Here is a 144,179-nt window from a genome sequence, read left to right on the forward strand (position 1 = left end):
CAAACACAGGAATTGATCACTCCTTGGCTTTGACACCCATGATTGGACCAACAATACATACGATTACCACTCAGAGCCACACTCCAATTGGAGCATTGAATGACAACACAAAATACCATTCTTTATTAAAGTAATAAAGTCAAAAAATTACATAACAAGGCAAAGCCCTGAATAGCCAGCTTCTCGCCCGAGTCAAGCTCGCAGATGGAGCACGAACGACCTTGTCTTCGTACAGATATCTCGGATGGAAGAAATCGGCGGAGCACCCCACTTAATCATTCACCATCCCTCTACTGACGGCCTCCGGCGCTACGGCATAAAGCAGGGGCAAGGTATATATATATATATATATTCAAATACAAAAGAACTATTTTATACCCCAGCACCTTCAGCAGCAAGAGTCTCTAAGACAAAAACGCTTAAACACACGCACAACATAAAAGTATTCCCAGGACCGACCGCAAAAAAAATACAGTAAATAAAGTGTTTCAAAGCTAGCCGGTAGAAGGAAAAACAGTGATAAATACGAGGCCTCATAATAGGAGGATCAGTCACTTGACAAACGAAATAGGCTAAAGACGATATGCGAAAGGACAAGTCCTTCCGAGAAGACATTGATGATGATCTAAAATCAGGGGCAAGAAAAACCGAAGTAACACACAGATGAGAGAATAAACCATCATGATGAGAATGAAATAAACAGACACAGCGATACCATGGAGGACGCGGAGGAAAGAACCTAGCATACATGATATGAAGGAGAAAAGGGAGGAGGATGAAGCTCATACCCTCATCACAAAGGGACCCTTCTTAAATAGAGGTGGAAATCCTTAAAAACCAATTGCTCTCTTTGAAACCAAGACGGTCAAAGACACATCAAACTAGACGATAAAAGTGCAGGAAGAAACGTACAAAAAGAAAGATATCCTACCTCATAAAGCCCAAGGAGGCTAAAATAAAACGACAAACATACACGTGGCAAAAAAGGTAGACGAATACACAGTTTTCTTCTCATCATGCCCATGGCAAGTTGCAAAGAAAAGGAGGAAAATGTATGGATAAAATACCCGATGGCCACGTGTCGACATCTCAAGAGGTGAATACACAGGGGAATGATGAGATAAGAGCATCGAATCATCCTCCAAAAAGGAGAGTTTGTATCAGTCGAGGCATCTGCTACAAACGCCACATGAGTGACGCGTGTAGATAGGAATCTTATCCGCTCAGACGGTCAAGTCTAAAAAGGAGGACCGCATTTAATGAAGGATAAGGACGAGACATGAGCATATCTACATCGTGATGGAATACTCGGACGACCTATACTACTACCCAAAGGTGATAGAGCACGAGGTTTCCCATAGGAGAGCAGCACGAGCGAGACGACTCGGGGGAGAACCAAATAAGCCATCACGAGGGAGAGTATAAAGCCAATCCGAAGTGAAGAGAGCGATGGATGACAGCTCACCAAGCTCGGACGAACAAACCACCACGAGCTTATTTCGTCTATAAATACAAGTCCATGTAGAAGGGAATAGACATGCTATGTAATATTAGATGGTCTTTATACAAAGATTGCTTGAGAGAGATTTAGATAGAGAGAAAGTGTGGAATCTAGAAGAGATCTGTAACACTTCCAAGGGTAAGATCTTATGATCAATAAGAAAACATCTTCTTATCCGTGGACGTAGGTCTATAAGGCCGAACCACGTTATATGATTGTGTCAATCTTTACATATTATGTTCTTTACATCTTGTTCTTCTATGAATCTTTCATATCTTGATAGCTTTTTAGTCTTTAGTTTCACTTGGATGTAGTTATCAGAAAAGATGCAAATACAAAATAAGTCATGCTTACGTAACACTCCCACTTGGACCACCATTCTAAGAATGTTGCCTCGTTAAAACCTTGCCGGTAAAACTTAGTGGCACAAAACCTGGACGAAGGAAAAAGAGTACAACAAAAATCTTAGAACGGTGTTGGACACGCGTATGCTGCCTCGTTAAAACCTTGACAAGGAAAACCCAGTGGGCAAAACCTTGACTAAGGAAAAAGAGTACATCGCGTTATTGTATGGGTAAAATACCCGATGTCCACGTGTCAACATATCAAGAGGTGAAAACAAAGGGGGATGATGAGATAGGAGCATCGAATCATCCTCCAAAAAGGAGAGCTTGTCTCAGTCGAGGAATCTGCTAAAAACGCCACATGAGTGACGCGTGTAGATAGCAATCTTATCCGCTCAGACGGTCAAGTCTAAATAGGAGGACCGCATTTAATGAAGGATAAGGACGAGACATGAGCATATCAACATCGTGACAGAAGACTCGGACGATCTATACTACTACCTAGAGGTGATAGAGCACGAGGTTTCCCCTAGGAGAGCCGCACGATCAAGAAGAGGAGCGAGACGACTCGGGGGAGAACCAAATAAGCCATCACGAGGGAGAGTATAGATCCAATCCGAAGTGACGAGAGCGATGGATGACAGATCACCAAGCTCGGACGAACAAACCACCACGAGCTTATTTCGTCTATAAATACCAGTCCATGTAGAAGGGAATGGACATGTTATGTAAGATTAGATGGTCTTTCTACAGAGAATTCCTGAGAGAGATATAGATAGAGAGATAGTGAGGAATATATAAGAGATCTGTAACACTTTCAAGGGAAAGAACTTATAATCAATGAGAAAACATCTTCTTATCCGTGGACGTAGGTCTATAAGGCCGAACCACGTTATATGCTTGTGTCAATATTTACATATTATGTTCTTTACATCTTGTTCTTCTATGAATCTTGCATATCTTGATAGCTTTTTAGTCTTTAGTTTCACTTGGATGTAGTTATCAGAAAAGATGCAAATACAAAATAAGTCATGCTTACGTAACACTCCCACTTGGACCACCATTCTAAGAATGTTGCCTCGTTAAAACCTTGCCGGTAAAACTTAGTGGAACAAAACCTGAACGAAGGAAAAAGAGTACAACAAAAATCTTTGAACGGTGTTGGCCACGCATATGCAGCCTCGTTAAAACCTTGACAAGGAAAACCCAGTGGGACAAAACCTTGACGAAGGAAAAAGAGTACATCGCGTTATTGTATAGGTAAAATACCCGATATCCACGTGTCAACATCTCAAGAGGTGAAAACAAAGGGGGATGATGAGATAGGAGCATCGAATCATCCTCCAAAAAGGAGAGCTTGTCTCAGTCGAGGAATCTGCTAAAAATGCCACATGAGTGACGCGTGTAGATAGCAATCTTATCCGCTCAGACGGTCAAGTCTAAATAGGAGGACCGCATTTAATGAAGGATAAGGACGAGACATGAGCAGATCAACATCGTGACGGAAGACTCGGACGATCTATACTACTACCCAGAGGTGATAGAGCACGAGGTTTCCCCTAGGAGAGCCGCACGAGCGAGAAGAGGAGCGAGACGACTCGGGGGAGAACCAAATAATCCATCACGAGGGAGAGTATAGAGCCAATCCGAAGTGACGAGAGCGATGGATGACAGATCACCAAGCTCGGACGAACAAACCACCGCGAGCTTATTTCGTCTATAAATACCATTCCATGTAGAAGGGAATGGACATGTTATGTAAGATTAGATGGTCTTTCTACAGAGAATTCCTGAGAGAGATTTAGATAGAGAGATAGTGAGGAATATATAAGAGATCTGTAACACTTTCAAGGGTAAGACCTTATAATAAATAAGAAAACATCTTCTTATCCGTGGACGTAGGTCTATAAGGCCGAACCACGTTATATGCTTGTGTCAATCTTTACATATTATGTTCTTTACATCTTTTTCTTCTATGAATCTTGCATATCTTGATAGCTTTTTAATCTTTGGTTTCACTTGGATGTAGTCATAAAAAAAGATGCAACTACATTTTGGCGCTAGAAACAGGGAGGTATGAAGATATATTCTACCTCCCTAACAACAGCTCTATATTGTTTTCATAATCTCCATGAGAGAGGTGTATTTTCATAGTAATCAAGTAGAGTTATGTTGAGTTGAATGAGTAGAGATCGGAATCAAACATGATCTTTAACGATCTGAGAAGTCTAGAAGAACCTCAAAACCAACAGATCTGCGTTCTTTCACAGATCTTTTTTAAGATCCTTTGTTATTTTTAGAAGTTTTTATGCCTCCTCAAAGAGCTCAGAAGAATTGTAGATCGGAGTAAAGATGGAGTTTAAAACGCTTCGGTGCTCAAACGATCTCCTCTATGAAAGAGATAGGAAGAGCATCTAGTCAGTAAACTACGTAAGAGAAATATCACCTTATGAGAGTTGAAATGACAAATCTTCATGATGATTCATCATCAAACTCAAGCTTGTCCAAGATCTCCTTCTTAAGTATCTAAATCTAAGTTTAGGGGAAGGATTGATGAGTATATGATCAAGTATCAAACTCAAAGTTTGTCTCAAATCCAAAGTTAAAAGATGATGAGTGATATTTCCTAGAATGTGAAGAGATGCTCAATCATTATAATTTGGATTTTCCCAATAAGAGATATGGAGTGTTGAAGGAGGTATTTTTCTTGAAACAAGAGAAATGATAAAACACCTTTCCTTCATCATTGCTTCTCGTGCAAAGAGGGAATGTTTTGACATTTTCGCATGTTTCCAAAATTTACTGCAAAAGTCTTCCTATACTAAACTGTCCAGTCTGAATTATGACTTAATAGCTGCACATGGCCTGCAAGGTTAGGGTCCCACTTTTCTAACGAAAAGAAAAATTAAGTATTATTGCACATATTTTAGGGAAGATAATGGTGACACGACGATCCGCTCGTGTGATCCAAGGAGAAAATGGTGGATCCCGAATGGAAGGACTCGACGATATAGAGCTAGATAAGGCCATATTAAACGGTGGAATCCCACGACAGGGACAACCCGATGACCAATATCGGGAAGGGCTAACTGACAATTCTAACTCCGAAGGCGAGGGAAACCCCTTCGAGAGGCATGATAATGTCCATCTAACTCAACCAGGAGGGTTGAATCACTTGCCAAGGCAAGCACTAACTGAAGAGGCCAAGAAGGGCAACCCTTTTGACCTCGGCGGTGCCGCCATAGCAGCCATCTTGAAAGCCCAAAAGGCTCGGGATGAGAAAATGGAGAAACTAGAAAGGCGTAATCGAAGGGTAGCACGGAGAAACCGTAGACTAAAACACAAGGCAAATAAAAAGGTGTCACTCCCCACTGTCGAATAAATCCCGGAGAAGGAAAACCCCTTCGAGCATCTACAAGACGACGAACGAGTAGATATCCTTGACACCTCAAACGAGGCAATAGAGGATCGCTTCCCCAAGAGAAGCAAGGGGATCCTTGACCCCGAGGATGAACCATCCGAAGGATCGCCCGATGTCGATCCCAGACATAGACGAGGCAAGAATCGTGCCGAAGCAGAAATCGATCACGAGGCCACAAACCTCGCTCCTTCGAGCCCCAAACGAGGGGAAAACTCGAATTCTATTTGTTCCAAGATTGTATCCTATGCAGAAAAATCGGACGAGGATTCAGGACGATCAAGGTATCGCCAACATGAACCATCTTTCTCGCCCGAGAGAGCTCTAGGAAGAAAAAAAAGGCTGAAACTAGACGAAATGATGGCCATTTACAGGCTCGACTTAACCGTCTCGAAGCCATGTACAGAGAATCCACAGGAAAGCATGAAAGTAAGAAATTGGCCGAAGTCATGCAAGAAGCGGGACAATCCCCCTTTTCTGAAAATCTGTTGAGATTACCATTTCCAAAGAAATGCTCTTTGCCGACATTCACTAACCCCGTTTACCGGAACGGGAGACGCAGTCGAGTACTTAAGGACTTGCCGCATGACGCTAACCCAATGGGACCAATATAATGTGGTGTTGTGTAAATTCTTTCCTTCCAGTCTAAGAGACGAAGCCTTGATGTGGTTCAACAACTTACCCAAGGGAACAGTTAAATCATTTCCTCACCTATCTGAGCTATTTTTAGAAACATACATTCATAATAGCCGAATTCGGCCGGAAATTGACGCACTCTTCCAGATGTCTCGAGGCCCCAATGAGTCACTCCGTTCCTTGGTGACACGGTGGAGAAAATTATGCCCCGAGATCGGAAAAGTCCCAGAGGACTACGCGATCTTGGGGTTCAAAAACAGTCTTAGAAAGATTGATCCCATTTTTGTCCGCATGTATGAAACCATGCCAAAGAACTTGGGAAAATTAAGAGAAATGCAAGAGGATTACGTAGCTCTGGAGGAGCTCCAGGACGGCACCTATGATAAAATGGCGAAAGGACCTAGCAGAGGAGAAAACGTGGTAGAAACCACAGAATGCCCAAACATCATCCCAAGGGGCAGGGCGATCCCACAACGGATCGATCCAATTCGATAAACATCGGACTGGAGGATGGAAAGGGCGAGATCAAGCCGAACAACATAAGAAGGAGAATTTTGTAGATCCAGTCTACACGAAGCTAAACACCTCCATATCCGAGATCCTCAAAAAGATCGACGGAAAGCATAAAATAACTTACCCATGGAACAGAAGACAACAACCCGAACGAACCAAAAACAAAACGGACTTCTGTGAATTTCACCAGTTCCGTAGACACACGACAGACTCGTGTAGAGAACTGAAGAAAATGGTGCAAGACCTGATCAACGAGGGAAAATCAAAGAGTACATTGCCCAACCATCAATGCCATTCACCACAGGAGCACCCATACATCGTGCGGAGATCCCTCGTGAGGCACAGTACTTAGGGTGCAACATAATATCACATTCCGCACATACTGTCCTCGTGTCGGAAAGAAACATAATGGGACAAATTCACAAAAGAAACTTCAAAAGAGAAGACATTTTTAGTATGGAAAGAGAACCTCCGATAGAGGAGTGGATGAAACAACCCATCAGCTTTTCTGCCTCGGACGCACCCGATGGAGGACGAAGCCACAACGACCCTTTGGTGGTCACGATGGCCATTACTCTTCCCGAACACGAGGAAGAGAAAGGTAGATCTAGAATACTGCCGTGGGCAATGCCCAAAATATTGATCGACTAAGAAAGATATGTAGAAATCTTTTTTTATTAAACATTCAAACAGATGCGTCTTAGGGATGATTGCCTCATACCTTCTACATATAATATATTTGGGTTTAATGGTTCTTCTACCCACCCGAAAGGAGAAATAACTCTGGAAATTCACGTAGGAACAATCCTCACGACAACCACGTTCTGTGTAGTAGATGTCCATGGGATAAAAGGAGTTGCCTCGACTTACCATCAGAAAATAAGGTTTCCTACACCTAGAGGCATCCCCGAGATCCAATGAGACTCGGGCGAAGCCAAACGCTGCTTTAAAATGGAGGTCCAAACTGGTGAAAATAAAATTAACTCCACCAGAGCAAAGAAGAAAAGGGCCAAGAATGCCAAAAACCAAGCGGAAATTGACGCTTACATAGCAAGGACAAATGAGGCCCGACGCTCAACTGATAAACTAGGTGACGAGGAGAACGCCACGGTGGACTCACTCATGGAACCCATGGAAAATCTTTCTGATATGGGGGAACTCAAATCTAACTTCTCGGCCGCAGAGCCAACCAAAGAAGTCAATATCAGAACACCCGAAAACCCGGGTATGATAAAAATCGGGAAGCTCCTTAATAAGGAAGAAGAAGAACAATTAATACAAGTTCTGAAAGAATACTCCGATGTCTTTTCATGGCGCATGGAAGACATGCCAGGAATTGACAAAGAGGTATGCTGCCACCACCTAAAAATCAATCCAACACACAAGCCTGTGCGACAAAAGATGCGCAAAGTGGCACCAGAATACCACGAAGCTATCCAAACAGAATTAAAAAAAATGGAGGCGTCAGCAGTAATCCGAGAAGTGCAGTATCCTATCTGGATATCCAACATGCTAATAGTACCTAAGAAAAATGGGGGAGCGAGAATTTGCATCGATTTCAGTGATCTTAACAAAGCCTGTCCTAAAGACAGCTTCCCACTCCCTAACATCGATCAACTCGTACAGGAAACCTCCGGCTATGGATTGCTATCCCTTATGGACGGATACTCGGTCTACAATCAAATTCGCCTCGCCGAGGAAGATCAAGAGCACACTGCTTTCTTAACCCCTCGAGGCTTATACTGCTATACCAAAATGCCTTTTGGGCTCAAAAATACAGGAGACACTTACCAAAGAATGGTGGAGAAAATGTTCGACGACCGGATACATAAAATTTTGGAAGTTTATGTAGACGACATGCTGGTCAAAAGAAAACTCCCGCGAGACCACGCATGTGATCTCAGGGAAATCTTCAAACAGATGAGGAAATTCCACATGAAAATAAATCCTACAAAATGCACCTTCGGGGTGACATCAGGTAAATTTTTGGGCTACCTAGTCACCAAACGTGGGATTTAGGTGGACCCGGAAAAAGTGCGAGCCATATTAGAAATTCCCTCCCCGGCAACGATCAAAGATGTACAAAGACTAAGTGGTCGACTAGCAGCCTTAGGAAGGTTCATTGCTACATCATCCGACAAATGCAGGGATTTCTTCAATACCTTAAGAAAAGGTGAAAAATTTTCTTGGAGCGATGAATGCGAAGAAGCTTTCCAAAAAATAAAACAACATTTGGAAACCTTTCCAATACTCCAGAAGCCCGATCCAGGGGAAAACCTCTATTTCTACTTATCGGCGACAAACACCTCAATCAGTACAGTGCTCACCCGCATAGACAAAGAAATAGCACAGCCGATCTATTTCATAAGCAAAACTCTTCTGCAGAGAAGAATTATACCAACATTGAAAAAAATAGTATTATCTTTGGTTTACGCAACACAGAAGTTACGTACTTATTTCCATGCAAATACTGTGATAGTCATCACAAAAGCTCCAATAGAGTCCGTACTCGACCATGCAGACAGAGCAGGCCGCATCTCTAAATGGGGAGCCCAAATTAAAAAATTTGGGGTGAAATACCAAGCTCAAAAGGCCATTAAAACCCAGGTGATCGCGGACTTCTTAGACGACTTCCGGTTAGACATCATCGACGAAGTGGAATATATCCCTGGCATGGAAGACGAGTTGGAAAATATCCCCGAGCTACTTCGCTCAGAACATCCAACACGATGGGAAGTCTTCGTCGACGGGTCATGCAACTCGGAGGGCTCAGGGATCGGAATGGTTTTTACAACCCCGACCGGCCGACGAATTGTCTACATCCTAAGACTTGAGTTCCCCTCCATGAATAATATAACTGAGTATGAAGCAGTCATACACGCCCTACGTGTAATAATAGAGTTAGGTATCAATAATGTGAGACTCACAAGTGATTCATAACTCATTATCCGACAAATAGGGGGAATGTATTAAGCCTCTGATCCATGTCTGCAGCGATACCTACAACTTTCCCAGCATTACACCGAGCAGATACCGAACATCACGTTCCGACATTTATATAGAATCAACAACAGATATGCTGATGCCTTAGCATTCATAGCTTCCATGACGTTGGAACCTGAAGCTGATACTGTCAGGATCCAAAGGGTTGTACTCCCTTCTATTCTCATAGAAGGCAACATGGATATCCTTGTCGTGGACTCAATACCCCAGGAGGAAATCTTACCCGAGGATGATTGGAGAATACCAATCATCAGATATCTAGCCAATGGGCACCTCACAAGAGATCAACTAATCGCACACAAAATAATATCTAGATCTGGGAATTACCATCTTCGAGAAGGGATCCTGTACAAACAGTCTTACCTAGGACCTTTCCTCTGATGCCTCTCATTTGAAGAAGGTCAAAGCATATTAAAATAAATACACTACGGTTACGCAGGTAACCATAGTGGAGGGAGATCCCTTGCTCACAAAGCCAGATTACAAGGATACTTATGGCCTCGCATGAATGATGATTCAAAGAAAATGGCGATAAAATGCATCGAATGCCAAAAGTTTGGCAACAGAAGGCATGCACCCTCAATGGATCTAAAATCCGTATTAAGTCCTTGGTCATTCGCCAAATGGGGGGTCGACGTCGTCGGACCTCTAAGGGCCGGTACTGGGCAGAGGAAATAACCAATCGTAGCCACAGATTACTTCACTAAATGGGTATAAGACTCGTCTCTGCGACATATCAGAGACCATGACGTCTTCAAATTCCTATTCGAACATATCATATGTCGTTTCGGTATCCCATCCGCCATTGTATCAGACAATGGGGCCCAATTCCGAGGGAAGAACATCGAACTTCTCTTTAATTGTTTCAAAATTAGAAAAAACAAATCCACGCTCATCTACCCCGAGAGCAACGGCCAGGCGGAAGCAACAAACAAAACCATAGCCGATATGCTCAAAAATAAACTCGACGGGTATGGAGCAAGTTGGTGTGAGAAACTACATAACGTCTTGTGGGCCTATAGGATCACAACGACAGAAGCAACGGGGATGACTCCCTTCACCCTCACATACGGCACAGAAGCAATCATACCTACAGAAGCAATGATCCCAACAACCAAGACAGAGGCTTGGGAGAAAACTTAACCTCGGACATGATACTATCCAAACTGGATGATCTAGAGGAGAATAAAGAGATCGCTCTCCAAAAGATAGAAAATTACCACATAAGGTTAGCTCGGGAATACAACAAACGTGTTCACCGAAGACAATTCAGCCCAGGCGATCAAGTCTGGCGAGAAATTCCGCCCTACCAGCGCGAGTCAGGAAAATTTGCACCCATATGGGAAGGCCCATTAACAGTCCTAGCCAAGGCAGTAGATGGAGCATACAGATTGCTCAAAGCCAATGGCAAAGAGCTCGAACGCCCATGGAATATCAAATACCTAAAAGCTTACGATGCTTAATGGGATTGTCCAAAAATCCTACAAAAGGGCATGATCCCTACTCCTTGAACAGGTCACAGAACCTCAGCTCAATGTACTAAAAGGTTTATCAAACCTTCTTTTTGAACATAATAAAATGGTCTATTTTGTTACAACACTACTTTTTATCGTTTATCGTTATTATCTTCCTTTTTATTTATTTTATTTCGTTATCATTTTGCATCTCCATTAATCATATCATTTTGCATACAAAAAAAAAAAAAGAAAAAAGAAAAAGCCCATAAACATTTATGGCACGGTGATAGCCACACCTTCCATTTCCTATAAAGAATGATGCGGGTAATCTACCCAAGCTACCTGACACGGACAATGACCTAAGGTAATGCCATCACGATCATGAAATCGGATGATGTCCTATATAATAGGAAATTCCCAGCATCGGGGTACTTTCCTCTGGCTGGGGCAAGAATCACTCGACCGAGGTATTCCTCTCCCATAAACAAACAACAAAGTGATATGCAAGACTATGCTCACTTAACCAACAGAGAGGCATGTATCCCAAAAGTGGGACACTATAACAGACAAAACAAAAAGTCAGGCGAGAAAGCAGGATCGTGTGTGTAAATCTAATTATAAGCGGTGCTGATAGACACATTTTTGTGTCTTATATAATCTCAATTGTATATATTGTTAGTGCTCGATGTTTTATTTATTATGGCTTTTTGTGTCTTTGTAGGTGTTTTTGGAGAAATAAACATGTGTGGAAAAATCGGCTGAAAAAGTTGCGCGGGGCATCCCTGAGGATAGTTGCTAAACGGACCCCAGAATTGGCTAAGGAGCACCCATGCTATGTATAGCCCAAATTTCTCCTCAGCACCCACATTTGTCCACAGCACCCAAAGTGCTATTCGCACCCCATCAGATGATAGGGGGGATCATCTTCTTCACGTTTAAATGCTAAAAGTTGGCGGGAAATTCTCTTATTCACCTGCGAATTTTTGAGTCAGATTATGGACGTGATTTTAAGAGATTCAAGCACCATGTTTGGTTGGGCTGGACTTGTATGGGATAAACAAAGTTAGCTTGGGTATTTTATTCAACGGAATTGGGCTGGATTGTTGATATGAAGCTAAACAGGGTATGGCAGTTATCTCGGGATAGTTTGGAAGCTCAATATGGAAGTTACGTGGGGTCTAAGGGGAGATATTCTCCTAACATACAATTTTACCGAGTCTAGGAAAGTATGGAGTAATTCAGCCGCGTACAGAGAAGATTGAGGAGGAATTATCGTGACTTGGGAGAGAAGAAGTTGAGAGATATTGAGGGAAGGTACGGACCCTGTTGTATATTTAAAGGGTGGTTCTAGTCCCTGAGAGGGTGGTCGAGACTTTGGGATAGTTTGGGGGTAGTTGCAGAGCCATAGAAAAGTTGCAGAGAAACAGCCGAGTTGCAGTCGGGAAGAAGAACAAAACCGTCGCCTTTGCCTTTGAATTTGTAACAATTTACCAACAAATATCTCTGTTAGGTTTTCTTTGTAACAACAAGCTCTGTAACTGTGAGTTCTGTAACAATTATATCTGTTACAAACTCTCTGCTTTATTAGTTTTCTCTTGTTTTTCACCCTTTTGAGCTATGAACACCTATTTTGAGAACGTGAATAACATGAGGAGCTAAACCCCAACACTGGGACCATGGAGGAAGCCCTTTTTCATCACTATGGTAATTCTATTAATTCTTTATATGACTTTTTGCACTACAATTGAATAGATTTATGATTTCTATTGAATGGTTGTGATTTCAATTGATGGGTCATGCTTAGCTTAAGTGTTTTGATGTCTCATGCTTTAGATATACAGTCATTACTTTCAGAATCTACCTTGGCAAATAATCAGAGTCAATGAACCTTTATCATATGAGCTATAATTGCGTAGAGTTGGTTTTTGAACCACTTGAGTATGAAATTGGTGAAATCCTGATTCCCAGTATCTCTCAACTTTGTGACAATCTTGTGTAAATATTATGGGAAAATTAGGCTAAGGCCCAAAAAATATATTATTCCTATTGGTAGGCCCAAAATATTTTTCAGCTACCGTGACACCCATAGTTATTCAAAATTATAAAAAGTGAGTAACAAGACAAAGTTGCCCTTAATATAATTACTTGTAAAAGGAAGAAATTTTGGATTTTCTATCTACTCAGTAAAGAGTCTGCATGACTCGTTATGCATCCTATTTTTCAGGAGTATAATTGGTATGCAAACTTGAATATAACACATCTAAAAAACCGTGCCTTGGAATCTTAAAATTTTTATCTCGTTGCAAAGTTTTTAAATGGATCTACAAAACGAGCACAAATAACAATATCAAATTTGAATTTTTACGAAAAATGGAGGTGATTATCATTTTTAGGGAGAAATTTTGAAAACTTGATACACCACCATTATGCAGCCACCATAAAGGATGCATAATACATTATGCGGATACCACAAAGAATGCATCACAAATTATGCAACTATATTTTGGTTTATGCATCAACTAGTTAGGTTGTGCAACCACTAAAACGATGTATATGCCTAAAAATAACATTCTAACAAAAAAAAATGATGCATGACACATTATGTAGTCAAAACAAAAGACGCATAACGCATTGTGCAACCATATTTTGGTTCATGCATCCACTAATTTGATTATGCACCACTAAAAACTTCTATAAATCTAAAAATTAACATTTCGACAAAAAAGAAATGAATAACAAATTATGCAGTTATTTTTTCGATTGCATAATAGGTAATGCAGTAACTTTTTATAGTTGCATAATAGGTTATGCAACTATTTTTCTTTTGTTGATGTAAGTGTTAACTAGCATAAATGAATTATGCAGCCATCTTTTCTGATGCATAATAACTTATGCATCTATTTTCTCGGGTGCATAACAAGTAATGCATCCATTATTATTGCTGCATAACAAATTATGCAGTCATTTTCCTATTTCAGCGTTAACAAAAAAGTGTTTACATAACATTATGTAACCATTTTTCGAAAGCATAACAGGTTATGCAAGCACTTTCGCAGCTGCATAACAGATTATGCAGTTATATTTAGGTTGCATTACTTGTTATGTTTAAAACATTATGAAACAATTTTTTTATTTTTAGTATTAACAAAACAGCGGTTGCATAAGTATGCTATGCGGTCAAGAAAATGACTGCATAAGTATGCTATGCGGTCATGCACCCATGTTTGTAGATGTCCAACGAGTTATGCAACCTTTTTTTGGTTGATTTAGAAAAATTTAATGCAAAATGCATTATGCATCCATTTTCTCAGATACATAACAGGTTATGCACCAACTTTCTCCGATGCATAACATATTATGCAACAATTTTTATAGATGCATAACAGATCATGCGGTCAATTTTATATCAGTGCCAACAAAAAATGTGACTGTATAATGCGTTGTGCAACTTTTTTTTTGAATGCACAACAGGTTATGAAGAAATTTTTGTAGTTGCATAAAGATTATGCAGCCACTACAAAAATATTATCTTGCAGAAATTCTTTAATTGCAAAAAATGACAAGTCTTGCAATTACAATATGAAAACTATAAGAAAATATGAAATAAAAAAGACAATCAAAGGCATGAACAACAACCGTTAGAGTGTCCCTACCTGCCTACAACCGTTAGAGTGTCACTACCAGCTACCATTATAGTCTGCAAGAAAAAAAATTCAATTCTCAATCTGCACTCAACCTTGAATTTAACAATTGCACTAAACTAAAAAATTGCATTTGTTGTATGAGGCAATAACAGAGGTCCCTCAATTTCCTTACAGTCTAACAACATAAACTAGTTGTCGAAAATGTTTTAAGCATGTCTAAACAAATATAAAAGCAATGGCATGGAGAAGATACACAGTACCTTGAAGCCTGTCAATTCGCAGCAAATATTGCAATAATAAACAAAAATGAGATAGGAATTTGGACGAAACAATACCACCTTTTCATTTCTGTCTTCCTAAGCACTTTCTGCTACCAAATCAAATAATTCCAAATTAGATGATCTCACTCCAAACCCCTATATGTTCAACCAATTCAGGCAACACATAATTCCCAAATCATTCAATTAACAATGTTGCATCAGCCAATTTCAGCATATTTCGGAACCTAACTTTGTTGTTGCACATCATTTCTTAATCGAGACCAACATTTCACAGTAAGAACCAGCCACTTAGCCAAGCTACAAATTCCTTATTCAAGTCATTTATTCTCATCAGAACCATTTCACTCTCTTTATAACAAACTCAAGCTCACATATAATCTATGAAGTGCGGACTCATAAGAAACGAAACAGTTGTCTTACTTACTATCCAAACTCTCTTCTTCCGCCAATGTTACCTTTTCTGGTTCACATCCATCACCACTCATTTGTTCGCCACAAACTTCAGCACCAGAACCCTGTCCCCATTCACCACTACCAGTTCATTTCGTACAACCTCCACCACTAGCAAAGAGCTAGTTAACATCACCCTCAACACTTTCTCCCATCTTCTTCTTCACCAGAAAAGTGACAATAAACAAGAAATTTGACAATAAAGAGCAGCCACATTCAATAACATATGTTGAAAGTGGGATGGAAAGACCACCGATATGCTCACTGCAATCCATAAAAAAAAAAGAAATATGCTGATTAGAATCCATCATCTCATGTTTCAAGTGTAATTCCCCATGTACCCTTTAAAAAATTAACCATGATAAAATTTTTATCAAGCCTAAAATTTCTTAGCTCCTGTAAGCTCAAGATTATTTAGGAAACTCCATCTACCGTATGATTTAATAAGCGTGGAAAAGAAATACCTTCTTTGGTAAAATCAATTTTTTGCGAGAAAAATAGGTGAGTTGATGTCACTTGTCCCATGTTGCTTTCACACTCTCCCTTGCTCCAAATACACTTGCATTTGTTATTGCACCACTAGTTTCTCTACAGTAGCTCCTCAAACACTACCTCTCCCAAATATTCCTAATATATCCAAGCGATTATTGAGAGTAGACTCTTTCAGCAGCCAGAGTTTGACAAGGAAATGCTAACGGGATATGGACATGGGGTCTGATACATCTGTAGTTCAAAATAGCATATCTTAGTCAGGACATTTAACAGCCAAGTGCACAATCACATTCAATTATGGAGTGAGTTCAAAATGAGATGAATAATTCATACATTTAACTGACTTACTCTCCTGTTTTATGAAAATTCTCTAATTTTTATAGATTAAACACATACAATAGACAGAAAACCATATATACCAGTTCAAATAATAACATCAAGTCATTTGTCATGCCAAAAGAGAATCTCTTGACTCATCCAAGATACATGAACAAAAATTCGGCCCAATTACTGATAACGATAGATCAAAAATGATAGATCCGCATCAAAATTGTACCAACATTGAAATTGAAATTAGAATATGGATAATTAAGCACTTACCATGTATCCCAATTATAAATCCAAGACCAGAAAGGAGCGTTGACTCTCTTCTGAACTAGTACTGCTACTCCTACTACTGATGTGGTTCCCCTCCTCATTTGATGTACATAGTAATTCAGATGATATCGAAATACCGCAAGACTCTTCTCCCCCTTTGCAATTTCAATCTTAATTTCTTCTTTATTCTCGAATAATATCCAGAAACCCTTAATCCCCAAATTAAACCAGAGATTTTGAGGCAGAAAACCTAGTTTTATTGAGAGGATTATTCAAAGAAAGATTGGGAAAAATTTAACAAAGAGAAAGGTATTTTCGTGGTCTAGAGAAAGATTTGAAAGATCCAAATCTTAAAAACAAATAATCGAAGTTCATCAGTTTTTTCTTTTCACTTCACTCTATCCGTCTCTTGAAGAAAAGGGTACTTTGGCCTTTAAAAAAACTAAAAAACAAAATTTTAGAAATTATGGGTCTCATATAAATTTTTGACGAGGAAACGGGTGCGCCCATGAGGTTTTACGCCCGTGGGTTTCACAGTGTAAAAATGTGTAAAAATGGGTGTGGTTGTAGTTTCCACAAATATTATTTTTGTTTTTAGTGTTTTCTTAAATCGAACCTTTACAAGCCCGAGTTGAACGAACTTCTACTACCACTTAAAAACTACATCAATTTTTGGCGCCGCCGACGCGGATTTGTATTAGGTTTTAGATTTATTTATTTTTTTATTATTATTTTTTATTCTCTTTTACGCCTTTGGTATTTTTCTATTCTTTTTCAGATTTGAAGCGAAGCTATAAGGAAAGAAAAAGCATTATAAAAGGAAAGCATCACCAAAGAAGGAAAGAAAAGAGGAGTCCGAAAGGAGCGAAAAAGAAGATTTTGTATATAGTTATTTTGTTTTATTTTTAGAAATTGTAAATAGGGTTTTATTTTTGTAATTTTTCTTTTTATTTTTTGACACTTTTTGGACTTGGACTTTATTATTTTAAACCCTAAGGAAGGGTTAAAAAATTAAATAAAACTGTTTGCAGCGAAGGACGACAGTTACGATATTGTCTTGGGCCCTCGGATTCGTACACTGACATAGGAGTCGGTGGCCTGAGTCGACTTCAACGGTTCATCGCCCGTCTGGTACAGGAGGTAAGACTCTATCCACCCACGAATCCCCTGTCAGTGGGTTTTATTTTTTGTGACAACTCACACCCTTACAATAGAATGTCGAACTGGTATTACAATAACCAATACAACGAATATCCGAATGATTTTCAAAATGGACATTACAACTTTGACCATAGTGTGAATAGTGGTTGGGAACATCCACCTTTCAAGGTTTTGGCTCATACCATGGTGAGCCTAATTACTATACACACGCGGAAAGGTTATACGAGCAAGAAAATAAGGAATATGATAATACTAGTTCCTCGTCTATGGACAATATAATGAAAATGTTGAAAGCTAGTCCCTATTATGATCCTTCTGAACCTGTTCTCTCTCTAGAAGAGACTCTTAAGAAATTTACTGAGAATACAAATAGGATGGTGGAAAGACTTGCTCGAAATAATCTTAATTCCCAATACAGTGTTTCCAATAGTACCCTTGAAAATGAGGATAATTATTCACATAATCAAGATGACGAGGTTAGAATTGGTAACACTACTTTAGATGAGGTTCAACCATTTTCATGCTATTATAATGATGATTATGATGAAGATAGTACTGATGAAGAATTTGGCACATATAGGCATGGTGAACAGGAATCTGTTACTCCAATTGATTTTTACAATGATAATACTATTTCTAGATCAAATCCAAATAATTTCAATAATTATTCACCTATTCAAAAGGACGAGGATTTGACTAGAGATACCACCGTTTTAGACGATGTAGTATTTCCTTTTGATTACGAAGCTAATAATGGTTTAGAGGAACGAGTTTCATCTGAGAATATTGTTTTAGAGTCTAGCGATTTAGAAACATTAGTTTTAGACAAAGAAAATGAACTCGTATATATAAGTGAAGATGAACCTGACTTAGAAGAATCAATTGACCATTTTCAGGAATCTGATGACCTTGAAATTAGGGAAGTTGTAACTAGTCTTTCTAGAGACACTGAAAACTCTAAGTTTGGGGGTAATTATCATTCTCCATGTGCTTTAACTCTTATAAAGGTCCCTCACTTGGGACTTGACATATGTGCCTCAACCATTTTACAAGATTATCTTCACACACGTTTTCCTGAACATAGTGATGTCCATAAGGAAGTTCAGTTGTTAGAAACCCATCCTCTGGTTGATGTGGTTTACCCAGGCTATAATACCCAGATTGATTTTGTTTTCCCACAAAAAACTTTTCTTCCAAATGTGGGAACGTATAAGTTTCAAATGTGTCAGTTATTAAGTTCTGAGACTAAACCTAAACACGTTAGGAAAATGGAAAAGACACATTTGCTTAAGAATGACCACCATCGTCATTGCGGTCAACTGTTAGAGTCAAATATGATCGACTATGAGGATCCTCAATTATTCAGGTTATTATTATATGCTTCTAAATTATTATTTGAGTTTTTGCAGACTTTACAACCTGATATTTCGGATCTTACTTATGAGGAGGTGCAGCCCATGATTTTTTTTTATTTAGACCCCTTTATTGAACCTGAACCACAACTAGATGTAGTTGTCTTAAACAGGAAGCTAGGCAAGGGTGTGCTATATTTATTCTTGGTTTATTGCAGTTTCCTTTTGTCTGTGATAACACTTTTTGATGCAGATGGCCCACAGTTGTTCCGACTATTGCTTTATGATTCAATGAGGCGATTAATTCTTTCTTGTGTCTAGCTGAAGACTTTAATCTTAGAACTTCTTGGGAGGTAACCCAATCTCATGCAACACGGTAATATATTTCCTTAACTTTTTTGCTTCAACGGTAACAGTTTCTCCTTGTTCATGCTTTTAATTTCATCTTTAGAACATTGAAGACAATGTTAGATTTAAGTTGGGGGGTATGAGAGAAACTTTTTAGTTGCAATAAATAAACTCCAAAGCCTAGAAATTTATGCATATTAAGGATTGCACTAACCAATCTAAGTGGATGGAAGCATCTTGGCTGTAGGAGTTGAGGAACCAATCTGATTAGATGGCAACATCTAAAGATTCTATTCATAAAAGCACAGAGCTCAGGTGTTAGAAATAACATGATAGTTTCACCATATCTCGTTGAGTCCTTTTCACTTCTGTTTTTATTTTGTTTTGTTTTTAAACTTTGTTTCTCTAGGTGATTAGGTAGGGCTCACGATTCAAGTTGTTACTAATGCTAGGATAAATTAGAGTGATTGAGATACCAAAAAAAAAAGTTGAAAAAGTTGAAAAGAAAAAGAAAAAAGAGAAAAAAAAAAAGAGATGAAAAAAAATTGAGACTAGACCACCAGACCAACCGGAATAAATTCAATAAAGTCGACCACTGGTTCCCTTGTATATGCCAGTGTGTTGACCTAGAGTTAGGATCATCGACCACTGGTTCCCTTGTATATGCCAGTGTGTTGATATTAGTCCAGACCAGTATCCCAGTCCATTAGGATAGGTTCATTTTGGCGGAAGACTTCAGACAGATATGAGAAACACCGTTCACCTAATAAACATCAAAACCATCTATGTTATTCTCTATATCCATCTTCTTGATCTATCCATGTGATTAGTTTTGACTCCGGATATTGATATCCATAGTGCGACTATCTGAGTAGAGATCTGTCACTTATATATGAATTTTAGTATGCATGAGTGCAAACTCGTGTACAACAATTAGAATTTCGCATCAGGGTACTTCCTCTTGTAGTCAATAAGTATGCCAACCAAGGAGATTCTTTAGTGCCTTCCAAGGTTCTGCGTAGATAGTTAGGGTCTGGAGTATAAAGGTTTTGTGGGTATACCTCTAGTAAGCCCTCCCGAGACTATAACTCGGCCACTAGGGCCACCTAGGGGTTTAAAGGCTTATTGCATACGCTAAATGCAATCGACGATGCCTGCGACAGTGAGTTAGGATTTTATTTTCTAGATTTGATTTGCTCGGGACTAGCAAATAATAAGTTTGCACTAGTGCAAATATAGGCTTTGGTGACAGTTCACGCGATTTAACTGTTACAAAAGATATTCCTCCTAGGTATGGGTAACAGTTTCTTACCAAAACTCATACCAATAGTACTGAACAATGGTGACAGTTTTTAAACTGTTACTAAATAATTATGCAGTGACAGTTTTTTCATAAATATGTTACTGTACAATGATGTACGATAACAGTTATAAACTGTTACGATTCTCAAGCCACTGCAACTGTTCAATACAAAAACTGTTACCGAAGTGTAATCATATAGATAACAGTTCTATGGTTAACGCCACACTTCCATTTATAATGACAGGTCTGATCAAAAACTGCTGCCATACCATAAAGCATTCCCAAACACACGATGTTGTCGGTTTGAGTCCCTAACTAGCCAGTAGCCATTATCTAGTGTGGTGGGTCTGCTTTGTAACTTCTATTAGTGGGTCTCTCGCAACCTTCGCCTCTCATTTTACTCGAAACCCCAAAAGAGGAAGCTTAACTACAACTTCTCAATACCATAGCAACCTTCGCCTCTCAGTACCATTACCTTTACCATCGCCTCTCATTTTCATTTTTCAATAATTTCCCCTTTGCTTAAAATCAAATTCGGATAGGAATCTCAGAATGAGAAAACCCCTTCGAAGAAGAAGAAAAAAAATGAAACCCTATAAATTCTCAGATTCAAGAAACCCCAAACTCAATTCAAGAAAGGATTCTCAATTCGGAAATTCTCAGATTCAAGAAACTCGAAACTCAATTCTTCTGTAAGCTCAATTTTCGATTTTAATTTTTCGATTTGTTATATATATATATATATGGCATCGATTCAAAATTGATTCGTTAGGTATAAGATTTTTATGAATTTTACTGACAATCCCTAGTTCTGCTAGGGTTTGTAAACTGAATCGGTTTGTAAATTTAGATACTGTAATTCGATTCCTAGAGTATCGAGATTTTGTTTAAGTCATGGATGGAAACAAAGATGAGCCTATGAAATGTTTTAAAATTGGAGAAGCTGCATTGAAGGTTGGTGATCGCACTCGAGCTTTGAAATTCATTAATAAAGCTCGTAGACTTGTATGAAAAGTTTTGAACAGAAACATTATTTTTTCGTTTTGCTTTTGATTGATTTTGTAGGATTTCAAGCTTGTCAATCACCCGGCATGGGACCTTTGTACTTGATGCCTTGAGCTAATTTTGTAATTTTTTCTTGGTTCAAATTTCTATAGTGTTTTATTCGGTTAATGATAATTGAAATTGGAATTAGAGTTTGTTGGTAAACAAATTAGTGGTTTCATGTTTCTGGACTAGTGTTTTAGTTCTAGCTGGTGTGGAGTGTGACTTGTTTTATGGGTCTGTGCAACCACAGATGAAGAGAGTCTTTGGTGATCGTTTTCCATGTTCTTGGATCTTGGATTTCCTCTCCACCAACCTTGTATGGTGATTATCTCTTATTTCTTATTATTTTGAATTCATATTTGTTAAATTAATGCTACCATATATGTGGGTAAGACTGCCGCATATACATTTTTAACACGAAATCTCATTTTTATAGATTTTTTCTGCTGCAATATTGCTTTTTGTTAAATAAATTTTCCAATTAGTTTTGCAAGTGCTAGTAGATAATCATCTATTAAGCCTGAAAATTTCATAAGTTGAATTGCTTGTTTGAACACCCAGTATGCATGTGCTTATATTTGAGATGGTGCAGAAGTCAACCATATCATTTCATACTTAGCTTTGCAGTTTGTGAAGGCTTGACAGAAGTTTTAAGATGCTTATTGTGATGTAGAATGGCTGAAAGTAAACGTTTCATTTAATTCATTATTGTGGTAGTGCAAACGAACTGATGAACAAACGGTTTTCCTTAGTGTTGAATTAGGTTTCCTGATAATTCAACTGGGTTAAAGAGAACTGAAACAGGTGAACTTATAGACTGTACCTGTTATTTCATTTGCTGGGAGTGAATTTTATTCAGAGTGAAATACACGATACACTGAAACTGAATGTTCTTTATCCTCTTAGGCTGGCAAATATGTAGCTATGACCAGTAGTGATAATGAATTAGGGGATTATAAATCATAGTTTTCTTCCAAGATAACATATCTTTTCCTGTAATTAGGATTGTAGTTTCCACTTCTATAGATGTTAAGAATTTATTTCTGTGACATGATCACTTGTTGTGTATTTTTCCACAGACAGAAGTTACTCTGGAAGAGAAACGACATGCTAGGTTTATTCATGAGGAACACAAAGAGAAGATTTGGGTGATTAGCGATCTTGTCTTTGTAGTCTTGATACATTGTTGCTCCATTTATTTATATCTATTATAGCTGTAAACTCTTTGCTTAACCTAGTTTTGCCATATGACTTGTTTGGAATGTGCCAAGTGAATATCTGATTCACTTGCTTACGTGATTCACTATTTACTTGAGGATCCAGGGAGTTGGATTTATAATATGTCGTGCCAGTTAGCTTGATAGGTTCACTAATGGGGCACAAAACCTTAAAAGCCACTGCAAATGAGGGAACAGGTTTTTCTTATTTGCATTCAGGATTATTAATGTCTGGGCTACATTCTCTAATCAAAGTAATTAAAAATATCGTTGCTTGATTGTATGCAGTTTCTCATGCTTTTGGTAGATTTATATTTGATTTTACGTTTAGTCTTCTTTTATTTTCATACCGAAGTTTCTTATCAAATTATTAATTTTAAAGGTGGATAGAGGCGGGTTTACATCGGAACAATAATTATATCCAAAATGATCTCCTAGACTTAATAAATGTGAAGGTGAAGTGCCCCTCCAGTTTTCAGCACCAGAAGAAGGTTGAGTGCCACGCGATTAGTGAGAATTTTCTGAACTTATTTATAGGATTGTTTTTTTGCTAAACTTTCTAGCCAGTACATTTTTATTTGGGTGACTAAGTTTTATGGGTTCCAATGGTGTGTCCAGGTATGACGGGCCATCTATGCTATGGGTTTTCCCCATGAAAGCAAGGAACTTTCAAAGGTATGCTTACTTTGAGTGTATTTCCACAAATTCAGAAACAACTCTCTTTTTTGCTATTAGTTCATTGGGCATTGTAAAACTGTTGTTACTATTACATGCTTGCTCGTGTAGATTAATTTCTTTTGCCGATTTGTCAACAACTTAAGATAATATACCCAAGCCATGTCGTTGACGTCTTTTTGCGCAAAGCATCCCGTGATCTACCCATCAGTCAGCGAATCATATACATGGAGTGGGTAATTGTGGTTCCTCTATATACAATTTTTCCACTTTGTTATTGATGATCAACTAGAAAGTCAGGGTTCATGTTACTGCAATAGATGGTGAACCAGAAAATTGGGGTTCATGTTACTGAATATATGCTAATTATGAAAATTTGTGTACCAATGAGATATCAATGGGACAAGAGTTGTCGAAGTTCTATCTGTTGACTAAGTTGCTTGAAGTTCTATATATGTTGTTTGAAGTTCTATATGTTTAGTTGCTCATTTTCTCGCTCACGCTATCTATCCAATGACAACTGCATTCTTTGTTCGATCGAGATTGTTCAGAAATATGCAGGGGGGGTATTTTGTAGGCACTTTCCATTATAGCATTTTGGAGGCACTTCCCCATGTATATTTTTGAAGCTATCCTGCATTGGTCAAGTCTATGGTGTAAACTTCAGTATTTAGTTATTGGTGGAAACATTCCATAGAAATTTGAAAGGTTGAGGTGGCTACTAAATTGGTTATCCCTCAATTCCAGGGTACAAAATTTCAGCTTGGATTGGTTATTGAAAGCATCAAAGCTAATTTGTCAGTGAAGAGAAGGTTATCGTATGAGTACAGACAACTAGTTTATTATGCTAAGGTGTGTCTTAGTATCTGCATATGTTGATAACCATTATATTCATACATATTTTTTCTAAGTGGTAGTTGACATGGTTGGATTGTTAACTTGGGTTCTTTGTAGAAAAATTATGCAGTTAGATAGTTTGAGTAGAATACGGTCAAGAAGTGTATGCTGACCAGGCTCACTCCTGCCTGTCTGCAAGGGATTGTTAGCTGTCTTGTTCAAGAAGTATTTCTATGGGATTGACTTTATTGTGTGGGTATCTCCTTGTGAAGGATCCTTTTATCTTGTAGGGGTCTTGTCGTGTGAGCTTACAGTATTGATTTTATTTTATTGTTGGTCTGATACTAATGTTTGTGTAGTTGCAGGAATTCCTACACTACACTCCTCATATGATTTCATTATTAATCAGCTCATTTTAGGTTTATACCCTTAATTTTATTGATTAATTTTTGAATGTTCTTACAAGAAAGATAAAGAAGTCAAGAATGATCTCTGCTCTGAATTTTCTCTCTCCTATTTACTTGCTTCTTACTCAAAAAATATCTCTCTCTCTTTTACAACTCGAATGACTAGTTATAAGGAAATACATAGTGGATGACAGCTAATCTGTCCTTTATTTTCGGATATGGTTTGCTACATTCTCGCAACCTTACAAATGTTAGCTTCGCAAGATCTCTAATTTTCGCAAGACTATCACATCTTTCTCATGATCCTTGCTGACGTCGTTTCTGAAATTGTTCTGCGACGTTATTGTGCAATATCATTGATAATTTCGCTGAGACATAATTGTTGCGAGATTCTGATCCTACATCTTGCCTCTTCTCATATCTTCTCTGCAAAGTAGAGAATGATTTGAGAAATTCCGCAACTGCTTATCTTTTCATATTCCACATTTATCACACATACTCTCTCTTCCATTTATTTTTTGACACGTCTTCTGTAACCGCTACCTTACAACCGCTCACGTCTCTTCGTCTTAATGGTGTTTATTTCTTCGAGAAGTAAATTTTCTTTATATACTCTTCTCCCCCCCATTTCCACTTTTCGTTTTACTTTCTCTTCTACTTTTATTCTCTCATCTCTGCAACTCTGTCATTCTTCTGCAAATTCTGCTGCTGTAATTTTTTTTTTCCTTCAATTCTTTTACTTTCTATACATTCTCATACTTTATATTCAAACATGGCTCCAAGTGGTCATAGATATGAGAAGAATCTACAAGATGTCCAAAAAGATCTTGCTAATAAAGGTTTTACACTCTCCCCCATTCCTAGTGTGAATGCCAAATCAATTCTTTATGTCAAGCTTTTCTCCAATCAAAATTGTGATGATCAATCAATCATAATTTCGCTAGGTCAAATTCTTGCAGGTCTCCCTATTCCTCTTTATAACTCAGAAATTCCTTTATTTTATGAAATTCTCGCTCATCCGGAATTTTCGCGAGCCATTTTCCAACTAAGTGGGGACTGCATCCATCTGATGCTAGAGTTCGCTAATTGTGGTGCTGGTAGGGGATCTCTTTACTCCAAAGAACTTAGGGATCCAAAATTCGCAGATCTAGAGATAGTTGCTGAGAAATATACAGTGGCGAATTTCTTTGAAAACTACGAACTTATCTCCATGAAGAAAGAGAATACTCGCTGGGGTATTCGATTAAGAAGGAAAGATAACATTGATGAAGCCAAAATTCTTATGCAAGATATTGACTGGCATTCTGGTAAAAATACAACTCCTCGCCAATCCAAAGATGACAAATGGTGTGTCTTTCCTTTAATGCTAAAGGGTCCCTACATTGCTGGATTAAACGTTCTTCCTGCGAATCTCGCTGCATATCAACCTTGGGTTTTCTCCTGGCCCTAGAAGGATAAAGAGGTATATTTCTCCCCTTTAATTCATTTTATATTTCTTTATTAATTTTTACTATTCTGTTCGCTAACTCTTGTGATATTCCGCAGATCCAAAAACTAAAGGATAGTTATAACAGAACTGGGAAATCTAGTACTCTGTTAGGTCTTCGCTCATACACAGATGAGGTAAGAAATTTTCTATTATGAATTTAAATAGTACTATTATTTCCATGCTTCCATTTCTTATTTCTATCTGTGTGTGAAGGTTATTGCTGAAGTAGAAGAATCTGTTGATGTTGCGAAGATTGGTGATAAAGGTAAAGGTGCTCTTCACAGGGAAAAATCAACTGGTCCTCCTCCAAAGAAAAGAAAAGTTCTTTCTCCTTCTCCTTCAAATGTTCTTCCTAACGAAAGTTCTGAAAATGATAAGGGTGATGAAGATAATGATGATCTTGCTGCAACTGAAGATTCTCCACCTGAATCTTCTATGGCTAAGCTTTCTGGCCTCTTTTCTGATTCTCTACAAGGGATGGGAGACAACCAATTCGCAAATACCTGCAAATCTCTCGCTACCCTTTGTGATGTCCCTTTAATGGATGGCGATAACTCTCTTCGCGGAGTTTCTAGATCTGTGACTCCCGACTTCTTGCATTCTCTCAATAGTCTGGTATACTTTTATCTTTTTACTTTTTTATTGTTATAACTCAAAATCTCTTTCTATATTAATATTTTTTATTTCTTTTCGCAGGCTGGAAAAGCTTCTTTTGTTGTTGCCTCAGATCTGGAGAGAAGACGCGAAAATCTTGAAAAGAAGAATCTTCAATTTCGCAAAAAGAATGAAGAATTGGAAGCTGAAGTTAAAAGTCTTGGCGAGAAAAATAGACAATTAGAAATTGATTCTTCCTCGTATAAGAATAAAATTTCTAGTCTTCAACAAGCTAATAATCAGCTTTACGGTATGTTACTTTCTCTTTTCTCTTTATTCATTCATCCTGTTGTTTTATCTTATTTAAATAATCCTTTTTGCAGACATCTATAGTCTTTCTGATGAAGCTACCCTTCTTCGCTCATTTCCTAATGCCTTGGATAATGATACTCTTCTTGAACGTCTTAACAATTCCTTAAATAGCTTTTCAAATGATAGAATTTCATCTCTTCCTCTAAATGAACTTAGATCGAAATTTCGCCTCTTAGAAATTGATCATAGATCCAGTTTAGGCTTAGCCAACAGATTTAAGCGTCTCCTTATTGATTCCAAAGAGAAAACCAATGAATTAAGAACCAAAATTAGCGGTCTCATAGATGATAAGGATCGTATCTCTGATCAAGGTGCCAAGGCTTTAGCGAAATTCCAGGAGGCTCTCCTTGAAGTTCAACTTGAGCGAGATGAAGTTAACCGCAAGAATATTGAACTCTGTGAAAGGGAAAATCAAATTCGTTCTCGTCTTCTCATAAGTAGTGAGGATGAATTTGTCTGGACTGCGAAAATTTTAGATGATGCTAGAAAAGATTTAGGTGTAAATGTTAGTCTCCAAGTTGAACATACAGCCTTGATTAGAGACATGATTTCTGACAGAGAAGGTTGCTAATTGCTCTTCTTTACTAATCTTTTGCTTCTTATGAATTTTCATCAAGTTAATAATTAATTGTATTTTGTTTGCAGATTCTGAAAATAGATATCGTGAAAATATTGAAGAGCTTGAAGCCGAAAAGGAGGAACTCGCAAAGAATCTTTCTTCTCGCAACGACAAATATTCTAGATTGAAGAATCAAATCAAAATCACCGTTGCGAATTTTCAGAATGACGCTATGCATTTTCGCAACCAAACCATCAAATTGGTTTGTGATGATCATAATATCCCACATTCTGATTATCCTTGTCTTTTAGAAGAAATCCCACAGAATACTCCCAGTTTGATTATTTCTGATAGCGAAGCTGACGATGAAGAGTCTGATAGTGATGGAAGTTCTAATGGTGATAAATATTCTGACGCAGATGAAGAAGGAAATAAGTCTGGTGAAGATAATGAGGATTAACCAAGAAATGGTCTTTACTTCTTTCTTTGATTCTTTGTAATACTTGTACACTTATTTCTTCTTTTTGTATATTTGCGTTTCTTCCATTTTAACCTGCATGAATGAAAACAATTCTTCTTTGCAATACAATTAATCAATATAATTATTAATTCTTGAATTTTTGAGTAAATCTCTCATATGGAGATAAATAACATTTTCTAATTTCATACATTCCCATACTTGCCTCTGTTATTTAAATCCAAATGAGAGATTTCATATAATTTTTCTTATTGTATAATTTCGCAGCCTTTTGCGAAGTGATTTTTGTTTCTTTTCAAAATCTCATTCCTGTGTGGTATTATTTTTCCTTCCTAATTAAAGGTATTATTATGCCACCTCTTGTCATTGCGACAAAATCGCGGGACGTCCTTGTATTTTCATGCAAAAACCCATTGATCTTGCCTTAACTTTTTCTTTTGTATTATGGCCTCTTCAGGAATGTTGCGAAAATATGACAGGCCTAAATATTCTTGCGAAAATAAATCCCCATAACATTGCCGTCTTGCGACGAAATCGCAGGACGTCTTCGCACTTTCATGCGAAAACCCATTGATCTCGTCTTATCTTTTTATTTTGTATTATTTCCTCTTCAGGATTGTTGCACAAATATGACAAGCCTTAATATCCTTACGAATAAAAAGCCTTATGACATTTGCGTCTTAAGACACTTATCAGCTCCCTAATGGAGGGTGCCGCCCTTATCTCCCCCCTGGTTGCCCATTCAAGGAGGCGTACTTCTACCATACAAAGTTAGCTCCTCCCATCCAGTCTTAACAACAACCAGTGGTTTTCGCAGCCTCTTATCCCTTTTACCTATAGGGCTTATGGTTACGAGACTGCACCCTAAGTGGGGTTTTCTTCAGGCCGAGTGCAGTATAAGCCAAGACTTGTCAAGAATGGCAAGGACGCTTCAAACTCCCCCAGCACTCTTGACTCAACCGTGTACCTCGGAGCCTTGATCTGATTCTGCACTCCTTGGGAGAGTCCTTATTACCTTAGTCGCCCAACCTAAATCATATGCTTAAGTTGAGAATCCAAGGTGCCTCTCCCGGATGGGCTTCATTGACCCCAAATCTCTATGATTCAGGTTCCAGTGGCGGTGTAGCCTTTCCCTGAATCATGCAATAGGTACCCCCTTATATGACGTACTTTAGGTCTTACATTTTCCTCTTGCGAAATTGTATTCGCGAACTAAGGTGTACGCCATAAAGGTTCGCCTCTTTCTCTTTTGTTATTCTTCTATGATTATTTTCTGTAAAATTCATTATCTCTGCGAGAGTCTCGCAATTCATAATATTGTATCTGAATTTCGCAATCTCAATTTTGTTGTTCAATCAAATGTATTTTTGAGGATTTTACTTATTGCGAGATTATCGCAACAACTTAATCATTCATACATTTCTTGTTTTTATTACTTTTTCCCTCCTCTGTTTCTTTATAATTTTCTGCTACTGCTTCCTTGGTAATGGTATGTTCATCCTTTTTATCCCGAGCTAGCATTAATTTTGCAACATCTCTTCTCCTTTCTTTTCGATTGTATCCACCATCAACTTCTCACTTCTTTGTACATCCTTGATTTTGTGTCGCCAGTTTTCCTTCTTGTTTGCTCTTCCTTCGCAAGATTCTATCCCAGTTTCGTAACATTTCTTTCCTTCAACCCAATCTCCCTTTATGATTCCTACACCATTGGGGTGAGGGAATTTGATGCATTGATGGAAAGTTGAAGCTACACCTAGAATCCCATGTAGCCAAGGTCGACCAATTAATGCATTGTAGGGTGATTCTACATCAACGACACATAATAAGATTTCAGAAGATATTCCCTTCAATGGAATTTGCATAGTAACCTCCCCTTTAGGCTTGTTAGCAGTACCATTAAAACCATATATCTTATATGTTGATGGTATAAGATCATTATCTCTTCCACCCATGGTTTTATAAGTATGATAAAATAAGATGTTCACAGAGCTTCTAGTATCGACTAGGATTCTATTGATTGCCCATGAATATTCAGCTTCATCATCCTCATCTTCTTTTGGTTTTGGATTAATTTCTAATTTTATTACCAATGGATTGTCATGCACCTCTTCTCCTTCGGGAATTTCTTCTGCGGTAAACGAAATGATTTGTTTCTGCCATTCCTCTAGTCGCCAAATTTTCGCAATATTCATAATTTCTCTTCCATTATTATCTCTTGCGAACACTCTACTTAAAACATTATCATGAAAATCTTCAATTGTCTTATATGAATGTACGATAGAGTGACAAAATAGATTTTTTTGCTTTTGCACCAACTTCTATGAAGAATGTTTCTTTCTTTTCCATCGTATTCACTTTATGATGTTCTGGCGGTGGTGGTAAGGGTTGATATTGCGGATGCCCTACCAAAAAGTCGTTTAGTTTTCCTTGATCTATCATTCTCAGAATAATTCTCTTTGCATTTATGCAATCATTTGTGGTATGTCCATGAAAATGATGATAAGAACAAAATTCATGACTTATGTGGTTTGGTGGTGGTTCCGTTCCCATGTTCCATGGTGTTGGTATATTCTCCATCAAAATTATAGCTTCCCATATCTTCTCCACACTTGCTTTTAGAGGTGGTATCTAGATTTATTCCCATATTACTTTGTGACCTCCTTGCCCTCTATTTAAGTTTGGTCTTTGACCTCCATAAGTTTCTTGCGGTTGATCGAGTCTTTGAATCTTGTTATTTCCTCCACGACTGTAGAAATTTCTTTCTCTTTCATACTCTTCTTGATCTCGGCTCCCCATAGCTACCAATTTCTTCTGATTGTTACTTGTCTCCTTTTCTTGTTGTACTTGCAAAGTATTCGCCACTGTGTTTATTAGCTTGGGTAATAAGCTTGCATTCGCTGTTTGTGAGCTGGTGTTCGCAACTGGATATGATTCCATTTCATTTTGTTTTTCCTCTAAAGCAATGTATTCTTCTTGAAGTTCTCGCAATTCAGTCATTGTAATCGTATTCTTGACTCTAAAAATTTGGACATACAACAGGTTTGTTGCAAACATAGCATTGATAAATGATAATATGAGATATCTCTCATCTACACGACCAACCATTTCGCTACACATAGTTCTCCATCTTTTAGTCAAGTGTTTTAAACTTTCGCCAATCCTTTGGTTTAATCCAAACACATCTTTTATACCAGGTCGTGAGGAATTATTACTTATATATGCTCCTAAGAATGTGGTCTGCAAATGATTGAAGGAGGTTATTGTATTCTTTGGTAAACCTCAAACCATTTTAACGCTTCTCCTGTTAAGCTAGATGCGAAATATTTGCACAATACCGCATCATGATTTTCCCATTGTAACATGCACCTTACATAAGCTTTAATGTGTTGAATTGCACAAGTCGTTCCATCGAAAATGCTGGGTAATGCGGGCAAATTGCATTTCGGTGGTATTCCTCCTAATTGTACTTCCCTTGTAAATGGAGTTTTCACAGCTTCTTCTATTGCTTCATCCAATTGTCTTCTTCCTACTTCTCCTCTGTTATTTAGCATTCCTCTCATTTCTTCTAATTATTTCAAGATTGTTTATTTACACCTGAATCTTGATCCATTGGTCTCTTTAATTTTTCATTTCTTCTTCTGTGTTCACGTCTATCTTCTCTTGCGAAATTTTACATCTCTTCTTCATTATCCTCATCTCGTCTTGTTCTGCGATTCCCTTCCTCATCCCTATCTTGAATTCGCAAATAATGATGTCGTTCATTTTCCCCTCCATAATTTTGTTCATTTCTTATCAATTCAATTTGCTGTCTTTCAGCCATTCTCTTTACTCTATTATACTCCTCATTGAGATTATCGTTATTCCGGTTTTGTATACGCCTTCTTTCTCGATTGTCATGATTGTTCTGGCGCATTGTCTCCTGAAGCTCTTATTCTTCCATTTTTGCTCTCAATCTTTCACGTTCGCAGATTAAACGTGCTTGTTCAGTATTATGTCTTTCAATATCTTCTTCAATTGTCTGTTGATTTCTTTGAGTTTCTCTCACATGTAAAATTCTTCTTCCTTCCTCTTGATTTCCTTCGCCATCTTGGTTATTTTGTCTCTGATTTTGCCCGTTCTCTTGATTTCCTCCAATTTTCCCATCATCAAAAGTTTCATTTTGGGGAATGTAACGATCATCAGTTCCTTCTCTATTTTCACGATATTCTTCATTAGGATTTGATATTTCTTCTTGAATATTGTTTCCAGCATTGATCATGGGTGAATTTTGCCTCATTTCTCTTCTAGTCGATCTGGAATATGATTTTGTAATACTTCTCGATCTTCTATTATGCAATCTGATATTCTCCATCCTTAATTCATGATTTTGCCTTGTTAAATTCGCACGTTCTTCTGCCTCGACTCTTCTTTCTTCATGTATCCTTCGTCTCAATGTTTCTGACGCTCCAATTTCCTTATTTCCATGAATTATTCCTTCATCTGCTTCTTGATTTCTCTCTTCCTGTCTATAATTTCTATTTTGTTGCTCTTCTTCTATTTCTTCTGCTGAAATCGATCGCCAAGTGTGTACGCTCACTCTATCATAATCTGTATTCCTCTCTTGAACTAACTTTTGTTGAATTGGCGATTGAAATAGATTTTCTCTGTTGTTTCTCATTCTAGTAGATTCTCCCATTTCACTTCTTTCTCTTCCAGCAATTCTCTTGCTTCTTCTAATAGTAGTCGGTTGTTCAGATGTATTTCTTCTTCTAGCCATTTCTTCAATTCTAACAGTATTGCAAGAAATTATGAAAAATTCTTAATCAATCACTTTAAATTTTCACAAATCTCAATATCAATCTTTAGCTTTCTCTAGAATAATCTTCAACTCGTCCCTGTTTCTAGCGCCATTATGTAGTTGCAGGAATTCCTACACTACACCCCTCATATGATTTCATTATTGATCAGCTCATTTTAGGTTTATACTCTTAATTTTATTGATCAATTTTTGAATGTTCTTACAAAAAAGATAAAGAAGTCAAGAATGATCCCTGCTCTGAACTTTCTCTCTCCTATTTACTTGCTTCTTACTCAAAAAAGATCTCTCTCTCCTTTACAACTCGAATGACTATTTATAAGGAAATACATAGTGGATGACAGCTAATCTGTCCTTTATTTTCGGATATGGTTTGCGTCATTCTCGCAACCTTACAAATGTTAACTTCGCAAGATCTCTAATTTTCGCAAGACTATCACATCTTTCTCATGATCCTTGATGACGTCGTTTCTGAAATTGTTCTACGACGCTATTGTGCAATACCATTGATAATTTCGCTGAGACATAATTGTTGCGAGATTATGATCCTACAGTTTGTTAGTTGGTGATGCTAAATACTTAAGTATTATTAGCATTTTGTAAAAGGCATTGATACAAGCGAGTATGTAAAAACATTTTGTTTAAATAAATGTATATTCCTCTTTATTTTCCATGTACTCTTACTATATGTGATCATGTTGACCATCTACTTAACGGGAAATGAAGACTTGCAGAACTGTTGTAAATTAGACTTTACCATGACAATTTCGTGAAGAAACTGCTACCTTAATACCTCTTATGTGACAGTTCTTTTTAAAAATGACCCCCTATGCAGAAATCACTAGTACAAATATGGGCTTTGGTGAGAGTTTTATTTAAATGATGTTACCGTAACTTGTGAACAGTGACAGGTTCATGTAGAAACTGTTACCTTAGTGAAAGAATTCAATTTTCTGATGACAGTTTTGCTAATAAAATGTTACCTTAAGTAGCCAATAATGACAGGTTTTGACAAAAACTGTTACCATACAGTAATGAATTTGTAACAGTTTCTTAAAGACCTTTCGTAACAGAGGCTTTAGTGACAGTCCAAATATTTTTGAAAACTGTCATATAAATATTATGCTGACAGTTTTTAACTGTCACATAAGACCATTTTTGTACTAGTGTTGAGGGTATTTGATAGACACATTTTTCTGTCTGATATAATCTCTATTGTGTATATTGTTAGTGCTCGATTTTGTATTTATTATGGCTTTTTGTGTCTTTGTAGGTGTTTTTGGAGAAATAAACATGTATGGAAAAATCGGCTCAAAAAGTTGCGCGGGGCATCCCTAAGGATAGTTGCTAAACGGACCCCATAATTGGCTAAGGAGCACCCAGGCTATGTATAGCCCAAATTTGTCCTCAATACCCACATTTGTCCACAGCACCCAAAGTGCTATTCGCACCCCATCAGATGATAGGGGGCATCATCTTCTTCACGTTTAAATGCTAAAAGTTGGCGGGAAATTCTCTTGTTCACCTGCGAATTTTTGAGTCAGATTATGGACGTGATTTTAAGAGATTCAAGCACCATGTTTGGTTGGGCTGGACTTGTATGGGATAAACAAAGTTAGCTTGGGTATTTTATTCAACGGAATTGGCCTGGATTGTTGATATGAAGCTAAACAGGGTATTGCAGTTATCTCGGGATAGTTTGGAAGCTCAATATGGAAGTTACGTGGGGTCTAAGGGGAGATATTCTCCTAACATACAATTTTACCGAGTCTAGGAAAGTATGGAGTAATTCAGCCGCGTACAGAGAAGATTGAGGAGGAATTATCGTGACTTGGGAGAGAAGAAGTTGAGAGATATTGAGGGAAGGTACGGACCCTTTTGTGTATATAAAGGGTGGTTCTAGTCCCTGAGAGGGTGGTCGAGACTTTGGGATAATTTGGGGGTAGTTACAGAGCCATAGAAAAGTTGCAGAGAAACAGCCGAGTTGCAGTCGAGAAGAAGAACAAAATCGTCGCCTTTGCCTTTGAATTTGTAACAGTTTACCAACATATCGCTGTTAGGTTTTCTTTGTAACAACAAGCTCTGTAACAGTGAGTTGTGTAACAATTATATTTGTTACAAACTCTCTGCTTTATTAGTTTTCTCTTGTTTTTTACCCTTTTGAGCTATGAATACCAATTTTGAGCACGTGAACAACATGAGGAGCTAAACCCCAACACTGGGACAACGGAGGAAGCCTTTTTCATCACTGTGGTAATTCTATTAATTCTTTATATGACTTTTTGCGCTAGAATTGAATAGATTTATGATTTCTGTTGAATGGTTGTGATTTCAATTGATGGGTCATGCTTAGCTTAAGTGTTTTGATGTCTCATGCTTTAGATATAAAGTCATTACTTTCAGAATCTACCTTGGCAAATAATCAGAGTCAATGAGCCTTTATCATATGAGTTATAATTTCTTAGAATTGATTTTTGAACCACTTGAGTATGAAAATTGGTGAAATCCTGAGTCCCAGTATCTCTCAACTTTGTGACAATCTTGTGTAAATATTATCCTTGTTTTTAGTGTTTTCTTAAATCGAACCTTTACAAGCCCGAGTTTAACGAGCTTCTACTACCACTTAAAAACTACATCAGGTGCCTTATCCAAACACATGAATTGATCACTCCTTGGCTTTGTCACCCATGATTGGACCAACAATACATACGATTACCACCCAGAGCCACACTCCAATTGAAGCACTGAACGACAACACAAAATACCATTCTTTATTAAAGTAATAAAGTCAAAAATTACGTAACAAGGCAAAGCCTTGAATAGCCAGCTTCTCTCCTGAGTCAAGCTCGCAGATGGAGCACGAACGACCTTGTCTTCGTACAAATATTTCGTATGGAAGAAATCGGCGGAGCACCCCACTTAATCATTCACCATCCCTCCACTGACAGCCTCCGGCGCTACGGCATAAAACAGGGGCAAGGTATATATATATATTCAAATACAAAGGAAATATTTTATACCCCAGCACCTTCAACAGCAAGAGTTTCTAAGACAAAACGCGTAAACACAGGCACAACATAAAAGTATTCCCAAGACCGACCACAAGAAAAAGCACAGTAAATAAAGTGTTTCAAAGTTTGCCGGTAGAAGGAAAAACAGTGATAAATACGTGGCCTCATAATAGGAGGATCAGTCACTTGAAAAACGAAAGAGGCTAAAGACGATATGCGAAAGGAAAAGTCCTTACGAGAAGACATTGATGATGATCTAGAATCAAGGGAAAGAAAAACCGAAGTAACACACAGATGAGAGAATATACCATCATGATGAGAATGAAATAAACAGACACAGCGATACCATGTAGGACGCGGAGGAAAGAACCTAGCATACATGATATGAAGGAGAAAAATGAGGAGGATGAAGCTCATACCCTCATCACAAATGGACCCTTCTTAAATAGATGTGGAAATCCTTAAAAAAATAATTCCTCTCTTTGAAACCAAGACGGTCAAAGACACAACAAACTAGACGATAACAGTGCAGGAAGAAACGTACAAAAAGAAAGATATCCTGCCCACATCATAAATCCCAAGGAGGCTAAAATAAAATGACAAACATACACGTGGCGAAAAAGGTAGATGAATACACAGTTTTCTTCCCATCATGCCCATGGCAAGTTGCAAAGAAAAGGAGCAAAATGTATGGGTAAAATACCCGATGACCACGTGTCAACATCTTAATAGGTGAATACACAGGGGGTTAGGAGCATCGAATCATCCTCCAAAAAGGAGATTTTGTCTCAGTTGAGCCATCTACTACAAACGCCACATGAGTGACGCGTGTAAATATCAATCTTATCCGCTCATACGGTCAAGTCTAAAAAGGAGGACCGCGTTTATGAAGGATAAGGACGAGACATGAGCAGATCTACATCGTGACGGAAGACTTGGACGATCTATACTACTCAGACGAACAAACCACCACGAGCTTATTTCGTCTATAAATACCAGTCCATGTAGAAGGATTATGTAAGATTAGATGGTCATTCTACAGAGAATTCCTGAGAGAGATTTAGATAGAGAGAAAGTGAGGAATCTAGAAGAGATCTGTAACACTTTCAAGGGTAAGACCTTATAATCAATAAGAAAACATCTTCTTATCCGTGGATGTAGGTCTATAAGAACGAACCACGTTATATGCTTGTGTCAATCTTTACATATTATGTTCTTTACATCTTTTTCTTCTATGAATCTTGCATATCTTGATAGCTTTTTAGTATTTAGTTTCACTTGGATGTAGTCATCAGAAAAGATGCAACTACATTTATAGTCCAAAACTTTCCCTGAACAAAACCTCCGTTAATTAGTCTTCTTGTACATGTGGCGCATTCCGATTCCATATACCAACTTCCGAAAAACTTTTGTCGGCAAAGACTTGGTGAATAGATCAGCATAATTCTCACAGGATTGTATCTTCTGGATATCAATCTCGTTATTTTTCTGGAGGTGGTGAGAATAAAATAACTTTGGTGAAATATGCTTTATTCCATCACCCTTGATGTACCCTTGATGTACCCTTCCTTCATTTGTGCTATGCACGCCGAGTTGTCCTCTCAAATTTTCATTGGCACACTGGTTGTGGAAGCCAGACCGCACGAGCTTATGATGTGCTCGATTAATGACTGCAACCATACACATTCTCTACTTGTTTCGTGGAGAGCAATTATTTAAGAGTGATTTGAGGAAGTAGCTGAGATGCTCTGGTTACAGGAACGTCATGAGATTGCAGTAACGCCAACGGTAAAAACGTACCCTGTCTGGGAGATTCTGTTGTGCGGGTCTCATAGATATCCAGCATCCATATACCCTGTTATCTTTTGACAGTCTAAAGAATATTTCGAGTAGAACAAACCCATGTAAGTAGTACCACGAAGGTAAAGAAAAATCTGTTTTACCCCTGTCCAATGTCGTTTTGTTGGAGCAGAACTATACCTGGCTAGTAAATTTACCGCAAAAGAAATGTCGGGCCTGGTACATTGAGCTAAATGTACATAACAAAGCCCAAATTGCACTTAAATATGGTACTTCCGGATCAAGAAGTACTTCATCCTCCTCTTTAGGACGAAATGGATCTCTTTTAGGATCAATAGATCTAACAACCATTGGGGTGCTAAGCGTATATGCTTCGTCCATTTTAAAACGCTTCAAGATTTTCTCTGTGTAGGTGGATTGATGGACAAGAATTCCGCTCTCATAATGCTCAATTTATAGGCTAAGATAAAACTTTGTTTTACCGAGATTTTTCATCTCGAACTCCTTCTTTAAGCATTCAACTGCTTTGGAGAGTTCATGAGGAGTTCCAATTAAATTGATATCATCTACATATACATCTATTATTGCAATTCCAGATTCTGTCCTTTTAATGAAAACACAAGGGCAAATAGCATCCTTCACATATCCCTCTTTTATTAGGTATTCACTGAGGCGATTATACCACATTCGCCCGAATTGTTTCAATCCATATAGATCTCTATTTAATTTTAGTGAATACATATGACGTGGTTTCCATTCAGGTAATTTGAATCCTTCCGAAAGTTTCATATAAATATCTGTATCTAGCTTGCCATATAGATACGCAGTTACCACGTCCATTAGATGCATGTCAAACCTTTCAGTGAATGCAATACTAATTAAATATCGAAAGGTAATTGCATCCATAACGGGGGAGTATGTCTCTTCATAGTCAATCCCAGTTTTCTGCAGGAAACTCTTTGCCACTAGTGGTGCTTTATAGCGGACGACTTCATTTCTCTCATTATTCTTTCTCACAAACACCCATTTGTAATCCGCGGGATTCACATTTTCTGGTGTATGTATTGGGCGCCCAAAAACATTGCGTTTAGCGAGAGATTTCAATTCATCTTGGATTGCCACTTTCCATTTAGGCCAATATTTTCTTTGTCGACATTACTCTATAGAGTGTGGTTCAATTTCTTCATTATCTGTGGCGATTTCAGTATCTACTGAGAATGAAAATATGTCTTCGACAATAATTGTGTTATGATCCCAACTTCTTTGTTGCATGCGTAATTTATGAAAATTTTCTCATTCACAGGTACCTGTGTCTCAGCCGAGACTTTATCCTCTTCAGGAGGTTCATCAGAGAAAGTGGATTGTTCTTTGATAGTCTCATCAGGAACACTATCTGTAGCCTCTTCAGGAGCACTACCTTTGATTGAGACAGATTGGCTCTTCCTCTTTCGAGGGACAGAATCTTTTGAACCAACTGGTCGTCCACGCTTCAGGCGTGGCTTTGATGACTCGTTTTCCGCTGAGCTCCCAATTTGTCCCGTCGGTACATCAATCCGAGCTAGAACATTTCTAGCAGGCACATAGGATTTTGTAATTCGACCAGTATCAATAAATGCATCAGGCATTTGGTTTGCAATATTTTGCAGATGTATAATCTTTTGTACCTCAATTTCGGATTTATTAGTGCAAGGTTCAAGATGAGACAAACTTGGTGTATACCAAGATATTTCACGTCGTTCTTCTGACGGCTTACCATCTCCCCCTAACGGTGGGAAAAGTGTCTCATCAAAATGACAATCTGCAAATCTAGTTGTAAAGTCATCACCTGTTAAAGGTTCTAAATACCTTATAATAGACAGTGAATCAAAACCAACATAAATACCAAGGAGACGCTATGAACCGAATTTAATACGATGTGGTGGTGCAATAGGCACATAAACAGCACAACCAAAGACACGTAAATGCGAAATATCTGGTTGCTTTCCAGAGACAAGTTGTAAAGGGGAGTATTGATGGATAGTAGTTGGTCGAAGCCGGACTAAAGCCGTTGCATGCAAAATAACATGTCCCCATGCGGAAAATGGTAATTTAGTTCTCATAAGCATGGTCGAGCAATTAATTGAAGATGCTTTATAAAAGACTCAGCTAAGCCATTCTGAGTACGCACATGTGCTACTGGATGCTCGACATCGATACCAACTGAAAGGCAATAAGCATCAAAAGCCTTAGATGTAAATTCACTAGCACCATCAAGCCGAGTGGACTTAATAGGAAAGTCCGGAATATGGGCACGCAACCGAATAATATGGGCAAGCAGTTTGAAAAAAGCAACATTACGTATTGATAATAAGCAGACATGAGACCATCTAGCAGATGCGTCAATGAATACCATAAAGTATTGGAATGGCCCTCAGTGTGGGTGGACAGTAATGTAGTTTTGTAGTGGTAAATAAAGTGTTTGTTTCTCGGACTTGTTGAGATTCCATTTTAGACTTAATATAATATGTACAAGGAAAGCTGTCACAGTATCGAGAGGTACTGAGATTCAGGATTCCACCAAATTCCATTCATGTGACTCAATTAATAACTCCAATCAATTATAGCTCAAATATTAAAAATATGGACTCTTATTCTTTGCCAAAAATAGATTTTTAAAACTTTAGATGTAAATCACAAGCATGGTGTATCAAAAGCTCTTACGTCTAAGCATACACCATCAAACGAAATCACAACTAATTAGTGAAAATCATGAATCAATTAAAATAAGTGCAAAAAGTCATAAAGAATTATTAAAATTACCACATGCGTGAAATAGGGTTTCCTCCGTCATCCCAGTGTTGGGGTTTAGCTCCTCATATTAATCATGATCTCAAAATACATGTATAAAGCTCAAAAGTTGATTAAAAGGGAGTAAAACAATTGAACAGAAAAATCGCAACAGAAATAACTATTGCAAAGGCGTTGTTCACTGTTACAAGAAAAACGATATATATGAAGTGTTGTTGAGACTGCAGCTGCGACCCCCACAACTTTGTCGTAAACACTGTTGAAGAACGACTGTGTTCAGACGTCCGTTCTTCGTGTTCTTCAGCAGCAGCAGCAGCAGAAACAGAGTTTGATCGAACTCTGATTTCTTCTTCTCTGGCCCTCCTCAGGTTCCCAAACTCTCGACTCCCCTTCTATATGACGCAACCAATCTATTTATATCAGAAAGGCCGATTAAATCTCTCCAAAATCTTCTCGAAATCTCTTCTTTTCTTTTCTTGGCAGTTACGACAATAATCTTTTCTCTAAATTGTTCCACGCGTTTCTGAGCTTTCCCGATTGTCTCAAACTGTTTCTTAGATAGATATGTATCTTTGGAAATATTTTTAGGTCTTTAGTCTCTCTAGAACATCTAAAAATAATCTCAATAGGGTCCGTGTAAAAACACTTTCCCTGTTTAGCTCCAACTCGGTTTCTATCCCAATTCGATCCAAACAAACGACTATACCAGGCTTGTTTAGTTGAATCACGTCCATCCCAATCAATTCTGGCGATTGAATCTCACTAAAACACCTTCAAAATCAATCCCCAACTCTGCCAGTTGCATGCACAAAATTTCCCGCCAATTTCAGTTTTTGAACGTGAAGGGGAAAGGTTACCCCTTATCCAGTGGTCGCCCCTTATCCGCTTCTGGAGTCCGTATAACACTTGTCCCTTGGGTGCGTTTAGTAATTTTTCTAGGATGTTTTCAACACTTTTCTCGGGGTTCCTCCGGGGTATTTTTGGGATGTCACTGGTACGTCTGCTACGGAGGTTCAAATGCCACGTTTTGAGCCAATTACGCCGCAAAAGCTTATTTCTCCAAAAACACCTACAAAGAGATAAAATACCAAAATAAATACAAGAATGAGAACTATCACTATATAGAATCGAGACAAATTAGACACAAAAATGTGTCTATCAAATACCCCCAAACTTATTATTTGCTAGTCCTCGAGCAAAACTAAAATAGAAAACAAAATCCTAACTCACTGTCGTAGGCATCGTCGATTGCATTTAGCGTATGCAATAAGCCTTTAAACCCCTAGGTGTCCCTAGTGGCCGAGTTATAGTCTCGGGAGGGCTTACAAGAGATATACCCACAAAACCTTTACTCCAGACTCTATCTATCTACGCAGAACCTTGGAAGGCACTAAAGAATCTCCTTGGTTGGCATACTTATTGACTACAGGAAGAATTACCCTGATGCTAAATTCCAATTGTTGTACACGAGTTTGCACTCAAGCATATTAAAATTCATATAAAGTGACGGAGCTCTACTCAGATAGTCGCACTATGGACATCAATATCCGGAGTCAAAACTAATCACATGGATAGATGAAGAAGACGGAAATAGAAAAACATAGATGGTTTTGATGTTTACCAAGTGAACGGCGTTTCCCATATCTGTCTGAAGGCCTCCGCCAAAATGAACCTATCCTAATGGATTGAGATACTTAGTCTGACTAATATCAACACAACTGGCATATACAAGGGAACCAGTGATCGATAATCCTAATTCTAGTTCAACACAACTGGCATATACAAGGGAACCAGTGGTCGATTTTATTCACTGAATTTTTTTTCCAACTTTTTCATTTCATTCATCATTTTTTTTTTGATCCGTTTGGTCTAATTGGTCTGGTCTTTTTTTCTTTTTCTTTGTAACTCAATCACTCTAATTCACCCAAGCATTGGTAACATCTTGAATCGTGGGCCCCACCTAATCACTTCTAGAAACATAGTTTAAAAACAAAATAAAATAAAAATAGAAGTGAAAAGGACTGAACGAGATATGGTGAAACTATCATGTTATTTCTAACACCTGAGCTCTGTGCTTTTATGAATAGACTCTTCTAGATGTTGCCATCTAATCAGATTGGTTCCTCAACTCCTACAATCAAAATGCTTCCATCCACTTAGATTAGTTAGTGCCATCCTAAATAGGCATAAATTTATAGGCTCTGGAGTTTATTTATACTGCAACTAAAAAGTTTCTCCCATACCCCCAAACTTAAATCTAACATTGTCCTCAATGTTCTAAAGATAAAATTAAAAGCATGAACAAGGAGAAACTGTTACCATTTGAAGCAAAAGAGACAAGGAAAAATATTACCGTGTTGCATGAAATTGGGTTACCTCCCAAGAAGTGCTAAGTTTAAAGTCCTCAGCCAGACATTGGAAGATTTGGTCACCTCATAGAATCATATATTAATAGCCGGAATAATTGTGGGTCATCGAAACCAAATAGAGCTATCACGAGTAAAAGGAATCTGCAACATGCCAAGAAAATCAAATAAAGCACACCCTTGTCTAGTTTCCTGTTTAAGACAACTACATCTAGTTGTGGTTCAGGTTCAGGTTCAGGTTCTATAACTGGGTCCAAATAAAATATTTTCATGGGTTGGAATTCCTCAAAGCTAAGATCCGGTTCAGGTATTAGAGTCTGGAAAAACTCAAGTAAAAACTTAGAAGCACATAATAATAACCTGAATAATTGTGGATCCTTAAAGTCAATCAGTTTTGACTCACACAGATGACCACAATAAGAGTGGTGGTCTTCCTTAAACAAATGTGTCGATCCTAATCTCCTAAAGTAATTAGGTTTAGTCTCAAAACTTAATAATGTACACATCTGAAACTTACACATTCCCACAATCGGTTGAAAAATATTTGGTGGGAAAACAAAGTCAATCTGGATATCATAGCCTGGGTAAACCATATCAACCAGAGGATGGGTTTCTAACAACTGAACTTCCTTATGGACATCACTAGGTTCAGGAAAACGTGCATGAAGATAATCTTGTGAAATGGTTGAGGCCCATATGTCAAGTCCCAAGTGAGGGACATTTCTAATAGTTAAAGCACATGAAGAATGATAATCACCCCCAAACTTAGAGTTTTCAGTGTCTCTAGAAAGACTAGTCACAACTTCCCTAATTTCAAGGTCATTAGATTCCTGAAAATGGTCAATTGATTCTTCTAAGTATGGTTCATCCTCACTCATCTCTACGAGTTCACTTTATTTGTCTAAGACCAATGTTTATAAATCGCTAGACTCTAAAACAATATTCTCAGAAAAAACTCGTTCCTCTAAACCATTATTAGCTTCGTAATCAAAAGGAAATACTACATCGTCTAAAACGGGGGTATCTCTAGTCAAATCCTCGTCCTTTTGAATAGGTGAATAATTATTAAAATTATTTGGATTTGAACTAGAAACATTATCATTATTAAGCTCAATTGGAGTAACAAATTCCTGATCACTATGCCTACTTATTTCAAATTCTTCATCAACACTATCCTTATCATAATCATCGTTATAATAACATGGAAATGGTTGAACCTCATATAAACAAGTAGTGTTACCAATTTTATCCTCGTCATCTTGATTATGTGAATAACTATCTCCATTTTCAAAGGTACTATTGGAAACACTATATTGGAAATTAAGAGCACTTATGTTCTGGACCTCTAACAAAATATTTTGAGTCGACTCACATGACTTCCTGATTGAATCTAAAAAAGAAAGTTCACTCGTTGCATTGCTTTCGTCCATAACTAAGTTATTCATTTCTGCTAACTTACGTGTCGACTCAGCTAACTTACGTGTTGACTCTAGTAGAGAGGAATTTTGCTCGTATGACCGGTTGGCGTGTGGATAGTAATTGGGATCACCATGGTATAGACCATAACCTTCAATAGGCTGATGTTCCCAACCATTATTCACACTATGGTCAAAGTAGTAACGTCCATTTTGAAACTCAGTCTGATATTCGTTGTATTGGCTATTGTAATACCAGTTCGACATTCTATTGCAGGGGTGTGAGTTGTCACACAAAATAAAACCCACTGACAGGGGATTCGTGGGTGGATAGAATCGTACCTCCCGTACCAGACGGGCAATGAACCGTTGAAGTCGACTCAGGCCACCGACTCCGATGTCAGTGTACGAACCTGAGGGGCCGAGACAGTATCGTAACTGTCGTCCTTCCCTGCAAACAATTGATATTTAATTTTGACCCTTCCTTAGGGTTTAAAAAAATTATGTCCAAGAATGTCCAAAAAATAAAAATGTCCAAAAAGGAAAAGAAAAATTACAAAAACAACACCCTATTTACAGTTTCTAAAAATAAAACAAAATAACTATATACAAAATCTTCTTTTTCACTCCTTTCGGATTCCTCTTTGCTTTCCTTATTTGGCGATGCTTTCCTTTTATAACACTTTTTCTTCCCTTGTAGCTTCGCTCCAAATCTGAAAAGAATCAAAAAATACCAAAACGCGTAAAAAAGAACAAAAAATAATAAAAAGAAAAAGAAACCTAAAACAAATTTAAATACAAGTCCGCGTCGGCGGCGCCAAAAATTAATGTAGTTTTGTAGTGGTAAGTAAAGTGTTCGTTTCTCGGACTTGTTGTGATTCGATTTTAGACTTAATATAATATGTACAAGGAAAGCTGTCACAGTATCGAGAGGTACTGAGATTCAGGATTCTACCAAATTCCATTCATGTGACTCAATTAATAACTCCAATCAATTATAACTCAGATATTAAAAATATGGACTCTTATTCTTTGCCAAAAATAGATTTTTAAAACTGTAGATGTAAATCACAAGCATGGTGTATCAAAAGCTCTTACGTCTAAGCATACACCATCAAACGAAATCACAACTAATTAGTTAAAATCATGAATCAATTAAAATAAGTGCAAAAAGTCATAAAGAATTATTAAAATTACCACATGCGTGAAATAGGGTTTCCTCCATCATCCCAGTGTTGGGGTTTAGCTCCTCATATTAATCATGATCTCAAAATACATGTATAAAGCTCAAAAGTTGATTAAAAGGGAGTAAAACAATTGAACAGAAAAATCGCAACAGAAATAACTGTTGCAAAGGCGTTGTTCACTGTTACAAGAAGAACGATATATATGAAGTGCTGTTGAGACTGCAGCTGCGACCCCCACAACTTTGTCGTAAACACTGTTGAAGAACGACAGTCTTCAGACGTCCGTTCTTCGTGTTCTTCAGCAGCAGCAGCAGCAGCAGCAGAAACAGAGTTTGATCGAACTCTGATTTCTTCTTCTCTGACCCTCCTCAGGTTCCCAAACTCTCGACTCCCCTTCTATATGACCCAACCAATCTATTTATATCAAAAAGGCCGATTAAATCTTTCCAAAATCTTCTCGAAATCTCTTCTTTTCTTTTCTTGGCAGTTACGACAATAATCTTTTCTCTAAATTGTTCCACGCGTTTCTGAGCTTTCCCGATCGTCTAAAACTCTTCCTTAGATAGATATGTATCTTTGGAAATATTTTTAGGTCCTTAGTCTCTCTAGAACTTCTAAAAATAATCTCAATAGGGTCCGTGTAAAAACACTTTCCCTGTTTAGCTCCAACTCGGTTTCTAGCCCAATTCGATCCAAACAAACGACTATACCAGGCTTGTTTAATTGAATCACGTCCATCCCAATGAATTCTGGCGATTGAATCTCACTAAAACACCTTCGAAATCAATCCCCAACTCTGCCAGTTGCATGCACAAAATTTCCCGCCAATTTCAGTTTTTGAACGTGAAGGGGAAAGGTTACCCCTTATCCAGTTGTCGCCCCTTATCCTCTTCTGGAGTCCGTATAACACTTGTCCCTTGGGTGCATTTAGTAATTTTTCTGGAATGTTTTCAAAACTTTTCTCGGGGTTCCTCCGGGGTATTTCTGGGATGTCACTGGTACGTCTGCTACGGAGGTTCAAATGCCACGTTTTGAGCCAATTTCGCCGCAAAAGCTTATTTCTCCAAAAACACCTACAAAGAGATAAAATACCAAAATAAATACAAGAATGAGAACTATCAATATATAGAACCGAGACAAATTAGACACAAAAATGTGTCTACCAGACAGGCCCACAAATGTCACCATGTATTCTCTGTAGGAATGTTTTTGATTCAATGATAACTTTTGTTAAGGATGGTTTTATAACCAATTTTCCTATGGAACAAACAAAACAATTCATATCCTTGCTTAAAAAAAGCTTCTAGTTTTGTAACGGATGTCCATGAGCATTTTGTATTATTCTACTCATCATGGTAGAACCTGGGTGTCCAAGCCGGTCATGCCAAAGCTTGAATATTTCAGGGTCATTAATGTTCTGGTTAATGACAACATGATATTCGACTGTTCGAATTCTCGTAAGATATAACCCAGAAGAGATAGCATTAATCCTTTCTACAACTTTCTTCTGCCACGGGACAGATGAAGTAATATACAAGTACTCCATATTATGCTCATTCGCTGTTTCAAGGTGGTAACCATTGCGCCGAATATCTTTAAAACTTAACAGATTCCTCTGGGATGTCGTAGAATATAAGGCGTCCTTAATAATTAATTTTGTACCACCTTGTAGAATGATACACGCTCTTCCGGAGCCGTCTATCAAACTACTCGAACCCGAAATATAAAATATTTATGGGTTTGAAAAATTGTGTTTGTTATTCCACTGTCAACTAAACAAGCATCTCCATCGTCCATTTTGGATAGATTACTTGTGGAATCCATATCCTTCAACACAAATAGACGAGAGAAAATTAACAAAAGGATTACCAAAATGTCCACTTATATTACACCAAAAAAAAATGTGGTATACATCACCAAAAAAACACACACACAAAAATACTACAAAAGCAAAAATGTACAGAAAAAAATAAGGAAATATACTACAGGGCATAAGGAAGAAACGGTTCTACAACTCATGAAAATAAAATTGACTAGGCTCGCCACCTTCAGGGTTGATGAGATACTCAGATACATCCAAGTGGGTATCACTAGTATTAGGTGAACTGACTTCTATTAAATTCATCTCTATGTCTTCGGCGGGTCGCTTCAGGGACGCCAGATAGAGCTTAAAAAAATGTTCCGGCGTACGACAGGTACGCTGCCAGTGATCAGTTAAGCCACACCGATAACAAACACTTTTCTGAGGAGGTTGACTAGAAGAACCCTTTCCTTTTTCTTGCTTCAGTTCCTTTGGTTCCCCAATTTTTAGCGGCCGTTGGAACGGCTGGTAACGAGTACCTTTTCCCCGTTATTTTTTGTGGCCCCCACGTTGGTTTCCTTTACCATGTCTACGTTTTCCTTTGTTACCATGATTATTTCCCTGTCCAAAAGACGTAGCTGCGTGTGCTTCAGGCACCGCTGCGGAACCAACGGGGACGAGCTTCATGGCTTATCAACAAAAGCTCATTATTCTGCTCTGCAATTAACAAGCAAGAAATTAGATCAGAATATTCTATAAATTTACGCTCTCGATATTGCTGCTGCAGGAGCACATTCGAGGCATGAAAGTTTGTAAATGTTTTCTCTAACATTTGTTCTTCAGTGACATCTTCACCGCACAATTTCAGTGATGAGGTGATTTTAAACAGAGCAAATTTATTAGCTGCCACTAATCAAAAATCTTGCAGCCGCAAGTTCAACCAATCATTCTGAGCCTTTGGAAGTATGACCAACTTCAGGTGGCCAAACTGTTTTTTCAGATAGTTCCACAAAGTAAGTGGGTCTTTAACAGTCAAATATTCCTTTTTCAAATCACCATGGAGATGATGACGAAGGAAAATTAGAGCTGTAGCGCGATCCTGGTTGGACGCGTTGTTTCCTTCCGTTATAGTATGTCCGAGGCCTTTAGCTTCCAAATGAAGCTCGACATCAAGTTCCCAAGAGATATAAATATTTCCTGAGATATCGAGACCTGCGAATTCGAGTTTAGTTAGAGTTATCATTTAAGAAAAGTATTCAATGAAACAACGGCTATCTATGCTCCCTGTATTTTAGTTGTTGAATAATAACAGCTTGGCCGTCGAGCGCCGGGAGCGATTTGTGCTGATAACGTTTTATTAAATGATATTACTAAACAAGCTCACTATTCCAATACTAATTCACAGCATTGATATAGTAAGGTTAGGGTAAGAATAGTGTATACACTACTAATTAATTGACACAAGCTACTGAACTAACTAGTAATTAACTTTGAAAGTGGAAGGTTGAAAGCTAAAGTTTCTGTTACCGGATAAAATGGTGGGCCACCAATTAAGTCATGCTTACGTAACATCACCTTTTTATTTTCTCCGCCTCTCTTTCCTTGTTTTCTTCTCTAGAGCGGAAGCTTTAGAAGCTTAATCTCATGACGCTCACGATTATTCTCAAGAACTCTCTTATGTTATGAGTTATTCATTTCAGTTTGTTCATCTTTTTTGGTTCTGTATTAGGGTTTCAGAATATGTTCATCTGAAAGAGAAAAGACAAACCTTAGAACCTAGTAAACCGAATCTATCTGCTCCCCTTTCACCTACCTATTCACATATTTTCAGAGAAACCTTAGAACCCAGTAAACCCAGTATTCTTACATTTCATCCCAAACAATTTTCCCCTCTCGTAGAGAAACCCTAGGTTTTTGTTTCATTTCCATGTTTTTTTTCAGATGCTTCCTCACTAAATTGAGTTCTGCTGATTTTGGTTTCTTCAACTGTTCAGGTTTGTAATCGGATTCTCAATTTCAATTTCTCAATTTATTAATTGATCTTTGCTGATTTTGTTCGATGCTTCCTCTGTAATTTCAATTCCTAATTTAGGGTTTCTTTATTTTTGTTGATTTGGGGTTTAGATCTGTGGATATAGGTATACTACTGATCTGTTTTTTATTTTTAATTTTCTACGATTTTGTGTTGCTGGTGGTGGTGTTGGCATCTAACCCGTTGGTCTTTCTAAAGCTTTGGTGGTGGTGAATTTTCAGCTGGTGGAGGTTCTGTAGTAGCAATAGTTGCATCATGAGCTACAACAGCTTCTGGGGGAGGTGGTTCTGTAGGGGGTTGAGTAGATTCTGAAGCATATGTTGAGGATATATGAAGATTAATACGAGAAATCAAAATTGTAAGTGAATGATCATGATGATGAAGATGAGTGGTGGAGAGGTTTGTTCTTTGATACCTTTGAGAGTAAAATTTCATTATTTGTTTGAAGTCATTTGAATTTATGACGTGTTTTCTATTTTTAGTTTTTTTGATATTACGGTAAGAAGATGAAGATGATGAGTAGAAGGAGAACTAGCTTTAGTCCCCTTTTGATTTTGGTACTCTTTAGTACTTGTTAAGAATAATTTTCAATTATCTGAATTGTGATCATGTTGTATTAACTGTTGAACCCAGTGCGTACTACCATCCTGGATGTTTAGGTTATCTTTAGGCATTTCATTGCGTCAAAAATGTCAATTCAAGCTTAGTTCTATAATCGACTATTCATAGAATTATTAATAGCTTATGATCTGTTATATATGTTATCTAATTTTGGGCAACAAAGTTTCTCTTGTTTTTGAAATGTCTAGGTAAAACTTTTTGTTTCTTAATGTACTCTGAGGCTTACAAGTTAGTTTTCTTAACGAATATGCTTTCATCTTTGAGTGACCGTTAACCGACATTTCATCTTCCACATCAGTTTAGCATATTTAATCATGTTTGATAAGGTGCCGAAACGGCAGTTGGTACTTGCATCGTTGAGTTTGCTGCCTTGGATTTTACCTTTTGGTAGGGAATTCAGGAACCCAGAAAACTCAGAAATGAAAATGCTGAACAACCTACTGCTGTCTAACCCCACTTGTGTAAGGGTCAAATGTTAAATGAATCTCTACCGGCATTCTCTTCTAATATTTGCAAGATTATAGTTCCTATATGATGCATTGTTCAAATTACTTATGATCATAAGTATTTTGATCTACTAGTTACGGGAGTGACTTAGAAAATATAAATACTTAACATCTCAAATTTTCCATTTTGAGGGACAGGTAATTCAACCTTAGAGCCTGTATATTTGGTTTGCAATCGTTTGATAAGATTTCATATTTGATTGGTTTGCCGATAGCAGATGCTATTTATTGAAACACACCCTTGACACTTGTTGTACTTCAAAATCTTGGAGTGGCCACAGAAGTATTTAATTTGTAGTTCCAGATGTTGTTAGACGTCAAAAAGAGTGGTGTTCGAGCAAATTTTTAAAGGTAAAACCTTTTTCATCTTTTTAACCTAGTGTGACTTCTACTAACTATGTCTACAAATCATACAGGGAACATGACAAAATGGTTTGCATCTTGGAATTAGCATCACTTTCTGTGCTCCCTGGAGACCAGTTTCCTAGGAAAGCATGTGGGCGGGTTTTTACAGCAACTCCTGTTCTCCTGGTTGCCTATAAGGATCAAGTAGCAGGTTAGCCTCGATTTCTTTGTTTTTGTTTATAACGTTGACATGAGATAGTGTGCTAGATAAATGAAGCATAAACAGTTTTGTTTGACACTTTCTGTCTTCCCTGGTTTTTGCTGTTTTTTTTAATATGTATCCAGAAGCAGAAAGAGGAAGGTGTTGGTGACGATGACATAGACGGGTTCCAATCCGATGATGAAGAAGAATACAAAGACGGATCTGATGGGAAATGGAAGTTGAAGCTGAGGATGGAGATGAGGCTGACAGTCTTAAGCTCCAAAGTTGGCTTCCTAGGTAAGATAAAGTTGCTTCACTGTAAAATTGATTAAAACAATCAAACTTATCTGCATATTTTCACAACATCTGTAGGTTCAAGTGAAAATCAAAACCAGGTGAACTTATACTAGATTCTGAGTTCAATACAAGGAAAACAAAGTGATAGTTATGAACTCGTGGGTCACTTAGTTCCATGGAGATTTGGGAGTAATTGGAAAGGGATTTCTTGTTCTGTCTCGTTTCAGATTTGGGATTGAAGGTATGATTCAACTTCAATTGTTCTTATCCCAACAATTTCATCTCAGTATTATGATTATTGATTGAATCCTCTAAAAATAATTCTATCCTGTTTTTGGTAAACTCAGTATCAACAGACCTAGGGTTTTGATTTCAACTATGCCTGGTACTGAAACATGATGGAATTGGAATTTGAAATAAGGAGATGTTAGCGAAATTATGAATCTATGTAACGCCAGAATTTTAGGGTCTTCTATTGAAACCTTTTTTGTGATTGTTTTGCTTCTTATTTCTGTCTGTTGTTTAGGACTTAGAATTAGGTATACTGTGATCTTATAAGTCACAATAAATGATAGATTTCACAAGAAAATCATTTGAATTGAGACAAATCATATCATTTCAGAAATTTCAAATATTGTCCTGTGACATTTTGGCCTGATATTTTGGTACTTTAGATGATGGATTCCTTCATGAGATTTGGTACTTTAATAGACGAATCAACTGTGATATTTAACTGCCTTGTCCTGAGCTACTTGATGTAACATATGCCTATTTCAGTAATTTTTGTTCAACTTTATTGACCAACTCTACTTTTCAGAGATTTTGTCATATATGTCTCTTAATCTATGCTTAGGACTATTACTGTCAAGAAACAATTATCTTTTGAACAAGAATTTCAGCACAATATTCGATTTCGCAGTTAAGATTATGTAAGTTGAAGTGTTCCAGCTTGTGTCAACTGTCCTGCATTTTTGGCAGTTTTGTTTCCAAGAAGTATTACAACTTACAGCTTGTTTTGGCCTTAGTTTCTTATGTAGGGTTTACAGCACATTGAATTACCAATCTATAGAGATTTTTGTTTGATTTTTGAGTCTCTCATGAAATCTGGAATTTACTCGTAACAACAGTGAGTAGGCATATTTATGGTCTTTTATAGGTATGCTAGAGCTTGATTTAGTTCATGTTGTCTTAACGAAAATTACAGAGAAGTTTGCTATCTTTCTAAAGAGCTATTGGTTGTTTGGGAGCTTCTGAGACCATCTGCTAGATATACAGTGTCAAAGGTATGTTGCTGTATCTGTGTTCGTTTTCAGCCCCTTCAGCGAGTTTAGGCATGCCTTTATGGCTGAACTTTAGTTATAGTGGCAGTTCATGGATTAACGAAAGTATGCAAAACGCAGTGCGATTACCTTAGTTCTGACCACGCTGCTTCCTTGAGTGTGGGTGATGAATGTACGGAGGTATTGAATTTAGATTTCCGGTAGAAAATGAATTGACCAATTTTGACCAGGTCAATACCTAATTTTTTGATGTTACAAAAAAATTTCGTAACGGCTGCGAGCTGTTACAACCTACCACGTAATAACGGCTCCCAGCTGTTACAATCTTCCACGTAGTTATGTTACAAAAATATTCGTAACGGTCTTCAGATGTTACTACGTCGCAAATCCGTAACGGTTTTTATCTGTTACGAGGGCCGTTACAACCAGAATTCGTAACGGGCACGAAGCCGTTAAAAATAATTGTAACGGACACTTTTGCATTAGGCGAGAGCCATTACAACCCTTTTTAGTAACGGTTTGAGTCTGTTACGAATCCAGGAATTTGGTGTAGTGAATGACGGCATAACATTCATACTAAAATTGATGTCGTAACCAGGTTCCGGTTTGATGTTCATCCTAAATCGAATGCCGTTAGTAGGTAACGACATGGTATTCATACAAATTTCTATGCAGGGAGTTATTGAACTCAACTGTTTGAGTTAGGGTTTGCGATTTTGACCTAAACCCAATGATATAAATCGATTGAAACACTAATTAAATAGTTCTAAATCATTTACCTTCTCACATAAGCCATATTTACGAGTAGTTGATCGTCCAAAGCCTCTTGTTCTTCGTGTATTTCCGCACCCAAACACCTTTGGTTGGGGGAAGTAATTCATATCCCCAATTAGTTTTAATATCCCCCAATCGAGCGTTAAACAAAAAAAACTAGACCTAAAAAACTAAAAAAATTTAAAAAATACATTTTTTTTAATGTAAACTTTTTAATGAATTAGTTATTAATTGTGTGATTCATCAACAGCAGAGGACTGTAAGAAACTGGATGGAATCCTAGTAACAAAATGAGCACCAATCCCTTCCTGAATCACAATCCCTAATCTGCGAAAGAAGAAATTACATTTTCTTGCGCCAAATGTTTATTTAATTAATAAAATGGTAACTTAGTCATCTCCACCTTTTAGGTCTTCCCTTATAATCATAAGAAAGGTGGCCTAATCAAATCATGGTCCCCTCAAAAAAGTCATGGTCCCCAAAAAATCGTTCATCTGATCCTACCAAGGCTCTAAAGTTAATACAATAGGTAAAGTATCCGACCCATCATAAAGCCACTACACCCATTGCTTTATCATCTTTGTGTCAGAGAAAAGAAGATAAGAATATTGAAAATCACTTTAAACTAAGCAATTGCTGTTAAAATGGTAGAACAAAAATTAGTCGTACCAAGCAGAGATGAGTGTCGTCTCAAATCGAACCGAGCGTCAGCTTAAATTGAGACGATCTTACCAAGTTGATCATTCAACAGCCGTCATTTTGTAATAGAAAAAAATGAGCATTTTTCCTCAGTTCTATAAATTCAACACAAATTCAGTATCCTCTTCTCGTAACAAATTAGATCTTCTCTATGTATCTTCAACGTGAATTCAATCTTTTCTACTCACTTCAATACACATCTTGTCCAAGAATTCAACACTCATATAACTACCATGTCACGATCTCAAGATATTAGTCAAACAAGAAATTGAAAACCATCTGGAAGCATATATATTCAACCTCTAAGGAGGAGACAAAAATATTTTGATGAAAAAAACAATGCCACTCTATCTTGTGGTCGAGAATTAGTATCTAGTGAAGGTCATTTGTCTACATACAAAAACAAAGGAGGATAATTCTCATCAAAAAGAAAGAGGTGGTTGGTACAAAATTAACAGAGTTTATGTAAAACTTCCTCCTGGTGCTAGAATTATCATCGATAAATTGGGGATATATTGATGGAACGTTGGTTATATGATACAAGCACACTTCATTTTCGATACTTCGAAATAGGACTGTCATATATTTGATTTATAATTTTTATGCAATCGATGCGAAGATTATATGAAATTAACATTTTTCATTTTTACAGGCATAATATCATTAGAGTTGTATCTCCTACTTGGATACTTAATTATGGGGGCGTGGGAGATAATGCTCCACTTGACAACCAAAGTTGGTTGGCAGAAGATCGATATCAACATGAACTTTCATTGTACTTTTAGGTGACAAGACATCAGAAGCATAAAAGTTTAAGAAGTGGTGGAATTCATGTTTCTGGTAAAGAAGTCGAAATCGTTCATCGGTCCTAATCAGCTGGGGAGCTTGGAGTGAGGAGGAATAAGTTAGGACTTGGAACTCGCTAAAACTCGATCTAACACTCGGAATCTATTTATTAAAACTTATATATTGTTGCATATAAGTCATGATCTTCACATTAAATTTCTTATACCATCGTGTAATTAAGTGTGATATTGTTATTGTTCGGGAAAAAATAGATCTTTACCTCAAATGATCTCGATTAAGTTGATAATCTCTGCTACTCTCTTCTCCAAGCTCACAGAGGGGGTACCTGCAAAAAAAATACTCCGACGCTCAAGTTAGTCTAAGTATTTGCAGGTGATTTTTTTAGGGTTTGATTGCGCACCTTGTTGAGAATTTATATTCTCCTTTTATAGGCTAGCTGAATCTCTAGATAAGTCTCTCTTGAGATCTTTGCGCTCACGTTACTTATCCAACCTATGAGAATATTGACTAATACTTTCTCAAATCTTCCATTAGGATTTATGAGAGAAGTTCTCACATGAGATAACTACCAAGACTGGTGACCCACGACTGCAGTTACGGCTGGCAGTCTAGGATGGCAGCTCGGTCCGGTACAATGAACTGGCGAATTGACCCATGGGCACCTTAATTTACACTGGACACATACATCGCCCCCTCTTAACCCTTAATAAATTAAGGGGTTAAGAAATAAATGAGTAGGATTATACGCCCCCAGATTGGGTCGATGCTGACCACTAATCCATACCGGTAACAAAGTTGTTGACGTGAATGTCATTATTTCACTGCTGATGAATATAGTTAACTCCTCTAAGTTGGGGAGAAAAACCGCGAGGGGAAATGATTCCTCCAACACTGTTTATTGACTATAACCCACCTAACATAGGCAATGCATCTACTTCTCAAGATGATGCTTTATCACCAGTTACATTTACTTTCATCACCAAATCCTTCTTCTTCTCGTACTAACGGAGAAAATGTTATCCAAGACTCAACTTATGAAGCTTACGAACTTGGTGCCAATGTTTCTATAAATCACATTCTCTCTTCCTCTTTCGGGTGTAGACCAGTTTAAGAGAATAGTTTCCATTCTTATGAAATATTCTCATTCATTGAAAAATACGTTCATTTCCATTTTTTCAAACATTCTCCCCTTCTTATTTTTAGCGATTGCTGTCGGTCTCTTCAAAGCTGTTTAATAACTCGGAGGCGAAGGTTTAATAGATTCAAATCCCTTTGAAGCTTTTGGTACTTCTTTGTACAGTTTCATCATCACTCTTGATTTTGATTTGGAGGTATTCCACATTTCTGTTCTCTTTATATAACCGTTATCCCATAACATCTGATTTCAATTTACATTACCCATGCAAGAACTAGGGAACTGTATATCTTATCATCTTTGATTCAAGCCCCTTATATTGTCTCTAATAACAGTTGGGGGCCTCTTTATATTGTCTCTACTCATGCTTGGGGGAGAGCTACGTCATCAACGGTCGTCGTAAAAGGATAAAGGGATTTCTTAACCCCCAACAAGTTGGAGGTTAAGAGGGGGCGATGTTTGTACCGTACATAAAATACACGAAAATCTCATTAATCAAGCCCGTAAAGAATATTCTAGAAGTTTCTAGAAGTCTTGTTGTCCAAGTTGATTGCATATCAAGTTTATATCATAATTAGGGTTACATAACACTATAAATACATGTATCCTAAACCTTAAAAGGATATGGAATTTTAGGTTAGCTAACCCAGGGAAAATTATTGTATCCTACAATCAATAAACTATTTCTCTGTTCCTCCGTGGATGTAGGAACAACTTGTCGAACCACGTTAAATCTTTGTCTCTTCTCTTTATCTTTTATAATTTCTAGCCTTAATTTTCAATAATCATCATCAAATCATCGTGTTTTGTGCCTAGAATTTATTTTGGGTACGAACAGTTATATTGAATGTTTTTATCATGTGTTTAACTGTTTTTCTATTCTATAACTCCCATATAAAGCGTTAAGAAAATTTTATTTTTTGATTTTAGTGCATGTAAGGCCAAGTGGGAAAAATCATTAACTCGTTTTCCTCAAAACTTGATATAAATCAACAAAATCGTCCGCTTTATTCGCTAAAGATCGGGAATGATTTGGGATTGGTATTGGAAAACGCGTCGATCATATAACATGTAGCGATTACTCGACGAGTAGTCGATCTTGGAGAGCGATTTTGACTAAACTGACTCTGATAAAGATACTCAAATTTCCAACGTAATTATTTTATGGATACATGATTCTTTCTTTTTTTCCCAATTCAAGCACAAGTGCTCAAGTGGGATGGCTAGAGGCGCAGCGAGATATAGAAAAGGATGTCCTGAAATGTACATTTGTCTCGGTATCAGAAGCATAAGTTCGTCAAGCATCAAAGGTCAGTTGTACCTCCTTGAGGTAAATATATAGATAATACATTGCTTTGGTTTTAAATCAGTTTACAAATATCTTGCAAGTGATACTAAATATTGTTTACTTTCCTTTGTAAAGTGGTTTCCTCGAATACTAGCTCATCAGAAAAACTCAAGTTACTTGACTTATGTATCACACCCTTTAAATGCTCCCATTCAATACGTTTAAGGTGAGGTAATATTAGTGACATTGGTTGAAAAGGAGAGCGTAACTAGTACACCTCCAACTTTTTCATTCAGGAACAAATAAAGACAATCCTTGTAAAATCTATACGCTCGGTTACAAAACTGTATTTAAGATTGTTTTAACAAGGTAAACCTAGTATATATAGGAACTGTTCACGAACCGAATTCCAACAAGAACAAGTCATGTAAGTCTTTACCGTTGACATAATAATGTCTAGGTCTAGATGCGTACAACCTGCGATACTTCAATTATAAAGATAAAACGATGTAATGCTTAAAAGAAATAACATAGACACCCGAGTTTTTTTTATCGAGGAAAACTACAATCTTGTAGAAAAACCCCGGTACCTAGTCCAGATTGAACACACACTATTTATAAGTTGTTACACCAATTCAGATTAGATCTAATTTCAGACATATACCCAAAAGTGCATAGTTCGCGAACTGAAAATTCAGTTAGTGAACAGAAGGGAAAATATAAAAAGTGTCTAGGAAGACCTTTAAAATGCATAGTTCCCGGACTGAAAAATCAAAACGTAAACTCTAGCAGTAACATCCATTTTATGCATTCTTCGCCTGACTGAAAATTCATTTCGCGATCAACAGTGCAATTTGATGTTTTTAGGCTTTTATTTCGTAGACATAGTTTTGTAACAATAAAAATTGTTCTCAACCTCAACAGTGATAATTCTTATTAACACCCAATACTTGAATTCATATTTTGAGATTAGTCAACTACTAGCTTGAACTTGATTTTTTTTAATTTATTTATTTATTTTGTCATTCATCATTTATTAAATTTATATGACATTGTCTCAGAAAATAAAATGACATAAATAATGAGTAAATTGGATAGTCGGACTTCACACACCTTTGTTGACGAAGTTTTCGTAGATATCTTTGTTTTTCTTTAATCTTCGATGTTCGAGAGTATTCAGTGATTTTTGATACTCAATTACCATATACTATGAACCTAGTTCGAAACTGACTTTAGTTTACTATAAATCAAGACATAGTTTTGGTTAACTAACACTGGAAACAACCTTGACATACCAATACTCGATGATCTAACAAATAGGATAGTCAGTCTTTACATACTTTTGTTGATAAAGTTCCCGTTGACGTCATCGTGATCTTCAGTCGTCAATCTTCAAGGGTATTCAGTGATTTCTAATATACTTAACTGCCTAAAAACAATCATATTCCATGACCGAGTTCAATAGGTAATAAATTAAGAAATAGTTTTAGTCAACAAACATTGACAAGAAGCTTGACACACGAAAATGGTTGATCGTTTGGGAAGTCCTCTTGTTTCCTTTCTAGCCTACCCAACTTGTTTGTGACTAAAGGCTTAAAAGAATAAGAAGAAGAAAAAAAAAAGAATTGTTAAAAGTACAACCTAAGTTCATTAAAGTTGGCGGTGTACTATAGGTGACTCCTTTTCACCCCATGTTTGACTCGGTAAAACAAATTTATATTTTTAAGTTTATGTTAATTTGGGGTTTTCTTTTCACAAATTTGATTTCATATTCATATCCATACTCCTATATTAGGGATGATTTTCTTCTCCTAGCGGTACTTCTATTAGGAATTATTGAAGCCTATAAAAGAGGGTCTAATATTGTAGAAATAATCACCCGACATTATTTTTTGGTTTATTTATCAAAGCTATTTTTCTTAGTTAATTGTTTTCGAGTTTTGCAATTTCTCTATCCACCTTATACGCCGATACGTCTGACAAACGGTGTTTTTTTGGAATCCTGACTCTTGAGCGAACCCTGAGCCCAATTGGTCTTCTAAGAGCATCTCCAACAGAAGGTGTAAAAAATCCTACGTGGATTTTTTATTTAGTCCTTTTATTTATGGGTCTACACATAGAGTAAATATAGGACCTCATATCTAAAAAACCATCTCCAACAGTGAGAATTTTAAGTCTTAGAATTAAAAGAAAATTGGTTAAAAACATGACGTGGAGGTGCAACCGGAGGTGTAGATAACACTTTATTGAACACCTTCATATTTAGTAATTGGTCCCTCCTAACTTGTAGGTCCCTACTGTTGGAGATGGATTTATGCCAAACGGGGATCTAAAATCCTACGTGTCACTAAAAATAAATATATCCACCCTCTCTTGGAGATTCACTAAAAGGAGAGTAGTGCTGAAAATTTTCTAACTCGATTCTGTACAACTAGAATCTTGCTGTTTCCTCGTCTTTTGATATATTTTTTTATTCAGAACTTTGTTGTGTCTAGATTTCTAAATAAGCCAGGCTATTGTGCTAAAGAGTTCATCCCAACTCATCTCAATACCATTTTTCTCAGTTATTGTGAGTCGTCCATTGATCCTCTCCTGATAATTGTAGTCTTTCATTCAACATAATTCATGCTGAAAATTAGATGGTTCCATACTTGAGAAATAAAGTTGTATTCCAAGAACATGTTTCATTGTGGTATTGCATATCAAGCAAGTTTCACAAACGTTTGCAGTATAGCCGCTACTGTCGAGCTGTTTGGTAGAACAGGATGCATGACTTGCCATTGAAGCATTTTTATAGACGGCGAAGCTCTCATATTCCAGATGTTTGCCCATTTCTTATGTTCTGGTTGTTAATTGTTTAGATCTTTGTATAAGGATTTAACACTAAATTTACCATCTTTTGTTAGATTTCATATTGCTCTATCTACTCTGTTATCTCTTGGGATAGTGATTTATTGAATTTTTTTTTATTGTTTCTGCATCAAAAAGTGATTGGTTTTTTGCCAATCCCAAGTATTATTTTGGTTGATCAAGTCTTTTTGTATAAATATAGGGGGTATACCCCATGTTTTACTCAGTAATTTTTTTTTTATATTTTTAAGTTTATGTTTATTTGGGACTTCCTTTTCCTAGCCCATACTCCTATTAGGAATGATTTTCTTTTCCTTACCCTACTTGTATTGGGAATTATTGAAGCCTATAAAACAAGGTCTAGTATCGTAGAGATTATCACCCAATACATTAATATTTAGTTTATTTATCAAAGATTTTTTTTTATTATTAATTGTTCTCTAGTTTTGCAATTGCTCTATCCTACTTATACGCCGGGCCGTCAGACAAGTGGTATTGTTTTGGAATCCTGACCCTTGAGCGAGCCCTGGGCCCAAACTCTTTGGTCTACTGAAAAGGAGAGTACTGCTGGAAATTCTCTAACTCAGGGAAAAAAAGTTGGGAGTTTTCGTTTCTCAGCAGCACTGATTTCCAATTCCCAGGTAAATTTCTCGTTTCAGATTAGTTTTAGATTAGGGTTTACTCGGATGCTCGAACCTTTTTTGAGCTTCTTCGGATTTTCTATATCAAGCCATCAATTTAGGGTTTTTTTTCTAGCTGCAATTGTCCTTAACAACCATCGATTGCATTTCTGTATATAGGTCATCAAATAATTTATTACGTTCACGGTAAGTAGCACCATAAATTGTGCATTAAGTTATGACTATGGGCAGAAAACCCCAAAATGATGGTATTAGGAGATACGTATATTATTGTATATTTTGTATATATGGTCATTAATAGGTTAGTTAAGAAAGATATTATTTTGTGTAATTATGCTAACCGTGTCTACCTATTTAGCCTTGGAAGAAACGATTTGTAATTCAAGCTTTTCAATAATAAGAAATCTTCATCTTCTATCTTGTCGTTTCATGGCAGGAAAGACTTAACCTAATTAAAATCAAATTAGAAAATTGTGCTTAAGAAAATTGTGCTTAAGATTAGCACCATGACTTGTGTAGCTAATGTAGCGATCACAACCATCAATTCTAGTAGGGGATCTTTATCGTTTCAAGATCGACTAGGTCTTGATAATACACTTACTGATACCCAATGGGAAACCATTGTGCAAATGCTTAAAAATTCGAATAATGATTCGAAACTTTCTGGTGAATGGATATTTGATACAGGGGCTGCACGACACATGACAGGAACTAAAGAATTTTTGTTTAAAACTCATGAAATAAGGTTTTTTTCCGTAAAGCTTCCGAATGGCACATATTCTCATGCTCCATACGAAGGCACTGTGGTGTTTGGAAACAATTTGAAATTATTCCGTGTTTTATTTGTTCCTGATCTCCACTGCAATTTGATTTCCTTAGCATGTTTAATTAAAGATTTGAGATGTATTGTCACTTTGACTGATAAATTATGTGTGATACAGGACCGCACTACGAGGACGGTGATTGGTGTGGGTGAGGAACGAGACGGGGTCTACATCTTTCATAGTGGAACGCTCATTACTGCAAATCGATTATCTGCTGGAGAAGATTATTGTTTATGGCATAGACGTTTAGGTCACGCGTCTAATAAGGTTGTTTCTTTACTTCCGGGTATGAATAAAGTTGATTGTCGGAATTTTCTTAATGAACCATGTGATATTTGCTTTAAAGCTAAACAAACTCGGACTACTTTTCCGGTTAGTGAGAATAAAGCGGATGACTTCTTCAATTTAGTTCATTGTGATGTATGGGGTCCTTATCGTACTCCATCTTCTTGTGGTGCACATTATTTTCTTACCATTGTCGACGATTACTGTCTTTGTGTTTGGGTTTATTTGATGGCACATAAAACTGAGGTGGTGCAAATTTTTAGGAACTTTTGTGCTATGGCGAAGACACAATTTGATAGACAAGTTAAGAAGGTGCGCAGTGATAATGGTACAGAATTTATTCCATTAATTCCTTTCTTTATTGAACAGGGTATAGAATTTCAAACTTCATGTGTGGATACACCACAGCAAAATGGGCGAGTTGAACGCAAACATCCTCATGTATTGAACGTGGCTCGTGCTTTACGATTTCAAGCCAATTTACCTCTTCGGTTTTGGGGTGAGTGTATATTAAGTGCTGGTCATATTATTAATCGCATGCCTACGCCCTTACTCAATGGGAGAACTCCATATGAATTGTTACATAAGAAGCCTTCTATTTATACTCATATTAAAGTATTTTGATGTTTGTGCTATGCAAGTCTTATCCCTCGTGATCGTAATAAGTTTAATTCACGAAGTCGAAGATGCATTTTTGTTGGTTATCCTTGTGGAAAAAAGGGTTGGCGGTTATTTGATTTGGAAACCGAAAAATTCTTTATATCTTGTGATGTGATTTTCTTTGAAAATAAATTTCCTTACGCGGTTGTTTCTTCTAGCGATGTTTCTTCCGATGATAATAATAATAATAATGAAGAATGCCGAGTTGAATTGGAGCTCCATACGAAACAGTCAGAGTTGAATTGGAGCTCCTGAACTGGTGTTTGACAGGAAGTCAGCAGGTGTCCCGTGCAGATTGTTCCAAACACTGTTGTGCATATTTTGTCCGGTAGCAGCAATACTGCTCCAGGCAGTGATGTAGGTGATTCTAGTAGTCACAGAAGTCAAGTGGGCAATGATGTGCAGATTTTGTCCGGCAGTGACAAGACTACTGCTCCAGGCAGTAATTCACGTGATGTTTTTCATAGTGACAGAAGTCGAACAGTCACAGGAAGTGACAGAAGTCGATCAGTCACTGAATCATCTTTAGTTATAAGAGAAAGTGATGATTTTGTCTCTTCTGGGCTCCCACAGAATACGTCATCCGTCAGGGAAAAAATTGGTTATAGTTCTGATGCAGCTTTATCACCTACTAAGGAAAGTGATGCTAGCGGTGATAGTTCTGATAAGGCAGTTCGACGAAGTGTTCGGACTCGGGAACCTAATACTCAGTTAAAGGATTATATACGTAATACTATCAAAGCAATATACCCCGCCTCCTCCACTCCTCACTCGTCAACGTCCTCAGGTACGTCTTATCCCTTAACTAATTATGTGTCATATGGAAAGTTTTCTGCTAATCGTACTCATTTTTTGCCGGCGATTACTACTCTTAAAGAACCTACGAGTTATGCCGAAGCTGTTCGTTTTCCCTTTTGGCGTGTAGTTATGTCTAAGGAGATTAGTGCTCTTGATAAGAATGGCACGTTATCTGTTACGGATCCTCCCCCAGGCAAGAAGGCAATTGGTTGTAAATGGGTTTACAAAATTAAATATAATTCTGATGGTACTGACGAGCGATATAAAGCTCGCTTGGTTGTCCTCGGTAATAGACAAGTGGAAGGTGTGTATTATCATGAAACATTTGCTCCCGTAGCTAAAATGGTTTCAGTTAGAACATTTTTAGCAGTCGCAGTTGCTCGTGGTTGAGAGTTACATCAAATGGATGTTCACAATGCTTTTCTACATGGGGATCTTGATGAGGAAGTATATATGCAACTTCCTCCAGGATATTCGACTAATTCTCCTGGTAAAGTGTGTCGCCTCCATAAATCTTTGTATGGTCTTCGTCAAGCTCCTCGTAATTGGTTTGCTAAGCTTGCAGGTGCTCTTAAGGCTTTTGGATTTGTACAATCTTATGCTGATTATACTTTATTTACCCTGCGACGAGGTGAGAATTCTATTAACATACTTGTCTATGTGGATGATTTGATTATTGATGGGAACAATTCCGCTGCTATTACTGCTTTTAAAGCATACTTAAGCAGTTGCTTTCATATGAAAGATCTGGGTCATCTCAAGTATTTTCTTGGTATTGAAATGTCTCGAGGAGCTGATGGTCTGTTTTTATCTCAACGGAAATACACCTTCGATATTTTGTCTGAGACTGGACTTCTTGGAGCCAAACCAGCTTCTTCACCCATTGATCAACATCATCGTTTAGCTCTAGATGACTGACGTCTGTATTCTGATTCATCCCATTATCATCGACTTATTGGACGTTTGATATATCTGACCATAACTCGTCCTGAATTGTGTTACTCGGTGCATGTTTTGGCTCAATTTATGCAGTCTCCTCGGGTGTCTCATTGGGAAGCTGCTCTTCGAGTTCTTTTTTATCTAAAGGGTCATCCGGGTCAAGGGATTATTTTACGCAAGGATAGTGCTCTTCAGCTTACTACTTATTGTGACTCTGATTGGGCCTCATGCCCTCTTAGCCGTCGTTCGCTTACTGGTTACTTTATTTTCTTGGGAGGCTCACCTATATCTTGGAAGACAAAGAAGCAACATACCATATCTCGTTCTTCTGCTGAGGCCGAGTACCATTCCATGGCTCATACTTGTAGTGAACTCACGTGGCTAAAGGCATTGTTGAAATCTCTAGGTGTGTCTCATTCTCAGCCTATGCGTCTTTATTGTGATAGTCAATCTGCACTTCATATTGCTGCTAATCCTGTTTTTCATGAGCGTACCAAGCATATTGAGATTTATTGTCATTATGTACGCGATCAAGTTCAGTCCGGCGATGTTACTACTTCTCATGTTCGCACAACCGCCCAGCTTGCAGACATTTTCACCAAAGCTCTTAGGCGACCCCAGTTTGAGCTGCTTCTTCGCAAGTTGGGCATTCGTGATCTCCATGCTCAACTGAGGGGGGTATTAGGAGATACGTATATTACTGTATATTTTGTATATATGGTCATTAATAGGTTAGTTAGGAAAGATATTATTTTGTGTAATTATGATAACCGTGTCTACCTATTTAGCCTTGGAAGAAACGATTTGTAGTTCAAGCTTTTCAATAATAAGAAATCTTCATCTTCTACCTTGGCGTTTCAGATGGTGATAAAAGTAAAACCATTTCCACAATTAGAACCGCACCAAATGAGAGAAGAGCATGTAGAAGAAAGAAGGATGGCGATAAAAGTAAAACTACGTCCACGATTACAACCACACCGAAGGAGGGAAGAGCATATAGAAGAAAGAAGGATGCTGATGAAAGTAAAACTGTGATTACAACCACACCGAAGAAGAGAAGAGTTTATAGAAGAAAGTACCTTCCTCATGATTTAATTATGGAGGAAATACTTACTAAGGTTCCCACCATGACACTTATTCTTTCTGCTGTGGTGTCCAAAGCCTGGTATTACTCTATTCATACTGATAAACGCTTAACTCATTCCCATATTCTTCAGTCGCAAAAAGAGCCCAATCTTATCCTTAATCTTTTAAATGTTAGGGTTGGGGTGACTAATACTGGTAAGGCTAGATTTAGTAGTCAGTTCTTTAGAGTGGCTAGTTATGGAAACTTTCAGAGGCTAGCGTCTGATCTTTCTCATGTTGCTAGAGCGGAACTGGTTGGTTACTGTAATGGTTTCCCTTGTACTGCATTTGTAGGTTCTTATACTACTTATTATACGATTTTTAACCCAAGTAGGGGTGATGTTCTCCGCATCATCTATCCAGTCATCATTGGGAAACTTATATCCGATGCTCACATCATCTGTCATGGATTTGGATTCGATTCCTTAGCAAGTGAATACAAGCTGGTAAGTATTTATTCTACCTCCCAAAACCAGTTCAACATCATCGTATTTTCATTGGGAACTAAATCATGGAGAAATATCACTACTTCAAGTGCGCCCATATCATACCATGTCGTCCTATTATTCGGATAAGAGCAGCCGCGAATGGTGACAAATCAGCCATTTTTTGTAGCACCAGTAGATGTCTCGTTTGGAAGATGATAACAACTATCCAGGGAGGAGAAGGATCTAACGGTAACAACAACAGTAATATTGAGATGTTACTATCGCTCAATCTCCACGATGAGAAGTTTGAGTTCATTCAACTCCCAGCTAAAAGTACAACTAATGAACAGGTTGATTACCCACATCTTCTGGAGTTCAAAGGATCTCCTTGTATTGCACGTTTAGAAAAAAGACTAGGGATTGGGAGTGATTTTTATCATCGCCACAGTCATCATCATCAGGGTAGTAGTTGCTGCTGTTGTTGTAAAATTCATCTGTACGTATTCAAGGACAAAGCCAAGTGGGTTAAGGATGAGAGTTTCGATGTTCGTATGAAGTCTTTGTCGCACGTGGTACCTGATCCCTGCTGTTTTTGCTTCGGTACTACTCTTACACCTTTTACTCGTATCTTCAGTTTTTCTAATCAGATTTTACTGTACTGGTTCGATGGGGAACATCTTCAAATATACAACTTACGCTCTGAAAAGCTCAAGATCGTAATTCCTCGCTTTGCTTTAGATCGTCATATCTTTCTAGCTAAAATGAAAGAACCCTTAAGACATCTTGGACGACGGTGATGATAGTATTTATTGCTCCAAAATGGATTATCAGCTGCACCTTCAAGGGGAGAACTTCATTTCTCTGCAAACCTTCGTACCAGAAGGAGTGGCAGGAATTGATGCTGATGCTTTTCACAAATTAGCTTCGAAGACAAATCACTGTCCATATTCAGCATATGTGTTTGTGAATAAAGGTTCAGGAGAATTTTATCCTATTTTGAATTAGTTATTATCATACGTGGCGTACCAACTACTTTTGTTAACTGTAATCTGTTTATCAGATTATTTGTTATGTATATAAAATTAGTATAACCTCTTTAATGTCAATTTTATGATGTAGAACATATATCAAGACGGATTTATGTTGTTTTATGGACATATATCTTGGTTTATTTTCCTCAAAAGAGTGATGAAGCAGGTCAATGAAGTTCAGAGTGGCTAATCCTGAATCATGTTAAACTTAATATAGTCTGGTTCAGAGTGAGGCGCCAAGCCCATTGCCTCGCCTAGCGCTTCAGCGTTCCATGGGCTCCCTAAGTTGGGGTGAGTATTTTCGCATTTGTGCGAATGGATGCCCGGACCGTTCACTAATGGGTTGAACGTGGATGAAACTTTTGAAATCCAACGGATTACGGATTGTATCCGGATACAACCTTGAAAATCCGTTGGACATCCACACCCATTATATTAACTGTATTTATATAGTTTATAAAAAATATATGGATAGTTTTGGAATTTTTAAGGTGTTTGATTGTAGTGTTTTCCATGACACTTATATATTTATATACATATATAAAATGTGTATAAGAAATCATCTACATTGGTTTTAGTTTTTCACTGTAAATTTTAACTAACACGAATCCGTTGAATTATCCGCACCCAATTCGTTCATCCGTGCATTCATTGAATGCAAATCCATTGGATGTTGAATTGGATGCGGATGCCAAATGTGAAATCCATGGTGGATTTAATTGGATGCGGATGAGGTGAAAACCGGTCCATACCGGCCCATGCTCACCCCTAATCGAACTGTTTTAAAATCCTAAGTCATTTGAGCCCCACGTTGAATGGTGAGCGTCACCGTTCGACGAGAGAATAGTGAGTTAAACCTGAAGAGGTTTGATATTACATAAGATCGTTACCTCACCGTTTTTCTTTTATTGATTATCTACTGCTCGGGGATATGATGATTCTGAACCCCAACATTTGGGGACGGTAATTACGAAAACCCTAATATCAGTTCTACTTGCAAGGTAAATTCATTTTGCTTAATCCTCCGTGGATGATTTTGTAATGAGAATAAAATAAGGACTGAGATGCACAAGCATCTTAATAACTGGCAAGTTACCGCTGCTTTTCTTACTATTCTCAGTATTAGCTTTGCTGCAAAAGAAATCATAAACCCTAGACAGCCGAAGCAACTCTTCTTTTTCCGTTATATCCAATAATCGGCGTTGAAAAATTAATTTTTATAATTCAGGTCTACTTCTCTCTTTGCAGGTATATATTCATAAAACTCAGAGATATTATCTAAGCATACTTCTGTTCTAAACTCTGGTGGAAAGGCTAAAGTTTACCATTATGCCAGGAAGTTTTATTGGTATACTTTATTTTCTTATGTTTTTGGGGAATATTTTATGATTCATAAGTTTATCATTATATCCAGGTGAAGGATTTGAGAACAAAAATTGAATACAGAAGTATGATCAAGTGAAGAAAGAGCAGACTCATACTGGACGTAAACCTAGATAGCCTATCAAATTCTTCTTTGCAAGTAAATGACTCGATAATGTTGCGGCAGATACTGCAGACGATTCTCACTTTAGGAAATGAATATAATGAATCGGGCCTCAACACGAGGTACCACCCTTGCAGGCATCTATATTCAGAATATAAAACCAAAATGATTGGAAGTTGTGTTTTTTGTTATATATTCTTGCAGTATCTTCCATTAGATTTAAATTTCACAGCCTGCTTTGATTGACTGGTGCTGGAGCAAGAAACGATAAAAAGACATTAATACGGAGCAAGAAACAATAAAAAGACGTTAATACATCCTATCTGCAAGGTATAACTTCATATAGGCCCTAACGGAAATACGGTCTATGGCTTCTAGATGATGTTTTATATGCAACCTAACATGGTCCTCAAAGATGGAAATAATTTAGAACTTCTTACATTCAAATTGTTATTTGATTTTTTATAGGTGGTGGTTTCCAAAACGGACCATGACCATCCTCCATGGTATTCAAGAAAACTTCGAGAGCTTCTTTCATTTTTTGAATTAGAGAAGGTAAAAGTTCTGATCAATTCATATATTGCAGTTGCTTAACCGTAGTTGTCGTTTTGTGCATATTTATGTCTTATAAGTTTTGCTTATCATTAGTTGTGTAGTATTATGGGCTCAGGTCTAATTTTTACCTGAGTATATTCTTGGAAATAGAGTATGTATGATTTTCAATTTTGCATTTGAGGATACCGGAAACAGTGGTTGTGCGGGACTACTGCATTGTGGCACTACTTGGTAAAATAAGTCTGACACTGGCTCTCTTTGAGTGTGCTAATGCAGTGTTTATTTTCCTTTTAAGAAAGCCGTTTTCAAACCACAGTATGAATACAAGCAAATCGGATCTTATATAGTTTACTAGGGATACAGTTTTGGTTTTAAAACAGTTAATTGTTGGTCATTATCTTAGACTTCGGATGCAACGAAACCGCATTCTTCTTTTGTTTACTGCTTGGTCTTCTGAAACATACTTGCATGCTATGTTTTTAGTTGAACCGATACGTTTTTTTGTTTTTGTTATGGTGAGAAAGACTGTAATTTCCATTTTTATTAATCAATGTTTGTAGTATAAAAGAGGAATTTTGGTTCTGATTTTTGTGTGTGTAAAGGTGATGGGAACCAATGAGAAATTATCTAAGAGTACAAAGGAGACTTGAATTATCAAGGTTGCGATTGGCAGTCTCCATATTTTTGCAGATTAGGCAACAAGGTATAGTCAATGTAGAAATAATAGTGCAAAAATGTGGTCTTCATTTTCCGGATGAAAAATCAAGGAAAAGGGAGTCGTGGAATCTTCCTCCCTTTCATGGAGGTTTAGGTAGTCTTGAATATTGGCTCTTGGGAACGGTAATTTGGGTATAATTTTGCTTGAATTGGTTGGCCTAAAATCTTAGGACAGAGATTGGGGGACATCAGTGAGTAGGTATATTTGATTTTAAGACTTAAGTATTATACGAGATTGCATATTAATCTTCCCAGTTCTGAATAATTCATGTTTGATAATAACATAAGGACTGAGATGCACAAGCATCTTAATAACTGGCAAGGTACCGCTGCTTTTCTTATTGTTGGCACTAAAACATCTTAATCAAAACTTATTTACTCCCTCATTGTAGAAACTGTATTTGTTAACTCTTTGTTTGAATTTTTTTCGCTAAAACAAGTAGCAAGTCAGTGTGACTCTAAAGTATGCATATGGATTTACAAATTTTTTATTATCTTTTAGTAAGGCAACATTAGTATTTTTTTTTTTTGCCCTGTAAATAGAATTACATTAAGGAACACTAATATCGTCGTCATCAGTCTTCTATGAAATGCATCACTTTGCAAGGACGCATTTGGTTTATTATCCTTCTTTAACTTTCCTCCTGGTAATTTTATGTCTCTAATTATTTTCTTCATGCAATTTTTTCTTTCTATTCAATTTTAACGAGGACTGATAGTCTTTTTGTCTAATATTTGTTTATGTTGCTTCTAACATCTTTCATGCTTGCACTACACCATTTTAAGGTATTAGCAACCTAGCATAGTTGTTGCTAAACGGGGTCGCAACAAGCTTTTGCGGTTGCTAAACATGGTGTCGCAATTTTTAGCAACATCATAAGCTATGTTGCTAATCTCGGTCAGCAACGGCAATTCGCAACGGATATTGTCGTTGTTTAAATTTTTTATTAGCAATTATAGTGGGTTGTTGCTAATCTGTTGCTAATTAAGGAATACCCCTACCCGGAACTAGACACCGGTGGTTCTGGTTCTAATTTACTGGTTTTGGTTCTAATCTGTTTAGCTTGACATTCAATACCTAATCAACAAAAACCCAAACCGATCACACCGTCAAAACCAAAAGCAACCCCAACATCAGAAACCTATGTTCACAAATAAATCAATTGAGAAAACCCTAGAATCCCCTATAAAATCTTCTACTTACAGAGATCCATGATATGATTCCTGCAAATAGCACAGTCATTCAGAACAATATCTAACATCAAACAAAAAACGACTGAAATTAAAACCAAAAAGGAGATGTGGATTTAAAAAACCCTAAGAGAGAGAGGACGAACTTGGTTTTTTGGTTGAGGAAGAAGGAACCTCTACATGTTAAATTCTTGAAAGTACAAGAAGTGAATCTTGACTACTTGAGTTTGAAGACGGCCTTGAATAGATTTATTAAGGGAGTAGAGATTAGGTTTAATTTATTTGGATTTATTAGAAAGCTAGGGTTTGTCCTTTGCAAGCAGTTGTATAGGTGAATCAGAAATTATAAAGACAATTAGAAGAGAGAAATTCATTAATGCAAGCAGTTGTTAGGGTTCTTGCTGGTTGGAATTCATGGGTCTTCAGAGCAGATTCATAATGAAAGAGATGAGAACAATTTTGTGGCTGAGAAGTGAGATAAGCAAATAGAGAAGGGAAGATAAGCCCGCTCCTCTGAAGGGTGGAAAAAAAAGAAGAACACTTGACCACTTTTTGACTTGGGCGTAAAAACACGTCAAAGTGTTCCCAACTACACGCTCGCTTCACATGCATGAACACCCTGCGGTTGCTATTCGCAACCGAAATTTCGCTGTTGCGAAATTAGCAACAACAATCTGCCGTTGTGAAAGATTAGCAACAGAACTTTCGCAATGGCGCTAGCGCTGTTGCTACTCTAGGTTGTTATTTCCTTAAAATGGTGTAGTGTTGACATGGATGAAATTTTGATCCGTGATATTAAATGTAATTATTATGAGAAGTTCCATGACTTGGTTCGTAATGCTACCTTTGGGTAGAAGCATGGTTTCATCGGGGATAGGCTAGATTTGAGAAATAACGCCGCCAGAAAGTAACAATTTGGTAAGAGTCAAAAATTGACATGGATCAGCAATTTTGCTTATTATAGTTTAATTATCTTTTGTTGGTATTCCACTACACTTTTTTACCTTTTTTGGGGGGGCTTGGTTTGTTTCACGTTTCAACCTTAGTTTTATACTCTGTCAGTGCACTAATTGGATCTTATCTCTGCCACTACAACAGACAGGTTGGCCGCAACTATGTACTTGGTACTCCCATGGATGAGCCAAGAATGTATTGGGAAGGGGCGAGGCGAAGCCGAGCCACACCAAATTAAATATCCTAAGCATGCATCGGGACTGGCGAGGCTAAGCCGAGCCAAGCATGCATGGGGATGGGGGCGAGGCGAATCTTTCCAAACATGCATTGGGATGGGGCGAAGCGAAGCTTTCCAAGCATGCACTGGGACGGGGGGAGGCGAAGATGAGCCAATCATGCATTGGGACGGGCCACACCAAATAAAAAATTCTAAGCATGCATCGGGACGGGGCTAAGCTGAGCCAAGCATGAATCGTGACGGGGAGAGGCGAGGCGAAGCCGAGCCACACCAAATCAAAAATCCCAAACACGGTGCATAGGATGGTTTCGAGTCCGCCCGGTACGTAGCACGGGCACAAAATCTAGTTATGATTATGAGTGAATAAGCCCGGAAAGGAAATAATATGTGTTAAATTAAAATGTTGTTGTTTGAGATATATAGATTGTAATTGTTTTAGCTTGTCAATCTAAGACTAGATTTTATGCCCGTACTACGCACCGGGAGTCCCCGAAACCACTTTGCCTTGCCCCGTCCTGGTACATCCTTAGGATTTTTTATTTGGTGTGTTTGGGCTATGCCTCACCTCGTTTCTTAGGATGTTTTACTATGCCCAGCCATGTCACATACCATGCATCTTTTTCTTTCAACCATATTTTTGATTTAGTGTCATTTGGCTTCGCCTCACCCCCATCGTGCATTTTTGATTTGGTATCGTGGGTTTCGTCCCAGCCCGTCGTGATGCATTTTTTATTTTCTTCGGCTTTGCCTCGACCAGTCGTTTAGGATTTTTTATTTGGGGTTGTTCAGCTTTGTCTCGCCCCGTGGTGCATTTTTTACTTTCGACGCCATTAGTATTTCGTCTGGCACCTAAAATTCTCACACCACAACACCAACCAATTTCTCCTCCTAATGATCTTGCTTTATTTGCAAGAGCGTCTCTTGCATCCATGAATCGTCCGCAATCAAAATCATCAATTTCACATCTGGGTATAACAAATCCACCACCAAAAATCGCTTTTTTGTTTTTGACAAACTGTGACCTAATTTTTCTCCTCTTTGGGAAAAATTCTTCGAAGGGAATGAAAAATTCTATAATATTTATTTTTATTTTATTTTTTTGATTAAACACCCATCAAATATTTGATGGCCCAAAGTATAAAAATACCCACAAGGGAGCACCTAGAAGGTGAGCATAGGCCGGTATGGACTGGTTTTCGCCTCATCCGCATCCAATCCATTGCACTACGGATTTCAAATTTGGCATCTGCATCCAATCCATATCCAACGGATTTGCATCCAATGGATGCACGGATGGACGGATTAGATGCGGATAATCCAATGGATTTGTTTTAGTTAAAATTTATAGTAAAAGAAAATAAATATAACACAAATGACACCTTATAAAACCTACATATCCTATATATGTATACAAATATAAAAATGTCATGTACAACACCCCAACCAAACATCTTAAAAATTCCTAAATGATTCATAACATTTTCTAGAACTATATAAATGCCCTTAATCTAACGGATATGAATGTCCAAAGGATTTTCAAGGTTACATACGGGCCCTATCCGTTATCCGTTGGATTTCAAAAATTCCATCCCCATCCAACCCACTGACGAACGGTCCGAACATCCATCCGCAAATGAACGGTTGGTCCCGATTAAATCCGCGGATTCCGGACCAAATTCTCACCCCTAGGAGCACCCCATAGGAAAACCCAAATGGATGAGAACTCGTCCAGACCCGAAATAGAATATCCCCGAAGAAAAACCCAAATATTCTAGACCCGACACGTGCCAAACCCAAAAGTGCACCCCACCAAACGCTAGATCCAGTTTGAGAACAACCACCACCATATTGCTTGAAAACCACCACCGCCAACAAAGATTATCAGTGAATCCTTCATGAACATGATAGAATCACCGAATCCATGTAGAGAAGATTTCGAAGAAACCATAAGAAAATTGCATCATGAAACCGAGCACCATTGTATCAAAAGCTTGATTTCTTTATCTGCCCCCACAAAGCAGCACCTTCACTGTCGATGACACATCCAAACTCTAAGCATCAAATGTATCACCCACCATAGAAACCCTTTCTTTGACCCTAATTGTAGTTACATGAAATCCTACAACCACACCCCAATGTATCTAGTCAAATATGTAGGTTATCATCATAAATTCTTTATTGATTATTTCTGATTAAGAATTGGTTACAAGATATTATAATGACTTTACTTGCTCTCCAAATAAACTTTCTCTCTCCTAATTTCTTGTCTAACACACATTAAATATCTCTCTCAATAAACAAGAAACTCTTTCCTTTAAATAGGATTTTACATAATGGATGACACCTAAGAGATCCACTATTTTCAGAATCTCTGTGCATCACATTCGCTCATATACAATCACTCATTCTCGCACAGACTATTCTTTCGCATAGATCATCACACTTTACTCGTGATTCTGCTGACATCACTCGATGCGTCATCTTGACTTTTTGGTGTGCGATAGTCCTCATGTACACCAGATAATCTTCACTTCGCATAGTTAATAGTATGTGCGATATTCCGCTCCTACATTTTGCCTCTTCTCATGTCGCTTACATCATAAGGTGAGCGATATGAGAAATTTTCATCCTATAATATCGCACGTATGTATCATTTCATATTCTATTATGTCGACAGTCTCCAGAATTCCAGTTTTTTTTAATTACGCGTGCCTTTTGACCGCTCGTTACCTGACACGTTCTTGCAACCGCCTATTTTTATCAATTCGTTGTTTGCATTAATGAGGTAAAATCTCGAAAATCGAGTTTAATTTTCTTCTATATATCTTTCTCCATATTCTTCTTTCTTCTTTTTATTTCTTACCTTCTTACTTCGTCTTCTTCTTTGCTTAAAGTGATTTCATTGATCTTGATCAACGTTCGAAGTGATTCCCACTCTTCTTTCATTTCCATTTTTGAATGGCTCCAGCTGGCAAAAAAATGGAAGCAGAATTTAATAAAGTAAAGCAAGAACCCAAAGCAAGAGGTTATTCACTTTCTTTTCCTTCATCATCTGATTATTCGTCCAAACTCAGTATTGATTTGATCAAATCTGAACAATGGAGCAATCGTAGGGTGATTGTTTCACTAGGAAAACTTCTAAATAATCTCTCAATTCCGTTTTATAATCCAGATTTGCCCATGTTTTATGAACTTCTTGCGGATGCTCGATTCGCACGGGGAATATTCCAACTAAGTGGTGATGCAATTAGAATAGCATTGGAATATTCACGTCGCGCAGCTGGATTAGATTCGTCTTACTCTTATGAGGTACAAAATGAATTATATCGTGATAAGGTTATCGACCCCTCCGAATATACCCTTGATAATTTCTTCAATCACTGCTACATTGGACTTATGAAAAGTAGTATGACTAAATGGGCCGTTTTCTTAAGAAGAAAAGATGGTATTGCTGAAGATAAGAGGATCATGCGAGATGTTGATTGGAGTGACAAAACTAATAATTCCGCTTCTGGATCTAATGACTCGAGTTGGCTTAATTTCCCTGCCATTTTAGAAGGTCCTTATATTTCTGGCAAAGTTGAGGATGAGTCTGATGTTCCTCTTCCTGTAAAGCTTTCTTCTTACCAACCTTGGAAGTTTGAACTATCCGAGAATAAAGAAAAGAAAGTGGTATGAAGTCTTCGCACCTGTTTTCTTAACATCGCATATCCTTTTCCTTTTAACCTCTCATTTCTTTATTTCTTTCTCTTCAGGGTGCGAAAAAAGTTAAGGTTGCGCACAATACGTCTTCCTCGCAGAATAAGCAAGTAAGAAACACTCTACTTTTAGGTTTAACAATATTATTGCCTCTGTTTCTTATCTTGATTATTTGTGCAGGTTAAACCATTGGGTGTTAAGACCTCGGATAAAGGTAAAAATATTCCTAAAAAACCCGTGTATAGATCTTCATCCAAAACGAATTCCTTAATGGACGATCTCTCTAAAAAACGCAAAAGATATGATTCCTCTTCAAGCTCGGAGTCTAGTAACAACAATATTTCTTCTCCTGAGGATTCATCAGTCGCTTCTTCTTTCAAAGAATTGTCCCGTCTTTTTGCTGGGGATCTTCTAACTGCTGTCGATAATGAAGAAGTAAATCGTGCATTCAAGATGATTTCGAAAACTTGTGATGCTCCCGTTTTGAATGATCCCTCTCTTCGCGGAGCTGCTTCTGTGATAAGTCCAAACCTCTAATTCACAGTTAGCTCTTTGGTAATACTTATTACTTTTTTATCTTTTATGCTTTTTATATTCTTATCCATAATATATTATCTTCATTCTCGCAGGGAGCTCGTTTGTCTTATGTAATCTCTGCTGATTATCAAAGGAGATTAGCTAAGTTGGAGCAAAAAAATTCTCAACTTAAGATTGATAATACTAAGCTTTCAGAAAAGAATTCCCTCAACGAAGGATTGGTTCTCAAGGCCCGAGAAAGAAATAATAAACTCCTTGGTATGTATTCTTTACTTTTCTTATTCTTCTATTTGTATGCGATAATTCACACCCCTTACTCTATTATATTCGCAGACCTTTATAGCCTTTCGGATGAGGCATCTAATCTTCCTGATGATGAAATCCTTTTAGAACATCTTAACTCTTCCTTAAATAATTATCCCACCCAAGGATTCGAGAACCTTAGTTTGGAAGAGTTGCAGCTGAAGTATTCTACTCTTGGAAAAAGTCATAGATCTTTATTATCTTCACTTAATAGCTTCAAACATCGTTTCCATGAAAGTAAAGAAACAATTCAGATTTTGGAGAAAAAATAATAATAAACTTATTGATGAGAAGGATGAGATATATCTTAAAGGTGCGAAAGCACTAGAAACATTCCAAGAATCTATTATTGTAGTTCAGAAAGAACGTGACTTAGATTTGAGTGAAAAGAATGTACTTGTCGAAGAAAGAAACTTAATTCGCTTTCAACTTCTCATAGAAAGTGAAGCTGAATATAGTTGGTATGCTAGGATTCTGAATGATGCTAGAAAAAATTTAGCTGTAAACGTGAGCCTTCAAGCTGAGCATTCTGCAGTGATTAAAGATATTATTTCTAATAATGAAGGTTATTTGTTGTTCTTCTATACTTTTTTTACTCCTTCAAAGTTATATTTTCCATATTCTGATCTATTTTTCTATGCTTTGCAGAGAAAGAGAAGGAGTATCTTAAGAAAATCGAAGATCTTCAATCACATCTATCTTCACATGATTCTAGGTACCAGCAGCTGAAGAAAAATTTCATCACTACTGTTAAGAATAATAGTAATGACGCGAATCGTGCTCTCATAGCTGATGTTAAGAAGTATTGCATTGAGAATAATATTCCTCTTTCAAGATATAAGTTCCCTGAAATTCCTGAGAATGAACCTATTCCCGAAATTCTGGATAGTGATGTAGAAGACGAAGAATCTGAAGAAGAATCAAATTTTGAGTCTGTGCGAGATGAAGGAAATGAGAATTGAGACTGCTTATTCTGTAAAAATTAATCATTTTTATTAATTGTATATTCCTTTTTGCTTTTTTGTATACGTCCATGTAGTCTTGAAACCTTGTTATTAAATATACATCTTATAAGCATTGAACTTTTATTCTTGTAATGGGAGTTTCCCTTTTATTCGCATTAGCACTTAACATGTCATTCTTATTCGCAAGCATATGAGACTATCAAATGGGACAAGTAACATTTCCTTTGCATTCCCATTCTTTCCTGTGTCAGTTGTCACATTTTGATAGGAAAAGTGTAATTATCATATGTGATTATGTCGCATATATCCTGAATTTTCTGTAGATTCCTTACATGTTAATTTGTTATAAATTCTTGTTTTTCCTTACTAATTAAAGGTCTTACTTTTCTATCTGATGCGATGAGATCGCAGGACGTCTTTATATTTATAATATATTGACCCATTGACCTCATCTTATCTTTTTCTCGTATTATTGCCTCTTTAGGTTTTTATCGCATAAATGTGACAAGTCTTAGTACTCTTGCGAGTAGAAACTCTCATGACATTTATGTCTTTTGACACAATTAAGCTCCCTTATGGAGGGTGCCGTCCTTATCTTCCCCTCTGATTGCCCCTTCAAGGAAGCTTACCTCTATCGGGTTAAGATTATGGCTCTTACCATCCGGTAATTCCAACAACTAGTTGATTTCGCAGTCTCTTTTCCCTTTACCTATAGGGTTTATTGGTTGCGAGACTGCACCCTAGGTGAGGTATCTTCGGACCCAGTACATCATAGTCAGGACTTGTCAAAAGTGGCAAGGTACGCTGCGGACTCCGCGGGCACTCTTGACTCAATCGTGTACCTCGGCGCCCTGATCGAGTTTATGCACTCCTTGGGAGAGACTTTCTCACCTTGTTATTCCAATCTAAGATTGAAACTTAGACCGTAAATTTAAGGTACCTCTTCTAGGATGGGCTTTCTCGTTTTTCTCACCCCAAATCTCAATGACTCAAGTTCCACGGTCGGTGTTTCTTTCCCTTGAGTCATGCATACCAGGTTTACCCAAATTATGACGTGCTTTAGGTCTTATTTTTTGCCTCTTGCATGTATGCGAACTAGGTTGCACGCCATATTCGGATTCCCTACCTCTTTTTATTGCCTTTTATTAAGGTCTTACTTCAAGTTACTATTTCTAGCATAAAGAAACATTTTATTTTATTTTCTGTAATTATCAAATGGAGATAAATTTGTAATTCCATTTGAATTCTTGAATTCATAAAAATCTAGTATATAAATGTCTAATGATTTTCTTTCTCACAGAGAAAAACATTCCCATTCTTCATTCTACTTATTTTGTTATTTCACTTTTTGTATGTCTCCAAGCTCGCACATACCCTTTAGAATATTACTTCGCACAACATCTTCATTCTGTTATATGCGAGTATTATCTTGATAACTCGACTTCTGCCTTTGTGCTCGTTCCTCCTTTATAGAAATTATTTCTCTGATTCGTTTTGTACCACTCCTCGCAGAAGATTCTTATTTAATTTAATTTCTGCTTATCTTTTCTTTCAACTTTGAACACTGCATCTACCATTAACCTTTCCGCTCTTTGGCTATTTGAAACATGCTTTTTCCAATGTCGTCGCTTATTTTCTCGCTCTTCACACTTATCAATATCAATTTGTTGGCAACTTATACTTGCAACTGTATCTCCTCTTATTACTCCAATTCCCTTCAGTAAAGGAAACTTTATGCACTGGTGAAATGTCGAAGCCACTGCTAGGATGCTATGCAACCACGGTCTTCCAATTAAAGCATTGTAAGGAGATTCGACATCTACAACACAGAACATGATTTCTGTTGGTAAATTTGGTAGGAAAATTCGCATTGTCACTTCCCCTTTTGGCTTGTTCGCAGTCCCATTAAAGCCATAAAATTTATAAGTCGAGGGAATTAACTCATCATCTCTACTACCCATTGTATTGTATGTATGATAAAATAGAATATCTACAGAACTTCCAGGATCTACAAGTATTCTATTAATAGCCCATGTGTTCGCTTTTTCCTCTTCATCATTATCTGCTTTCGCCTTCGGATTAATTCTTAATTTCACCACTAATGGGAATTCATGTGATTCCCCTCCTCCCGGCGTTTCTTCTGCGCTGAATGAGATAGTCTGCTTTTTCCAATCCTTTAAAGGTGACACTTTTGCAAGATTAAGAATTTCTCTTCCATCATCATCTCTTGTATATACCCGACTTAAGATATTTCCATGACAGTTTTCTATATTAAAGAGTGTATAATTGAGTTTCAGTATAAGTTCTTTGCTTTCTCACCCACTTTAATTTCATATGTGTTCCTTTTATGCTCCTTTTCATTAGCATTCCCTTATGGTGGCGGCAATGGGAGATTATTCGATTCATGTACTAAAAAGTGATCTAACCATCCTTATTCGATCATTCGTAGTATGATTTTCCATATATTTATGCAATTGATTGTCGTATGGCCTTGGAAGCGATGATATACACAAAATTCTTTACTTCTTCTCCCCGGTGGCGGCTCATCTCCTACATTATGTGGTTCAGGGATTTCTTCCATTAGGATGACATCTTCCCATATTTTATCAACTGTAGTGGTAAGTAAAGTGTTCGTTTCTCGGACTTGTTGTGATTCGATTTTAGACTTAATATAATATGTACAAGGAAAGCTGTCACAGTATCGAGAGGTACTGAGATTCAGGATTCCACCAAATTCCATTCATGTGACTCAATTAATAACTCCAATCAATTATAGCTCAAATATTAAAAATATGGACTCTTATTCTTTGCCAAAAATATATTTTTAAAACTTTAGATGTAAATCACAAGCATGGTGTATCAAAAGCTCTTACGTCTAAGCATACACCATCAAACGAAATCACAACTAATTAGTGAAAATCATGAATCAATTAAAATAAGTGCAAAAAGTCATAAAGAATTATTAAAATTACCACATGCATGAAATAGGGTTTCCTCCATCATCCCAGTGTTGGGGTTTAGCTCCTCATATTAATCATGATCCCAAAATACATGTATAAAGCTCAAAAGTTGATTAAAAGGGAGTAAAACAATTGAACAGAAAAATCGCAACAGAAATAACTGTTGCAAAGGCGTTGTTCACTGTTACAAGAAGAGCGATATATATGAAGTGCTGTTGAGACTGCAGCTGCGACCCCCACAACTTTGTCGTAAACACTGTTGAAGAACGACAGTCTTCAGACGTCCGTTCTTCGTATTCTTCAGCAGCAGCAGCAGCAGAAACAGAGTTTGATCGAACTCTGATTTCTTCTTCTCTGGCCCTCCTCAGGTTCCCAAACTATCGACTCCCCTTCTATATGACCCAACCAATCTATTTATATCAAAAAGGCCGATTAAATCTCTCCAAAATCTTCACGAAATCTCTTCTTTTCTTTTCTTGGCAGTTGCGACAATAATCTTTTCTCTAAATTGTTCCACGCGTTTCTGAGCTTTCCCGATCGTCTCAAACTCTTCCTTAGATAGATATGTATCTTTGGAAATATTTTTAGGTCCTTAGTCTCTCTAGAACTTCTAAAAATAATCTCAATAGGGTCCGTGTAAAATCACTTTCCCTGTTTAGCTCCAACTCGGTTTCTAGCCCAATTCGATCCAAACAAACGACTATACCAGGCTTGTTTAGTTGAATCACGTCCAGCCCAGTCAATTATGGCGATTGAATCTCACTAAAACACCTTCGAAATCAATCCCCAACTCTGCCAGTTGCATGCACAAAATTTCCCGCCAATTTCAGTTTTTGAACGTGAAGGGGAAAGGTTACCCCTTATCCAGTTGTCGCCCCTTATCCGCTTCTGGAGTCCGTATAACACTTGTCCCTTGGGTGCATTTAGTAATTTTTCTGGGATGTTTTCAACACTTTTCTCGGGGTTCCTCCGGGGTATTTCTGGGATGTCACTGGTACGTCTGCTATGGAGGTTCAAATGCCACGTTTTGAGCCAATTTCGCCGCAAAAGCTTATTTCTCCAAAAACACCTACAAAGAGATAAAATACCAAAATAAATACAAGAATGAGAACTCTCAATATATAGAATCGAGAAAAATTAGACACAAAAATGTGTCTATCAGACAGGCCCACAAATGTCACCATGTATTCTCTGTAGGAATGTTTTTGATTCAATGATAACTTTTGTTAAGGATGGTTTTATAACCAATTTTCCTATGGAACAAAAAAAACAATTCATATCCTTTCTTAACAAAAGCTTCTAGTTTTGTAACGGATGTCCATGAGCATTTTGTATTATTCTACTCATCATGGTAGAACTTGGGTGTCCAAGTCGGTCATGCCAAAGCTTGAATAATTCAGGGTCATTAATGTTCTGGTTAATGACAACATGATATTCGACTGTTCGAATTCTCGTAAGATATAACCCAGAAGAGATAGCATTAAGCCTTTCTACAACGTTCTTCTGGCACGGGACAGATGAAGTAATATACAAGTACTCCATATTATGCTCATTCGTTGTTTCAAGGTGGTAACCATTGCGCCGAATATCTTTAAAACTTAACATATTCCTCTAGGATCTCGTAGAATATAAGGCGTCCTTAATAATTAATTTTGTACCACCTTGTAGAATGATACACGCTCTTCCGGAGCCGTCTATCAAACTACTCGAACCCGAAATGGTATTCACATTACCCTTAAACCTCTTCAAGGTTATAAAATATTTATGGGTTTGAAAAATTGTGTTTGTTATTCCACTGTCAACCAAACAAGCATCTCCATCATCCATTTTGGATAGATTACTTGTGGAATCCATATCCTTCAACACAAATAGACGAGAGAAAATTAACAAAAGGATTACCAAAATGTCCACTTATATTACACCAAAAAAATGTGGTATACATCACCAAAAAAACACACACACAAAAATACAACAAAAGAAAAAATATACAGAAAACACAAGGAAATATACTACAGGGCATAAGGAAGAAACAGTTCTACAACTCATGAAAATAAAATTGACTAGGCTCGCCACCTTCAGGGTTGATGAGATACTCAGATACATCCAAGTGGGTATCACTGGTATTAGGTGCACTGACTTCTATTAAATTCATCTCTATGTCTCCGGCGGGTCGCTTCAGGGACGCCAAATAGAGCTTAAAAATATGTTCCAGCGTACGACAGGTACGCTGCCAGTGATCAGTTAAGCCACACCGATAACAAACACTTTTCTGAGGAGGTTGTCTAGAAGAACCCTTTCCTTTTTCTTGCTTCAGTTCCTTTGGTTCCTCAATTTTCAGCGGCCGTTGGAACGGCTGGTAACGAATACCTTTTACCCGTTATTTTTTGTGGCCCCCACGTTGGTTTCCTTTACCAAGTCCACGTTTTCCTTTGTTACCATGATTATTTGCCCGTCCAAAAGACGTAGCTGCGTGTGCTTCAGGAACTGCTGCGGAACCAACGGGGACGAGCTTCATGATTTATCAACAAAAGCTCATTATTCTGCTCTGCATTAACAAGCAAGAAATTGCAATTTTTTCTTTCTTTTCAATTTTAACGAGGACTGATATTCTTTTTGTCTAATATCTGTTTATGTTGCTTCTAGCATCTTTCATGATTGCACTACACCAGTTTAAGGTATTAGCAACCTAGCATAGCTGTTGCTAAACGGGTTCGCAACAAGCTTTTGCGGGTGCTAAACATGGTGTCGCAATTTTTAGCAACATCATAAGCTATGTTTCTAATCTCAGTCAGCAACGACAATTCGCAACGGAGATTGTCGTTGTTAAATTTTTTATTAGCAATTATAGCGGGTTGTTGCTAATCTGTTGCTAATTAAGGAATACCCCTACCCGGAACTAGACACCGGTGGTTCTGGTTCTAATTTACTAGTTTTGATTCTAATCTGTTTAGCTTGACATTCAATACCTAATCAACAAAAACCCAAACCGATAACACCGTCAAAACCAAAAGCAACCCCAACATCAGAAACCTATATTCACAAATAAATCAATTGAGAAAACCCTAGAATCCCCTATAAAATCTTCTACTTACAGAGATCCATGATATGATTCCTGCAAATAACACAGTCATTCAGAACAATATCTAACATCAAACAAAAAACGACTGAAATTAAAACCAAAAAGGAGATGTGGATTTGAAAAAACCCTAAGAGAGAGAGGACGAACTTGGTTTTTTGGTTGAGGAAGAAGGAACCTCTACATGTTAAATTCTTGAAAGTACAAGAAGTGAATCTTGACTACTTGAGTTTGAAGACGGCCTTGAATAGATTTATTAAGGGAGTAGAGATTAGGTTTAATTTATTTGGATTTATTAGAAAGCTAGGGTTTGTCCTTTGCAAGCAGTTGTATAAGTGAATCAGAAATTATAAAGACAATTAGAAGAGAGAAATTCGTTAATGCAAGCAGTTGTTAGGATTCTTGCTGGTTGGACTTCATGGGTCTTCAGAGCAGATTCATAATGAAAGATATGAGAACAATTTTGTGGATGAGAAGTGAGATAAGCAAATAGAGAAGGGAAGATAAGCCCGCTCCTCTGAAGGGTGGAAAAAAAAGAAGAACACTTGACCACGTTTTGACTTGGGCGTACAAACACGTCAAAGTGTTCCCAACTACACGCTCGCTTCACATGCATGAACACCCTGCGGTTGCTATTCGCAACCGAAATTTCGCTGTTGCGAAATTAGCAACAACAATCTGCGTTGTGAAAGATTAGCAACGAAAATTAACAACGGAACTTTCACAATGGCGCTAGCGCTGTTGCTACTCTAGGTTGTTACCTTAAAATGGTGTAGTGTTGACATGGCTGAAAGTTTGATCCACGATATTAAATGTAATTATTATGAGAAGTTCCATGACTTGGTTCGTAATGCTACCTTTGGGTAGAAGCATGGTTTCATCGGGGATAGGCTAGATTTGAGAAATAACGCCGCCAGAAAGTAACAATTTGGTAAGAGTCAAAAAATTGACATGGATCAGCAATTTTGCTTATTATAGTTTAATTATATTTTGTTGGTATTCCACTACACTTTTTTACCTTTTTTGGGGGGGCTTGGTTTGTTTCACGTTTCAACCTTAGTTTTGTACTCTGTAAGTGCACTAATTGGATCTTATCTCTGCCACTACAACAGACAGGTTGGCCGCAACTATGTACTTGGTACTCCCGTGGCTGAGCCAAGAATGTATTGGGAATGGGCGAGGCGAAGCCGAGCCACACCAAATCAAATATCCTAAGCATGCATCGGGACTGGCGAGGCGAAGCCGACCCAAGCATGCATGGGGATGGGGGCGAGGCGAAGCTTTCCAAACATGCATTGTGATGGGGCGAAGCGAAGCTTTCCAAGCATGCACTGGGACGGGGCGAGGCGAAGGTGAGCCAATCATGCATTGGGACGGGCCACACCAAATCAAAAATCTAGTTATGATTATGAGTGAATAAGCCCAGAAAGGAAATAATATGTGTTAAATTAAAATGGTGTTGTTTGAGATATATAGATTGTAATTGTTTTAGCTTGTCAATCTAAGACTATATTTTATGCTCGTACTACGCACCGGGCGTCCCCGAAACCACTTTGCCTTGCCCCGTCCTGGTACATCCTTAGGATTTATTTTTTTGATTAAACACCCATCAAATATTTGATGGCCCAAAGTATGAAAATACCCACAAGGGAGCACCTAGGGGTGAGCATAGGCCGGTATGGACTGGTTTTCGCCTCATCCGCATCCAATCCATTGCACTACGGATTTCAAATTTGGCATCTTCATCCAATCCATATCCAACGGATTTGCATCCAATGGATGCACGGATGGACGGATTAGATGCGGATAATCCAATGGATTTGTTTTAGTTAAAATTTATAGTAAAAGAAAATAAAGCTAACACAAATGACACCTTATAAAACCTACATATCCTATATATGTATACAAATATAAAAATGTCATGTACAACACCCCAAACAAACATCTTAAAATTTCCTAAATGATCCATAATATTTTCTAGAACTATATAAATGCCCTTAATCTAACGGATATGAATGTCCAACGGATTTTCAAGGTTACATCCGGGCCCTATCCGTTACCCGTTGGATTTCAAAAATTCCATCCGCATCCAACCCACTGACGAACGGTCCGAACATCCATCCGCAAATGAACGGTTGGTCCCGGTTAAATCCGCTGATTACGGACCAAATGCTCACCCCTAGGAGCACCCCATAGGAAAACCCAAATGGATGAGAACTCGTACAGACCCGAAATAGAATATCCCCGAAGAAAAACCCAAATATTCTAGACCCGACACGTGCCAAACCCAAAAGTGCACCCAACCAAACGCTAGATCCAGTTTGAGAACAACCACCACCATATTGCTTGAAAACCACCACCGCCAACAAAGATTATCAGTGAAGCCTTCATGAACATGATAGAATCACCGAAGCCATGTAGAGAAGATTTTGAAGAAACCATAAGAAAATTGCATCATGAAACCGAGCACCATTGTACCAAAAGCTTGATTTCTTTATCTGCCCCCACAAAGCAGCACCTTCACTGTCGATGACACATCCAAACTCTAAGCATCAAATGTATCACCCACCATATAAACCCTTTGTTTGACCCTAATTGTAGTTACATGAAATCCTACAACCACACCCCAATGTATCTAGTCAAATATGTAGGTTATCATCATAAATTCTTTATTGATTATTTCTGATTAAGAATTGGTTACAAGATATTATAATGACTTTACTTGCTCTCCAAATAAACTTTCTCTCTCCTAATTTCTTGTCTAACACACATTAAAGATCTCTCTCAATAAACAAGAAACTCTTTCCTTTAAATAGGATTTTACATAATGGATGACACCTAAGATATCCACTATTTTCAGAATCTCTGTGCATCACATTCGCTCATATACAATCACTCATTCTCGCACAGACTATTCTTTCGCATAGATCATCACACTTTACTCGTGATTCTGCTGACATCACTCGATGCGTCATCTTGACTTTGTGGTGTGCGATAGTCCTCATGTACACCAGATAATCTTCACTTCGCATAGTTAATAGTATGTGCGATATTCCGCTCCTACATTTTGCCTTTTCTCATGTCTCTTACGTCATAAGATGAGCGATATGAGAAATTTTCATCCTATAATATTGCACGTATGTATCATTTCATATTCTATTATGCCGACAGTCTCCAGAATTCCATTTTTTTTATTTACGCGTGCCTTTTGACCGCTCGTTACCTGACAAGTTCTTGCAACCGCCTATTTTTATCCATTCGTTCTTTGCATTAATGAGGTAAAATCTCGAAAATCGAGTTTAATTTTCTTCTATATATCTTTCTCCATCTTCTGCTTTCTTCTTTTTATTTCTTACCTTCTTACTTCGTCTTCTTCTTTGCTTAAAGTGATTTCATTGATCTTGATCAACGTTCGAAGTGATTCCCACTCTTCTTTCATTTCCATTCTTCAATGGCTCTAGCTGGAAAAAAAATGGAAGAAGAATTTAATAAAGTAAAGCAAGAACTCAAAGCAAGAGATTATTCACTTTTTTTTCCTTCATCATCTGATTATTCGTCCAAACTCAGTATTGATTTGATCAAATCTGAACAATGGAGCAATCGTCGGGTGATTGTTTCACTAGGAAAACTTCTAAATAATCTCTCAATCCGTTTTATAATCCAGATTTTCCCTTGTTTTATGAACTTCTTGCGGATGCTCGATTCGCACGGGGAATATTCCAACTAAGTGGTGATGCAATTAGAATAGCATTGGAATATTCACGTCGCGCAGCTGGATTAGATTCGTCTTACTCTTATGAGGTATGAAATGAATTATATCGTGATAAGGTTATCGACCCCTCCGAATATACCCTTGATAATTTCTTCAATCACTGCTACGTTGGACTTATGAAAAGTAGTATGACTAAATGGGCCGTTTTCTTAAGAAGAAAAGATGGTATTGCTGAAGATAAAAGGATCATGTGAGATGTTGATTGGAGTGACAAAACCAATAATTCCGCTTGTAGATCTAATGACTCGAGTTGGCTTAATTTCCCTTCCATTTTAGAAGGTCCTTATATTTCTGGCAAAGTTGAGGATGAGTCTGATGTTCCTCTTCCTGTAAAGCTTTCTTCTTACCAACCTTGGAAGTTTGAACTATCCGAGAATAAAGAAAAGAAAGTGGTATGAAGTCTTCGCACCTGTTTTCTTAACATCGCATATCCTTTTCCTTTTAACCTCTCATTTCTTTATTTATTTCTCTTCAGGGTGCGAAAAAAGTTAAGGTTGCGCACAATACGTCTTCCTCGCAGAATAAGCAAGTAAGAAACACTCTACTTTTAAGTCTAACAATATTATTGCCTCTGTTTCTTATCTTGATTATTTGTGCAGGTTAAACCATTGGGTGTTAAGACCTCGAATAAAGGTAAAAATATTCCTAAAAAACCCGTGTATAGATCTCCATCCAAAACGACTTCCTTAATGGACGATCTCTCTAAAAAAAGCAAAAGATATGATTCCTCTTCAAGCTCGGAGTCTAGTAACAACAATATTTCTTCTCCTGAGGATTCATCAATCGCTTCTTCTTTCAAAGAATTGTCCCGTCTTTTTGCTGGGGATCTTCTAACTGTTGTTTATAATGAAGAAGTAAATCGTGCATTCAAGATGATTTCGAAAACTTGTGATGCTCCCGTTTTGAATGATCCCTCTCTTCGCGGAGCTGCTTCTGCGATAAGTCCCAACCTCCAATTCACAGTTAGCTCTTTGGTAATATTTATTACTTTTTATCTTTTATACTTTTTATATTCTTATACATAATATATTATCTTCATTCTCGCAGGGATCTCGTTTGTCTTATGTAATCTCTGCTGATTATCAAAGGAGATTAGATAAGTTGGAGCAAAAAAATTCTCAACTTAAGATTGATAATACTAAGCTTTCAGAAAATAATTCCCTCAACGAAGGATTGGTTCTCAAGGCCCGAGAAAGAAATAATGAACTCCTTGGTATGTATTCTTTACTTTTCTTATTCTTCTATTTGTATGCGATAATTCACACCCCTTACTCTATTATATTCGCAGACCTTTATAGCCTTTCGGATGAGGCAGCTAATCTTCCAGATGATGAAATCCTTTTAGAACATCTTAACTCTTCCTTAAATAATTATCCCACCCAAGGATTCGAGAACCTTAGTTTGGAAGAGTTGCAGCTGAAGTATTCTACTCTTAAAAAAAGTCATAGATCTTTATTGTCTTCACTTAATAGCTTCAAACATCATTTCCATGAAAGTAAAGAAACAATTCATATTTTGGAGAAAAAATAATAATAAACTTATTGATGAGAAGGATGAGATATATCTTAAAGGTGCGAAAGCACTAGAAACATTCCAAGAATCTATTATTGAAGTTCAGAAAGAACGTGACTTAGCTTTAAGCGAAAAGAATGTACTTGTCGAAGAAAGAAACTTAATTCTCTTTCAACTTCTCACAGAAAGTGAAGCTGAATATAGTTGGGATGCTAGGATTCTGAATGATGCTAGAAAAAATTTAGCTGTAAACGTGAGCCTTCAAGCTGAGCATTCTGCAGTGATTAAAGATATTATTTCTAATAATGAAGGTTATTTGTTGCTCTTCTATACTTGTTTTACTCCTTCAAAGTTATATTTTCCATATTCTGATCTATTTTTCTATGCTTTGCATAGAAAGAGAAGGAGTATCTTAAGAAAATCGAAGATCTTCAATCACATCTATATTCACATGATTCAAGGTACCAGCAGCTGAAGAAAAAGTTCATCACTACTGTTAAGAATAATAGTAATGACGCGAATCGTTCTCTCGTAGCTGGAGTTAAGAAGGCTTGCATTGAGAATAATATTCCTCTTTCAAGATATAAGTTCTCTGAAATTCCTGAGAATGAACCTATTCCCGAAATTCTGGATAGTGATGTAGAAGAAGAAGAATCTGAAGAAGAATTAAATTTTAAGTCTGAGCGAGATGAAGAAAATGAGAATTGAGACTGCTTATTCTGTAAAAATTAATCATTTTTATTAATTGTATATTCCTTTTTGCTTTTTTGTATACGTCCATGTAGTCTTGAAACCTTGTTATTAAATATACATCTTTTAAGCATTGAACTTTTATTCTTGTAATGGGAGTTTCCCTTTTATTCGCATTAGCACTTAACATGTCATTCTTCTTCGCAATCATATGAGACTATCAAACGGGACAAGTAACATTTCCTTTGCATTCCCATTCTTGCCTCTGTCAGTTGTCACATTTTGATAGGAAAAGTGTAATTATCATATGTGATTATGTCGCATATATCCTGAATTTTCTGTAGATTTCGTACATGTTAATTTGTTATAAATTCTTGTTTTTACTTACTAATTAAAGGTCTTACTTTTTTATCTGATGCGATGAGATCGCAGGACGTCTTTATATTTATAATATATTGACCCATTGACCTCATCTTATCTTTTTCTCGTATTATTGCCTCTTCAGGTTTTTATCGCATAAATGTGACAAGTCTTAGTACTCTTGCGAGTAGAAACTCTCATGACATTTATGTATTTTGACACATTTAAGCTCCCTAATGGAGGGTGCCGTCCTTATCTTCCCCTCTGATTGCCCCTTCAAGGAAACTTACCTCTATCGGGTTAAGATTATGGCTCTTACCATCCGGTAATTCCAACAACTAGTTGATTTCGCAGTCTCTTTTCCCTTTACCTATAGGGTTTATTGGTTGCGAGACTGCACCCTAGGTGAGGTATCTTCGGACCCTGTACATCATAGTCAGGACTTGTCAAAAGTGGCAAGGTACGCTGCGGACTCCCCGGGCACTCTTGACTCAATCGTGTACCTCGGCGCCCTGATCGAGTTTATGCACTCCTTGGGAGAGACTTTCTCACCTTGTTATTCCAATCTAAGATTGAAACTTAGACCGGAAATTTAAGGTACCTCTTCTAGGATGGGCTTTCTCGTTTTTCTCACCCCAAATCTCCATGACTCAAGTTCCACGGTCGGTGTTGCTTTCCCTTGAGTCATGCATACCAGGTTTACCCAAATTATGACGTGCTTTAGGTCTTACTTTTTGCCTCTTGCATGTATGCGAACTAGGTTGCACGCTATATTCGGATTCCCTACCTCTTTTTATTGCCTTTTATTAAGGTCTTACTTCAAGTTACTATTTCTAGCATAAAGAAACATTTTATTTTATTTTCTGTAATTATCAAATGGAGATAAATTTTTCATTCCATTTGAATTCTTGAATTCATAAAAATCTAGTATATAAATGTCTAATGATTTTCTTTCTCACAGATAAAAACATTCCCATTTTTCATTCTACTTATTTTGTTATTTCACTTTTTGTATGTCTCCAACCTCGCAGATACCCTTTAGAATATTACTTCGCACAACATCTTCATTCTGTTATATGCGAGTATTATCTTGATAACTCGACTTCTGCCTTTGTGCTCGTTCCTCCTTTATAGAAATTATTTCTCTGATTCGTTTTGTACCACTCCTCGCAGAAGATTCTTAATTAATTTAATTTCTGCTTATCTTTTCTTTCAACTTTGAACACTGCATATACCATTAACCTTTCCGCTCTTTGGCTATTTGAAACATGCTTTTTCCAATGTCGTCTCTTATTTTCCCGCTCTTCACACTTATCAATATCAATTTTTTGGCAACTTCTACTTGCAACTGTATCTCCTCTTATTACTCCAATTCCCTTCAGTAAGGAAACTTTATGCACTGGTGAAATGTCGAAGCCACTGCTAGGATGCTATGCAACCACAGTCTTCCAATTAAAGCATTGTAAGGAGATTCGACATCTACAACACAGAACATGATTTCTGTTGGTAAATTTTGTAGGAAAATTCGCATTGTCAATTCCCCTTTTGGCTTGTTCGCAGTCCCATTAAAGCCATAAAATTTATAAGTCGAGGGAATTAACTCATCATATCTACTACCCATTGTATTATATGTATGATAAAATAGAATATCTACAGAACTTCCAGGATCTATAAGTATTCTATTAATAGCCCATGTGTTCGCTTCGTCCTCTTCATCATTATCTGCTTTCGCCTTCGGATTAATTCTTAATTTCACCACTAATGGGAATTCATGTGATTCCCCTCCTCCTGGCGTTTCTTCTGCGCTGAATGAGATAGTCTGCTTTTTCCAATCCTTTAAAGGTGACACTTTTGCAACATTAAGAATTTCTCTTCCATCAGCATCTCTTGCATATACCCGACTTAAGATATTGACATGACAGTTTTCTATATTAAAGATTGTATAATTGAGTTTCAGTATAAGTTCTTTGCTTTCGCACCCACTTTAATTTCATATGTGTTCCTTCTATGCTCCTTTTCATTAGCATTCCCTTATGTTGGCGGCAATGGGAGATTATTCGATTCATGTACTAAGAAGTGATCTAACCATCCCTATTCGATCATTCGTAGTATGATTTTCCTTATATTTATGTAATTGCTTGTCGTATGTCCATGGAAGCGATGATATACACAAAATTTTTTACTTCTTCTCCCCGGTGGCGGCTCATCTCCTACATTATGTGGTTCAGGGATTTCTTCCATTAGGATGACATCTTCCCATATTTTATCAACTGTAGTGTTCAACTTTGGCAAGTTTATCTGTTCCCAAATTATTCTTCCACTTCCTTGTTTTTTATTATAAAATTGTGGTTGACCTCCATAAATTTCTGGCGGATTATCCATTCTTGGAATCTTATTATTCCTTCCGTGACTTTGAAATTGTCTTTCTTTATATTCCCTTTCGAATTCCTCTTGATTTGCACTTCCCATTGCTACAAGCTTTTGTTCCATTTCTGTAACATTTTTTCCTTAATTTCCTTGCGATGTACTTGCATTTCCACTCTTCGCATCAGGCATTGCTAGTGGAAAGGATTTCATATCTCTATGCTTTTCTTCAAGTGCTATGTACTCTTCTTGGAATTCACGCAACTCTTATGATATCCTTTATTCTAAAGATTTATGTATATAATAAATCTGTAGGGAAAAGGGCATTAACAAAATCTAGAATAAGGTTTCGTTCATCCACTCTTCTCGCCATGTCACTACACATAGTTCTCCAACGTGTGGTCAGATGACGCAAACTCTCATTTATTCTTCTGCGAAGTAAAAATGATGTTTCAATCCCTGGCCTGGACATGTTATTGCTAACAATATTGTCCAAAAAAGACGTTTTGTAAGTGGTGGAATGACCCAATAGTTTATACTGGTAGTCCTTCAAACCATTTCAATGCTTCTCCTGCTAAACTTGCAGCAAAATACTTGCACATTACAACATCATTCTTCTCCCACTGCAGTAGAGATCGAGTGTAAGCTTTCACATGTTGTATCGCACATGTACTTCCATCAAATATGCTTGTGAACACTGGTAAATTGCACTTTGTTGGTATCAATGCAATCTGGATTTGATTTGTAAACGAAGTTTTTCCATCTTGTTCTACTGCTTCTTCCAATTGTCTCCTTCCACCATTTCTTCGTGTAGTCATCATTTCTCTCAATTCTGCCATTTCTCGCAAGATGCCTTCGCTTAATGTTTGACCTAAGTCTTCTCGCATTGGTCTTTATAATCTTGATTGCCTCAATCTATTCTCATGATTATTTTGACGTATTTCCTCTTGTATTTCACATTCTTCGATTTCTTCTCTTCTTCGCCTACGCCTTTCTCTCTCATTGCTCATATCGCTATGCACTCTATCATGCCTCGCTTCATCATTTGCGCGATCTTGTTGATGTCTTAACATTTCATCCTCTTGTAATGCAATCCTTCTTTGTTTTGTATCATCCATGCGATAACGCTCGTGCCGTCTTAATCTATTGTTATGGTTGTTTTGACGTAACGCTTCCTGCAATTCTCTCTCTTCAATTTATTCCCTTCTTCTTTGTCTATTGGTTTCATCTCTCGCACGCGTAATATCCTCATCGCGCTCATATTTATCTCTCATCATTCCTCTTAAGTTTAATATCATATGTGCTTTTATGGCATCATCTTCTTCCCCTTTAAGATTATGATGTATGCGACGAAGAAGTTCACGTGGATGTTGATATCGCTTAGTTCCTCGATCTTGAGCTAAATTGTCATCCTCCTCCAGGTTTTCTTCAATTGTTACCTTGTGTTGCCTTTGACTAGCATCGTCTTGATTAGATCGACTTTGTCTTAATGAACTGTGGCTTGATCTTGACCTTGATCTTGTAATCACTATTACAAACCTTCACATTGGCCACGTTTTTTGGTTTACAGCCCAGCCACGTTTCGGGTTATTTGCATGGCTATTGGTCATCAGTATAACTATAGCCACATTTTGTGTTACCATGTAGCTATAGTGCATCATTTAGTCATGGGTTTAATCCTAAATCCATCAACTGTGGCCATAAGGTATCGTTTGGTCATAATTTTCAGCCTAATCCCATCACATGTAGCCATAGATGCGTATATGACCACATTAACTAATTTTAGGTGTCAAAAGTGTAGGATGGAAATATACACACCTATTAATCTGTGACGGAAAGATGATTTATTTAGCCACATTGGTTTATTTATGTGTCCATAATATCTGGTTAATTAGACACGCATATACTAAGGAATTGACACATTTATCAAACATGACAAAATATTGACATATGGTTACACCATTTTTTTTTTGGGAGGATTGTGATATGGCTACACGAAAAGAAAATTGTGGCCATAGCGTCGGATCCATTAGACACATGAGATTGAATTTTAACTTTTAAAGTACTAGCCATGGTTGTTACCGAGTCTTTTCTAGGCCTAATGCTCCTAGTATGCTTACTTTTCAAGCAACATATGATGGGATAATGTTTATGCTTGTTCAATACAATACATAAACCTCAAGGTATGGTGTACAAAAGGATACATTACAAGTGATTGTGGTTTCCAAGGGAATTGCAATACAGCGGGTGCAGCCGGGTGTTTTTTGAAAATAAAACATATATAATGGAGTTCTATTGTGTTACTTTCTCCTATAATTCCCTAATAAATTATTGATAACCGCGCCAAAATCCAAATTGGGAAACCATATCTTAAACTTTTCATACAAATCTAGTAAGGACTGCAAACAATAGGAGCCATCTGTGAGACCAACCAAACCTGTTTAACTTATCAATTCACAAAAGCTTGTACTTTTTTATCCAATATATTTAATGAAAAAATTTAGATCTACAACCAATACTCTTTATTTACCTCTTTCGAAAAGAAAAAAAACAAAAATATTACATCAAATTGATATTGGATCCATACACTCCAAAACTGCGATTGCAATAGGAATGCATTTCTTTTGCTCTTTATATAACAAGACAAAACAATCCCATAATCAAATTCTTGATATTTTAGATGCAGAGTTCGTGTCCTACAATCTGAGTGTCAAACTTATAGAGGCATCTGATGGCATAAAAATGACTTCGTCAAAGATCATGGACAATGTAGAGTGTTGAATAGGCACAACGAACCTGCAACAGGAAAATAGGTTTCTGAGTTCATCAAAAACAAGGAAGAAAAAACGAGGGCACAACAATTAATACAAGGTGTCAGCCCAACTCAACATAAATTGTGGTCAAGACTTCTTACAAAGAGGACTTTCACAAGATATGAAAAAACCCTATCAAGTATGGTATTCAAAACGGTTTAGGGTTCAAATTGGAACAAGGAAAATGAGATTACAATTCACTAATATTCACACAGGCTACACAATACAAACTCCTCACACAAGCAAGTGAACCGCTCCATGAAATTCACTTAGGAAAAAGCATCAGTCCGCGCCCAAATTCTTTCACCGTAAAATTGAGAACCATAAGACCTTTAGCACCATCATTTTAAATGCTTGTTTTTGTGGTTAATGAACTAGAGTTTCCATCATACATCTACAGGGTTATGAATCTAATTTGGAGTACTTGGAATTCAATTTCACTGTATGCTTTGAGTAATGTTGTGAAGTATATAAAAGATTTCTGAAATACAAGTACAACATGTAGTTATAGTGCATGTGCCGATAAATATATTCAAGCAATAGGAAAAAAACATACCAACTCTCATTCTTTTGGATGTCTATTTATAAGTGACCAGAGTAGCAAGTTGCCGAGTACAATAATAGCAATTTCAATTGAAGTTCCATATGCGACACAGATAGAATGATGTTACTCATTTTACAAAGAATAAAGCACGCAAACATACAGAAAGCATGCTAAGGAACAGGATTAAACATAAGCTCCATTGTTTTCGTTCTATGAATATCATGTCACTAACTGAATAACCACAGATTAAAGGAAATAAAGCGACGTACCAGCGGGAGTGTGTCATTTTGGCTTGCGTATAAGTAAACCCAGGCAATCGATTCGAAAGTAATCATTTCGGAATTCTTTACCCAAGTCTTGTAGATCTACATACAACAAGATATTGTCATTCCCAGAAAAGATTATTGTACTGAATTCCTCATCGTTGCCATCATCATGCGCATCTCTATAATTTTTGGGAGGTGTCATAAAAACAATAGACTTTTTCTTATCTAACTGGTATTTGACATAAAATACCTGCCTAGCTTGTGAGGCTAAAATAAAAGGATCATTTTTGTATCCCAACATAGTAAGGTCAACAATCTTGTAGCCAAGAGCATCTCTTTTGACCCGACGTTTATTATCAACCCAATTGCAATTGGACAGATGAACTTTTCTTTCACAGTAATCTAACTCCCATATCTCTTACAAGACACCATAATAAGAGGCTTTACCATATGTAATGCCATCATCTCTAGATATGTGCATGTCATTTGCTGCGACGCTAACCCCACTATTCTGGTGAATTCTACCATTACGGGATCTTGTGCGGAATAGTGCGGGCCGTGTGATATCCATCTTAATTTCTCTGAGATACTTTCTCTGTCGTCTGCCAACTTTTTTTCAACCTGAAATTCATTATTAGGATGAACCTTGACTTCAAAGGAATATAACACATCAAACAAGACACTTTTTCTATGACCTATTACCTCATTTTTTAACCAAGCGCCAAAAGAGTTAGAGTGCTCTTTCTCTAGCCATGCTCGTTTTTTAGTAGAATAGTTAGTTTCCAAATAGAGCTTGTGTCGGCTGGTATGTACAATAACCAATGTTATTATATTTTGTACCAAAAAAAAGAGAACAGGAAAAAAAACAAATTAATACTTACTCTATGTAAGGCTCAATTTCAGGCGTGTTCTACATTACATAGAAATGTGCTTGTCTCAACTGTTCAGGGGTAACTATACACGGCTCTTCAGCTGATAGCGGTTCTCCCTCCTGAGATGTATTATGCCTATCCAGTGGAATACCAATTGTCTTGATGCTTTTATGGTACTCACAATATGTCTCAATCTTCTCTTCTGCAATATTCTCTTCGGTAATGCATCCAAAAGGTTGATTCTTGTTCCGCACATGCCCCTTGATAACCTTCATACACCTTTCGAAAGGATACATCCATCGAAAGCAAACCAGACCACATAATTTCACTTCCCTGGTAAGATGTACAGTTAAATGAATCATGATGTCGAAGAAGGATGGAAGAAAATACTTTTCTAGTAAGCATAACGTCACACAAAGATCCTCTTGTAATTTATCTAGTTCTTCCACGTTGATTTATTTGGCAGATATTGATCGGAAAAAGAAACAACACCTGATAATAGCATATCTCATAGGTGTAGGCATAATTGACCGAATAGTGACGGGCAAAAATTGTTGCATAAGCATATGATAATCATGTGATTTAAGTCCTATCAGCTTACGCTCTTTTCGGTTCACAAGGGTGAAAAAATTCGAACAATACCCTTATGGAACTCTTAACTCGGATAGTGTCTCCAAGAATATGTCCTTTTCTTCTATGGTTAATGTATAACATGCTACGGGAATTATCGTTCCTTTGTCATCCGTCTTAGGGTGAAACTGCGATTTTAACCCCAAACGCATCAAATCCTTTCTGGCGTTTAATCGATCTTTTGTATTCCCATTGCGCAATAGATCCAACAAGATTTTGTCCCACATTCTTTTCGACATTCATGAAATCATAAAATGTTGAACATAATTATAACGCTAATATCTAAGTAGTCACTGCCATATGTTGAATTTTCTCCAGTAAGAGGTTTCCCTGCCTTCCTCTTCCTCACCTGACCTTTCGACTTCCTTTGATATTTCTTTGATGCGCTTAATCTTCGTTTTTCTGTTGCGCTTAATCTTTTCACCTTTTCCAGGTGTAGCCTGCACGTCTTCCACTGGAGTATTCTTCCCTTTCTTTCCCCATGAATTCTTTATACATTTTACCTCTTCATATATTTCTTCCCCGGTCATTGGTATTGGAGCAGTCTCCCACTCTTGTTTTCCGCCAAATGCCTTCTTCTGTCTTCTGAATGGATGCTCATAGGGTAAAAATATTCTATAACCAACATAAAAAATTTTGTTTGAGTCATGGAGCCTGATACTGTGAGTTTCTTTCCGACACACCACATAACCATGATATCCAGCGTAGCGACAACCACAGAGGGTACCAAGAGCAGGATAATCGTTTATAGTCCACAAAACAACTGCACGTAGAGTAAACATTTCTTGGGCATATGCATCCCATGTTCTCTTTCCCTTCTCAAATAAGAATTGAAAATATTTAACAAGAGGTTCCAAAAGGACATCGATGTTGTTTCCAGGCGCACTGTCTATAAGTAATGACAACACGATGAACTTTCTCTTCATGCACAACGACGGTGGAAGGTTGTAAATCACAACCAAAACTGGCCATACACTGTGATGTTTGGTGTCTTTATTTACATCCACTCCATCAGCCGAAACAGCTAATCGCAGATTTCTTGGATCACCTTTAATTTCTGGGAAATTTTTATCTATCTCTCTCCAAACATGTGAGTCTGCCTGATGACGTAAAACGCCGTCTTTGTTTCTAGTGGTATCGTGCCATATCAAATCTTTTGTTGTGGCCTTCGAATGAAACAACCGCTGAAATCTTGGGATGATGTCTAAGTACCATAATACCTTTGCTGGAACGTTCTCGTAGACTTTACCATCCCTGTCAACTTTCCATCTGGGTGCTTTGCAAGTAGGACACACTTTTTCATACTTGTACTTGTCCCGATAAAGAATGCAGTTATTGATACATGTATGTGTCTTTGTATACCCTGAACCCATTGCTTTCAATATTTTCTTGGCCTGATATGTACTCCTTGCCATTAAATTACCTTCTTTGGGAAGCATGTCCTTTAACAAGGGTAATAGTTCATTAAAAAACATGTCTGATGCACCGTGCTTACTCTTCAACTAGAACAACTTCACAATTGCAGACAATTTTGTGAAGTTGGGACATCCTTCGTATAACGGATTTTCAGCATCTTCAAGTAACTTTTTAAACTTTATAGGGTCATATGCGAACTCTTCTGTAGCCTGCATCATATATATAGTGTCTGGAGCATCAGTGGGAGTTCCCATTCCAAAATCTTCGTCTGGAGCATCAGTGGGAGTTCCCATTCCAAAATCAGCGTGCATACCATTGTTGACGTTAACCGGCCCACTACTAGTTATTGCCTCATCCTTCTCCTCATGCTTATTCCAAATAGTATAGGTTTGATCGATTCCATTTACGAATAAATGATCTTCTACGTCGCTAACTGAGCATGCACGGAAACAATCCTGACATGGACACGGCATAAGAAATTCATCATATGTCTCACCCTTCTCCTTGAGATGGTTGACAGCATACCGCAGAAACGCCGCGACTCCTTCTCTATAGCGTTTCTTCGTTCTATCAGTACTCATCCAGGATTTTTCCATTCTGAAACGCAAAGAGAACCAGTAGATCAATTACATCAGTTGCATTCCAATGAAAGAAAAAACTAATTTAGAAATACAAGCTTAGCAATAACTAATAAATATGTTTCATTTCAAAACAATATTTATCCCCTGACTTGACAATTTAGGCATACAAGTCTTGAAATTACCAATAAATTCAGCACCATTTGAAACATAAAAAATCTATATGGACAAACATGGCAATAACAGATGAAACATGCCATATGTAATTTCCCTCATATAAACCCATAATCATGCCACACAAACCCATAATCACACTTCCAGTATTAACTCAGGAAAATTGGTCTAGTACTTTCAGTATATTGTGCCATTTCAAGTTTTGGAATGACACATACTGAATCTGGAAAACTCAATCTGGCGAAGATGGGAGAAAACTGAATCTGGATGATAATAAGACAAATTCTAAGTGGTACTATTTATAATGCAAAGAGTTCGCGAGAATGAATTGCATCAGCTCTAGGGTCAGTGTGTTTGTTAAACTAGAGTCAACAGTGATCTGTGCAGTCGGCAGTTAGAGTCAACGGTGTCATTTCAAAATAAGTACTCTAAATGATTAACTTAGCAATATCAGATCATAAGTAGTATGTCCCTAGTCCTGCAAGAATAAATCCAAGAAGTTAGTTAAATCTCCATGCTCTAGAACTACAAGGTTAAGAATGGGAGTTGAAAAGAGTGATGCTGATCTTGATGGTTTAAAAGATCCACACACACACACTTAACTATACACTTTTATATTTACGGAGGTATATAAATTATTACAAGATCGTTCAGGACACAGAGACATGAAGATTCAGAGACAAGAACAAAATTTTTCAGGTTGAATTCTGACCTGAAACAACATTTGAGAGTCCAGTGAAAAGTGACCAACTAAAGAGTCGCCTAAAGCAAAAGGCCAAATGCTGATATCTAAGTAAAGCATACAATAAAATGTGTAGGGATGTGGAGTTACTACTACATTCTTTCCTTTCATATCATCCTAATAGGTAATTTTGCTTTTTTCTATGGAGAAAAAAATATGCAGTACTTAACACTGGTGTATAGTACAATAAGTTCATCCTTTTTGAACTTGCAACAACTCAATCTTACTAAAACGGTCTACGGATGTCTTCTTGTCGGCCTATAGTAGTCCACGAAGTTCAATAGTACGATTTCGATGTACCTCCACATCTTCTGCTAATTGGCGCCATCTCCAAGGAATCAATCATACACCGGTGAGCACTCACATCGAGCCTAAGACCACTACGCTCTCTAGCATGTCTGTGGCCGGCGTTATCAAGTTGCTTCTCCAACCGTTTGATTGTAGCTACCAAGACAGGGGCTAATTCAGAAAGTCTAAACCTTATGGTACAAAACTAAAAAAGAGGAACAAAAGCCAAAGCTTCATGTTTCGCCATTTCCACAGCGACACGCAGATGTTGCACTTCTTGCTCGGCGGCCTTGTCCTTCTTCCTTGCCACCCGAGCCTCGGAAAGCATTCCAATACGAATATTGTTACTCTGATAAACAGATGCAATGACAATCAAGTATAAATTTACATGCATAGCCACAAAAGACGAACAACAAACTAGCACGTACCGATAACATAAGCTGTTGCTGTGCAGTCTTGGACAAAGATGTCAATACACGAGCTTGCTCGTCCTCGCTTAACTGAACATACTTATCCGAGCACAATATCTTCATAGCCTCGGAACCACTAGACCAAGGTGTCGCGGTGGAGGTAATCGGTGGATCCAAGGAAGAATCAGGAAAACCACCAGCAAAATTACTCGGTACACCATAGGGACAAACACCCGGTTCCAATACGAGACTACCACTCGTATCCCCACCACTACCCCCGACCACTAGCATCGGGAAGAGCGCCCTTGTCAGCGGTACCACTCGCCTGGGGCAGACTTGCTTCCAGACCAACCATGGTACCCGGATCAACAAAAGCATCCAAAATGCTCTGATCAAGATCACCGAAGTGTGACTCACTAGGATTCAAAATATCATTTTCATTAAACAACGCATCAATATCAAGTTCTAAAGAATGATCAGCAACCTCCCCAGGAGCAGTAGACGGCCCGGCACCGTCAGTAAACCTCCTCCTCTGCCAGCACCACATACATCATATGCTAAGGAAAAAAATAGTGGCAAGGTACACATACACATGTCAAAAGACTAAGAATATATTTCTTACCTTAGCACCCTCACCAGTCCAAGAAGACTGAGACAACCGCCTATGAGAAACTATCCACCTAATCTCCCAAGGCTTATAAGGAGGCAAATGGGCGTGCATCTCTGGGATGCAAGGAAGGATGTTGCCAAGTTCGTCCCAGCCAAAGATATAAGGCCCCACAACCCGAATCGAAGCAACATGCCACTTGGGATCATGTGTCTTACGAAGTGTGCGGTTGGTAGCATCTGGAGGATCCAAATCAGCTATGAGCAAGGGTCCTCGGAGAGGTTTTCGAGACCGAGAAATCCCAACCCCAAAACCATCATAAGTATCGGACTTCTGGCACCAGTAGTTCTCCACAAAACTCTCGGAAGAGTACAACTCCTTCTGTGATGGAACGAACTGATTCGACTCGTGCTCAGTAACCTTGCCCCGACTTCGGCGATTGCATTCCCGAACGATCCGGTAAAAATTACCATTGGGATGATAGATAGCTCGCTAGGGGTCAAACTTACACAGAACCTAATATTGAAAAGGGTCCAAGGGACAGTATAGACGAAGACGAAGACCGATGTCAAGCTGACCCACCGAGACAATGATCTCCTTAGGACCACAAGGGTTCTCTCCTGAAAAAGCTTCTTTGAAAGAACACCATGCTGACCCTCAGGGGTGGCAAAGGAAATCTGAAATCGTTGAAGACGATGCTTCAACCTCACCGATTCTAGGAAGGCTTCATCCGAAATGGACGGAGCACGATCTGAACTCGGGTTCCTCACCAGAGCTTTCCCGGTATTTCTGAAAAATCTGAAGAAAAAAAAAGTCATAATGATTACCAAAACAGTCCCTGGCGTAAATCGACGAGAAAAAACTCACAAACTCAACTAGATGAAGAAATCATCAGTACCCACAAAAACCCAAAAAAGGGAAAGTGAAGCAATGATAAAGACTGACAATGGCGACCTCCGAAGCCAAAAACAGCAATAAATAACTGACAAAGAAAACAAAAGGTAATAAAAAGGGACCATACCGTCTGTTTATACGAGAAGGAGAACCTCTTTCCGACATTATCGATCTCCTTGTAGGAGACAGGAAGTTAAGAAGAAACAGTAAGAGACAAAGGAGAGAGAGAATGAAAAGGCTTTGAATTCTGAAAGAAGATAATAAAGGCGACATTCTAACCTCCCAAAAGATCTTATAAAGAAACCAAAAAATAACCAATCGGCGCCTCAAATCCAGCAGGTAAAAGCACATTAAGATGAAAACGTGGCGAAAAGAAAGGGACGGTTACATATTTCCTTCCCATCATGCCCTTGGCAAGTTGCAAATAAAAGGAGCAAACTGTGTGGGTAAAATACCCGATGTCCACGTGTCAACATCCCAAGGGACACTACAAAACAGGTGGCTTCTAGGGACGGTCAATTTTGTAAAACCGTCCCTAGAGATGGTTATTTTGGATGTCCATGGGCTGACCGTCCCTATTGGTCGTGGGATAATTAATTTAAAGTTATTTTTGGGCCGTCCCCAAAGGAAAGTACGACCAAAAAGTATTAGTGACGGTAGAATAGGGGACGGACAGAAAACCGTCACAAATATCTCTTGGGACGGTTTTTGGGCCTTTTGGGATGCTTTTTAGCCGTCCCAAGAGGCCTTCTATTTTTAGTGGGATGAATACACAAGAGGATGATGAGATAGGAGCATCGAATCATCCTCTCAAAAGGAGATTTTGTCTCAGTCGAGGCACCTGCCACAAATGTCACATGAAAAAAGCGTGTAGATTGCGGTCTTATCCGCTCAGACGGTCAAGTCTAAAAAGGAGAACCGCATTTAATGAAGGATAAGAACGAGAGTTGAACAGGTTCACATCGAGAAGGAGAGACTCGGACGATCTATACTACTACCCAGAGGTGATAGAGCACGAGGTCTCCCCTAGAATGACAGCACGAGAAAGGAAAGAAGCGAGACGACTCAGGGAAGAACCAAGAGGGCCATCACGAGGGAGAGTATAGAGCACGTCCGAAGTAACAAGTACGATGGAGGACAGCTCACCAAGATCGGAAGTATAAGCCACCACGAGTTCATTTCGTCTATAGATACCAGTCTATGTAGAAGGAGATAGACAGAATGTAATGTGCTATGTTAGAGTAGATGGTCTTTCTACAGAGAATTCCTGAGAAAGACTTAGATAGAGATAAAGTGAGGAATCTAGAAGAGATCTGTAACACTTTCAAGGGTAATACCGTATAATCTAATGAGAAAACATCTTCTTGTCCGTGGACGTAGGTCTATAAGGCCGAACCACGTTATATGCTTGTGTCAATCTTTACATACTATGTTCTTTACATCTTGTCTATCTGTTAATCTTACATAGTTTGATAGTTCTTTAGCCTTTAATTTCACTTGGATGTAGTCATCAGAAAAGATGCGGGTACAATTCTTTAAAAAAATGCCTCCCTTTTGTGTCTTTTCTCTTCTCGTCTCAAAGTGCTGATTTAGTAGAAATTAGATCCAGAAACAACAAATCCCAGGCAACTGTTGCAAAAAGTTAAGAATTTTATCATTGCAAATTTTTAAATTCTTCCAGAGTCTAAACTGAAAATGCTCGAAACTGCACGATGGTATTATATATAAGGAAAATCGCTAAATCTGTCTCTCCTAGTACAATCACCTATGTGATACGGCCTCAATGGTTCTCCGTATTCATAGATGAAAGATAGAGGGGGAGTTTCCCACTTCCTACAGCAGAGGCTGTAAGACATCAAATCAAGACCTTACACAAATTTTCAACACAATTCTCCAGTAAGTCATGATTACGTTACTAATATAGTAAAGCTAACACTCACAGAATACTATAACCATTGAAAATCCCTATTAAAATTAACTAAACAATACCAATTAATAGAATATACCCAATAAGTTAGTTAAATCTCCATGCTCTAGAACTAACTTTTCATAGAGTTTCAACAAACACCAGAGAAGAACAAAATAGATGCTCCATTTCAAATTTAACCTTCCAAAGATTTGCTTCGATTCAATAATCTAATACATTCAGTCAACATGATTGATATCACATGTAAACCCAGATTACAAATAAACTATCTAGCTAATGGCTATCACTTAAAAACTGTACATTTGGTCTGCAGACTCAAAGAATAGGGGTACTAATGATGTTGATCTTAGCTGAGTATGTATGTATTACTGGTTGTTCCCAGATGAATAGTTTATGAGCTCTAATACATCGCTACAAAATAATCAACTTTTTAACAAGATTTTGCAGAGAAATCGAATACAAGGTTGTAAATCAAAAAATAAGTAGAAATTTACCTTTCTTCCCAAATTTCTTCAACTTTTCTTTCTTTGATTTTAATCCCTCCAGATAAAATACACATTAACCAACAAATATTGAAGATTCAATAAATCATAAATGGGGCAATGTTTGTAACTGAAGTATAACCTTAATAGAAGTCTTGCATTCATCAGCTATGATAACAAAACTGAAAGAGTTTTTGCTCATGGCTATCACTTCTAACACAGCGCTACAATTTGAATAGAACTTATTGAAATCGAAAACAATAAAGAAACAATATCAAGATGCACCGTCTCTCACTCTAAATAAGAACCCAATTTCATAAGTTATTTAGGTATATAAAAGCATAAAAAGGATATACCTTGCTGTATTTGATCTCTGATATATCTTTTAACATGTCTTAGTTGATTTTAGGGTTACGATTTATAGCTATTCCAAAACAACAAGCGGGAATAATCCCCGCCCAAAAGGATTTTCTTTGATTTCCATCCCACACAAAAATTGTGAGGGTTCAAATCGAAAGGTTTTTTGACTGAGATTATTACCGCTTGATATTCTTCTTCCATTCAATACCATCATCCTACGGCGATGCAGATATATTTCCAAAATCGAAGAACAAAGTTTCAATGAATAACCCTTATTTTATGGCAAAATATCAGATGGAGGAGAAATCTTCTATCTAAGATAGAGAAGAGGATGAAGTGAGATCTAGACTCGATTGTGGAGGAGAAAACTATTTTCACATCGTTTACATCAAAGACCCGCGTCAGTTATTTTTTATTTTTTTTCTTTCTTTTACTTGGGCTTACACGGTAGAAGTAAATTTTGGACTTTTCACCTTGTTACTCATTTTTGTAAAAAAAAAAAAAAAAAAAAAAAAAACTTTGGTCTTTTATTTTCAAAGTGATCCTTGACTAGGATTCATTGACCCTAATAAAAAAATTCAGAGGTTTTTTTGTTAAATACTGGGGTTACACGGTATGTTGCAGCCAATATTGGGGTAATTGTCGATTTTCGCTCATAATTATGAAGAAACTAGAACTTTATAATGCTTCAAAAAAAAACTAGAACTTTATCCTTTCGAATTGAGACGGCATGTGTTAAAATTTAGTTACATGATCAAAAACAGACATTTGATTTGAAAATTTGACCGAGTCGAATCGGGTTGGGGAAAAAAATGAAGAAACAATAACTTTATCCTTTAGAATTCAGGCGATTTGGGTCAAAATTTAGTCACATAAGCAAGACTGGAAACTTCAAGTGAAAAATTTGATCGAGTCCGAACGTTTTTGGGAAAAACTGAAGAAGCAGTAATTTTATTGTTTAGAATTAAGGCGGTTTGGGTCAAAATTTAGTTACACAAGCAAGACTCGACACTTCAAGTGAAAAATTGATCGAGTTGGAATGAGTTCGAGGAAAACTTAAGAAATTGTTACAGACATTTTTTTCAAAATTTGACCGAGTCGGAACGGGTTCGGGAAAAACTGAAGAAACGGTAATTTTATCGTTTTTAGAGTTTAAGTGATTTAGGTAAAATTTAGTTACATAATCAAGACTCGCGACACTTCAACTGGAAAATTGATCGAGTTGGAATGAGTTCGAGGAAAGCTGAACAAACTGAACTTTATCCTTTATAATTCAGAAAACTTGTGTCAAAATTTAGTTATATAATCAAGACTCGAAACTTCAACTAAAAGATTGATCGAGTTGGAACGAGTTCGAGTAAAGCTGAAGAAACTGGAACTTTATCTTTAAAATTTAGGCAATCTGTGTCAAAATTTTGTTACATAATCAAGACTCGAAACTTCAATTGCAAGATTGATCGAGTTGGAACGAGTTCGAGTAAAACTGAAAAAACTGGAACTTCATCCATTCGAATTCAAGCAATCGAGTTAACACGAGTTCGAGCAAAATTGAAGAAATTGTAACTTCATCTTTTAAATTGAGGCGATTTGCGTCAAAATTTAGTTACATAACCAAGACTCAAAACTTGAATTTCAAAATTGATCGAGTTGGAACGAGTTCGAGTAAAACTGAAAAAACTGGAACTTCATCCATTCGAATTCAAGAAATCGAGTTAAAACGAGTTCGAGCAAAATTGAAGAAATTGTAACTCCACCTTTTAGAATTTAGGCAATTTAGATCAAAATTTAGTTACATAATCAAGACTCGACACTTTAGTTACATGGCATATTGAAGTTGATATTGGGGTAATTGTTGAGATTCGCTCATAATTATGAAGAAACTGAAACTTCATCCTTTCTTATTAATACGATCTACGTCAAAATTTAGTTACATGATCAATACTTGAACAATTTCGAACGGGATTGGGCAAAGCTGGAGAAACTGGAACTTCATCATATAAAATTCAAGCGATTTCTGTTAAATTTTAGTTACATAATCAAAATTGGACACTATAATTTAAAATTTGATCAGGTCGAACGAGTTTGAAGAAAAATAAAGAAACCCAAAATTCATCCTTTCGAATTGAGACGATTTGCGTCAAAAATTTAGCTACATAATCATGACTCGACACTTCAATTGAAAATCACTAGATCATAGTCGCTATAACTGAAGATACTCGTTATGGATGGTTTATATCCATGTATTTCCAAATAATTTAATAAAATTGTCCACAATCTTCCAAGAAGATTACTCGACCGTACTTGCTATGGCCAATTATCAACAATTTGGTCCAACTATTCAAAATTTTGCATAAACCGAAAATCACCAGATCATAGTAGCTATGACTTAATATACTCGTTATGGTTTATTTATCCATGCATTTCCATCTACTTTAATCAAATTTCCCACAATCTTCCAAAAAAATTACTCGACCATACTTGCTATGAAGAATTCTCAGCAAAATTGATCCAACTATTCACAATTTTGCATAAATCGAAAATCAATGTATCATAGTCATTATGACTCAATATACTCGTTATGGCTGGTTTATATCGAAGTATTTCCAAATACTTCAATTAAATTGTCCCCAATATTCTCATAAGACTACTCGACCGTACTTGCTATGGCCAACTCTCAACAAATTTGATCCAACTATTCACAATTTTACATAAATCGAACATCACTAGATCATACTCATTATGAATGAATATACTAATTATGTTTGGTTTATCCATTTATTTCCATCCACTTCAATCAAACTATCCATTATTTTGGTCAGCATTACTAGATCATACTCGTCAAGAATGATTATCAACATATTCACTCCAACTGTACAAAATCTTTGTTTGTTCCATAAATCATTGCTGAAATTATCAAATGGGGCTCGATATAACTGATTACGATTATATGTATTCCATTTTTCCTCAATTTTCTCCTAACATTACTGGATCCACACTTATTTTCCTAATTATCCAAATGCAATTTAAATAAAATTTACTTTGTTCCAACAAAATGTCTTGATCAAATTTAATACATCAGATGGTTTAACCCACCAGTCCAGCCCAGTCCATTATGGTTTTAAGGTTTTATTTATGTTATTTACACATACATCGAATAGGATGTCCTTGGTAAATCAAACGGTGGATGATAGTTATCATTAGCCCAACCAATAGTTAATAGACAAGAACCTCTTATCTTACGCTCTGTAACACCTCAAATTTCTTTTTATTTTACAGAGCGGAGAGAACTATAGAGATAACTATAGGGATAAAGTTCTTGGCTGAAAATCAGGGAAAGTTTGAGATTTGTTAGAGAAAAAAGAGAAATCGGGTTCCTAAATTTTGGAAACATTTTTAGCTCTACCGTAGGATCAAAATCAAATGGTGTTTTCTTAGGAGATTTTTTCCGAAAGAAGAAATCGTAGATCAAACTCAATATTTTTTCAGTTCACCCTAAATAATTTTGAACGGGATGAAAATCAAATGCAAAATGTTTTGGGCGGGATTATTCAATCTGTTTGACTATATAAATATCCCTAAGATGATGAGGAATTGCATCCTATTTCAGCTAAATCTTACAAAGGTAGATCTTGTTATTAATTTTTCCTTCGTCTAGAAAGCTTAGTTATTCAGACCCTAATTGATTCAAACCTTAATTTTTGATTCAGACCCAATTGATTCAAAGGTTAAGTTTTGATCCAAACCCTAATTTATAATTTTTGATTCAAAGGTTAATTTTTGACTCAAACAAAACCCTAATTGATTTTAGTTTCCTTGTTTTTCTTTTTTTATTAGTACGAGTAATTGGTACTTCAGATGTTGCTGAGATTTTATTAAAGTCGGTCAATTTTTAGTGTTTAGTTATGCATCTGATTTCTGAACATAAATCAAGGTGTGTAAGAAGAGCAATAAAATTGATAGATTATTTTCATATTTGATTCATTGGCAGCAGGGTTTATGCACCTATTTATGTCTTATTAAGAAAACGACTGGTGTTCTCTTGGGAACTTCTGGATGAATTTATCACCCATTGTTCTGGTGTTTAGTCTAGATACATATATGCATGTTTAAGATTTTCCCGTGTTATGCTTAGGATCTTTATGCATAATTTATTTATTAGAATGAGTATCAATCAATACATGAATTTCCAGAGTATGTATATTTCATGATTGTGCATACACAGAGTGTTCTACACGTAGGTTTCTGTTTGATTTTTTAAGGTATTGTGCATGTTTGAACTGGAGTCTTCCTCGAGTGCTTTCAATGCTTTAGTAAAAACCTCAATGAGCGATCATTTTACTGACTCGGAGGTTGTTAGAAAAACCCTCATGGACGTAAGTCACTTACAATTGAAACGATACAATAGTTTCATATTTTTTGGATAAGTTTGGTTAGGACTCATTACTATTTCTATTAAACCTTTCTTAATTTGTTGTATTTATGAACGTAAATTTTCCATTACTTGTTACAAGTTAGAACTAATTTGTATTTATAGTTTTTTTTTCTTTTGATGTTCTAAGACCACATCCTGCTCTTGCATCTAAGCATACTATTACTTCTATTAACTGTCATGCTAGCAGTATGAAAGGAGAGTTCAAGCTGTGCTTTCCTTTTTCTTTGTTATAGAATAGTTGTAGTTTTTTTTTCCAAAATACTATCATCAGGAGGAGCATTCATCCAAGTTAGTACCGACATAATCGAGACCATTTTAATTGACTGTTATGTTGAATACCAGACCTGTTCATCAACTCAAATGTTATGACATAATATCATGTTTTATAATCAAATCATCATTTTGCTCGATTTTTGGATCAAGTATCTGTTTGATGTTACTGCAAGCGTATACAAGAATGAAATATATGCAACCAATAATATCATCCATTGCTTGTGTCTAGCTTATTAACTTTTGACTTTTGATTGAAAAGAATTTAGACCATCTTTGATTGAATCATATATGTATATGCAGTTTCTGATATGCCTCCACACGATATTTTGAGTCGAGATCCAGAGTATGATGATGATGAGTATGCTGAGAATGAGACTGAAGCCCTGGAGGCTGAATCCTTGCATAATGGTGGAGAGTCAGAGGATGAAGACGAAGATAGTGATGGTGGTGGCACCAGGTCTGATAGTGATAACTCCAGTTCTGATGATGATATCTCCAGTTATGATGATGAATCCACTGAAAGTTCTGAACATCCTGGTAATGTCTGAACTGTTATACTAGCTTTTTTTTTTTTGGACTTAAGTAGAATGAGTATACTCTTACACCATGTTTACTCTTACTTTGGGTTTTTAAGCTACAAAACACACAGGGGCTCCATACAATACTGAGGAGAATAATACTGTTAGAGGTCTAACAAGACTAAAGAAGCTGAAGAAAAAATTTAAAGGCAAGAAAAACGTGATAGAATTTTATAAACTTGGTCGATTTAAGGGATAGTATAAATCTGAAATTACTAATGACATGGGTGTATTGGTACATCGAGACGCCGGTCTCAGGCACTTGAAGTGGAAGGAAGTGAAGTCGGTGCTGAGGGAGAATTTATGGCACGAACTATTGGTATGTATATGCTGATTTATATTCAATTTTAATTATATTTTTGTTCTTAATTTTTGTTGGGTTACCTGCCATTAATATCCGATTCATATTTTGGCAGCGGTTTTATGAAATTGAGGAGACTAGGAGAAAAAATATTATGAAATATTTTGGTGAACATTTGCGCAACTTCAGAAGAAATTTGTATGTAAAGTTTATAGTGCCCAATTTGGGTAAACCTGGTAAACTAAATATTGTTCCTAAACCATATCTTTGTATTGTAAACCAAGAACTATGGGACGAGTTCGTAAGGTGGAGGCTATCTGATAAATGCAAGGTTGTATATCACACGTTTTAGTATTGTTATTGATATTAATTTCATTAATTTAGATAACTTGTATATATTATGAGTGAAATTCTTTAAATCTGTATGCTCAGGAATTGTCCATTAGGAAGTGAAGGCGCGTGAGGGCCACAAATATAACCACAGGACGGGAAGGGAAGGGTATGCAGGGCTATTGGAAAAATTAGTAAGTCCAGTTTCTTATCAATAATTAATATTATTTTCATACGATGATGTTCCGTTAGCTTGTATGCTTAATTAAAGAGTACATCTAATGATATGAAGAGTATGTATCTAATATTTTCCTTATGTATTTGATAATTACTAGATTAAAGAAAAAGAGATTCGTGAAGATGAAAATCCTTCAAAGTATTTACTGTGGAGGAAGGCACATCAAAACAAAAATGGAGAATACGATGACGATGATGTCAGGGAAAAGGCATCGCATCTTGTAACACGACTAAAACTACCTAGCTATTTGTTCTGTGCTCAAGTAAGTGTGCAAATAAGTTTGTTTTAATTGATTAACACTTTTAATCCCCTAAATTTTTTGTGCAGGAGGAGTTTGATAAGCAGCTGGAAGATGGAACTTTGACGAAAAAACCAGGCACTGATTTTGTCATACTTGTGTTTAGGGAAGAACATGGTGGGCGTGTAAGATGTGCAGGCAAGGGAGTGACTCCAACAACATACTGGCACCTTCCACGGAAAGGAGCGTCCAAGGAGCACATTGAACTGCAGAAACAACTGGATGATGAAAGACGCACGAACCAAATGGAGAGAGAGAGGAAGGATGAAGAAATGAAGGAAATGAAGGAAGCAATGAATGAGCAGGAAAAAATGATGAGAATCTTAGTGTCTCAGCTAAAATCTCAAGGGTGTTGAAAAAGAAAAAAACCAAGAGCAAAAAAGCACGGGTATGTTTAACATCATCTAAGTAATTTTGATCAAGTATATATTTCCTAATAAAATTGAAGTATCTAATATGTCAACTGCACTTTACAAAAGTCTCCTATTAGAGAGGAGTCTCTTATGCCTGAGGCCCCTGTTAAAAGCAATTTTTCGACTAAAAGGCGGGATTCTAATACAAATAGAAATTACTTTGAATCTCAACACATATCTCAGTCTACGGCATTGAAAGACAGTTCTGAACTCCACAGGGTATGTTCTTTTTCCAAGTATTTAAATATATATTGGTTTGAGAGTTCCATTTGTTGGTGTTAATGTAACATATTTGTTTGCAGTCTGGAAAACACAAACAAAAGTCTCTTGCATCTGAGCATCTGCCCCTTAATTCTCCGGAAGAGCCTCAATCGAAAGAAAAAACTGAACTTTCAACGGTATGTCCGTTTCACAGGTATTTATGTATATATTGTTTTGAGAGTTGAATCTGTTGATGTCAATATAGCATATATGTTTTGCAGATTTGTGGTAAATACAAACTGGATCATGCTTCACTGAGAACTATCATTGCATTGGGTAGCGTTCTTCCGTCAGTTCCAGGTCAGCTAGTACATGGAGATACACTCAAGGATGATTGTGTCAGAGTGACGGTTGAAGAATCGATATTCAAGAATCATTGTTTTCCAGTCCCATCTACTCATCTCAAAACAGTAGAGGATGCTGAAAAATCTGTTGTAGCTTGGCCTAAAGAGTTTGTGATCTGTTGCTCTACTGTAAGTTGCTTTATTATACATGGTTTATTACCTTCTTCATCCTGAGCATATAAATGTTAAAACTTATAAATCCACTTGCTTGCTGGAGGGCCAGCCACTTTCAGACCCTGATGAACATGATGCCGACCCTGATGAACTTTCAGACCCTGATGAACATGATGCCGACCCAAACACTAAGAAGAAAAAGAACAAGAAACCTTCAAATACAAAGAGTGGGGAACTGAAGTCTCGGAGATCCAGCAAGAGACTCAAGATTGCAGCCTAATTATCAAGAGAAATAGTCGAGGACCGTAGAATTTGGATGTTTAAACTTGTAAATCTCCCTTTGAAATTTTGTTATCTTAAGGTTATTGCAGAATTAATAAGATATTAAGACGTTTATCATATGATTAATAAAATTATTTTGGTTCAATTCTAATTGTAGTGTGATTAATTTTTGGGGATGTTTATTAAGTTGAGGTTTGATTCCATGAAGTCTCGATATAGTGGCTAATACTGTGGTTGAATATAAAACACGCCACCATTTAGATTTTAAACAATGGCCAAAGAATAAATTGAGCTAAAAAAATTGCAATATATGAGTGGCTAAAAGCAAATATTAGCCACATTGAATACGTTTTGTGTCAATTTATACAGTTTATTGCCATGGTTTATTGTATCCTCTATGTCCGAAAGATGAACAACATCCACATTGAGAACATTTGATGTGTCTTTGGCAAGTTTTTAGCCACGGTGCTACAAATTCTTAGTGGCCTTAACTTATTAATTGGCCATGTAAAATGTTTATCACGTGTCCGAAAATATCGATGGCCATGGTACTATAGATTAAACGTGACTACAAGTTATGTATTAGCCATGTTAAATTATTTTTCGTGTGTCCAAATGATAGAGATGGCCACGGCTATAATAAAATTCACGTGTCTTTAAGGTAAACTTTAGGCATATGTAATCAAATTGTGTGTCCATAAGGATCCTATGGCCATGGTGATAGTGAAAATGTTTAACTACAAAAAAAATAATGAGTACCATATAGACATATTTATAGAGGTATAACCATGGTAAATCATATTTTATAGCCACTCAAAGTTTATGTATCCATACAAGTACCTCTTTGTCACGGCACCTGATGCCACATTTTTAGAGTAAAAAAAATCCATGACCAAAAGCCTATGGACACGGTGATTAAGTGTGACCAATGTGAATATTTGTACTAGTGAATGCTTCTTGATCTACGCTTTTGCAATCGAATATTTTCTTCTCTTAGATCATTATTCTGACTTATTAGATTCACACGTTCTTTTTCCTCTCTCCTTCTTTGTGTTAGTAATCTTTGTCTAAGTTCTGTTATTGTGATATTCTCTTCACTGTTTTCAATGAATCCTTCTTCAGTAGAATTAGTTTGAGAAGTATGCAAAATTACTCTATCATAATCAATATCATTATTCATTTCCTCTTCACGTTGAGTTCCATCTTGAATTTCAGTTTCTTGAGTTTCTCCTTCCTGCTCTTCTTGATGTTCAGGATTTGTACCTTGTATTCTTGCAGCGATACTAATACTTCTTCTAGTTTCCGGTCCTTGTTCAATAGTAGATTCGATTCTCACCATATTTGGTTTAAAAGGATTAAAAGTTTTCTCCACAATTTTTTAGATCTTACTTTTTCTACAATTTTATGGATTGATTCATAGGTTTTATCACTCGAAGATGTTTCTGGCGCCAAAAATGTAGTTGCAGGAAATTCTACAACCACACCCCAATGTATCTAGTAAAATATCTAGGTTATCATCATAAATTCTTTATTGATTATTTCTGATTAAGAATTAGTTACAAGATATTATAATGACTTTACTTGCTCTCCAAATAAACTTTCTCTCTCTTAATTTCTTGTCTAACACACATAAAAGATCTCTCTCAATAAACAAGAAACTCTTTCCTTTAAATAGTATTTTACATAATGGATGACAGCTAAGAGATCCACTATTTTCGGAATCTCTATGCGTTACGTTCGCTCACATAAAATCACTCATTCTCGCACAGACTATTCTTTCACATAGATCATCACACTTTACTCGTGATTCTGCTGACATCACTCGATGCGTCATCTTGACTTTGTGGTGTGCAATAGTCCTCGTGTACACCGGATAATCTTCACTTCGCATAGTTAATAATATGTGCGATATTCCGCTCCTACACTAATTGTACAATATTTACATCCACGCAGATCCATCAATCAAAATAACACCACCTCGTGGTATATTTAATGGAAGATTTATAGAAGGTAAGAAAACAGAACGTGCATCTCCAACTTTGATTTCTGCTGCTAGAAGGCTTTTAGGAACTTCTCTTCTCGATGGTAAATCAAATACGTTATTTGCTCTGGTTTCTCAACAGTGTATTCCTCTCCACTCATTTCGATTTGTTTATCACTCGTTATTTGCATCACCTCATACCGAGACTTTTGGAATATATGACTTGGTATTATCCACTGAGCTGTACGAGGTGGTCATACATTCAAGGTATGCACATGGGATTTCATGAAGACCAATTCCAAATCAGTTAGCAAGATAAATGTAATCTAGTTAATGGAACATGAGTAATTTAGCTAGATATGTAACTGTAACTCTTATCTCAGTGATTACTTATGATCAATTTATTCACCGGCGGGGTTTGTCGGTGGACGTAGGCGTTAGTTCAGAACCATTTTAATATCTTCTCTCATTTATTTATATGTGATCTTGTCTGTTATCATAAATCTTGTGTGGGTAAAATACCCGATGGCCACGTGTCAACATCTCAAGAGGTGAATACACATGAGGATGATAAGATAGGAGCATCGAATCATCCTCCAAAAATGAGAGTTTGTCTCAGTCGAGGCATCTGCTACAAACGTCACATGAATGACGCGTGTACATAGCAGTCTTATCCGCTCAGACGGTCAAGTCTAAAAAGGAGGACCGCATTAAATGAAGGATAAGGACGAGACATGAGCAGATTTACATCGAGAAGGAAGACTCGGACGATCTATACTCCTACCCTGAGGTGATAGAGCACGAGGTTTCCCCTGGGAGAGCAGCACGAGCGAGAAGAGGAGCGAGGCGACTCAGGGGAGAACCAAGTAAGCCATCACGAGGGAGAGTATAGATCCAATCCGAAGTGACGAGAACGATGGATGACAACCCACCAAGCTCGGACGAACAAACCACCACGAGTTTATTTCGCCTATAAATACCAGTTCATGTAGAAGGGAATGAACATGTTATGTAAGATTAGATGGTCTTTCTACAGAGAATTCCTGAGAGAGACTTAGATAGAGAGAAAGTGAGGAACTTAGAAGAGATCTGTAACACTTTCAAGGGTAATACCTTATAATCAATAAGAAAACATCTTCTTATCCGTGGACGTAGGTCTATAAGGCCGATCCATGTTATATGCTTGTGTCAATTTTTAAATATTATGTTCTTTACATCTTGTTCTTCTATGAATCTTGTATGTCTTGATATCTTTTTAGTCTTTAGTTTTACTTGGATGTAATCATTAGAAAAGATGCAACTACATTTTGGCGGTAGAAACAGGGAGGTATGAAGATATATTCTACCTCCCTAACAACATCACTATATTATTTTCATAATCTCCATGAGAATGATGTCTTTTCATAGTAATCAAGTAGAGTTCTATTGAGTTGACTGAGTAGAGCTCGGACTCAAACATGATCTTTAACGATCTTAGAAGTCTAGAAGAACCTCAAAACCAACAGATCTGCGTTTTTTACATAACTTCTTTAAGATCCTTTGTTATTTTAGAAGTTCTTATGCCTTCTTCAAAGAGCTCAGAAGAGTTGCAGATCGGAGTAAAAATGGAGTTTAAAACGCTTCGGTGCTCAAACGATCTCCTCCATGAAAGAGATGGGAAGAGTAGCTAGTCAGTAAACTACATAAGAGAAATATCACCTTATGAGAGTTGAAATGACAAATTTTCATGATGTTCATCATCAAACTCAAGATAGTCCAAGATCTCCTTTTTAAGTATCTAAATCTAAGTCAAGGGGAAGGATTGATGAGTATATAATCAAGTATCAAACTCAAAGTTTGTCTCAAATCCAAAGTCAAAAAATGATGAGTGATATTTCCTAGAATAGGAAGATATGCTCAATCGTTATAATTTGGTTTTTCCCAATAAGAGGTATGGCGTATTGAAGGAGGTATTTTTCTTGAAACAAGAGAACTGATAAAACACCTTTTCTTCATCATTGCTCCTCGTGCAAAGAGGGAATGTTTTGACATTTTCGCATGTCTCCAAAATTTACTGCAAAAGTCTTCCTGTACTAAACTGTCCAGTCTGAATTATGACTTAATAGCTGCACATGGCCTGCAAAGTTAGGGTCCCACTTTTCTAAAGAAAAGAGAAATTAAGTATTATTGGACATATTGCATGGAAGATAATGGTGACACGGCGATCCGCTCGTGTGAGCCAAGGAGAAAATAGTGGAGCCCGAACGGAAGGACCCGACGATATAGAGCCAGACGAGGCCATATTAAACGGTGGAATCCCAGGAGAGGGAAAACCCGATGACAAGTATCGGGAAGGACTAACTGACAATTCTAGCTCCGAAGGCGAGGGAAACCCCTTCGAGAGGCATGATAATGTCCATCTAACTCAACCAGGAGGGTTGAATCACTTGCCAAGGCAAGCACTAAATGAAGAGGCAAAGAAGGGTAACCCTTCTGACCTCGGCGATTCCACCATTGCAGCCATCTTGAAACCCAAAAGGCTCGGGATGAAAAATGGAGAAACTAGAGAGGCGTAATGGAAGGCTAGCACGGAGAAACACTACACAAGGAAAATAAAAAGGTGCCACTCCCCACTATCGAAGAAATCCCGGAGGAGGAAAACCCCTTCGAGCATCTACAAGACGACGAACGAGTAGATATCCCTGACACCTCCAACGGGGCAACAGAGGATCACTTCCCCAAGGGAAGCAAGGGGATCCTTGACCCCGAGGATGAACCATCCGAAGGATCATCCGATATCGATCCCAGACATAGACGAGGCAAGAATCGTGCCGAAGCAAAAATCGATCACGAGGCCACGAACCTCGTTCCTTCGATCCCCAAGCGAGGGGAAAACTCGAAGTCGATTCGTTCCAAGATTGTATCCTATGCAGAACAATCGGACGAGGATTCAGTACGATCAAGGTATCGTCAACATGACCATCTTTCTCGCCGGAGAGAGCTCTGAGAAGAAAAAATAAGGCTGAAACTAGACGAAATGATGACCATTTACAGGCTCGACTTAACCGTCTCGAAGCCATGTACAGAGAAGCCACAGGCAAGCATGAAAGTAAGAAATTGGCAGAAGTCATGCAAGAAGCAGGACAATCCCCCTTGTCTGAAAATTTGTTGAGATTACTATTTCCAAAGAAATGCTCCGACATTCACTAACCCGTTTACCGGAACGGGAGACGCAGTCGAGCACTTAAGGACTTACCGCATGACGCTAACACAATGGGACCACTATGATGTGGTGTTGCGTAAATTCTTTCCTGCCAGTCTAAGAGACGAAGCCCTGATGTGGTTCAACAACTTACCCAAGGGCACAGTTAAATCATTTGATCACCTATCTGAGCTATTTTTAGAAACATACATTCATAATAGCCGAATTCGGCCGGAAATTGACGCACTCTTCCAGATGTCTCGAGGTCCTAATGAGTCACTTCGTTCCTTGTTGACACGCCGGAGAAAATTATGCGCTTAGATCGGAAAAGTCCCAGAGGACTACGTGATCTTGGGGTTCAAATACAGTCTTAGAAAGACTGATCCCATTTTTGTCCGCATGTATGAAACCATGCAAAATAACTTGGGAAAATTAAGAGAAATCCAAGAATATTACGTAGCTTTGGAGGATCTCCAAGACGGCACCTATGATAAAATGGCGAAAGGAGCGAGCAGAGGAGCAAACGTGGTAGAACCACAGAATAACCATACGTCAGCCCAAGGGGCAGGGCGATCCCACAACGGATCGATACAGTTCGATAAACATTGGACCGGAGGATGGAAAGGGCGAGATCAAGCCCAACATCATAAGAAGGAGAAGTTTGTAGATCCAGTCTACACAAAGCTAAACACCTCCATCCGAGATCCTAAAAAAGATCGACGGAAAGCATAAAATAACTTACCCATAGAACAGAGGACAACAACCAGAATGAACCAAAAATAACAAGGACTTCTGTGAATTTCACCAGCTCCCTAGCCACACGACGGACTCGTGCAGAGACCTGAAGAAAATGGTGCAAGACCTGATTGATGAAGGCAAACTCAAGGAGTATATTTCCCAACCGGTCATACCATCCACCGCAGGATCACCCATACATCGTGTGGAGATCCATCGTGAGGCACAATACTTAGGGTGTAACACAATATCGCATTCCGCATACACCGTTCCCGTGTCGGAAGGAAACATAACGAGACGGATTTATAAAAGAAACTTCAAAGGAGAAGTGTAGATGGTGGATTTTCGACAAAGTCTAAATTCGTAAACTCATAATTATACGAAACTCTGATTCAGAAATCGGATGTGAGTATCGAGACATGAGTCTCTCATCGAATTCTCAACAGAGAGTACTTTCTTTCAGAGTACATGTAGATATGTAGTCTCACGACTGGACAACGACATATTTCATGAATACTGAATACTTTCAGTGATTATTTATATATAGCATCACGTGATGGACGACACCTAGACAGCTTGCTCTGCTAATATAGAGCGATAACGTCTTCAGGAACAAACAACGAGTTTACCCTGACTATATAAAGGATATGACTTACCGACAAGCTCATATCGGGATGATTAATGCTCCTAGACACCTTGCTCTGCTACTATAGAGCCACAAAGTTAATTATTCCTAATTAAAATCGCTCTTATTCCATGGTCGAATCCACGACTGGTCCCATGGAATGACAATAACAATTGTTCTGATTCTATGATCGAATCCAAAGCTTGATCTCATAGAATAGCAATAACTATATTATCTCATTACTTCGATTTCATGATCGAATCCACAACTGGTCTCATAAATGGTAATAGATAAACCTTAATTACTCCGATTCTATGGTCAAATCTACGATCCCATGGAAAGGTAATGCTCACTTTATTATTCTGAATTCGTAGTCGAATCCTCAGCTGATATTATGAATTAATAATAAACATCTTATTACTCAGTTTTGTGAATTATTCTCCACTGAATTCCACAATTAGTAATAAATAATCAACAACTGGGCGTCTGAGCTACCTCTAAGTAAGCCCCGATTCAAATGGTGAAGGTGTATTCAACGATGATACACTAACAGTCACCGCACGAACGAGTATTTCAAAAATACAACGAAACGATGAACCTATGCAAAATAGAGAAGAAAATAATAAATAACTAAAATATTGACCAGGGTGCTGGGAGCACGGACACACGACCGACCGACAGTGTCGTGGTCAATCCCACGCCAGTTTTATATTTTTAATGCATTTTTATTATTTTCCATGATTTTATGAAAATTCTCTCATTTTATCAAATCTCCTTTGTCTTGAGGAAACTCCTCGGTTTCATGGTGCTTCCATAAATCCATAAAAAATAATATAAAATTAAGGAAAGGAGTGTGGGACGTGACCATTGGCCAACCGGCCATGCCTTGGTCCCAATCGGCCCCACACCCACGGTTCCTTATTATTTTATTATTATTATTATTATTATTATAAGAGCCACTCAGGGCGTTTTATTAGCAAGACGACAGAGTGTATATTACAAGTCGATAGAAGGCAACCGAGCGACAACCTGGGCGCCAACACCTTTTTGAATAATAATACCTAGCCTATGGAACAAAGCTGGGCGCCAACACCTTATTATTATTATTATTTTTTTATTATTATTATCATTATAACCACTCAGGGCATTTTATTATTATTATTATTTCTCTAATTTCATGAAAAAAATCCTTGATTTCATGGTATTTTGCACAAATCATGAAATAATAATAAAATAAAATAAATTATGAAAACTTGTGGGACCGAGCCTTGGCCGGCCGGCCATGCCCTAGCAAGTCCCACACGCCCCTTTGTTTTATTATTTTATTATTAGTTTTCCATGAATTCATCAAACTCCTTGATTTCATGGTATTTCTCTCAAATTAGGAAAAATTCCCTCAAATCATCAAAATACCTACAAATATTAAAAAATTAGGAAAACTCGTGGGATCGGGCCTTCCACGATCCCACACGCCCTCGTTTTTTATTATTTTAATATTTTTGCTTCCTTGAACTCATGAAAACTCCTACAATTCATGAAAACACCCAAAATTCATCAAATTTCTCAAAATACATGATTTTTTCATAAAATCATCAAAATATTATAAAATTAAGGAAAAGGCACACGACCGGCCGACCATGCCTTGACCACGGCGGTCCCACGCCTCCTCATTCCTTATTTTATAATTATTTTTCATCATCTCATGGTGTTTTCGTCAGTTTCTCGAACCCTAATTTTGGCATATTTTCTCGAATGGATGCTCAATTGCACGCCAGAAAAAATCAAAATTCTCGGGACTGAGACGCGGACGCCTTGGGGACACGATCACGCTATCTTGACCGACCAAGATTGTCTCTTTGGCTCACGGAAGCCGGTCCCATCAATTTTCACAGTTTTGACCTAATCTGCACAATTGCTCGTATTAGGTCCAAAACTCTCCCAAACACTTTGGATTTTCATGAAGTGATCGTCAGGTGGTCACGGGACAACCCAGGGCCGGTTTCATGACTCCATGGTCGGTCCCTCGCCTCGTCATAATTAATTAGGTTTTCTCACCTAAGGCTCAGACGAGCATTTTTGAATAAATGATTAAGTCGGCATTTAATCATTCTTCCACCAATAAATCGTCAACTCTTCAGGAGTTCTTCGTATTTTCTCACGCGAGCATATGGACACTACATGATCCACGGTCCCATGTAGTCGCTCCCTCCTTCGTCCCAGGGTTGAAATTCTGACGAACCATGAATTGATCATCAATTGATCAAATTAGGGTTTCTGAATCCAAGGATCATGTAACCTTAATAATTTTATGACGACTTCATGGTCATTAATTTTATTAATTATGCTCGGTTCAACGACCAGTATTCTAAATAATATTTTTGGCACGCTGCCAATCATCCATCAGACGAGCAACACATGCTCAGACGAACAAATATTCAACAATTCATCACATGAGAAACACTTGCTCAGATGATAAATATTTTTTAAAACCAAGGAATATTGATTCAACAATCAATATTCAACGATCCATCGAATGAGCAATACTTGATCACTTCATCGTAAGAACTATACCTCTGTCTCATGACATGTTCAATTCACGAGTTTCAGAACATCATGTTCAACTCAACGACTACATGGACTCATTGTCCCATCAAAGCATGAAGTCATTAACTGAATAACAAACCACGAGACGTCAATCGTGTCACTTGGGGGGATATCACTTAGGGTTTTGGTCTGGCGGTCTACGGCACGTGTGTTCAAACACACGATGGAATGTGAGCAAGTCGTGCAATCAGTTGAAGGAATTCACGAGGTAGTGGGTGGAAAATCGACCAAGTATCCACACGTTGAGCAACTGGTTTCAAACACAATCTCCACTTCCCCACTCCTTGATTCTATCAACTGTCACACTTCATGGAATCATGGTGTCTACAATTCCAGCAATATAAATAAGTCTCTGAATCATGATTGAATCATCATCAGTATCATCAATCTCACGTCTCATCGACAACACGAGATCATCAACTCATCAATTGAGAAACTACTCTCAATTGAGCAATTTCAATCACTCAGAGCTTATCATATTCGAAATTCACACACCCACAATCTTTGATTACCATCGATTCCACATATTTCTCAGCTTCCCTCCTACAGATCAACCCATCCTCTCTTGTGACCGAATTTACTCTGGAACGGTCATTGTCTTGATTTAGGCCGGAGTACTACAGATTGATCTCTCGAATCTAAAGCACCCCTTTGCAGCGGTGCATCTGTGTGAGGTTTAACATTTCGCTCGGTTTGAGGAGTCTCCTCCGTACGGTCGTCTCCTAAATTCCTTAAAAACTAGCAAATCGTTTTTCCCCATCTACAGATTGGCGACCACAGTAGGAAATCATTCTATCGGTTACAATCTCACAATTTCACAAGATGGTTGATCACAGGTCAGGTTCAGTTACGAATCCTAACACAAACCGTGCTATCAGTAGAAGCAACAATCGAAATATCCCGGAGACAATTCCGACCTCCAACACTGATGGTGGTGACACTACTCCTCCTCCCGCTGAAGGTCATCCACTGTCCGGACGACACTCTGAAGAAGTCAGAGGAGATCCACCGCCCACCATTGCTGATCTTATCAAAGCGCAGGAGACACTTGCAAAGAACCAGACTGACATGGCTGCTACACAGAAGGAGCTGTGTAATTATCTCAAAACTTTTACTGACAAGATGTCAGAGAAGACTCAAGAGAAGGGAAAGGAGAAGGATAAATCCTCGGACGACGGCCCTAAAGTAATTCCAATCCATACAGTAGTAGACGACGAAGTCCACAAAACTGCTGCAGACAAATCATCAGCGAAGGGATCACCGAATTTCATCACTCGCAAGGATCTGGAGCACCTCTTAGAGAACCATGGAAAAGGCAAGACATCGCATGACCATCGTCATCAACCTCCTTATCCTGACGCTACGCAGAGGATTCCACTCCCCAAAGGTTACGTTTCTCCAATTTTCACCTTGTATGATGGAACTGTCAATGCTCGGGAACATGTCTCTCGTTTTCTCGAAGCCTTGGGAAAAAATGAACATAATCATGTCGTCCGTCTCAAGGAATTCTCAAAATCTCTGAAAAGCAGGGCATACACCTGGTATAACAGCATCACACCAGGGACCATCAACAATTGGGGAGAAATGGTTAACGCATTTTACAGGAAATACTTCTTCGTGTCAGAAAAAGTCACCCTCGCCGACCTTGGAAGAATGTTTCAGAGGGTCAGTGAAAATCCACATGATTATGTGAAAAGGTTCAGGGTCCAAGCCCTGGATTGTCATGACCCAAATGTCACGGAGAAACAACTGGTGGACTTGTGCATCAATGGCATGCTCCCGGTCTACAGTGCCTTGCTAGAAAACCTTTGATTCCAGACTTTCTCAGAGCTTCACGAAGCTGCGAAGAGGTCGGCAACCACTGCACCCGCTCTTTTGGAGAGAGCAAAGTCTACCAAGACTGAAGATTCAAAAGACACTCGAGGAAGCAGGCGTCTGATCAACAAGCAGTATAATCTGCAACCTTCAACAAATGCTGTCGCGGAAGGGAGTAAGCGAAAAGAAGAAACACAACACAAGAAGACTCCCTCCACCCCTTCAAAGACACACAAGAAGGAGAATTCGAAAATCCCTCCTCAGCATACGGAAGATCCAGAAGCACCTGATTTTCCCTGTTCAATGAAAAAAGTTAATGAACTACTCGATGCCTGGATTCAAGACGGCGCAATCAAATTACCTTATGTCAAGAAGGAACCAACTGAAGAGGCCTTGGGAAATCCTCGGTATTGTCGCTTCCATAGATACGTCAGCCATCCCACGAGTGATTGCAAAATTTTGAAGCGTATATTCAAAGAAAAGGTCGAACCAGGAGAGCTCAACCTGGGGACTGAGAGGGTGCACAAAAACCCCCTCCCAGTCAGAACTTTTACCATCTCCGAACCTCCTGTCAAGGAAACGGTCCAATCTCTGATCGAACATGTCTGCGAGATGTTGTATCTTTCGAAAGCTCAAAGGAAAGACATGTTTGCTGCACTGAACCATATCGTGTCCGGAAGACGTCCGCTGATCCAAGATATTATCACCGGATCTTCAGCCACTGGCACAGAAATGTATGACTAGGGACTGCTCACCACAGTACACAATAAAGGAAATGAGTTCAAGAGGGCGTTCATCGATGTTGGTACTGCCGTCAACATCATCCCTTTGAAAACTCTCAGAGCTGCTGGTATTACTCGACGGGAAGCCACCCACGCTCCCATAGCAATTAGGTACCACGAAGGAATCTCCAGAAACGCATACAGATTCATCACTCTCAAAGTTACGGAAAGATCGATCTGCACTGAGGCCAAGTTTTTCATAATCCGGGAAGACCCTGGATACGACATGGTCCTTGGGAGAACTTGGATTCATACTGAAAGGATAACGATGCCTTCTACACATCCTGTCATCGACAAGGATTCCGAGTCGGAAGACGAAGCAGAGGACGCACCACCGTTTGAGCATCTGGAAGAAGTAAAAACTCTGATGGGACTTACACAAGAACTTGGAGATAATCCGCACACCTTTTTCAGAAGGTTTCGAGCTCAGGCAAGTCTTATTCCTCCTCCGGCTCCAATATTACCAATGTTCAAATACGCTACTATGGTCCAAGAACTTCTCCCCATGAATAATTTAGCAATCATCAAAAGCTACGAGTGGGTGACTTCACCTTAGCAATATTACACTCAATGGTTAGGTTCAGAATTTCTTCAAATCGGTTACTCCATCGAGAGGTTTATTGCTGAAGACTTGGCTAAGCATGATCAACACTATGCTGGATACTCTCTTCCACGCGAGTGTCCATACGGGCCACAATCGAGGAATTCCATCAAACAGGGAATTCCGAATCAGCGGAAGATATTCAAGGCACGATCGACCAAGCCTAACAAGTTTCATGAAGGGGACCTGGTTCTCAAAGCAGTTCAGCGCGGTCTTCATTCTACAAGGAACTCCAATTGGGAAGGACCATTCATGGTCATTGAATCCGTAGTCGGAGGATACTACAAATTGACCAACACAGATGGCAGAACCCTACCAGTAATTCACGAAAATTGGCTCAGGGAGTTTATCTGAAATTATTGGACGTTTAAGGTATTGGGCGTTTAAAGCACTCATGGTGTTGGAGTTTAACATTTAGGATTTTCTTTCATTTGTATTTCAATTCCTCCAAAATATTTGCAATACTTGCAATCAGTATTTGAATTCAGCAATTTATCAAAATTCAGCCCATATTTCGTAAAAGAAAATCTCTATCAAATCTACAAGAAAATCCTCAACCATCAGTCAATCCAAAACCATCTAAATATCAAAAACCCAAGTATAAACCTTACATCTCTCAGAAGTTCAGGAGTTCAAGAGATCAGCAAGAAAAGGCTTTCGCTCATCAGCATCCTTCAATATTTGCAAAGCCGCCCTCTCCTTGGTCAGCTTGGAAATCTTGTCCTCCTTCTCCTTCACAGCATCGTTCGGAAAGGGTATGTTCTTCTCACATGAATCCTTGATAACGTTTATTTGCTTACGAAGCCATTTCATGTTGAGGCCAAGTCTTTCTGAATTCTCCAAGTTAAACTCCCAATCAAAGAGTATATCTGGAGTCACGGTATTCTTAGGTCTCGTATGCATATCACTCACGACACGCAAGATAACGCCTACTTGCATGATTAAAGCGTAAGCACTCCCAGGGTTCCTGTCAACGATCATATGGCCGAACTTCTTCCATATCGTCTCATACAAGCGTGCTTGTCCAATGGGAACGCTGAATCCACCGACCAGTTCATGATACGGGAATGAAGTGTTAAAGGGAGGATTGAAAGCGACCCATGCAGTTGGATATTCATACAATGTTATACGGTTATCGGTCACTGGAGTGGCTCCCACGACTAAAGCAACAGTTCCTTCGATATTCTCCGTTGCTGTCTAGGTTTCTTCTATCACTGAGGCAACAACCATATGGGTTTCCATAACAGCATTGGCTACCTTCTCATGGCCTTTAAATACAGGGATGGTTTTCTCCTCATCAATAACTCCGGAATGATTAGGGTTATCATCGTTGGCTCCAGTATCCTCAACTTCGGTATTTACAACCTAATACGAAGATTACATGAGGTTAGGGTCACGAATCCAAAGGAGATTATGAAACAAAGTATACCATCAAGGCAACATCATCAAGGTTCATCATACTACATTCAAGGCACGAGAAAATAACATGAAAGTCATGAAAACACATTTTACGATGAGTCCGTCTGAAGAAACTGAACTCTACGCTGTACTAGGAGACGAACTGGGAGCAATATACAAGGAATCCTAGGATGGTTCATATTCCATTCTCTTCGTATGGGTGTCTTCTATGACATTTCAAAATTTCATGGCAATCCGATGAACGAGCAAGTAGATGTGGCCAAAATATTAAGTGATGCGCAATCTGAAAAGTTCTGGAAGTCTCCTGGAAGTTTACTATTTCGCCTTTTTCAGGCTCTGAACGTGCTCAAAACTTAAAAATCTTCTTTTCCAAATCCAAAGATTGGAAATTTTCCGGGCTTGAATTTGCACATGCAGATCGTCAAAGTCCGACTCCGGACGAAGATTCTACAGCGTTTCTATTAAAAAGCTGGGTTCTGAATTTTCTGACGACCAAATTCGACTAAGTTTTCATATATTCACATGGGTTCTCATTCATTCATTCATTCATTCAAAAGTCAGCACTTTTATACTTCTATGAAGAATATACAGGATATATATACTTACTTGTTCAGTAGCAGAAAATTGAAGACCTTCAAGACTTGATGGAGTAAAATTCTGCAAAAAAATTAACAACGTTGGCTTCATAATTCTAATGCTAATAGAAATGAAAGTCACGGTGAGAAATATTGGGAACTCACCAAGCACCAATTGGGCACTTTACGGTATTAGGTAACAACTTATAACCTTTATGCCTGCCTTCTCCGCCATGAATAACCGCCCCCGTCTCTGAGAAATCTACAACGATTCGAGGTCGTATATTACGACCGTCCTGTGGTGAAATCTAGTAATATAATCAGAATACAGTTCTTATAATTTCGTGAAGATTATATGAAGAAACATACCTGAGAGCATCCTGGAGACGACTTTCGTTTATCACCAGAAAGATACTTCAATCTTGGTCGACTGGAAATCATCTCATCCGAAGGAAGATCCTTGAATGGAGGTCTGGGAAATCTTACAAAGCCACGCAAACGCCCAAGTTGCTGATCCCAGAATTCTACATAACCTGGGGTTACATAGGCGAATCTATCAGAACCAGGAAACCAGTAGCTACTCTCTTCCACGTGAGTATGATCCAAATGGGTCCTGAGTTGCTCAACTGATGGCTTCCTTCTCCGTATGTTTTAAACGCACTGATCCATACCCATTTGTCGAGCTTTTCTATCAATATTATACTGCTCCACTGAAAGCTCTCCAAACGTGACTGATATAAAATGACCAGGAGTGCAACTCAACATGAAAGATATTTCTCCATCACTCAGATGCACACCAGACGTCAAACTCGTGCCTTCTCCAGTATTGAAAGTTATCAGCTGAGAAACATAATCAGGGACTGACACCCATGGGCAAAAATTGAACTCAGATTCTTCATCTAACACATAAATGAAACGTATTTTAGAACGAGGCTTCTTGGTGGACCAACGCATGATCCTAGCATTATCTTTCTCAGGGAAAGTATGGCGCGCGTCGGCATTCGGTCCTTGCAGAACATTACGTGGAGTAGGTGCATAATTCTTAAAATGCTCTCAGATCAAAGCTTGAAGAAACATCGTGTTGGAATAACACTCAATCTTCATAGAGTCTTTCGACACACTGGAGTCTATAATTAAGGAGTCCAGGTTGTAATACAAGGAGCCTAAGAATAAACTACCTATCGGAAGTTGCTCACCTTGAGCCATCTTAATAGCAAAGGGAATCACAAAAGGCTTCAACAAGTTTCCACTGTCTTCAAAAACGTCTTTGGACAACCATAAACATAAGAAAGCAGCAATGGGTAACATACCGTCGATGGGTTTATCAGAAACCTCGTCTTTGGGCCACCAGTGTGTCAACCAGGAAGCATAGCATCCTTTACTACCAGCCTTATTCTCTTTCTCCATTGCAGCTTTCAAGACATGAGAAACGGCGGTCTCCTCATCTGAAAGATCCCCAGGAAGATTGCCCATGATCGGGAGATGCATCAGAGCCGCCACGTCTTCTAAGGTAATGATAAACTCTCCCCATCTACATATGAAAGTGTGAGTGGGAATGCACCAGCGAGCAAACAGAGCAACAATACCACTTGCGTCATGATAAATGAACAACTCTCCAGAAGCTTGAATAGCTCTCGTCACCTTTGCCTGGTCGAGCATAGTCCTCACATGAGGAAAACCCAACATGTGCCTCGACCAACCGGCAAATTTCTCCAAAGGTCGTCGAGAAAGATTAAACTCTATGATTGACGAGACAAAATTGAATCACTATCTTAGAGTCACCAATTTCTTCTGAGTAACAGTTCTGGGATTTATCAAAAGACGATACACTGGGGATTTCAAATGTTGCTCAGCTCCTGGAATATCTTTTTCAAAGAATGCATCATCTATGTTCGGGACATTCTTAATCCCAGGGATTTCGTCTTCGTCTCCCCCAACGGAAGTTTCATCCATGCATGTCTCAATCATCAACACACATCTCTTCCCTCGAGGCGTCGTCAGCTTGGGAATTGGACATCTTTGCTAAGTAGCTGAAAAGGTTCACACTACATTCTACTTCAATATGATGTCCATATATAAATCAAGGAAATACAAGCAAAAATGGTAACTCTTAACTCTTACCCTTTATACTTCCACTAACAATAGTGATAGTAATACTAGAGTTAACACCTCAAAATCGTTCGTCTCTTCGAAAACTGCAAAAACGAATGAAACTTTATTAATTTCAAAACTGATTTTCATAAAATCACGGACACAATTTTCATAATGTGAACATTCACACAACTGACCTATGAAGTTTACAACAATAAAATATTTCATCATAAATATATTGTCTATCTTCGAAGGTTCCTCAAAACCCACGTTTCTGATTTTCGAAAAAACAGCAATCAATGCAACATTGCTTACATAAATTCTCAAGAATTTTATCTAATTAAAAAAATTCATGCAAATAAAATATACCATCATATTTTACACAATATATGTCACGGCTACATATATATATAAAAAAAAAAAATCCTTCGTATCGTCTTTATTTGTCTTTAAAACGAAGGTTTATTTCAAAAAATATTGTGAAAGCTCACATCTCATACATATGATAAAGTTTTGTATTTACATGAAAGATCATAAGCAAAATTTTATCACTGGACACATTTTCATCATACATATTTTCCTTCGTGTCATCGTTAGTTGTCTTTAAAACGAAGGATTATTCCGATTTCATGAAAATTCACTTCTTTTATGATAAAATCTTGGTACACATGAAAGCTCATAAACTAAGTTTTATCACTGAACCTAGGTTCATATACTAAAAAAAAATCTCTCTTAAATCAGGGATTATAGTTAGTTTACAAAACTAACGATCGAACGAGCATACGTTTTCAAAAACGAGGGTTTTTCATAAAACTCACACTAATATACACACATGTATATATAAACTTCATCTTGATCAAAGCATGAACAACTCATGAGGATCATAAACATCAGCAAAAAAAATAAAAAATAAAAAATAATACACGTACCTGGTCGGCCGGAATTTGGCCGGCGGCGAACGGACAACGACTGGCGGCGGCGGCGCCCGGCGATCTTCTCCTGCTGCTGGCGTGAAGGCACTGAGGTGGTGGAGAGCTGGTCGTGTGAGGAAAAAAAAAAGAGGATTAATCCCTTTTATATCAATTTTATTTCCAAAACCTAATTTTCTAAGGATTTCCTTATTGGGCCCGACCCGCGAATCCTAACCGACCACAGACTCGTCATCCAAACCAGCGGTACAACACCGATTTATGCTCATCAAATGATGCTCCAATAATGACATTGAATCCTTCATCAAGTCGTGGTTTTCTCATGCTCTCTAAATCCGGCAACGTCTCAACTTACGACTAAGTTTAATTACTAGTATTATTATTTATGGCCGGATAATCACCATTTAATGCTGACTGAGGAACACAACTTTCCACATTAAGTAGGGGACTTAATATAGATGGTTGATTTTTGACAAAGGCTAAATTCATAAAATCATAATTGTACGAAACTCTGATTCAGCAATCAGACGTGAGTATCGAGACACGAGTCTCTCATCGAATTCTCAACAGAGAGTACTTTCTCTCAGAGTACATGTAGATATGTAGTCTCACGACTGGGCAACGGCATATCTCATGAATACTGAATACTTTCAATGATTATTTCTATATATCATCACGTGATGGAGGTCTCCTAGACAGCTTGCTCTGCTAGTATAGAGCGATAACGTCTTCAGGAACAAACAACGAGTTTACCCTGACTATATAAAGGATATGACTTACCGACAAGCTCATATCGGGATGATTAATTCTCCTAGACAGCTTGCTCTGCTAGTATAGAGCCACAAAGTTAATTATTCCTAATTACAATCGCTCTTATTCCATGGTCGAATACACGACTGGTCCCATGGAATGACAATAACAATTGTTCTGATTCTATGATCGAATCCACATCTTGATCTCATAGAATAGCAATAACTATATTATCTCATTACTCCGATTTCATGATCGAATCCACAACTGGTCTCATAAATGGTAATAGATAAACCTTAATTACCCTGATTCTATGGTCGAATCTACGATCCCATGGAATGGTAATGCTCACTTTATTATTCTGAATTCGTAGTCGAATCCTCAGCTGATCCTTTGAATTAATAATAAACATCTTATTACTCAGTTTTGTGAATTATTCTCCACTGAATTCCACAATTAGTAATAAATAATCAACAACCGGGCGTCTGAGCTACCTCTAAGTAAGCCCCGATTCAAATGGTGAAGGTGTATTCAATGATGATACACTAACAGTCACCGCACGAACGAGTATTTCAAAAATACAACGAAAAGATGAACCTATGCAAAATAGAGAATAAAATAATAAATAATTAAAATATTGACCAGGATGCTGGGAGCACGGTCACTCGACCGACTGACCGTGTCGTGGTCAATCCCACGCGAGTTTTATGTTTTTAATGCATTTTTATTATTTTCCATGATTTGATGAAAATTCTCTCATTTTATCAAATCTCCTTCGTCTTGAGGAAACTCCTCGGTTTCATGGTACTTCCATAAATCCATAAAAAAATAATATAAAATTAAGTAAAGGAGTGTGGGGCGTGACCATTGGCCAACCGGCCATGCCTTGGTCCCAACCGGCCCCACACCCACGGTTCCTTATTATTTTATTATTATTATTATTATTTCTCTAATTTCATGAAAAAACTCCTTGATTTCATGGTATTTTGCACAAATCATCAAATAATAATAAAATAAAATAAATTATTAAAACTTGTGGGACCGGGCCTTGGACGGCCATGCCCTAGCCGGTCCCACACGCCCCTTTGTTTTATTATTTTATTATTAGTTTTCCTTGAATTCATCAAACTCCTTGATTTCATGGTATTTCTTTCAAATTAGGAAAATTCCCTCAAATCATCAAAATACCTAAAAAATATTAAATAATTAGGAAAACTCGTGGGACCAGGCCCTAGCCGGCCGGCCATGCCTTCCGCGGTCCCACACGCCCTCATTTTTTATTATTTTAATATTTTTGCTTCCTTGAACTCATGAAAACTCCTTCAATTCATGAAAACTCCCAAAATTCAACAAATTTCTCAAAATTCATGAATTTTTCATAAAATCATCAAAATATTATAAAATTAAGGAAAAGGCGCCACGAGACCGTGGTCAGGACCGGTCCCATCAATTTTCAAAGTTTTGACCTAATTTGAAAAATTGCTCGTATTAGGTCCAAAACTCTCCCAAACACTTTGGATTTTCATGAAGTGATCGTCAGGTGGTCACGGGACAACCCAGGGCCGGTTTCATGACTCCATGGTCGGTCCCTCGCCTCGTCATAATTAATTAGGTTTTCTCACCTAAGGCTCAGACGAGCATTTTTGAATAAATTATTAAGCCGGCATTTAATCATTCTTCCACCAATAAATCGTCAACTCTTCAGGAGTTCTTCGTATTTTCCCACGTGAGCATATGGACACTACATGGTTGATCCACGGTCCCATGTAGTCTCTCCCTCCTTCGTCCCAGGGTTGAAATTCTGACGAACCATGAATTGATCATCAATTGATCAAATTAGGGTTTCTGAATCCAAGGATCATGTAACCTTAATAATTTTATGACGACTTCATGGTCATTAATTTTATTAATTATGCTCGGTTCAACGACCAGTATTCTAATTAATATTTTTGGCACGCTGCCAATCATCCATCAGACGAGCAACACATGCTCAGACGACCAAATATTCAACAATTCATCACATGAGAAACACTTGCTCAGATGATAAATATTTTTTAAAACCAAGGAATATTGATTAATTCAATTATCAATATTCAACGATCCATCGAATGAGCAATACTTGCTCACTTCATTGTAAGAACTATACCTCTGTCTCATGACATGTTCAATTCACGAGTTTCAGAACATCATGTTCAACTCAACGACTACATGGACTCATTTTCCCATCAAACCACGAAGTCATTAACTGACTAACAAACCACGAGACGTTAATCGTGTCACTTGGGGGGATAACACTTAGGGTTTTGGTCTGGCGGTCTACGGCGCGTGCGTTCAAACACACGATGGAATGTGAGGAAGTCGTGCAATCAGTTGAAGGAATTCACGAGGTAGTGGGTGGAAAATCGACCAAGTCTCCACACGTTGAGCAACTGGTTTCAAACACGATCTCCACTTCCCCACTCCTTGATTCTATCAACTGTCACACTTCATGGAATCATGGTGTCTACAATTCCAGCAATATAAATAAGTCTTTGAATCATGATTGAATCATCATCAGTATCATCAATCTCACGTCTCATCGACAACATGAGATCATCAACTCATCAATTGAGCAACTACTCTCAATTGAGAAATTTCAATCACTCAGAGCTTATCGTATTCGGAAGTCACACACCTACAATCTTTGATTACCATCGATTCCACACATTTCTCAGCTTCCCTCCTATAGATCAACCCATCCTCTCTTGTGACCGAATTTACTCTGGAACGGTCATTGTCTTGATTTAGGCCGGAGTACTACATATTGATCTCTCGAATCTAAAGCACCCCCTTTGCAGCGGTGCATCTGTGTGAGGTTTAACATTTCGCTCGGTTTGAGGAGTCTCCTCCGTACGGTCGTCTCCTCAATTGCTTAAAAACCAGCAAATTGTTTTTCCCCATCTACAAGAAGAAGTTTTTAGTGTGGCAAAAGAACCTACGATAGAGGAGTGGATGAAACAGCCCACCAGTTTTTCTGCCTCAGAAGCACCCGATGGGGGACGAAGCCACAACGACCCTTTGGTGGTCACGATGGCCACTACCCTTCCTGAACACGAGGAAGAGAAAGGAAGATCTAGGGTACTACCATGGGCAATGCCCAAAATCCTGATCAACGGAGGAAGCTCTGTTGAAATATTGTTTTATGAAACATTCAAACAGATGGGCCTTAGGGATGATTGCCTCATACCTTCTTCATATAACATATTTGAGTTTAATGGCTCTTCTACCCGCCCAAAAGGAGAAATAACTCTGGAGATTCGCGTAGGAACAGTCCTCACGCTAACCACGTTCTATGTGGTAGATGTCATCTCACCATACACAGCCATCATCGGGCGATCTTGGATCCATGGGATCAAAGGGGTTGCCTCGACTTACCATCAGAAACTAAGGTTTCCAACACCAGGTGGGATCGCCGAGATCCAAGGGGACTCGGACGAAACTAAATACTGCTACAAGATGGAAGTTCAAAATGGAGAGCAAAGAGTGAACTCGTTTAACTCCATGAAGAATAAGTCAAAGGATGGAGGAACCGCAAGCGTCTACATGACAAACGTGAACGAGGCTAAGAGCTCGAACATCACACCTAAAGGGGAAAAGAAACTGAAACCCCTAGTAAGAAACATAAAGCAACTCATGGACGTTGTACCAAGCATACAACTGCTATCACTAATGGATAGCTACTCAGGGTACAAAAGTATCCTACATGACGGTGAAGCTCGGGACAGTGTCCCACAAGGCCCACTTGATAAAGGCACTTTGTCCGACCCAAAAAATGACGCGACAAAGGAGAGAAGTAATAAACTCATGCCTCTGGCAAAAGAAAAACCAGATGTAAATATTTTCGTCTACCTGACTACAACAGATATATCCACCGGTGCAACACTGACCCAGGGTACGGGAAATACAGAGACGGATTAGCACCATCAGAAGGACTCTAAAAACAACAGAAAAGAAGTACCAAAGAAAGGAGAAAATCATGTTATCACTAATATATGCCATACACAAATGGAGAAATTATTTCCAAAAGCACATGGTGACAATCGTCACCAACAACACGACAGACCTCGAGCATAGCCACGCTGATGATACTAAAAGAATGTCCAAATGGAAGAACCAAATCGGACAAACATATAATCAAATATCTACCCCGGTCAAAATCACCAGAAATCAAGAAAATGCTTAAGGATGAAGAAATAAAAGGCTTAATGCATCCTATTAATCTAGGACCTGCCCTTTGTCCATGGCCATGTGCCAAAACACAAGGTCATCTTGAGGCATCCTCTAGCAAAAATACGGAGCCCCTCATTATTGACAATAACTACTACACAACTTGGAGGAAAGTCCCGACATTACAACTCGGAGAAGGACACACTACTAAGGTCTACACGACCACGGTCCCAACGAACCCACAAGGAGATCGAAAGCAGATCCCAGCCCAAGATGGCGGGAACATAGCAAAAGGAATAGACACATTGTTCACGGTTCAGAGGAACACCTCGCCAGAACATGAGCAACTCACACAGAGTTGCCCCGAGACGCAATGAAAACGAAGCAACCAAATCTTTATGAAACGCCAAAGAAGCGTCCGACACTTCAATAGCCTCCCAAGGGATGAAGCTTGAAGAAACAGTCTGGCTCCTACTTGTACTAAGGTCATAAACCTTACTACATGTATCAAAGGTTTCACAAACCTTCTTTTGAAATTAATAAAACCACTTTTTTTTTAATTATTTATTTCTTGACAATATTGCAATTTTCTGTCTTTTTCTATTTTTTTATTCATTTTTATTTTTTACTGCATACAAACCACTAACATCGCAATCGCATTCCAAAGTAAATCCCATCACAAGCTATGGCATGGCATCAGCCAAAGTAAAGAATGATTTTTTAGGGACCATGGTTTTTTGAGGGGACCATGGTTTTATTAGGTCACCTTCCCTATAGTGATATGGGGTGTCCTAAAATGTTGAAACGACTAACCTACCCTTAACCTAATATAATTTAAAACCAACCTAATAATCACCTATATATATATAACCACCACCACCACCGCTGATTACCACCACCACCTCCGATTATCACCACCACCAACCACCGATTACCACCACCACCGCCCACCGCCGCCGATTACCACCACCACCAACAACCACCGATTACCACCACCACCTCCTCCCACCACCACCACCACCGCCTATTTAAGAAATGTAACAACATCAATGCAATCACAATTAAGTTCTGTTACATGATAATTTTATCGAGTATAAAAGACGTCAGCCGCAGCTTGATTCTGCCATGGGACCGCTACGGAGGTATTTTCCAACAAACCCTTCACTTTAATTTGATTTTGATTGCTTCAATCGAATAGAAATCATCAAAATAGGGTTTTAGAAGGAGTTACAGAGCCATGTTCGGTTAGGACGATTTTCCAAAAAACCCTAGTTTACTAACCGAACTTCTTGAAAATGAAGAACACGAAGAACAGTTCGGTTCTATTGGCTTTAAAACTAAGTCACCGAACTCTCTGTTCGGTTGTTTCACAAAAAAATTTAAAACTACAAAGTAACCGAACTCCACCCTTAGAACCGAAATAAAACAAATCCAGTCTAACCGAACTGTGTTGTTGTGGCCACTATCTTGAGTTCCAAAATAACCGAACTTAGCCAATAGAGTTTGGTTTTTCGCAAAAAATTTTAAAACTACAAAGTAACCGAACTTAGCCAATAGAGTTCGGTTAATTCGCAAAAAATACTTTTAACCGAACTCCTTGTATTAGAACAACAGAAGTCCACAAGTTCGGTTCCTTCGCAAAATAAGGATATCACCGAACTTTAGTTTACGAAAATAATGAGAAGTCCACAAGTTCGGTTCGTTCGCAAAAATGTTAAGTTTTCTTTGTAACCGAACTCTACCTTTGAAACTTCGTAACCGAACTCTACCTAATTCGCCAAGAAATAAATTTCACAGTAACCGAACGTTTGCCTAATTGCATATATGCATATATAAGCCCAGTTCGGTTGATTCGCAAAATATGTTCAAGTTTGCGAACCAACCGAACTTCTAACACTAGGTTACTTTTAACCTGCAGTTCGGTTGGGAACTTGGTTGCGTTGAAGTTTGCGAACTAAACGAACACACAAGATGTACCCAAATAAGTTGTTAAGTTCAAAGTTCGGTTACCTACTATTTTATTTTAGGTAACCGAACATTACACTGTACGACCAAAACCTCCATTAACGAGCGAGTTCGGTAACCTGCGTGTTTGGAAAACGTAACCGAACTACACTTTCAGGTATGTTTGGTTACATGTTCTTGACATACGGTACCGAACTGACCCAAATCTACATAAAAAATTTCATTTTTTTTGAAAGTTTGGAGCTATTCAACCAACATTATCTAAGTTTGAAGCACACTTGGGTACCCAAATACCCTTCCTCCGGTTGTGGTTGGCAAAATCCATCGTTTTTCATGTTTTCCTTCTTCATCTTCTCTAACTTTACTCTCTCAATAATTCTACTTCTTTAAAAAAAACCATCTGATTTTTTAATCTCACTAATTATCTTTAACTTAATCATCTCACTAATCATTACACTAACTATTATTAACACTAACTAATCATCACCCAAAATTAATCAGGAGGGTAATTTAGGTATTAATATAAATATCCAGATAAGGGGTGACATAGATTTACTTATAATTTCTTTACCCAAAATAAAACCACTGTCCCCCCAAAAAAACCATGGTCCCCAAAAATCGTTCAAAGTAAATCCCATCACAAGCTATGGCAAATCCCATCACAAGCTATGGCATGGCATCAGCCAAAATAAATCCCATCACGAGCTATGGCATGGCATCAGCCGCATCTTCCATTCCACAACGAATGATGCAGGTTAAAATAACCTAAGCTACCTTACACGGACAACAGACCTAAGGTAATGCCATCATGATCATGATATCAGATGACGTCCTGTTATAACAGGAGATATCCAGATTCGATTCAATCACCTTTGGCCAAGGAAAGACTCACTCGACCGAGGTATCACTACTTAAAACGTGCCCCAAAGCACACAAAAAGCGACTCAAACATCTGATCGCTAAGCCAAGGAGCAAGTGTAACCTAGACGAGCACTACAAAACAATCCAAAGGCTAAAACGAAAGTTTTTTTCTACCTAAAGCCCAACGTCGTAAGAGATGACATATCCAATTAAGGAACTGATCACTCCTTGGCTATGCCACCCAGGGTGGGACCAACCATGAACATCTAAAACTCTTTGGAAATCAATAATGACAGATTACGGCGTAAGATATGACGTCAACTACGATAATTAAAAAGCATCAACATGCCTCCCATATGAGGAACTGCTAAAGTGTTAGCAATACAATAAAGGACTCCCACAGATGAGGACTTTCCAAAAAGACGAAAGTATTGTCAAAACAGAAACATGTCTACCAAATGATAAGCCCACAAGAGGAAACAATCACATGTCTACCAAACTAACATTTATACCAAACAATTCAACTTTGTCCACCATCAGGGACGCCTTTCTCACCCCCTTCCTGACTCTCACCATCGGGACCAGTCTGCTCAGGCTCGAGATCAACAATTGCTGGAGGGACCACGATGTTCGCAGCAGTAGAGGCAGCAGCAACCTGCTGTCGGTCACGAAGTATAGCTGCCTTGCAAGCCTTCGTCATTAAGACTTTATACTCTGCGTACAAGTTGCTCAGCTTTTCACTCTTCTCTGCACGCTCGGCTTCCAGTTCCTCCTCGTGTTGACTCACCAACTCGTCGAGCTCTACATCCAGACTCTGCCTAGCAGCCCTCTCTTCTTCCAGTTGTCTCTCCAACTCGGCTTTCTGCTTGCAAAACTCTGCAAAATCATAACACAGAGAGATTAAACTAGGAAACACATCTTGCTAAGACGAAAAATAACTTTGGAGATATAAACAACCTTCATTCTTTAATAAAACAGCGGCTAAACTCTTCTCTAGTCGAATTTTCTTAGTATCTAAAGCGCTAATTCTCGCTTCTACTAGAGTTATAGCCGTATCACCATGAGGGAATGATAGCATATGCCTATCACGCTCCTTCTCAAGCGCAACATAATCTCGCTTAAGTTGCTTCAACGCTTCCCTATCAGCCTCAGCTTAATCCACCAAAGGCATATGATGGAACTGCCACCCAATAAGTTCATCCTTCTGAACACGCAACAACTTAATCTCATCTGAACGCTCTACAGCCTTCTTCTTTGCACTCTCCAACAGACCATGAAGCTCTATGATACGTTTCCGGTGTATTTCCACATCTTATGATAACAGGGCATTCGCCTGCTCCAAGGAATCAATCTTACACTGGCGGGCACTTACATCAAGTCTAAGACAACTACGCTCTCTAGCATGTCTGTGACCAGCATTGTCAAGTTGATCCTCCAATCGTTTGATTGTAGCTACCAAAACAGGGGCTAATTCAGAAAGTCTAAACCCTATTGTACAAAATTAAAACAGAGAAACAGGAGCAAGTTAATACCTTCTAACTGCTGCTTCTCTTGACAGAAAGCCAAATCTTCATGCTTGGCCATCCCACAGAGGTACGCAGATGTTGCACCTCTTGCTCGGCGACCCTGGCCATTTTCCTAGCTACCCGAGTCTCGGAAAGAATGCCAATCCGAAGATTATTGCTCTGATAAAAAGGCGCGATATCAGTCAAGCACAGACATATATACATAGTCAAATAAGACGAATAATAAATTAGCACATACCGATAACACAAGCTGATGTTGCGCAGACTTGGGAAAAGAAGTCAATATACAAGCTTGTTCATCCTCGCTCAACTGAGCATACTTCTCCGAGCACAACATTTTCATAGTCTCGGAACCGCCACTAAACCAAAGTGTAGTGGAGAAAGCACCAGGTGGATCCGATGTAGAACCAGGAAAAACCGCTAGCAAAATTACTTGGTACGCCAGAGGGACCCACAACCGCTACCACCGCGAGGCTACCACTTGTCTCCTCACCACCACCCCGAGCGTCAGCATCGGGGAGAGCGCCCTTGTCAGCAGAACCACTCGCCTGGGGAAAACTCGCTTCCGGGCCAACAATGGTACCAGGATCAATAAAAGCATCCAACATACTCTGATCAAGGTCACCAAAGAGTTGCTCGGTGGGATCCATCATATCATTCTCACCAAACAAAGCATCAATATCAATCTCTAAAGCATGATCAGCAACTTCCCCAGGAGCATTAGACGGTCCAGAGCCATCAATTAACCTTCTCCTCTGCCAGCACCATACAAATCATATGCTAAGGCAACAAACAGGGGCAAGGTACACATACAAATGTCAAAAGACTAAGAAAGTATTTCTTACCTTAGCATCCTCACCAGTCCGAGCAGACTGAGGTAACCGCCTACGAGGAACGACCCACTTAAGATCCCAAGGATTATAAGGAGGCAAATGGGCATGCATCTTTGGGATGCAAGGAAGGACATTTCCAAGCTCATCCCAGCCAAAAATATAGGGCCCCACGACCCGAATAGGAGCAACAGGCCACTTGGGATCATCCGTCTTATGAAGTGTGCGGTTGGTAGCAACAGGAGGATCCAAATCAGTCATAAGCGAGGGTCCTCGGAGAGGCTTTCGAGACCGAGAAATCCCAACTCCAAAATCATCATAGGTATCGGACTGCTGGCACCAATAGTTCTCCAAGAAAGTCTCGTGAGAGTACAATTCCTTCTGAGCAGGAACTAACTGATTCGACTCGTGCTCAGTGACCTTGCCTCGACTTCGGAGATTGCACTCTCGGGCGATCCGATAAAAATTACTATTAGGCTGATAGACAGCTCGCTGAGGCTCAAGCCTACACAGAACCTCATACTGAAATGGATCTAGCGGACAGTATAGAGGAAGACGAAGACCGGCGTCAAGTTGACCCACCGAGACAATGATACCGTTAGGACCACACGGGTTTCTCAAAAGAAGATCCTTGGAGAGAACACCAAACTAACCTTCAGGGGTAGCAAAAAAATCTGGAACCGCTGAAGGCGATGTCTTGCCCTTACGGATTCCAAGAAGGCCTCGTCAGAGACGGCAGGAGAACGTTCAGAACTGGGGTTCCTCATCGGAGCCTTCCCGGTATTTCTGGAAGATCAGAGAAAGAAGTTATAACAATGGATAATCAAAATCAAAACAAACATCGGAGGAAAAACCGGAGAGTGTGACGGTGAATCCTCACATTCAACAGTGAATGAAGAAATCATCAGTACCCACAGAACCCAAAAAAGGGGAAAGTGGAGCAATGATGGAAACCGACAATGGCGATCGCTGAATCCAAAAACAGCAATAAATAACTATCAAAAGAAAACAAAAAGTATAGAAAGGGGACCATACCATCTGGTGATACGAGATGGAGAATTTCTCCCCGACATTATCAACTTCTTTGTAGGAGACAGGAAGTTAAGGAGAAACAGCAAGAGACAAAGGAGAGAGAGAATGAAAAAGCTCTGAACTCTGAAAGAAGATAATAAAGGCGACATTCTCTCCTCCCAAAAGATCTTATAAGAAACCAAAAGGCAACCAACCGGAGCCTCAAGTCCAACAGGTAAAAGAACGTTAAAGATGCAAACGTGGCGAAAAGAAAGGGACGACTACATATTTTCTTCCCATCATACCCTCGGCAAGTTGCAAAGAAAAGGAGCAAAATGTGTGGGTAAAATACCCGATGGCCACGTGTCAACATCTCAAGAGGTGAATACACAGGGGAATTATGAGATAGGAGCATTGAATCATCCTCCAAAAAGGAGAGTTTGTCTCAGTCGAGGCATCTGATACAAATGTCACATGAATGACGCGTGTAGATAGCAGTCTTATCCGCTCAGATGGTCAAGTCGAAAAAGGAGGAACGCATTAAATGAAGGATAAGGACGAGACATGAGCAGATTTACATCGATAAGGAAGACTCGGACGATCTATACTACTACCTAGGGGTGATAGAGCACGAGGTTTCCCCTAGGAGAGCAGCACGAGCGAGAAGAGGAGCGAGGCGACTCGGGGGAGAACCAAGTAAGCCATCACGAGGGAGAGTATAGAGCCAATCCGAAGCAATGAGAACGATGGATGATAGCCCACCAAGCTCGGACGAACAAACCACCACGAGTTTATTTCGCCTATAAATACCAGTCCATACAGAAGGGAATGGACATGTTATGTAAGATTAGATGGTCTTTCTACAGAGAATTCCTGAGAGAGACTTAGATAGAGAGAAAGTGAGGAACTTAGAAGAGATCTGTAACACTTTAAAGGTAAGACCTTATAATCAATAAGAAAACATCTTCTTATCCGTGGACGTAGGTCTATAAGGCCGAACCACGTTATATGCTTGTGTCAATTTTTACATATTATGTTCTTTACATCTTGTTCTTCCATGAATCTTGTATGTCTTGATAGCTTTTTAGTCTTTAGTTTTACTTGGATGTAGTCATCAGAAAAGATGCAACTACAAATCTAATATGATATCAGAGTAGGAAAAGATCTGAATCTTTTTTTTCCTGATCAAAATTGCTTCCGCTTTCTATTTTTTTCGAACCTTATTCATGCCTATAATAGTGTTCTTGATATTGGACTCTAGTATTATTTTTTCGGTCTTGTTTATGGATTTCAGTCGACATTTTTCATCATTGTCGGTCGATCTTTTTCTTTGGTAACGATCACATATTAAGTTTACCACGGAAACTGATTTCCCTAATCTCTGCATCTTTACTGTTGATCAAGGATGTTTTGTTTTATTTCACTTTCTTTTTTAATTCTTGTCATCAAGAATATCCAATCTCATCAAATCATTTTTCTAGTCTATTGACTTTCATAGACTATCAAAGATCATGGATTTTGTTTAAGGGTCTATCAATCATTTTGGCATGTACTGAATCATCTAAGTACATGCTCCATTCCAGTGGTATAAATAATCATCCATTTTCAAAAAATCAATCATATTGATTCTCCGTTCTCGAAACTATATTCTCATCGCAATTGGTATTATTGCTTTGTAATAGCAAACTGATTTATTTCCTACCAGTCATTTCCATAGTATATATGTTGTTATTGTGGTTATATATCTTTTCTTCCGAACATGATTGGTTGTTTCATATTGACTAAATGATATCATTTATGTTTAATTTCGATTTTGTTATCAAAGACCTAAACACCAAACTTGGGGCTTTCTAATGATAACCAAGTTTCAAATTCTAATCAGTTCGACATGATCAATTTCGTCGATCTAATTAGAAAACACAGTGTGTGTTATTATATTTTTTTGGTTAATCCAGGAACTAAATATCTTCATGTTCCATTTTGGGACATTTTCTTCCAAAAGATTCTATGGATACTAAATCCCAAAATACTTTCATTTTTTTGAATATCCTGCAATCCTGCAATGTTAGCAATTTTTTTTCCCGATATATTTTGCTTCCATTATGGGAAGTATGTCGTCATTTGTTTTGACTACCAGTATTTTCCACATTCTTGTGGTCTATTACCAAGATTCTCGGTAGTTCATATATCGGCATTGCAATTGACACCTTTTATCACTGCATTTTTGTTTATAAAAGGTGTGGTGTTATAATCAATCATCAAGCAACTAACTCATTGTGTTGTTTTCTAAACCTACTTTGTTGTTCTCAACCAGCATCGTAATTTCTTCTAAACTGTCATCTAATAAAGATACTATGTTCATGTTTCTCATCATGAACAACTAGTTGATCTAACTAGTTTCTCAACTTCAAAGCACTGTACGTGATGGCACAACCCTACCTATGCTATTTTATTTTATTTTTGTGCCTTGTTCATCCGGCACAGTCATTTCATATTCACTCTGATTTGATTATTCATCTGAGGAAGATTGTTTTTTACTGTT

Source organism: Papaver somniferum, unplaced genomic scaffold (genome assembly GCF_003573695.1).
Source record: "Papaver somniferum cultivar HN1 unplaced genomic scaffold, ASM357369v1 unplaced-scaffold_139, whole genome shotgun sequence".
In the NCBI taxonomy this organism is placed as follows: Eukaryota; Viridiplantae; Streptophyta; class Magnoliopsida; order Ranunculales; family Papaveraceae; genus Papaver; species Papaver somniferum.